We start from the raw sequence: 144,179 nt of genomic DNA, 5'->3' as shown, positions 1-144,179 counted from the left end.
TTCCACGATATTGAAACATTTGGGGGTGGTACATGAACATATATTAGTATAACTGAGGTAGTTTAGTTAGTTAGATGACACAGACCCTACGCAGACTGCAGATGCCAGAGACCCTGCTCGAGAGACCGAAATACTGATCGAAGAATCCAATCATCTAGAAGGGGACCGCGGAAGAAAATCGAGGAGGCACATACAAGAAGGGATGCGTGGAAGAAAATTGAGGAGAGTAGTGCCAGAGAAGGGTGTGACGCAGGCGTTGCACTTAGAAGAGGTCACCTTCCCGGTCCTGAACCTGTCCTGATCTTTATCTCCCACCTGTCCTGGGACTTCACCTGACTCATTGGCCAGGAGTTTGGTTCTCACATCATCCTAGGTAACTATAATTCTGTGTAGTATGTCCTTGAACTGCTCTCTGTTTTCTCCCTCTTCAGGTACTGTCATCACGATATTTTAAATTGAGACTTATGTTGAACCTAACTTGATTTCTTGCTGAAGGAAAACGGTGTTTAACATGTATGTGAGAAGTTGGCCTGGTATATGATGTTCACTAGTTAAAGTGACCACCTTGTACCATGCCAAGCAACCCTTATGGTGTGGTTGTAAGTCAACCTTTTCGTATTAGCTGCCCTAGTGGTAGCGTAGGCTAAGCAGTCTTTGAGGCTAAACTCGTTAAAGCGTGTTAAGCAAGCTGTTTCACCATATCTAACCCCCCTTTATAACAATGAAAGGACACCACACAGATATATATTCAAAATATATATGTATTTATTACTCAAAGTATCCCCTAGACTCTTTATGAGCACAGGAGCACAAATCGTTAAACAAGAAAGTGTTACAATATACAGAAGTTGCACTTTATATGGATAGGCCCTGGTGGCCGATCAAACCATATACTAAAATAGTGGTATAAGTACCACGACTAGGAAAGGGAAAAGGCCTAGGGCCTCTAGAATCGCTGGGCCTACAAGGAGCTAACTTCAGTTAGTGACCAGGAGGTCCACGGGTCGCGTGTGCAGTGAGGAAAGTTACACGCGGGCTCCCATAGGTTTTCAATGGGTGCGTAAAAGTTCAAAAGTTACTGCTAGAAGGGTCTTCTGGATGGACTACGAACTCAAGACTTAAAACACAGACACTAGAGATGTTTCTCTACACTTGGGCACCGGAGTGCCAGCTTTACCTCACCCACAGGAAGCGGGTGCATAGGTCTCGAAGTGCGTCGGGTTTCGTCTATCTGTTCAATGAAGCCTGGTGACAAAGATGCTGCAGGCGGCCGGTCCAGAAGAGATGCGGTGGATCCAAGGGTGGATCGGAGTTGTAGAAGACCTGAAAGCAGAGGGGACAGTGTTCACAGTCACTAGCCAGTGACCGGCGTGGCACCAGGTAGGTACCAGGCGATGTCGGGTGCAAACAGGTGATGAGGTGTAGCTTGTCTCCGCAGCCACGTGGTCCCTGAAGGTCGACGACGTCCAGGAGTCGGTTCACGAGCTGTCCCACGCAGGCTCTCGCTGTCGGCGGTGTCGGCGACTCGAAGGAAGCAAACAAGCCTTGGCAAAAGCAGGAGTCGTGAAAAATGAAGAAAGCTGAAGGTTCTGACCGGCAAGGTCAGAGGGGCTGCTCCTTTGGAGGGCAGCAGGGGCCAGTCTGGAGCAACCAGACCAGCGTCATAATGTTCAAAGTTCATCGCCAAAATGGCCACTAGCCAACGGGCCAGGGACCGGGCAGGCGCGTCGAGATGCAAAGTGCAGAGGGGCCCCACACAGATCGTGGAGATGCTGGAGGGCTCACCTTTGGTGCAGATGCTGCTCGGATGTTGGGCTTCTCGGGACCCAAAGCACAACTTGGAGGGAGCCTCTGTTGTCACGCTTGCAGCTTGTCGTGGGTCTTTCAAGATGGCTGGCTCCACGTGTCTCGGTGCCTCCACGGGTTCCTTCTTTGCAGAGACTGTGGATCGGGCTGTGAGAGGTCTGGCGGTCCAGTTCTTGTCGGGCTCTGGGCTCGGGCTCCGGCAGGAGGCGGCGGCAAAGCAGACCTCGAGTAGCTGGTTGGTGCTTGCGTTAGGAAGATGGTCACTCCCTGACCATAGGGGAGATTTCCTTCTGTCCTCTGTGCAGCAGAGCATCGAAGTTCCCGTCTTCTTCTTTGTAGTAAGTTGATTCCAGGATGTCTGAAGTCTTAGGACACAGCTCCTACCTTTAAGCGGATTCTAGGGGCAGGACTACCTGCTAGGTCCCTCCCTAAGGGTGGGACCAGGAAGGGGGGCGGTTACACCCCCAATCCTTTGTCCAGCTCGCCCCAGGTCTGGTGCTGGTGTGCCCCAAGACCGGTTTGAACTGGCATATGCACCGAGGCTCCTTGTGAGCCTCAGGCATGTCTGATTCCATTCAAGCCCTACCTGACCAATACACAAAATCCTGTCTGGGGTGGTGCACGCACCTCCCCTGGCAGGAAACCCTTTGTCCACGTCTCCCAAGCTGGAAGGACTCCCAGCAGCAAGAGGGCAGACTTGTGTCTGTGGTGGCAGCGTCCATTATGTGGAGCTGAGGCTATACCCGGGTTTCAGGTACTGTACATGTCGTGTCCCTCTAGAAGGGTGGAATGCTAACCCCGTCACCAGAATTGGCGAGGGGTTAGTATTCCAATTCGTATGACACCTTACTCGACATGTTTTGATAAAGCCAAACCAAAGATAGCATTTAACCGCGATGTTCATAATGCACTTAAGAGTATATGGTATGGCGATATCTGGAAACGGTAGAAGGAAGTTGTTCCGACCACTGCAGACAGGCTCAGCTCATGCCAGAGCACCATCTCACATGGAACCAAGCACTCTGCCTTCAGGATTGTTAAGGCCTGCCATAGGAGTGACTTATAGGTTAACATGGTCCCATTTAAGGTTAGGTATAGGTATACTACACCTAGGTAAGAGGTGGTTACACCAACTTACCCCAGCTGAGTGATCAGCCAGTTGTGTCAAATTTGTTAGGCCAGTCCAGGGGTGGCACAATACATGCTTCAGCCCCTGGTAGGCCTTAGATACACCAATGCCCTGGGTACCTAGTGTACACTGGTACAGGGGCTCACAGGGTGATCCAATTCCAATTAGTTATGCACCTAGAGTGCATAGTGTCAATTTAGTAGAGAGAACAGCAGGCTGGGGGTCTGATTAGCAGGCCCACAGCCTCAATATGTCAAAAACCAGTGAAGCAAAAAGCAAAAATTTAGGGTGACCATAGGATAGCAGACCCTACTCTCCTACACAACCCCCCGCCCCCCCAACGCAGGGACATTAAACTAGCCTTGACCAGTCTCGTCTTCATGTCCTAAGTGGAAGTACCTGGAGAGACCATCTGCATTCCCATGGTCTGTACCTGGCCGGTGCTCCACTGTAAAGTCCATCCCCTGTAGGGAAATGGACCACCTAAGCAGTTTGGGGTTCTCACCCTTCATCTGATTTAGCCACAAGAGGGGCTTATGGTCGGTCTGAATCTTGAAGTGAGTGCCAAACAAGTACGGCCTCAGCTTCTTCAGGGCCCACACCACAGCAAAGGCCTCCCTCTCAATAGCTGACCAATTTTTCTCTCTGGGGGTCAACCTTCTGCTAATAAAAGCAATGGGTTGGTCTTGACCATCTACATTAAGTTGTGACAGCACAGCTCCCACACCCAACTCAGAAGCATCTGTTTGGACAATAAACTCTTTGGAGTAGTCAGGACTTTTCAGGATAGGTGCAGAGCACATGGCCTTCTTAAGGTCATCAAATGCCTTTTGACAGCTTACTGTCCACTGAACCTTTTTGGGCATCTTTTTGGATGTCAGATCATTAAGAGGAGTCACAATGGACCCATAGTTCTTAACAAACTTCCTGTAATACCCAGTCAAGCCCAAGAAAGCTCGAACTTGAGTCTGGGTGGTTGGAGGAGACCAGTCCTTGATGGATTGTATCTTACTCTCCAGTGGTTGAACTTGGCCTCCACCTACAAGGTGGCCCAAGTACACAACCTTACTCTGCCCTATCTGGCACTTAGTAGCCTTGATAGTGAGGCCTGCCTTTTGCAGAGCCTCAAGTACCTTCTTCAGGTGGATCAGGTGATCCTCCCAGGTGGAGCTAAAGACAGCAATTTCATAAAGATATGCTGCACAAAAGTCATCCAACCCAGTAAGGACTTGATTCACCAACCTTTGGAAGGTGGCAGGTGCCTTCTTCAGACCAAAGGGCATCACCAAAAATTGATAATGCCCACCTGGGGTTGAAAATGCTGTTTTGGCCTTAGATTCCTCAGCTAATCTGATTTGCCAATAGCCAGCTGTCAAATCAAATGTGCTCAAAAACTTAGCAGAAGCCAGTTTATCTATGAGCTCATCTGCCCTTGGAATAGGATGTGCATCTGTCCTAGTGACAGCATTGAGTCCTCTGTAATCCACACAGAACCTCATCTCTCTCTTGCCATCTGCGGTGTGAGGTTTGGGGACCAGAACCACTGGGCTAGCCCAGGGGCTCTCTGAGGGCTCAATGACACCCAGTTCCAGCATTTTGTGTACCTCAGCCTTTATACAGTCCCTGACGTGGTCAGGTTGTCTGTAAAGTTTGTTCTTTACAGGGAGACTGTCACCAGTGTCCACCACATGGGTACACCAGTCAGTTTGACTAGGTATCAGTGAGAACATATGTTGAAATGATTGTAGAACCTGTCTACATTCAATCTGCTGATGCTCAGTGAGGTTGCCTCCAAGGGTCACTCCTTCAACTGAACCATCTTCAGGGTTCTGAGACAACAGGTCTGGGAGAGGGTCACTCTCTTCCTCCTGTCTATCATCTGTAGCCATGAGCAAGCCCATGTCTGCCCTGTCAACATATGCTTTTAACCTGTTAACATGGAGTACCCTGTGGGGACTCCTGGGAGTTCCTAGGTCCACCAAGTAGGTAACCTCTCCCTTCTTTTCCAGGATTGTATGGGGTCCAGACCATTTGTCTTGGAGTGCTGCTGGGGCCACTGGCTCCAACACCCATACCTTCTGTCCTGGCTGAAACTCAACCAAGACAGCCTTTTGGTCATGCCAAGCTTTCTGTAAGGCCTGGCTTGCCTCAAGGTTTTTGGATGCCTTCTCCATATACTCAGCCATCCTGGAGCGGAGACCAAGTGCATAGTCCACTATGTCTTGTTTAGGCTTTTTGAGAGGTAACTCCCATCCTTCCTTCACTAAACACAGTGGGCCTCTCACAGGGTGCCCAAACAACAATTCAAAGGGGCTGTAGCCAACTCCTTTTTGTGGGACCTCTCTGTAAGCAAACATAAGGCAGGGTAGAAGGATGTCCCATCTTTGCCTGAGCTTTTCAGGTAATCCTTTGATCATACCCTTTAGGGTCTTGTTGAATCTCTCAACAAGCCCATTGCATTGTGGGTGATAAGGGGGGGGTGAACTTGTAGTTGACACCACATTCCTTCCACATAGCTGTCAAGTATCCTGACATGAAGTTGGTACCTCTGTCAGAAACCACCTCCTTAGGAAACCCCACTCTGGAGAATACTCCCAGTAGGGCCCTGGCCACAACAGGAGCTGTAGTGGTCGTAAGGGGAATTGCCTCTGGGTACCTGGTGGCATGATCCACTACCACCAGTATAAATCTGTGCCCAGATGCAGTGGGGGGATCCATGGGACCCACTATATCTATCCCCACTCTTTCAAAGGGAACCCCCACCACAGGTAGTGGTATTAGGGGGGCCTTTGTTGTGCCACCTGATTTGCCACTGGCTTGGCAGGTCACACAGGAGCGACAAAACTCCTTGGTATCTTCATTCATGTGAGGCCAGTGAAAGTGAGGGACAAGCCTGTCCCAAGTCTTGTTCTGGCCTAAGTGTCCTGCTAGAGGAATATCATGGGCCAAGGTAAGAAGGAAGCCCCTAAATTGCAGAGGTATAACCAACCTCCTGGTTGCACCAGGTTTTGGGTCTCTAGCCTCTGCTCTGAATAAAGGAGCCCATCATCCCAATACACTTTATGGGTACCTTGAGCATTCCCAGCAGCCTCAGCAGCGGCCAGCTGTCTGAGGGGTTCAAGAGATGGACAGGTTAACTGAGCCTGCCCCAAGTCAGCCCTGGAAGGTCCCCCTGTCCCCAGAAACTCAACCTGATCAGGTTCAAGCTCTTCAGGGACAGTTCCTTCAGGGTTCTCTAGATCATCTTCCTGGGAAGGCTGATCATCACTTGGAGGCAGGGGGGAAGGCACAGCCTTAACCCTCCTGTTCTTCTTCTTGGTAGGTGCTTGGTCCATTGTTCCAGGATCCAAGACCTGAGGTTCAGTAAGGCACTTTTTGGCCTGTGACCTGGTCACAGCAAGGACATGTGGTGATATACCTAACATCTCTGCATGTGTCCTGTACTCCACTTCTGACCATAGAGAACTCTCTAGGTCATTGCCCAACAAACATTCTACTGGGAGGTCTGCACTAACCACAACCCTTTTGAGGCCAGTTACCCCTCCCCATGAGAAGTTAATAATAGCCACACTATGAGAAGTAGTGGCATTGCTGGCATTGGTCACCAGGTAATTCTCACCTGGTATGTTCTGTCCAGGGTCCACAAAGCCTGGTGTCACCATAGTGACACTGGCACATGTGTCCCTGTAGGCTTGAGCCACTTTTGCATTTATTAAAGGAGTCTGTCTGTACTTGCCCAGGTTACTGGGGCTCACAGTCAGGGACAAATCCATGGCCCCATCATAGATCAAGACTGCCTGTGTCAGGGTTCTGTCTAAGTCAGAATCTCCTTCAGTTCCCATAGTGATTCCCACTACACCCTTTGTCTGGGGACCAACACTGCTAACAGTAGTACTGGGAGCAGGTGCCTTAGGGGCAACAGTGTTGGGGGCTCCACCCTTCTTACAATCACTAGTCCAGTGAGTTGTATTCTTGCAAGATTTGCACCAGGGTTTCTTTGGACCTTCTTTCTTCTTCCCTTTAGGTTGTTGGGACCCACCCTCGTTAGTACTAGTTTGGGGCCCTGTTGAAGACTTCTGGTCTTTGGATTTCTGATCTCCACCCTTTTGGTCTGTTTTCTTCTGATCACCCCCTTGGCCCTGGTTCTGGTTCTTTTGCTTAACCCTGGTTCTGACCCATTTGTCTGCCTTCTTTCCCAATTCTTGGGGAGAGGTCAGATCTGAGTCAACCAAGTGTTGATGCAGTTGCTGGTTCTGACAGTTATTTAAAATCTGTTCTCTCATCATCAAATTGTACAATCCTGTATAGTCAGACACCTTACTTCCCAGCAACCAACCCCCCAAAGCCTTAGTGGCACATTCAATGTATTCAGACCAGTCCTGAGTCTGTGTCTTCTGGGTATCTCTGAACATTAACCTGTACTGTTCAGTGGTTAAGCCTAACCCATCAACCAGGACACTCTTCAGGGCTCTGTAGTTTCTGACATCCTCCTCTCTAACAGTGAGGAGTCTATCTCTGCCTCTACCTTCAAAGGAGAGCCATAAGATTGCTGCCCACTGGTCTTCAGGAACCTGCTGCACTTTGCAGGCTCTCTCAAGAGCAGTCATCCACTTGTGGATATCATCCCCACTTTTGTAGGGGGGCACAACCTTGGACAGGTTCCTATTGTCAAAGACCCTATCTTTGTCCTTAGGGACAATGCTGCCACCAGTGGGTATAGACCCACCCTCTCTAGGTTGCCTAGCCTTGTTCAGTTTCTCTTCCATCAGGGCTATCTCTAGCTCCTGTCTCCTGATCCTCAGCTGAGCTTCCTTCATTCTGGCCTCATGCTCCCTCCTCTGAGGGCTGGTCATCCTTCTCCTGGAGTGACCTTGAGAGCCTCTAGAGGCATGAGAAGCATTAGAGTCACCTGAGCGATTCCTATGCCTCCCAAACCCCTGGTTAAGTCCACTAGGGAGATCCAATGGGGTGAACCCATTGTCAGTCCCAAGTAGCCTTAAGTTAGCTGAGCCAGGTCTGGCACCTGGCACTGGGCTATCTCTCCCATCTGAACTACTACTACTGTCAGATTCACCCCCTTTGTCATCCCTGTCCCTATGCTGATTCTCATCATCTGTAGTCAGATTCTCAACTAAGGGGCGACTGTGGGAAAGGGGTACTTCAGTAGCATCTTCAGAAGGAGGGCCTCCTGTTCCTGTCCCTAAGGGGTCTAACTGGGTGGCTTTCTTGAGAGCTCTCTGATCTTCATCAGCTTGTAAGAGTTCTCTGAGTTCAGCAGAGGTAGAGTTCCTGGACTGTTTAAGGCCCCTGATATTTGCCAACTGCCTGAGCTCATTCTGGTTTAGGGTAGCAAAGATGGTTGGTGCCCTCTGGGGGTCACTCTCGACAGAGATGGGTACATTGGACCCCTCTGCCCCAGCCATTGCTCTTAAGTGTGGGTGGATGTGTTGCAACTACCTACACTTGGGTTTTCCTACTAAACCTATCTAGTAGTTGTAGTCAGGGTTTGCTACTCCCTTTGCTCTACAACAACTAAGTTCAGTAGAACTTAAGTATATAACTATTCTTGTTTTATATGTACCTAAAGGTACCTGTATGATCTTTCAATTGGTAACAAAGAGATTACAGAGGTAAAACACAGCAAGCTCAAATCCAACCGCTGCTCACCAATGTGAGAAGTTGGCCTGGTATATAATGTTCACTAGTTAAAGTGACCACCTTGTACCATGCCAAGCAACCCTTATGGTGTGGTTGTAAGTCAACCTTTTTGGACTAGCTGCCCTAGTGGTAGCGTAGGCTAAGCAGTCTTTGAGGCTAAACTCGTTAAAGCGTGTTAAGCAAGCTGTTTTACCATATGTAACCCCCCTTTATACCAATGAAAGGACACCACACAGATATATATTCAAAATATATATGTATTTATTACTCAAAGTATCCCCTAGACTCTTTATGAGCACAGGAGCACAAATCGTTAAACAAGAAAGTGTTACAATATACATAAGTTACACTTTATATGGATAGGCCCTGGTGGCCGATCAAACCATATACTAAAATAGTGGTATAAGTACCACGACTAGGAAAGGGAAAAGGCCTAGGGCCTCTAGAATCGCTGGGCCTACAAGGAGCTAACTTCAGTTAGTGACCAGGAGGTCCACGGGTCGCGTGTGCAGTGACGAAAGTTACACGCGGGCTCCCATAGGTTTTTAATGGGTGCGTAAAAGTTCAAAAGTTACTGCTAGAAGGGTCTTCTGGATGGACTACGAACTTAAGACTTAAAAACAGACACTAGAGATGTTTCTCTACACTTGGGCACCGGAGTGCCAGCTTTACCTCACCCACAAGAAGCGGGTGCATAGGTCTCGAAGTGCGTCGGGTTTCGTCTATCTGTTCAATGGAGCCTGGTGACAAAGATGCTGCAGGCGGCCGGTCCAGAAGAGATGCGGTGGATCCAAGGGTGGATCGGAGTTGCAGAAGACCTGAAAGCAGAGGGGACAGTGTTCACAGTCACTAGCCAGTGACCGGCGTGGCACCAGGTAGGTACCAGGCGATGTCGGGTGCAAACAGGTGATGAGGTGTAGCTTGTCTCCGCAGCCACGTGGTCCCTGAAGGTTGACGACATCCAGGAGTCGGTTCACGAGCTGTCCCACGCAGGCTCTCGCTGTCGGCGGTGTTGGCGACTCGAAGGAAGCAAACAAGCCTTGGCAAAAGCAGGAGTTGTGAAAAATGAAGAAAGCTGATGGTTCTGACCGGCAAGGTCAGAGGGGCTGCTCCTTTGGAGGGCAGCAGGGGCCAGTCTGGAGCAACCAGACCAGCATCATAGTGTTCAAAGTTCGTCGCCAAAATGGCCACTAGCCAACGGGCCAGGGACCGGGCAGGTGCGTCGAGATGCAAAGTGCAGAGGGGCCCCATGCAGATCGTGGAGATGCTGGAGGGCTCACCTTTGGTGCAGATGCTGCTCGGATGTTGGGCTTCTCAGGACCCAAAGCACAACTTGGAGGGAGCCTCTATTGTCGCGCTTGCAGCTTGTCGTGGGTCTTTCAAGATGGCTGGCTCCACGTGTCTCGGTGCCTTCACGGGTTCCTTCTTTGCAGGGACTGTGGATCGGGCTGTGAGAGGTCTGGAGGTCCAGTTCTTGTTGGGCTCTGGGCTCGGGCTCTGGCAGGAGGCGGCGGCAAAGCAGACGTCGAGTAGCTGGTTGGTGCTTGCGTTAGCAAGATGGTCACTCCCTGACCATAGGGGAGATTTCCTTCTGTCCTCTGTGCAGCAGAGCGTTGAAGTTCCCGTCTTCTTCTTTGTGGTAAGTTGATTCCAGGATGTCTGAAGTCTTAGGACACAGCTCCTACCTTTAAGCGGATTCTAGGGGCCGGACTACCTGCTAGGTCCCTCCCTAAGGGTGGGACCAGGAAGGGGGAAGGGGGGCGGTTACACCCCCAATCCTTTGTCCAGCTCGCCCCAGGTCTGGGGCTGGTGTGCCCCAAGACCGGTTTGAACTGGCATATGCACCGAGGCTCCTTGTGAGCCTCAGGCATGTCTGATTCCATTCAAGCCCTACCTGACCAATACACAAAATCCTGTCTGGGGTGGTGCACGCACCTCCCCTGGCAGGAAACCCTTTGTCCACGTCTCCCAAGCTGGAAGGACTCCCAGCAGCAGGAGGGCAGACTTGTGTCTGTGGTGGCAGCGTCCATTTTGTGGAGCTGAGGCTATGTCTGATTTTACCCGGGTTTCAGGTACTGTACATGTCGTGTCCCTCTAGAAGGGTGGAATGCTAACCCCGTCGCAAGAATTGGCGAGGGGTTAGTATTCCAATTTGTATGACACCTTACTCGACATGTTTTGATAAAGCCAAACCAAAGATAGCATTTAACCGCGAGGTTCATAATGCACTTAAGAGTATATGGTATGGCGATATCTGGAAACGGTAAAAGGAAGTTGTTCCGACCACTGCAGACAGGCTCAGCTCATGCCAGAGCACCATCTCACATGGAACCAAGCACTCTGCCTTCAGGATTGTTAAGGCCTGCCATAGGAGTGACTTATAGGTTAACATGTGTCCCATTTAAGGTTAGGTATAGGTATACTACACCTAAGTAAGAGGTGGTTACACCAACTTACCCCAGCTGAGTGATCAGCCAGTTGTGTCAAATTTGTTAGGCCAGTCCAGGGGTGGCACAATACATGCTTCAGCCCCTGGTAGGCCTTAGATACACCAATGCCCTGGGTACCTAGTGTACACTGGTACAGGGGCTCACAGGGTGATCCAATTCCAATTGGTTATGCACCTAGAGTGCATAGTGTCAATTTAGTAGAGAGAACAGCAGGCTGGGGGTCTGATTAGCAGGCCCACAGCCTCAATATGTCAAAAACCAGTGAAGCAAAAAGCAAAAATTTGGGGTGACCATAGGATAGCAGACCCTACTCTCCTTCAATGTATTTGATATTTGACTCACAGAATTATTGAGTAGATAAAACTTTTAAACTCTTTGAGTCTGTGGTTATTGGAGAATAAAACTTTAACGTCATTTCTACCTATTCATCTAGCAACTAGATTAATTGACCAGAGGAAATTTATCATCAGGGAGATTGGGTTGGTAAGAATTTGGTAAAGGTAAATACAATCTCGCAGGTAAAGCAAAATTGACTCCAGTGGTACTACTAGCTTATTGTATGAAAGTTTATGGGCCCAGGTGAGTATATGGTGTGTGAGTAACCCAAGCTGGTAACCCGCTGGATCAGTTTTTCTTGGTAGCAGAGCTATGGTTTATAGTTCTAGTTAGTGAGGTAGACAATATCATGGATTGAATTATTGATTTATGTATTAACCAAATCTGTGTGTTTTGTTTTATGTTGTCTGGAAATTCCCGGGAATATTGAATAGCGGGTGGCAAATGGAAGCCACACTGCAGTGAGGTTACTTGTCATGATTTAGAGATAGTGCTGAAAGTTATGCAGAACTACAAGCACTGATTTAGGGACTATTTCTTCGTATGAAAATGTGAATAATTGGTAGAAAGGAGTTTGTTGGTGAAACTTTGGTCTTATATCACCCAGAAAGGGTAATACTGAAGGAGTCGCAGGTCCTCTGATGCTTGAGTGAAGAGTAAGCGGAAAGGTTTTACTCATAGTGTGTGAAGAGTAAGCGGAAAGGTTTTACTTCCAGCAAAAGAAATTGACTATTCTTTGAAATTTAGAGAATCTCACAAAGTAGTGAATGTTTCTATGTTGTTAATTAGTGCAATATACATGTAAATTGGTTAGAAAATAAGTTGTCGCAATTACGTTGTAAAGGAGTCAGTTGCAAGTGCTGTATTGACGTCACAGAGGGCCGCGCTGGGACTGGCTGGAAAAGCGGGCGTGTGACTGACGCGAAAATTGTAAAGGAGGGGTCAGTAGTAAGGAGTAATACTGACGTCACTGAGAGCCGCGCTAGCATTGGCTAAACGCATAAGTGTAAAACAAAAGCTGATTGGTTACACAAATAGAAACGCACTAGTATTGGAGAAGCATTAGAGTAAAAGTGAACATCTGATTGGTTGTAAACATAGAAGCCCCAAGAATAATAATAGACAGTGGAGTTTGTATGTACGATCCGACATTAATAGAGAATCGCCCAGACAGAAGGTATTTAGGTTTTGCCCAAGAACAGTACATAAAAGTAAGATCTCACACAATGTATGGAGAGAAGAGAAGAATGTAATTCACGCAGAAAATTTAAAATTATTTAAAAAAGAATAAACCCATTAAAACTAGAGAAGGAATTCATATCCCACCCTCAAAAATGCCCGCATCCTACATGATGATGGAGAGAGGCTATCATACCTGTGTATGGTTAGAAAATTGAATAGAATATACAAAACATGATGGAATACTAGATTTTCCAGAGTTTGGAACATTTAATGGAAGAATCTTACATAACTTACACACTAGAATGAACGAATTAGAACCCTGACCCAGATTGACACAGTACGAGGCATTAGAAGAATGGGAGACTGAAGCATTTGAGCGCGATAGATTAAGAAGTAACAGAAACTTAAGCAGATTTTATCCCAAATTTCCACGCGAAACCCGGGATAGTCAGTTGAAACAGTGGAGACAAGCCATGGTGGCTGAAGGATTATGTCCTGTATTGATGGCTGAGGAACAGAAAGGAGGCAAATACACAAAGAAAACAAAACATTTAACAATGACATGAAGTGGAGACTCAGAAGATGATTATTTAGAAGATATTTTAATGAAAAATCCTCCGCCTTATCAAGAAAATTCGAATAGAACTACCCAGAGTGCCCCAATTCTAGAAACACCTTTGGTTTAAGAAAGAGAAAGGGAAGTGATAAATAAGAATATAAGCAAATTAATACAGAACATAACCCAGTTAAACACGCAAACTGAAGCTCTGACTATACCAGTGACTATGGGTGCTGTTGTCCCATTGTATGGGGATAAATCAAATTGTCCTAAAACACCCGTCATGACTACTCCCATCATTGAACCTAGATGTGAGTCAGTGATATCATTAATGGACTTACCGATAAGAGGGCAAATAAATGACACACCCAGAAGAGCCACACCAGGTTGCTCGAAAGAAGTACGAATAGAGACATCCACCAGAACGAAAAGTGCACAATAGTAATCCCAGAAGAAATAGAAAGATGGGCACAAGAAATAGAAAATCAAACCCACCACCAAACATATTAGACATTTTTAAATTAAAAGTTGAATTAGAAGAAATTATAGCTGGGAATGTGGGACTGGATAGGTTAAACACCTATAGTGAGGAAGAATTGATGTTCATTTGCAGAAGCATAACCCGAAACACAAAAATATTTCCTGAAAATTTGACAAATTTGGCCTCTGAAATGGGAATGGAGATAGGGAGATCCAAAGTGTTGCAGAAACCCTATAGAGCAGAATTTTCTGATAAAGATTTGGAAAACATGAATATGTCAGGAAGAAAATTGCAGATTAAGGAGTTGATGACGATATTGCAAAAGTGGGGAGATTTAGACAGACGGAAAGTCAGATGGACAAAGAAAAAAGAGGAAGCACAGGCAAGTCAATCGACATATGAATATTTGATGAGAGAAACAGAGAAGGTTGAAAGATTGTGCCCAATGAGAGACGTTCCAGGAGGGGGATATGTACATGTCCGATGGACCCGACAGGATATTTTATCATTTACTAATGATTTCCCTAAATTGAGAGAAAAGCCAGTGGAATGGTACAGGCAAGTTGAGAGGTTTGTGAAGGTTTCAAAGGTTTTGTTGAAAGATCTGGATGGTTTATTGGACATAGTGGTGCCTGCTGATTTGTGGACAGAATGTAAAATTACAGTTGATTGGCCCAGTGATGAGTACCCGAGGGATGTTAAAACAGAAGAGGTTATGAAGAAATATCACCAAGTAATCACTTTCTTAAAAGGAAAAATTCCACCAAAAGAAACAGATTGGATAAAGATAGATAGAACAGCTCAGGAAAAGGATGAGTCTGTACATGCTTACTATGAGCGCCTTTTACAGGTGTTCAAACAATATAGTGGATTTGAAAGTATTGGAGATAAGGACATGACTCATTATGTGTATCGATATGTGTCAGGGTTAAGGCAAGATATATCCCAAATGATTAAACAGCACCTGCTGTGGCTGTGCTGGCAAGCGAAGCCTATAGTAAAATACTGTGGAGATGAAATTGACAATAGACGAAAGAATTTAGAAGAGAAAGGGATGTGGGCCCTAGTGAAATTAGCAGAACAGCAAGAACTCCAGCTAAATAATCTGGCTGGAAATACGGGAAAGGGACCGAGTCATGGTGGAAATAACGGGGGTAAACCAAAAGGGCGATTGAGCAGAGAAGAGGCAAAGAAAAAGATTCCCTGTCATGGGTGCGGAAAATTGGGGCATTGGAAAAACAAGTGTTAATGTATACAGAATAATAATGGCCCAAATTTAAATTTAAATCCACAGACGCAGAATGAGGTGATAATAAGTCAACCGCAGCAGGTTGTAAACCTACAGAGTCAATTGCCACCTGCCCCTATGCCAAATTTTGTGAGTCAAGCCAAGTACAGTGCGGACACCGAATTTCAAGAAGGAAGTGGTAAGAAAAATGTTGTAACATCGCAGTTTCTTTTGCAGGACTCTTATTTTGATGACAATACCCTATGACAGTGCCTGAGGGGGGAGGAAGAGGAGTGCGTACTTGGCGCATCCTTGCCGGTAGATCAGTCAGGTCCATATATTGATGGTAAGATAGAAGGAAATTACATTACCTTCTTGTTGGACACGAGTGCTACCCATTCTACTGTGAGAACAGCAGACATCCCAAACCTACCCCCCTCGGGAGAAGCGATCCAAGTAGTGGGCGTTTCTAATAAACAAATTAGGACCCCTATTACAAAACCAATGGAGGTACACATTGGCAAATTTAAGTACATGCATAAGTTTGTAGTGTGTGACTCCAGTCCTGTGAATTTATTAGGTAGAGATCTACTGTGCAATATGAATTGCACCATATTTTGCACACTGGACGGTGTTGCAATTCAGACCCCAGACGAAGACGGAATCTACAAAATCATGCTAGCCAAACAAGGAACAGAAGTAGATGAATTGTTTTCCATGATGTCAAAAGATGACTTACCAAATGAGGTCAAAACAACAGTGAATGAATGAATGAATGAATGAATGAATGAATGAATGAATGAATGAATGAATGAATGAATGAATGGATGATTACGGTCTTATATAGCGCATAGCTACCCGGAGGCATCCCAGCACTTCAACTCGACTAGATCTCGGAAGAATCAGGCAAACAGGAAGGTTTTCAACCTCTTCCTAAACCTAAGGTGGTTAACTTCCATTCTGATAGGATCGGGAAGGTTGTTCCAAAGGGTGGCGGCTTGAAGATAAAAACGCCTGCCTCCCATTCGCACTCTCCTGGTTTTAGGGATTGCAAGCAGCTTCTTGTTATCAGATCTTAGGGCACGTCCAGGATGATATAAGTGGAACATTGATTGAGTCAAGGATGGTCCTATTTTATTAATTGCTTTATGGACCGTAATCAAAGCTTTAAACTCTACTCTCTGCTGGACAGGCAGCCAGTGGAGTTGACGCAACGCTGGCTTAGCCGAAGTCCGGCAAGGGACATTCAGCAGCATTCGAGCAGCGCAGATCTGCACTGTCTGCAAGGTTTTAATAGTTGCTTGTGTGGTGCCTAAATACAACGCATTCGAATAGTCCAGGTGTGAAAGAATCAACGCCTGCACTAGTAATCTCCTGGCCTCAAACGGAAGAAGCTTAATTATCTTCCTAAGTAGTCTAATGATGGCATAGCAAGTTCCTGCCACCTTGCGAACCTGAACACCAAAGTTTAGGGCTGGGCCCAACCAAACCCCTAAGCTCTTAATTTGTTCTTTAGGTGAAGGCGGAAGGCCAAGATTAGACGGCCACCAGCCCTCTACCGTATTAGATGGTTTATACCCCAGCAACATCACATCAGTTTTTGCTCCATTCAGCTTTAAGAACGATCGATCCATCCATTCTTGTACTTTGTTGCGACATAAGGAAAGATTCTCAAATGGAGCATCCTGGGAGGCCAGGGAGATGATAAGCTGCGTATCGTCTGCGTACGTTACCAGCTGTACTCCCCAGGGCAGCACCACCTCAGCCAAGGGCCTCATATAAATGTTAAATAGGGTAGGGCTGAGGGATGAACCCTGGGGAACACCGCACTGCAGACGCATTTGGGGGGAGCAGGCATCGTCCTCAAAGACCGCAAAGGTCCTATCGGACAGGAGAGAGCGCAGCCATTTTAGTGCGCCTCCCCCGACACCTACTTCCATCAGTCTGTGAATCAAGATGGAATGATTCACGGTGTCGTAGGCGGCGCTAAGATCTAATAACAGAATGGCTGCGCTGTTTCCATTGTCCACAATCTTCCTAGCTTCCTCCATAACAGTAATTAGGGCTGTTTCCGTGCCCTGCTTAGCTCTAAATCCTGTCTGAGTGATATGGAGGGAATTGCTGTTTTCAAGGTAAGATCCCAGCAGCGAGTTGACGTGCTTCTCCGCGAGCTTACTGATAGTTGGCAGTAAGGAGATAGGGCGATAATTGGCCCAATCTTCCGGGTTTATGTTTGGCTTCTTCAATAGTGCCTTCACTTTTGCCTGCTTCCAGGAAGGGGGAATCGTGCCTGATGCCAGTGAGGCATTAATCATCTCTTGAATAACCGGGGCCACAGTATCTGACACCAAGTTCAGAATGGTAGGGGGGGGCGGGGTCCGCCGGAGAGCCTGATTTCAGATTTTTCAGGAGGGACATAGTTGTAGGACCATCTAGCCGGGAGAATTCATCCAATCCGGGGTTACCGGTGTCCATTGGAAGGGGCAGGATCGATTCACTGGGCATAAGTTTAAATGAAGAAAAGATGTTATCCACCTTATTGGAAAAGAATTGTGCTAATTCATTGCAGCGCAAGTTTGCCAACCCAGGGTCATTAATGGGAGCAGGGGGAGTAACCAAGGATTTAAAGATTTTGAAAATTTCCCTGGGGGCATTGGAGGCCAAATCAATTTTTTCCTGATAGTAGGTTGACTGGGCAGATTTAATTCCTTGTTTGTATTTCTTCAGGGCCAATTTGTAGGTGTCCTTACTAACTTCTGAGTAGTTTTTCCGCCATTGTCTCTCCTGTTGCTTACATTGGCGTTTAAGGGCTTTCAATTCTAGAGAATACCATAGTTTTTTATTATTGCCACTTCTGTGAGAAAGTTCGCTTTTGAGGAGGGTGGCATCCAGAGAGGACTTTACCCATTGGTTGAATTGTGTATCAGCTACCAAAGGGTCCTGGGTGAGTGTTGGTAGTGTTTCCATCAGTTTCTTCCTCCAACTCTCAGTTGGAAGTTTAGACCAAACCCGTATGGACCTCTTCGTCATGTTGGAGGGTCCAGGCAATACCGATGGGGCAAAGGAGAGGAGCAGCAATGTATGATCGGTCCAGGGAGTATCAATTAATTTCTCAAAGCTAAGAGTATCCAGATTGGTATAACAATGGTCAAGGGTATGTCCAGCTCTATGGGTAGGGCCTACCACTAATTGCCTCAACTGGAGCACTTCCAATCCTGCATTCAGACTGATGCAAGCTGGTGAGTGTGCCTCGTCTGAGTGGATGTTAAAATCACCCAGTAACATGAAATTAGCGGTGGTACTAGCGTAATTAATAGCGCTAATAGAGAGGTCCTCGCAGAATTGGCCATAGGGACCTGGTGGCCTATAGAGCAGGAGGCCCGACAAGGTGCAAGTGGAGGAGAAGGAAATAGCAAATGTTAAGCTTTCCGCACCTTTTATAGCTGCATTTTCAACCCTGCATCCCAGTGTGGATTTATAAATAATGGCAGTCCCTCCCCCCCACCCTCTGGGCGGTCGTGTCTCAAGAGTAAATCCTGAAGTGTGGGATTTTACGGGAAAAGAAGTAGGATTAATGACAAATGTAGATCCTGTGAAGGTGACTGTGAAAGAAGGTGCAGTTTATCCAAATACTCGACAATACAAAATGAGTCCTGAGCTAAAAGCTGGTGTTGCAGCAGAAATTGATTGAATGGTCGAGCAATGCATTTTAAAAGAAATAATGAGTAGTCCCTGTAATTCACCTATAATTGGCATCAAGAAACCTAACGGAAAATATAGGGTAGTTTAAGATCTGAGTAAGATAAACAAGATGGTTGTGCCGTGTTGCCCTATAGTACCCAACCCTGCAGTGATTTTGTACCAAATACCATGGAAGGCATGATGGTTTACCGTAATTGATTTATGTCACGCCCTTTTCTCCATTCCATTGTAGCCTGATAGTCACTATTTATTTTCTTTCAAATTTGAGGATTGCATTTATGTTTGGAATCACGTTCCTCAAGGTTATACTGAAAGTCCTTCGATTTTTAACCAAGTTTTGAAAAAGTGTCTTAAAACATTAGAGCTGCCTAGGGAGTCAGTCCTGGTACAGTATATTGACGACCTATTGGTCGCATCAAAAACAAGGGATGACTGTGTTACTGATTCCATTGCTTTATTGAACCATCTAGCCAAAGGCGGACATAAAGTGTCCCCAGAGAAATTACAGTTTTGCAGAACAGTAGTTAAATATTTGGGACATCAGATAGAACAAGGAATAAGAAGAGTGACCTCTGAAAGAATAGAAATAATAAGACAAATGCAGTTACCACAAAGCCAAAAGGAAATAAGGATGTTCCTTGGTGTCGTAGGATATTACAGACAATGGATTGTAGGGTTTTCTCTATTGGCAAAACCCCTGATACAAATGTTAAAGAAATGAGCAAAAGACCCAATAGAGTGGGATGATCAAAGCATGGAAGCCTTGGTGAAATTACAAAATTGTTTGTGTGAAGCACCTGCCTTAGACTATTCAAAAGAATTTGCATTGTTCTGTTGTGAGAGAGATAATTGTGCACTCTCATTCTTAACACAGAGACATGGTCTAATGCGACGTCCTGTGGCATATTTTTCTGCTACCTTAGACCCTGTAGCATCTGCATTGCCTGGTTGCCTAAAAGCTGTGGCCGCAACGTGCATGAGTCTGGAACAGAGCGATTCCATTGTGAGGGGACACCCAGTAAAAGTGTACGCCCCTCATTCAGTTGTAATTCTTTTAATAAGAACTCAAACTCAGTATCTTACCCCTAGTAGAATGACAAGATATGAGAGAATTACACTAGGGGCTGAAAACGTGACCATAGTCAGATGTACTGTTCTTAACCGAGCTACCTTGTTACCAGATGCATACAATGAAGAAGTGAAAGATGAAGTCGAACACGAATGTCTTGACGTGACGGAACTCAGTACCAAACCCCGTCCAGACATACAGGAGGAGCCCTTGAAGAATGCCGAACATGAGCTCTTTGTAGATGGCTTGTGTATGCGCCATGAGGAAGGAGGCCTGAGTGCTGCTTTTGCTGTGTGTACATTGGATGGAACAGTCAAAGCATCCTACTTACCAGGAGTCAAGTCTGCACAAGTAGCCGAATTGATAGCTTTAATCAAAGCTTGCAAAAGTGGTAAAAATTGGAGAGTAACAATTTACGCTGATAGCGAGTATGGTTACGGGGTTGTGCTCGACTTTGGCCAGCTCTGGATGCAGTGAGACTTCCTGACTTCTTCAGGGTCTCCCATTAAAAAGAGAATATTTGTGAAAGAAATGCTTCAAGCAATACAATTGCCAAAAGAAGTGGCAGTGGTCAAGTGTGCTGCACATCAGTCAGGAAATGACCATGTGACTGCAGGTAACCGATATGCTGACCAGGTTGCCCAACACTGCGCAAAATATAAAATAGCAGTAAACAAGCAAATTTAAACATGTGGAATCAGCTGCCAACGTATGCTAATCTCAGGATTAGAAACATGGAAAGAAGTAAGAGAACTACAAGATGAAGTGAAAACAAAAGAAAGAGAGGAGTGGGAGAAAGTTGGTTGTCAGAGAAGGGCAGAAGACGGTGAATGGGTTTATTTAGATGGCAGACCAGTGTGGTAAAAAATTTAATTACCGGGACTTAATTTGATACAGAAACATAATAAAATAGCTCAGTAAATAAGAGGCAGAATCCGTGGTATTAGAGGTTCGGAATGGGCTTTATTCCAGTGGTCGATTATAATCGGTTGCTCCAAGTTCCATCACCACGAAGGTTCAGGAAGTGAAGTACATACGTTATTGACAATCAATTACTTTTATACAATAGGCATTTACAGTGAAGCAAATACAAGAGGCGTAACAATTGATAGTGGTGATAATATATTCATACGTAGCGAAAATAGGCGTAACTGGGAGTGATTTAAAGAACGTCATCAGATGTGATGTCATAAGAGGGTGGTTACATGAAATAATTTCGCAATGTCAGCAGAAATACTTGGCAGAGATGCGCGCACAGCAGCATGACGTGTGATTGACGTGCAACTAGGGGGTGAAGGGGACTTGACATTTAGCTCTACATGTGGCGACAGGAGTCTGGAGGGTCAAGTCAACCTAATCCCAAATCATATCTAACATCCTATGTTTAAAGAACTATGTTATCCAAAAGAGAGGTCTCTTAGAGTAGAATCTTATTCTATACTGACTATACTGACTGTTAGTGCGTGTACAAGCGTCTAAGTGTCTACACTAGATGCGAAGGCGGAATCTTCCATAGTAACAGGGCTATGAATTACTTGCATGAAGACAGAGAAGCCGGGCCTTTGCTCGGTAGCTGGCAGAATATTTACTTAAACTACTAGACAGGAATGCATTGGGCAGGGATCGGAGCAGATAATTTCGAAGGTGAAATACAGTTCTTGGCAGGCAGCAAGCTGATGTCAGGCATCGTGAGCCTCGCAGGGAATGAGACAAAGTTCATGGTCACAGATGCAGACTCAGACTGGAGCTTCAGAGGCAGAAAGAAGGAAAAGCTTGATGACAGAATCAGGGCCTACTTGCCTGGACTGAAAAATGGCATAAGTGAACCATATAAAGCCGGTGGCCTTTTATACTTAGGAATGGAATATCCGGCCTATTCATGGCGGATCTGAAAGGGGACATGTTAACGGTGGACGCACATGTGTTTGCGTCTTCATAACTGGAACTGGAGGGAACATACATGTACTTGTAACATGCACATAGAACCGTTGGGGTCCAAGATAGGGGACATAACTGACCAGAAAAATCCATATTTCCACATTCCCTCCTTGACCCCTACTTGCCCGTCAAGAGACATCAATCTTCATCAATCCATTGATCTGTTCATATAGCATCATTTGTTCTTCTTTCTTCTTCCGGGATTTTGAACGAAAATCTTGATGTGGAATGCACGATGTGGCACACAGACCACAAATCGCTGGTCCACATTGCAGGCATAAGCAGCAACTGAATAATATGAGAAGGCCAATACCTAGGAAGGATAGAACTCTCCATCCCCAGGCTGATAACACGCTCCAAAACCAACCGGACCAAGTCCAGGTGCCTGGATTCTGGTGTATCTGGCTTACAATCTTATGAAGGCGGGTTATGGCTTTATATACAGATGGCGAATTTTCTGGTATGAATATGCAACAGCTTGATCCGATGACCCTACAAGCTCCGCCCCTATCGGCCAGGATGACGTCAAGGACAAGACGATTTTGAAGCACAACAATCCGCATAGCAGACTGCTCTTCTGTTAAATTGCCTAAGGCGGAAATAGTTTCGTTCACTACTGCTTCAAGGGTTCTAGTTAATCTACGTATCAGTTTACTATTAGTAACGGTACCTATATAGGGAAAAAGACCTTTATTGAAATCTGTGTATTTTTCCCATGCTGTTTCAGTGTAGTCGACTATCGGGAGATCTCTCCTTACTCTATTATATACTAAATGAGCATTTCTGTGATAATCAGGAGGAGCTAGGAAAACAGGTGGCAAAAGGAATCCAATGTAGCAGGTACCATCCCAATCTAGAGGCAAACGTACATATGCCGTCTGACCACATATAAAATAGGAATGGCGGGAAGCTCTAAATGTCGACTTGCCTTGATCACTGAATTCTATTACAGTGGTGCATCTACTATGGCCCATATGTATGGAACCATTCTTTCTCACACATAATTCACCTTTTACTGGAAATATTGACATAGCGGGCAAAATTGGAGTAGCTTCGGATTCGACATTTAGGATCATAAGATTAAGCGTAAAATTACCTAATCCATACACTTCATTTTCGAGATCAGTTCCTGTTCTCTGGGGAAATCCCTCCTTGTTGGGGTGGCAGACTTTAAGTAAAACAAAGTTCAGATTTCCCCATACCCAGTTGTCTTGATAAACTGCAGAATTTGAATCTAGGGAATTAATTAAGCTAAACCATGCTCCACAGGAGCCGTTGTGTGTGAACGGGTATGGAAAAAGAGGTAGAATTCCTTTATAGTTCTGATAGGGAGGGAGTCGGCCACATATCCAACAATTTGTAGCATTGCTAACCTGATGGGAATGATGTAACATACTAATAAAAGTGTTATTGCGCAGCGCAAATCTGTATGACAATTCAAGCGGAGGTAATTCACTAAAAGAATGTTCAGCAGTAACATTGTAAACATGTCTAGAAATAGGATAATATATGTGCAACAATATACTTGCAGTAATTATTAAAAGACTTAAGAAAAACAAAATTAATAACGTCACTATGCAATGACTACGCAGTGATTTACAGTACGCCTGTCGTTTCAACATTTTTCGGGTGTTTTCTCTATTCAGGTCCAAGGGATACATGTCAGAGACAATTCAACCGCTTCACCTTGGAGAGGACTTAAACAATCAAATTGCTCGACTGATTGGACCTGAGTTTCAGTTTATAATGTTCAGAATTACTTTTTTCAACAAAAGGAAGTTTTGAGTCAATGGGTGAAGACACACGAGGTGTGGTATTCACATCTGATTGTAGTCCATGAAATTTCTTGATATGACTTGAGTGAATCCAGCCTTTCCTGCCCTCGATCTTCACGGCTGTCCTTGTGGTGAGCAAGACCAACTTCGGCGACCTCCACCTAGGATCCAGCTGAGTCTTTCGATCAAAGTTCCTCACTAAAACGAGATCCCCCGGAATTACGTCATGGGGTTTCACCTCAGTGTTGTCAGGAAAAGCTGCAGCTACCTGTGAACGACAAGATTGTAGTGCAGACATCAAGGAAGCCAAGTAATCTGTCAGCATATTACAGTCAATATCAGTTATTTTGCGTGGTATAGGCGTCCCCCACATATTTGGTGGTCTGCCAAAGATCACTTCATACGGGGATAGCCCTGTTCGAGAGTGTGCTACCATTCTTGTGTAAAAGAGTGCAACTGGTAATGCTACTACCCAGTCGACACCTTTCTCTCTGCATATTTTGGACAATCTAATTTTCAGAGTCTGATTATGTCTTTCTACGAGACCTGCTGCTTCGGGGTGTCGGACACAGTGGAATTTCCACTGATAGCCTAACAAAAGAGAAACGTGTTTCATTAATTCGGATGAGAACGGCTGGCCGTTATCTGAGTGAACAACACGTGGTAAACCGTATCGTGGGAAAAATTCTCGAACCAACTGTTTGGCCGTAGTCGGGGCAGTGTAATCTGAAACCGGGTATGCCTCCGTCCAACGGGAAAGGGCACAAACAACTACGAGAACATATTTGAATCCTCGACATCGTTCCATCTGGATATAATCCATCTGGAGGACTTCAAAAGGATGATCAGGAGGATGAAATCCACCCTGTTCTACGGGAACGCTTTTTCCTGGGTTGAACTGGCAACAGATCATACAGGTACGAACTTTTTGTTTGGCTGCTGCTCGTAAATGTTTATTGAACCAAATGTGTTGTATGCTGTCTAGCATAGCTTTTTCTCCTAGATGTGCGGGGCTATGTACAGTGTTAATTATGACTTGGACCATTGAATCAGGAAGGAACCACACAGACTTTTCCTTCATCAACCATCCTTGATCCGTTTGGATCCCTCCTAATTCAGTCCATTTCTTTATTTCTTCTGGTGTAGCATGTGTCTGTATATCAATTACGTCAAGAGTAGGATCTTTAACCGTCATACAATGTGTTGGCGTCGGGACTATTGTCTTTGTCATGTCGGATGTTTGAGTTTGAGCAGTCTGTTTAGCTGTTCTGTCAGCTAGATCATTGCCTTGAGAAATGATATCAGTAACTTTCGTATGAGCTTTACATTTCATAATTGATATTGCAGTTGGTAGATGTATTGCATCTAATAAGGCATGAATGAGGGGTCCGTGCTGAATGTGGGCACCGTGAGAAGTTAAATAACCTCTCTCTCGCCACAGCACGCCGAAGTCATGTACAACTCCGAATGCATAACGTGAATCAGTGTATATGTTGACTTTTTTATTTGTGGCTTGAATACAGGCTTGTGTCAGAGCGACGAGCTCTGCTGCTTGAGCGGACAAGGTATTTATACACTTGGTTTCAATAATTTCAGTGTCTGTTGTGACTGCGTAAGCGGCCACTAACTCTCCTGTACTTGTTCTCATACATGAACCATCTACATACAACGTCAGGTCTGGGTCTGACAATGGGACATCTGTCAAGTCTTGTCTGGGTTTCGTCGTGATTGTAATAACATCACTACAGTCATGAGCTAGTGGGTCTGTTCCATTTACAGGTAAAAGTGTGGCAGGATTCAATGTGTTACAACGTCTGATTTCTATATGTGGCTGAAACAGTGTTAACTCGTACCCTGTAAGTCGCGCTATCGTCAAGTGTTGTGTTTGCGTTCTATTCACAAGAACCTCCACTGCATGGGGTACTTGTACTGTCAATGGATGTCCTAACACTATGGCATCGCTTTGTCTGATTGCTAAAGCTGTCGCTGCCACTGATTTCAGGCACGCAGGCAGAGCCTGAGCTACGGGATCTAATTACTAGAAAAATAAGCACACGGTTTGTGTGATCCTGCTTGTTCCTGCGTGAGTACTGACAAAGCAGTACCTTCTCGTTCTGTAACAAAGAGTGTAAAATGTTTTCTGTAACATGGTGTTGCTAAAACAGGTGCTTGGCATAGAGCTTTCTTTAAGCTTTCAAAAGCTTGTGTATGTTCCTGAGTCCAAGGGAGAACAGTCGATGTGGCTGCCTCCTGTGTTGTCAACTGAATGAGTGGTTTTGCTAGAAATGCATACTGAGGGATCCACTGCCTACAATATGAAGTGAGGCCTATAAAAGCCCGTACCTCCTTTTGTGTTTTGGGTATTGGCATGTTAGCTATTAACTGAATGCGGTCGGGTGTAAGCTGCCTTCCCTCCTTGGACAGCGAGTGTCCAAGATAAACAACTCGCTGGACACAGAATTGCAGCTTAGAAGGGGACACCTTGTGCCCCTTTTCGGCTAGAAATCGTAAAACCGTCAGTGATGCTTTCTCACATTCGGGTTCGCTTCTAGCGGTGATCAGCAGATCATCGACATATTGAAGCAAGGCAGTGTTAACTGGCATGTGGATACTGTCGAGTTCTCGTTTCAGTGCTTGGCTATAGATGCTGGGGCTTTCTGTAAATCCTTGAGGTGCGCGTGAGAATTTGAAGCTACGTCCATTTAAACTAAATCCGAACAAATATTGGCTTTCCGGATCTATTGGGACGCTGAAAAAAGCATTCTTGAAATCAATTACAGTAAAGAATGTTGCTTCGGAATCAATAGCTGTCAGTAATGATGAGATATCTGGGACCACAGGGAATTGTGGCACAATGCATTTGTTTAATTCGCGCAGATCAATAACCAATCGATATACTGGCGGGGCCTTCGGATCTGTTCGTTTAAGAATCGGAATTATCGGTGAATTACATACATTGGAGTCTGTTTCCACAACCACTCCTTGGGCAATAAGCTCGTCAATGATTTGCAGTAATGCCACTACAGCATCTGGTGGTAACTTGTATTGTCGCATTCGTGGTAGTACCACTCCTGCCTTTAGTGTGACTCGATATGGTGTAATATTCATGCAACCAACATCAGTAGGGCCTTGTGCCCATAGATGTGTAGGTAAAGTCTGCAGTCGGGGATCCATGTCTCTAGACACATAGTGACCTTTAAAATCACGCAAAAACAATCTTACTCCTTCCGGAGAACAACATATTATAGCTCCTAGAGCTTTCAGTGTTTTTATTCCTAACAAGTTTTCTGGACATGATTTAGTAAGCATAAATCTGTAGTTCGGGTCAAAGGTCCTATCGTAAGTGGAAGAGGTTGTGACACTTCATTAACAATAGGTTTTCCTGAAAAACCAAGGGAAATATTCTGTGAGCCTGAGAGGGGTGCCCCTGGAACTTCACTACGTTTTATAGTTGTTCGACTTGCCCCTGTATCGAGTAAAAATTTTCTGTCTTGGCCTAATAATTCACTATGTACATAAGGTCCTTCTTGATCTACAGGGATCTCGATAAGGGGTAAGTCAACTTCCCTCTCTAGGCTTGTTCATGCGTATCGTTGATAATCAGGATAGTCATACTGTGCGGTCTGGTACAGCTGTCTTGTCGTCGTTTGTGTGGCAGCAACAGGCAGCGCTGGTGCAGCTGGCACAAACTGTATAGACTGTTGTGGAGCTGGCATGGACTGTGCATGCTGCAAGGCTCCTTGTTCATTCTGATCCTGTCTAAGTGGCCGTGGTCTTTCTTTTGTAATACCTGTGGCGATATTACGCTTCAGGACTGGACAATCGTGTACATAATGACCTTGTTGTTTACAATAGTTGCATGTCCCTTTTACAGGTCCTGCTGAATCACCGGAATGTGTCGTACCCTTTTTATGTCCTTCAGCTGGAACTGTCTGGGAGACTAGCATTTTCATTTTCGTGTCTTTCATGCGTCTTTGTTCATGATCTTGTTCCTCTCTAATTCTATTGTGATGATACTGTAACATTTGTAACATTTGTGATGGGGTGTTACCTTGCCAGGTACTCTCGAATTTTAATACTCTATTCTTTACTTGGGGCAAGGAATTTTCAACTAATTTTGTCACAAACAGATGTGGGTATGATTCGCTACTTGCTTTTATGCCACTATTTATACCAAAACATTTTTCGAATCGTGCATAGAAATCACTAGTGTCTTCATCTTGCTTTTGTTTACAGGCTGAAATTGCACCCCAGTCTTCCTTTTTCGTGGTTAATAAGCGTGGCAGTACCTGTACTAGTAAACCTGGTAGTGCTTTAGTTTTGTCCCCAAGCCCCGAACCTGGACCTCGGGCCTTTTCTTCATTTTCTAATGCTGTCCAGTCTATCTTCTGGTCTCCCACCTCCCACTCTTTTTCCTTGAGTTTTTCATAAATGCCAGCAGGCATTAATACCTTTAATATTGTCATAATGTCGGGATAGGTATACTCTCCCATGAGTAACATGTCTTTAATTTCTCGGTGGAAACCCGCTGGGTCTTTGTCATGACTGGGTACCACTTTCTTCATTTCTAACAATTCTATTTTCGATATGGGCGTATATACATATACACGTTTAAACTCATTGTCCTCGCCTTTTATTGGGTGTACTTCTCGTAAGGGATTCTGTCTGTCCATGTAATACGTGGTTCTTTCCTTGATGGGCAATGAGACATGTTCTGGGCATACAAAAAGAATGTACTGCTTTCTTAATTCTAGTATTTCTTTAATTAACTTAGTACCTGAACCTCTCCATCTATTCTTGAGTAATTCAGTCAGTATTTCAGGTAAAGGACCAGGATCTGAATGCTGACTCTGATATAGTATAAGGAGTTGTTGAATCATATAAATCCCAGCTAAACGCTGTTCAGCTGGGGTGAGATTCAAAAATGTGTGTGCTACTGTATCATCACTATACATTCCGGGACTATCAACCCATTGAACGGCTGACCTGGCTAATTCTTGTTCATCCATAGAATCGAGGAAATTATAACCCCTCCGTTCTCGGAGTAATTTGTCAGCGGTTTGGAACGAATGCTCGGAGGACCTTATATTTATTATAGGTGTATGAGAATTTCTGTTATTTTCTAGACATATCGGACGTATCGGGTCAGTAAGACATCTGGTACTATTACAAGATCTTCCTCTACCTACATAGGCTATGGTTTCTGACTGTCCTGTGGGCAGTCTTGATCCTTCCTCCTCATTTTGTTCAAACTGGTCTACCGCTAATCTCTCTTCGTGTAGGCGTTCTATTTCTTTACGGATCTTTCGGCACATGGCTATTATACAGTTTTGCTTATCATGTCTCCCTTCTGATATATTCTGGCTCCACCTGGTAAAAATTTGCATTGCTTCCGGGTCTACCCCCGGTCGGTCTTGATTTCTGATCACACAATTTATGAGGAAACGTAACAGTTCCCCCTGTATCTCCACTTTCTGGTATTCCATAGCTCTGTTAATACATTCAGAATCTCGCCCTGTTTGGACAAAATGGTATATATTATCTAGATGTGCAGTCATTCCTGGTAACTTCCCTAAATACACCGCGGCTCGTCTGATACGTAATGATGCCATGATCATTTCGTCCTCTTTGCCGGGCACAGGGTCATATCTACAATCTACAAGAAGTTCCTTAAGCGTACGGGCATTTATGAGTTTGGGGGTACGTGAATGTGCTGACTCTTGAAAAGTAAGTTTATTTATTCTAGGTGGCGTAGAAAAGATATTGGTAGCACCTCCGGTAGCCCCGTCTGGGGTATCGGGTGTGAAAGGATTCGTTGAACGTGATACAGCAACTATAGGTGTGGATACAGCTATAGAAGTAGCTGTAGGAACAGATGCAGAAACAGATGTGCTTGCCGGAACTTGTGTCAGAACTTGTTGCTGTAGGGATACGGGTACTGGATCTTGGCGTTGAACCTCCCTGGCAGGCGGTCTATGTGGGGCGGGATTAGCATACTCGGGAGCTGCGTCATCTAAATATGAGGAAAGAAAAACATCTTCTGCGGTTCTAGGATGCCCCTTAGGATGTACCTTTATTGGAAATAATGGGGGTGGCAAGTCTTTTGGTATCCCCGCAGTAGCCTTAGGTAATCCCTCGGCCAGAAGGGGATACATACCCTTCATAAGGGCATGTCTTTGTCTGTCTACTTGTTCTGATTTTACTCGTGTACCTTCTTCAATTAATAGATTTTCTTGAACTTTATTTGAATTCTCTTTACTCTTCTCTTCCTGTCTACGTGCTTTTTCTGTGCGTCTATACGATTCTTTACGCCATAATTCAATGGCGTCTTTCTGTGATTGTCTAGCTTTCTTTTTCCATAATTCTTCCTCTACTTTCACGATGCACTCTGTATCCCAGGTCCCAGCTGCGGGCCACCTCTGACTTTCTGGTAATTCCTTAGTGTAGTCTACCCATAAATCGAGAAATAATATAGCATCTAGGCCATGTTTATGATACATGAAGTACCCTGGAGTGTCCCTAGGAGGAATAGGAACAGCTTCTTCGAGTACCCCTTTTCTTGTTGTGATCTGTCTTAATTTCGAAAAGAGCGGCATATTGAAAACTGATCTGATACTTGATTTTGAACAAACTTAATACAGTAAACACAACAATGAACAGTCATTCATACCACAATATGCAGAACGTACTAAAAACATTTAACATTTAATTTTTAACTGAGCAACAATGATGATGACGATCTAAGGAAAACTTAATCACTAAACATAATACTCGACTTGAACTGAATTATTCTGAATTTATATACTTGATATACTAGATATACTGCTAAACAGTACAGATACACTGCTGAAACAGTGAAGACTGGATTTGTGTACCCAAACCCGTCTTGACCGGCACAACCTATGTGCACGTCAGAACGCCTCCCCAGTAATGGTACTCACCGGGTAGCTCGGAAACGGAAGGCCTCGGAAACTGAACTGAACTTGAACCGGACTGGACTCGACTCGAACACTTCGGACACTGGACTCGACTTGGGACTTCGGAAACTGGTGGGCCTCTGTATACCTCGGATCTTGCTCTCTCAGCTAGGCTCTGGTCGGGATACTTTGCACTTCTCACCGCCTCGTCTGGGTGTTGATCGCAGCCTCAGTCGCCCCCGCTTGACCGGAGGGAGATACAGGAAATCCTGCTGGTACGCGTTATTGTCCGTCCAGCTGTGGCAGGAGACCGGGCCTGCAACGCACCGCCGGCGCGTGAGATGAGAAAGTGTCCCTGTTCGGGCGCCATTCATGTGGTAAATAATTTAATTACCGGGACTTAATTTGATACAGAAACATAATAAAATAGCTCAGTAAATAAGAGGCAGAATCCGTGGTATTAGAGGTTCGGAATGGGCTTTATTCCAGTGGTCGATTATAATCGGTTGCTCCAAGTTCCATCACCACGAAGGTTCAGGAAGTGAAGTACATACGTTATTGACAATCAATTACTTTTATACAATAGGCATTTACAGTGAAGCAAATACAAGAGGCGTAACAATTGATAGTGGTGATAATATATTCATACGTAGCGAAAATAGGCGTAACTGGGAGTGATTTAAAGAACGTCATCAGATGTGATGTCATAAGAGGGTGGTTACATGAAATAATTTCGCAATGTCAGCAGAAATACTTGGCAGAGATGCGCGCACAGCAGCATGACGTGTGATTGACGTGCAACTAGGGGGTGAAGGGGACTTGACATTTAGCTCTACATGTGGCGACAGGAGTCTGGAGGGTCAAGTCAACCTAATCCCAAATCATATCTAACATCCTATGTTTAAAGAACTATGTTATCCAAAAGAGAGGTCTCTTAGAGTAGAATCTTATTCTATACTGACTATACTGACTGTTAGTGCGTGTACAAGCGTCTAAGTGTCTACACTAGATGCGAAGGCGGAATCTTCCATAGTAACAGGGCTATGAATTACTTGCATGAAGACAGAGAAGCCGGGCCTTTGCTCGGTAGCTGGCAGAATATTTACTTAAACTACTAGACAGGAATGCATTGGGCAGGGATCGGAGCAGATAATTTCGAAGGTGAAATACAGTTCTTGGCAGGCAGCAAGCTGATGTCAGGCATCGTGAGCCTCGCAGGGAATGAGACAAAGTTCATGGTCACAGATGCAGACTCAGACTGGAGCTTCAGAGGCAGAAAGAAGGAAAAGCTTGATGACAGAATCAGGGCCTACTTGCCTGGACTGAAAAATGGCATAAGTGAACCATATAAAGCCGGTGGCCTTTTATACTTAGGAATGGAATATCCGGCCTATTCATGGCGGATCTGAAAGGGGACATGTTAACGGTGGACGCACATGTGTTTGCGTCTTCATAACTGGAACTGGAGGGAACATACATGTACTTGTAACATGCACATAGAACCGTTGGGGTCCAAGATAGGGGACATAACTGACCAGAAAAATCCATATTTCCACACCAGTAATGCCAGACTGTATGCTTACACCAATGGCTAGGATGTTTCATGGAGATACCCACATAGGCAGAGATGCTATGATTAGACTTTTCAGACAAGATTGGTTTAATGCACAGTTCAGGAATGTCTCAGAGAGTCTGCCAGAGATGCTTGACATGTCAATAAATGAATCCAGGCAAGAAAACAATAGTCAGTATGGGAAAAATTGGAAAGGTAGAAGGTCCATTTGTAAGACTTCAAATAGATTACATTCAGTTACCTGTTTTATATATATGTACTTGCCATAGTTTGTTTATTTTCAAAGTGGGTGGAAGCATACCCCACCAGAAGAAATGACAGCTTGACAGTGGCCAAACTCCTATTGAGAGAACTCATTCCTAGGTTCGGTTTTCCAGTAACTATTGAATCAGACAGAGGATCTCATTTTAATAATGAAATAATTATCAATCTGTGAAGCATTTAAAATTGAACAAAAGCTGCCCTGCGCATATCGCCCAGAGGCTTCTGCAGTGGTAGAACAATTGAATGGCACAATTAAGTCAAGACTGGGAAAGGTGGGTGCATCCACCCCACTGGACTGGCCTGATGCTTTACCTCTTGTTCTGATGGGACATAGAAGTATTCCAGACAAAATTTCAGGATTGAGTCCCCATGAAAAACTCATGGGAATAGCAATGAGGCAAGCATATATGCCAGGACACAAGCTGTTGAATACATCTGATGATTTGGTACTGGAGTATTGCAAAGAATTGGCTGACCAAGTGTGTTCTATCTCTCACCAGGTTGGAGAAGACGCAGTCGCCAGGCAGCCAAACCAAGCGCATGATCTGAACCAGGGTGACAGGGTAGTTGTGAAGAATCACACTTGAGAATCGAGCCTAGCACCAAGGTGGGAAAAACCACATAAGGTTTTATTGGTTACAACAAAAGCAGTAAAATGTGCAGGCTTGCCTAATTGGATTCATGTAAGCCATACCAAAAGAGTATCAGCACCTGACGAAGTAGGACCTCAACTGACTCTGTTGGGGCTGCTGAAGGTTGTACAGCTGAATGATCAAGAATAACAGATCCTGAAATAGCTGACCAAGAACAACCAAGCATCAGTCAGGACAATTGAATCCCAGTAGTAGACATACCTGAAGTAATTGTGAGAACAAGGAGCTAAACCAGATTAGATAGTCAGGTAAAGAGTGAGGACCAGATAGGAGCAGAAGAACGCACTCAGGTAAGAGAAAATACAACTGTTAGAGAACCTGAACAGGACCAGACAAGGAGAGAGCAATCTACTCAGACAGAAGAAATTGAAGACACAGCTCCTGAGTCTGAGAAGGGACAGATAGATCTTAGAGAACATGTTCAGGCAGAAGAAAATCAAGAAACAGAAAGACCTGAGCAGGACCAGTTTGGAAAAGAAAACTGGGTCAGGAAGAAGAAGAAAAACACATTGAAATAAAACCTAAACAGGGTCAGACTAGGGAAGAAGAACGCATCCAGGCAGATGATACTAAGATGATAAGCCCTGGACAAGATCAGATAGAGAGATATTCTGAAGAAGAAAATAACCAATTTGTCCCACAAATCAATGAAAACAAAAGAACACTTGAAGAAAGTGAAAGTGCAGTGCAAGCTAAAAGAATCAGAAAAGGTGATAATTGGCCTAGTATTATCAAGAGATTGAAATACCACCTTAAAGCAATAAGTGAAGAACCAGACCAAGTAGACGAAGTATCCAGCCAGTCTGGGCCCTCAACTGAAAACCCCAAATGAAGAAGCCCAAGATTGGAAAGACTGAATAATAAATTCAAAGGTCCTGAATGGACGTACGTTATTCTTGAGGATTTCGAGAATCTGGATATAAATGAAGAAAGTGATGAAGAATTAAATGTAGAACAAATTGACGAAGAAGTGAGACCAACTTGAAAGGAATTTTTGTTATTTTTCCCAAAGATTCTGTCGCATATTGAAATACTAAATTGAAGGAGAGAAATCTTCTTATCCAAAAAGAAAATGGCTAACAATTGTGCTTCTGGAAAACCAAAGCAAAACGGCAAGAATCTCTTGGGAACTTAACCCATCGACCCGGACAGAGGAAGGAGAAGATATACAAAATATATACAATGTATTGATCATAATGTGAAATGCGGGTGAGAATAAAACTTGGGAAAGTAAATTAAGGGGCGGGAACATTGAACAATGAGCATGGTGTGATGAACTCTACCCCTTCCCATGCCCAATCAGAAGTAGGGGTTTCCACGATATTGAAACATTTGGGGTAGTACATGAACATAGAACATATATAACTGAGGTAGTTTAGTTAGTTAGATGACACAGACCCTACGCAGACTGCTGATGCCAGAGACCCTGCTCGAGAGACCGAAATACTGATAGAAGAATCCAATCATCTAGAAGGGGATCGCGGAAGAAAATCGAGGAGGCACATACAAGAAGGGATTCGCGGAAGAAAATCGAGGAGAGTAGTGCCAGACATGGGTGCGACGCAGGCGTTGCACTTAGAAGAGGTCACCTTCCCGGTCCTGAACCTGTCCTGATCTTTTATCTCCCACCTGTCCTGGGACTTCACCTGACTCATTGGCCAGGAGTTTGGTTCTCACATCATACTAGGTAACTATAATTCTGTGTAGTATGTCCTTGTACTGCTCTCTGTTTTCTCCCTCTTCAGGTACTGTCATCACGATATTTTAAATTGAGACTTTTGTTGAACCTAACCTGATTTCTTCCTGAAGGAAAACGGTGTATAACATGTATTTGATCTTTGACTCACATAATTATTGATTAGATAAAACTTTTAAACTCTTTGAGTCTGTGGTTATTGGAGAATAAAACTTTAATGTCATTTCTACCTATTCATCTAGCAACTAGGTTCATTGACCAGAGGGAATTTATCATCAAGGAGATTGGGTTGGTAAGAATTTGGTAAAGGTAAATACAATCTCGAAGGTAAATCAAAATTGACTCCAGTGGTACTACTAGCTTATTGTATGAATGTTTATGGGCCCAGGTGAGTATATGGTGTGTGAGTAATCCGAGCTGGTAACCCGCTGGATCATCCTCCAGCCTTACTTCTACCACTAGACCTGCCCCTCTTCTCCTAATGCCTTTTCCTGCACAGGCACCTTTTGTCTGAACAAGACTCCATCAGCACCATAAAGAGGCTCATTTATAGCAAATCCATTACCCGAGCGGTCCAGGGCAAACTAGCAAGCAAAGTAAAAACCATTGTCGGGAACTGCACTGATAAGGGTTTGGGAGGTGTTGTGTTCCACACCAGGAAAGATTCACACTCCAGATAAAAGGGTATGGTTTAATTGAAAGTAGGTGCAATGAATACACCATCAAGAAGTTACTGCAGTGGTCCATCAGTATCTGTTCACTTCAAAACATAATACTTCTGAACAAGAATGTTGGAGTATACATTCCAACCACACAATGGAACAAGATATTAAACATCTTTCCCCCAAACAAATAATAAAAATATTGTCACGGGGGGGCTTGGCCTACAGCCGATCAAGATGACCGCAGCTTGAACGAGTTACGGCGGCCATCCGTCGCATATCCCAATGTATCCGACACATTATCCATTTTCCACACACTGGGGGAGTGCAGAGCAGCCCTGTCACCGATCTGAGTGGTTGCAGAGTTCACAACTCGTGTGTTGAACCACCTCCGAGAGGAACTCTGAGGCTCTGGTAGCATGGCCTGTAGGAACGAGGCGGGCCATGTGTCGATCCATCAGGTGCCTGAGCAAAGTTGTGGGAGGCTGCCCGTGGCATGGCAGCACCAAGGCAACTGCTGCGGCGGTGATCGGTGGGAGACCCCAGCCTTGAGAACCTAATAGAGGCGACAGGGGAAAAGACACGACGGCCCGGCCCTCCGAGTACCGGAGATAGGCAGTCTAGGTACTGTGGGGCATGGCAGATTCCAGCCGCACGTGGAAAAAGTCACATGAAGGCGCCAGCGAAGGGTGCGACTGACAGCTGATCCTGGGACAGAGCCGTGAGACAGTGTTGCGGACTCAAGTGGCAAAGGAGACACATCGAAGCTGATACGCAGAACACATTACAGGAGGAGGGAAGAAGGTATGCCCTGGTTGGAGAGGGACTATCTCCGTGGATGGCGATACAGGAGGGATCTCCCCTGGCCCCCCTCTCTCCTACCTGAGCCTCTATAACTGCACATTTTCTTGAAGACCCAGAGGAAGGAGGAGGCCCTCTCTCACGCCCAAATAATATACCCTAGGCCATGGATACTATATAAGGGGGCTGAGTATCAATTGTTTAGACAGCCCTTCACACGTGCACACCAGCGCTTGGGTGAGACTAACTGCTCTGAAGACAAAGGGCTAAGAGGAAATACACAGTCAGTAAAGTGCACAATGGCATAGAATGCTTACCATTAAAAGCCAGTCACATGCAAGTCAGGTCACAAGGGACCTAATGTAACACACCAAACGAAACTCGATAAATTTGCACCGCCCAAGCCAGATGTCCCAATGGATGGGGGAGGCGATATGCGGCAAAAGCACTGGCTGAGGAGGGGGCCCTCACACTACAAGATATAATGGAGGCAATCCAGGATGTCGAGTCCACTCTGGTAAACAAGATTGACACGGTCACATTAGAAGTAGCATTAATGCATGCGGACCTTCATAAGTTAGGTGAATGTGTGAAAACCGCTGAAGATTCCATAGTAAGCATCCAATCCTCGATCAAGGTACTTGAAAGCCATGTAAAAAAACTCCAAACCACGTCCGCAGCCCTGGAGGCTAAGCTGGAGGATTTTGAGAGGCATGTGCGCAGGAACAATGAGAGAATTTTGGGGGTTCCAGAACGGGAAGAAGGCCCAGCCATGGACCTGTTTGTTAAGAACCTCATCATTAAAAATGTGCAGCCCTGCAGGCTCTCCAACTACTTCTCAGTGGAGCAGGCCCACAGTTTCCTGGGGGGCCCACCACAACCAGGGGCGCTCCTGTGTCCAATATTGGCAAGTATCTTCAATTATAGAGACAGGGACGCAATACTACAAACTGCTCACTCAGCCCCCCCGTAAAATATGACAATGCCACAATCACCTTCTTTCCGGACTTTACCATCAAGGTCCAAAAGATGTGCCATTCCTTTCTAGAGGTTAAAAGTGTACTTCGTGAAAAAGAACAAAAATACGCAATGCTATTTCCAGCCAGACTCCATGTGTTAGGGGATGGAAAGGCGTGGTTCTTTGACTCCCCCGAGGAAACCTGGGAACGGCTGGATGGTTGGCGACAACCCGGAAATAGGAGATCCAGTGCACGTCAACAGAGAAGAAGCAAGAAAAAGCGATTCTAGGAACTGAACAGGGTCAGGAGAAGACTTCTGCTGCAGAGCGATCCCTGGACTCTTAGCCGCCAAAAGGTTCACATCGGTATTAACTGAAACCTCGAGAACTTGGGGCCGGGTGCTTCATGTGATGTCAGGTGGGGCCTGGGACGGAAGTCAGATGATTTCGCCCCCTCAGGAGCCTATAACTGGCGTACAACACCGCATTCACAGAACTGTAGAAACCCAGCTACTCTGCTTCAGGACACGGAGTGGTCTATTCTGCAATGAACTAATGGGAGAGCACGCGATCCTACGTGATCCCAAGATAAACATTGCTGTGTGGAATTTCGTTTTCACAGGCACAGGTGAGGGGTTATTGAAGGGTGGAGAGCTGGTTGAGACACGCTCCCCGACAGTGGGAGATGAAGGATGGGGTACACAGGCACTCTGCAAGTTGGGGGGGTGGGCAGTTCTAAGTCCACGATGCAGGGAGGTAGGAAGGAGGGTAATTGTTAATTGGATGTATATGTTTTCATGGGACAGCGTCTTAATCAAAGTGGCACTGACACACGATACATGACTTAAACGTTAGAATGTAGCTATTCAAGACTTCTCCAGGAAGCACCGAAAGCTGTAATGTCGTCCCGCCCCTGATGGCTCCTCATCGTGCCCTAATATTTACTGATGGAACAGGGGTCTCCTCAAAGATCGCTGGACCTCTGGGCTGAGCACCCAGATTTTATAGATGCATAACAATATGAATATGTCACGAGTGTCAGGTAACTTTAAAATTCTTTCTTGGAATGTGAGTGGGCTAGGGGAAAAAATTAAAAGAGGAGTAGTGCTGCAGTACCAGAAACGTCATTCTCCTGATTTAGTCCTACTGCAAGAAACTCACATACAGGGGGACCAATTATTGTGCATTAAATAGATGGGGCTACAAATTGGTGGCACATGCAGGCTACACCAGAGGCTTGAGAGAGGTGGGCATCCTCTTGTGAAAAACCTTTCCATTTATCATGCAAAAGGTCACACATGACCATGACAATGGCAGTTTTGTAACATTATCGGGATATTGGGAGGGCTGACCATTCAATATTAGGTCCCCTTATATACCACCGAGACTCCATGCGCCCACACTTGCAGACCTTGGCTCACATATTGTCACCCTATCGCAGGGAGAGTTACCTATAGGGGGAGACTGTAACACAGCTCTCAATGGCGAAACATACCACTTACCAGCAAGAGAGGAAGACCCCTCCGGAAAGCTTCTATCAGATTTTCTGTCTGCAAATGGCCTGGTGGACGTATTGCGGATACGGAATCTGTCAACCTGCCAGTACACCTTCCACTCTGGGGTACGCAGGAGCTTGTCCTGTATAGATTATATATTTGGGCTGGCTGGACAACTTCCAGGGTTTAAAGAGATGATTTACCTCCCGAGGGTAATCTCTGATCACTCTCCGATCTGCACTAGTTATGGCAGCAAACCCTCACCCAGAGATAATATAACAGCACACAATCCAAGGTACTTGAAAATACCATTGATCCGTGCTGGTATGTGAAAGGCCACGACTTGCTATTTCGAAGAGACCGTAAGCTCGATAATGTCGGCCCAGGTCTTATGGAAGGTCTAAAAAATGGTAATTGAGGCCAGGGGGTCTCCTTGATTACTGGGCACAAAAAAGAAAAACAAAAGCAACTGGAAGACATCGAAGGGGACATCCTTAAATTGGAAGCTGAACTGCTATTGCCAGATCCAACATACGCACAGCATAGGCTAAGACTTAAACAAAAAGAATATAGGGATATTGCTGACATCGTGGCTAGGGCCAGACACCGAGCAACCCAGCATCGCTTGTACGATGTGGGGGCCAGAGCGGGCAAGCTCTTTGAGTGATTGGACAAGAGAGAAGAGGCATCCAAATGGGTATTCAAGATCAATATACAAAAGGGGGAGACAGTGCGAGAAGACAGGGAATTGCAAATGCATCCTCAGACTACTATAGGCAATTATATACACTATCCGCGCACACCACACATTTGGAAGCAAGGGAACTGTTGGCAACTAGTGATGTGCCCTCACCGGAGGCAGCAGACAGAGACAGTTTGGAAGTAGGCCTTACAGACAGCAAAGTAGTACAGGCTATCCGAGCATTAAAAGCTACGAAAGCTATGGGCCCGAACGGCTTACCAATTGAGCTTTATAAGCTGACTGCGTCCAAAATTGCCCCATACTTAGTAGTGAGGATGTACCAGGAAAGCCTTAAAGCTGGGAAATTGCCCGAAAATCAAAGGCTTGCAAATATAGTAGTGATACACAGGACTGGAAAACCACCAGGTAACTGTGCGTCTTATAGACCAATCTTTCTACTAACCAGAGAGGTTAGCAAAAGTGTTGGCAACCCGACTTGTTACAAAGATACACAAATGAATCCACCCTGACCAGTCAGGCTTCATGCCCGGCAGAAATTCCGCACTTGAGTTACATCTACTCCAGGGAGTGCTGGGGAGAGCTGACGATGCTAAGATGGCGTTCAACATGATAGAATGGCCATTCTTGTTCACTGTCCTCGAGAGGCTAGGATTTGGAGAGAACTTTTTAGCGTGGGTCCGAATGCTATATGCGGAACCTTTAGCAAAAGTGATGGTAAATGGGAGGCAATCGGTGGTGTTTAAATTACAAAGAGGGACGAGACAGGGATGTCCCCTCTCTCCTTTGATATTTGCTCAGGTCTTGGAACCACTAGCGGTGTTGGAGTGGAGGTACGGACACTTCTCTGGGACGGGAAGACTACTGGCATAGTGTTAACTAAACTGACCAAAAGCTGGTATGACGGAGGGGTTTCTCTGCTGGCACTCTAATATTATTACTGGGCAGCACAACTTATAGTGATTAATCAGTGGGTACACACAACTCATGAACAACTAGTCTATAGAATGGACAAATACAACATGGGGTCAGAGAGATATCTCAAAGCCATCTATGGCGGCAAACCTGAGTGCCGGCAACCACACCAACATCTAGCACAGTCAAGATATGGTACATGGGGTCAGTGGCGTTTGGGTGGTGAGAGAAAATTACCCAGGCCACTCCACTGTGGGACACGGTGCAGCTGGGATCTCTGGCGAACTACCCAAGCTTCAGTAAAATAGGACCTTATTGGCCCCGCAAAGGTGGGGGACTTATGGGTGAATGGGAAGTTTTGGCCCTTTGTTGACCTGCAAAGAGACTACGAGTTAGCGCCATCCGAAAGCTTCTCTATATTCAGATCCGGCACACTCCACAATTGGCCATTCCAAAGGGCACCGATCTAACAGTCTCCTCGCCACTGGAGGTTAGGTTACTAGATGATCATTTAAAGGAAAGAGGAAAAAGCTATATCTCTAACATATTGTAAACTATTACATAATTCCCCTGATACGTTAGAGAAAATATGGACCAAATGGGTGAATGACCTAGGGGACTTGAGTGATGAGGAGTGGCTGGAGGGGCTTGTGTCCCCCCGGGAGGTGGCAATACGATCTCGATTTAGACTGGTCTGGCTGAAGCTCCTGCACAGGACATATTGTACATGCACGACACTAGTAAAAATAGGCAAACCTGAGTCAGCACATTGTGCTAGGAACTGCGGCCAAGAGGGCACATTTCTTGTGGTGGGATTGTCCGCAAATCCAGAGGTACTGGATTACGATCAAAGCATGTATGATGACGGTGTGTGGGACACAGATAGAGGCTTCACCTTGCTGGTGTTTATTACACATTTGGGAGACAATTAATCTAAAGGTTGGGCAAAGACTTTGGGTCACATTGGGCCTAATGGTGGCCAAGGGTAACATAGCTAGAAATTGGAGGACAGAAGCGGGCAGGCATTCGGAGATTGGGAAGTTGACATGGACTGGTGCATGCAGTCAGAGAGGGTGGTGTATGAAGGGAGAGGTGGCCACATAAATGAACCAAGATTTGGGGTGGCTGCAATGAAAGTAGAGGGATGCTTTGTTAGCCGATTGGAGGTCCCCCCCGGGTGGGACGAGTCCGATGACACAGTGGGGATTCGATGCAAGATAAATGGATGAAATAACGCGCCAATCTTGGAGATAATTGTCCTGGTAATGTCAGATGTGTAATTGTGTACTGAAGCTAATTGTGATAAACATTGCTGTCAAATGTCCCTTGTTTTCTTATTTTTGCAATAAAAAAAAAGAAAAAAATAATGTTACAACAATAACACTGTCATTGTAGAAACATAATAAAAGTAATAAAATATAACAAAACGCTAATGAAAAACAGAACAGTCAGTAATGCACAACTCCTTAGAAGAATCAGTAATACATAAATCCTTAGAAAAATCAGTAGTGCACAAAATACTTAAATGCTTGTACCTTCTGAACTCTACTCCCTCCTCTGACCTCTGTTTCAAATTCAAGATTGTCATACTTGTTGTTTTTCCCACTCCTCAATTTCCCATATGCATCATTCATGAAATGCTCCAGGCTTCACCAAAATCCAGGTGCACCACATCCGTTTACTTAGCTAATTTTAACTGGCCCAAAGTACATGAGCTTTCCTTTCTTGACGACATCAGGCTTCTTGACAAAAACGCTGTCACCCACTTTTCCCTTCCTTACTTGCACACCATGCTTGGTACCATACCAACTCTTGTATTTTCTTGAACACTACAACCTTTTGCTCTCCACAATGAAACTAGCCAAGCTAGTTTCATTGTAGCACTTCAGCTGTGATGAATTAAGTTTGGAACACATACTCCTTCACTTTAATCATTGAAATGGAGGTAAACCTGTTACACTGTCACGGGTGCTATAATGAGGCCAGACTTTATCTCTCAAAATTTCTTTGAGCATAACATTATTATCCACTGCCCTTTGAGCACACTCTTTCTCCAACTGGCTCATGCGTTCCAACAGTCCTGAGCTTAGGGTGCATAACATACTGTTTTGAAATGAGTGGTAGATAGGGCTGAAACATGTCAACCACTCACGTTTTTAAAGTAGGTGCTATAGCACAGTAGCTCTTCTAGACACACACCGCCTTTTGACTTTTAACCTTGCCCAATCTCCAATCGAATAAAAATCCTTGTTGTGGGATGGAGGTAATTTTAAATTTACTTCACTCACACTTTCACCATTTCTGATAACTACTGTAGATCACTAGTTGGTCTCCCTCTAGGAGGAGGAAAGCATATTAGGAGACCCTATGATGATGCTTTTCACGTAGATACACAAGCGTAAAATCAAGATATAGCGCCACGGTACTTTTACGTGAATGAGGGTTTTTTAAGACGGCTAAAACACAAGACCCTGGTAATAACACAGGACAAGTGATCCATTCTCCCATGATTGTATGGCAAGAAATACACCATCAATATGTTACAGCAGCAGTGGTCCAGCAGTAAATGTCCACTTCAAAGCATAATGTTTCTGAAAAAGAATGTTGGAGTAAAATACTTAAAGGAACAAGACATAACATGAGGTCTAATCGTGATAAGAGCTGAGCTCCAAAAAAGTGAAACAATCTAGAGGTTTCGGTGAGGGATCACAATCTTATCCTTAGTTGTTTGGCAGAAGCAGACAAGCAGTCAGGCTTCAGACAGCAACATTTGGTGTGGTATATAAGTTGTAATCCCAACATAAAATTACAGTTTAATTAACAAATCCAACATGCTATCCTAAACCAATATAGTCACATATCAAGGAATTTAATGATACAAATGACACCAAAATGAAGCAAATCTGAAGTAGTGTCCAGGAAACACCTACCTAAATGGATAACCCAGTAGTGGTTTAAGATTCCTTCACCAATCAGTGAATCTATCAGTAAGGAATTTTAATATGAGCATATCTTGCTCTGATTGAAGTTCCCCAAATCAGTGGTTAACATATCCTTTGACCAACATCATCTGCTGTTAATAGACAGCTGTCGGAGCAAGGGAGTACAGTTGCTGGAGTTGCTAGGGTAACAATAATTATATGAACAATTTACACCTCTAGTTGCCTCTTGAAGCTGTATAGGCTTGTGAAGGAAAATAATTATAATGCACTGAACACACCTAAGCCAATAGCTACAGTTGGCAACTTGGATTTAGGAATGGTTTGAGACAGGTGGTAGTCAAATTACAAAACATCTTGTTACTTTTATCAAAATCAATTTTGTTGTTTGTATTCTACTCAATAAAAAAATGTCACGAGAATGGCATTAATTATCTGATTCACAGTCAAGCTTATTAAAAGTTTGTATTCTGGACACAATGAGGGTTTACTAATATGTAATCTGCCACAGCATCCTTTTAACATTAGAGTGATGGCCATGTCACTCTTTAAACCCACACGTGAGCAACCTACACATTTTAAATTTAAAGACGCTGCCGCTACAGCTTACCTTTTTAATGCAGTGGAATTACCTAGTGTCAGAGTTAGCTTTTGAATGTCAAAATGATTAATTCTGACATTTCAGCACTAAAACCAGGCCCACAGTGTGGCGTGGCTGAGGTTTCAATCTGTGAACTATATTTTAGTCCCAAGTGTGGAGGGCCAAACCTCACTGCTTCCTACATTGACATTTGTGACTTCTACTTCATTGGCACATTTGCTGCATACTTTAAAGTGACCTTAACAAAAAAGGCCCATATGCACAAGACTCTGTCTCGTCAGCAATCAAGATCCATATAAATAAGGAGAAGAAAATGTAGAAAAGGCAAGTATCCTACACCAATTATTATGCCAACTTAAGTCTTTTAAAATTTGGAGTAAGAGTAGTGTGGCATATGTGGAGAAGAGGAAGGTATGCTTGCTGGGCAGGGCCAGAGGGACGTTATGGAAGCATGAAAACGTGCTAGCTAGATAATTATTATATGTGAACATTACTAACTAGGACAAAGGATATATACACTGTTGGTAAAATTCAAACAAGGGACAATGAACTACCCAGAGAATAATTACAAATGCAAAGAGCTAGCTAGGACATTTGGAAAGTGTGCTAGCTAAAGAAGTTATGGAAATGTAAAAGTCGTACTTATTTTGGTCAAATGGAAAAAAAATTAAATTTCACAGACCATGTGACATTCCAAGTTCATTTTGTGTTTCCTGTGTGTCGTTTATGATCACTGCATTTACAATCTCTGCTGAGGACTAGTAGAGACGCTGCAGCTACATTTGCTTAGCTAAAATGGAGTACCATGGTTCATCCTGGGCAGCTCCACATGTATAGGGCTGATGTAGCTGCCTGCTATGGTCTGGCACAGGGGGCCAGATTTAGATCTTGGCAGATGGGTTACGCCGACATAATGGAGACGGATACAGATCCGCCAAAATATAAATCCTATTATATCCTATGGGATTTATATTTTGGCAGACGGGGTACTCCATCACCGTTGTGATGCAGCAACCCATCCGCCAAGATCTAAAGCAGGCCATAAATAATAATTGCATATAAAAGATAGTCAATTATGAGGTAACCGTGAAAGTGCGATGCACCTCACTTGTTACATCTGGGAAGGATGTGGAACTGTTGAGCAGGACGCTTTTATCAGCAATTGTCCTGCAGCTTGCAACAATGAAATGATGGCAGTTGATTGATGGATTAGTGAATTCATTCGGATCTCAGAAATGGTGCATCTTACCGACAACTTTCCCATACAGGACTTAATGAAATTCACAAATTCTGCATGATGGGAGCATTGTGGCAACTTGAAGAGCACATTATGTTAAAAAATGCATTATGGAAACTTGCAACAAATGGTAAATGGGTCATTATAAAAAATGGCAGAGTTTTCTAAAACCCTGATGTAAATAGACCTTACAACCTACCCCAATTCCAAATACTTACTATCCTTGTGTGCTACAAAATGTGCCCCTTTCAATGGAACTTTCCATAAATCCTTGGGGTATCCCCGGGCCAAATGAAAAAAACTTTGGGCCAGATGTATCAAGATTACATTTTGCGGTCTATAATAGCAAATTTTACCGATTCGCCATTATAGACTCGCAAAATGCAATGTATGTAGGTTTTTGCAAAAATGCTGCGATCCCTACATATTCCTTAATAGCGAATCGCAAATTGTGAATCACTATTAAGGAATGCCTTCCCATTCATTCCTATGGGCCTAAAAGCATGTATGCGCGCCACATGGCACTTTGAAAAATGCAAGAAAGTGCATTTTTCTAGGAAATTGGTGGTAATTTGCGATTCCTTAATGCTAATTCGCAATTTGTGATAGCTATCAGAATTGCATTTAGGGAATTGCAAATTGCTATTCCCTAACTGCATTTGCAATTCAGGTAATCGCAAATAATTGCGATTACCCATATTGCGAATTACAAATGTTTGATACATTGCAAAATGCATTTTTGCTAAAGCAAACGGGCCAATTCTGCGAATCGGTCCGTTTGCGATCGCAAAAAGCGTTGATACATCTGGCCCTAAGTATCCTACCGTGTTTAGAAAAATGTGACGCGCCCACTATAATTAAAATGTACCATTTTCTTCTAGATTCCCAGACGTTCCTTGGAAAGAAGTCCCTACCCACTCCATGTAAGGTTGTTTTATAATCTTACCATGTTTTGAACAATGTTGTTGAAGGTGCAGAACCCCTAAACATATTTCCAAACTGGTCTTGAAATCCAAACAGGTTTGCAACAATGTAACTGCTTTAATGTTCTTCAACAGGCACCATTTTTTACTAAATTCTTAAATATCTATTCGAGATCGTTTTCAATACCCTTGTAAAGTGGTCTCTATATCTTTCCAGTTATAGACATTTTTTGGCCCAATATCCATTTAAATTCACAATTCACCATTATTTAATAACAATCCTTGTAAAGATTCCACAACACCTGTAAATTAGGCTTAAAATGTATAGAATTGTAGTCACTGTCACTGGCCTGTGTTGTGTTTCAAATGTACAATATGCCACAAAATGTCCCCCCAAAGTACAATACGTTTCAGCTAATTCATATGTATAATGCATTATATTTTAATATTATGTTCATTAATAATGATTCATGTTTTAGTTCTTCCACTAACACATTTATGTTGGCACGATCCCCTGTGGATCTACTTCTGTGCACCAATTCAAATTAAACCCAAATGCTGCTCTTTGATCACAAACGTTTAGGTCTCTGTTGTAGGCAAACTTTAGCAGTTTCATAAATGATCAGTGCATAACATCTAGAACAATGAGAGCACACAACAGCTCAGCCATGACTAACACCGAGCTGTGTGCTTCCTTCAGTACTGCCATTACAGGTACAACACTGCTCCCATTCCAGTAGCCATTCATAGATAGCAGCCAGCCATCATGCACAACCTTAGTGAAGTGAATTGCTGCACAGATTGTAAGCTAAACATAAATGAGCATGTGCTCTAACCTCAGAACCTGCACTGAAAGGACAGAAGCAGCCATTGCCATAGGGGTTCGGCCACCTCTCTGCCCTAGTGCCACTTCAAAAGTTACACCTGTTATCCATGAGATATGCAGAGTTATGGGTAATATTATTTTTTAACAGGTGACTTCTACTTATAAAATGTTATCTAGTGTAAGGGCAATATGAGTGTGTGAGTTGTGCAAAACAAAGGGTGTACTGAACTAATTGATATATGTAGGGCTGACGTAGGAGAAACCACGCATAGGAGGCCCGGAATTCGAAACATGGCTGATCATTCACACCACCTTGCCTTTGTGTGTAGCTATCTAGACAGAATGCAGGAAGACACCTGTCACCCACTCCATACGCGTATTCAAGGGACAGGTAGTGACCACAAAGTACCATTTTCAGAATTGCAATTTAAAAACCAACTTCACTATAAGCTGTTTTTAAATCGTGAGTCCAGAGACACCCAATTTGATTTTCCTATCCTGTCCAAATGGGAAACTACACTAAAGGTTATAAGGCAATCCTCATGTTAACCTATGGGAGAGGTAGGCCTTGCAGTAGTGAAATACAAATTTAAGAGTAGTTCACTAATAAAGGACATGTAAACTTTTAAAGTACATGTCATACTTTTTAAACACACTGCACCCTGTCATTAGGGCTGCTCAGGGCCTATCTTAGGGGTGACTTATAAGTTAATAAATTGAGGTTTTGGGCCTGGCAAGCAGGTCAACTTGCCAGGTCGAAATTACAGTTTAAACTTCACACAGAGGCTCTGCAGTGGCAGGCCTGGGCCGTGTTTAAAGGGCTACTTAAAAGGGTGGCACAGTCAATGTGGCAGGCCAGCTAGCAGCATTTAATTTACAAGCCCTGGGCACATGGAGAGCACTTTACTAGGGACTAATAGGTAAATGAACTATGCCAATTGTGGATAAGCCAATGTTACCATGTTTAGTGCACACGGAACATGTACTTGAGCACTGGTTAGCAGTGGTAAAATGCCCAAAATCCTAAAGCTAACAAAAATGACATCAGCAACACATGAGGTGAGAAGGCAAAACATCAGGAGACGTCAGGGGAAACCATGCCATAGATGTCAGGTCTAACATAGTGCCTTCAAAAGTTTGAAAAACATGTATGTTATTTGTTAGTATTGGCCTATTTGTCACAATGTGATCAAGTAAGCCCTACTTTTCTAAGTGACTATAGACCATTGTGTTTTCTGTATAGGCTTTTGCTTTTCAAATGTGAAGGACTAAAAAGGACACAAATTAATAAATGTGCATTTTTTAAGAGGAGTAAAACACATATTTGGCTGGCACAATTAAACCGATGTTAAAAAGAATAAAATCATTCAAAACAACAAGGCATCCTCTTGCTCAGCTGGTGGCATGCCATTAAACGTATATGTAATTTGAACAGCATTGGCAGTTAAATGTGCAAAAATATGTGACACCGTGGATGTTTCTAATTATATCACTGTTATAACAGTTTTATATGGATGCATCACAAATCATCAAAGGCTAGACCTCCATGCCCCCAACAATATTCTAATGCTTTCATTATTAACACAACATAGGTTGAGTAAGTGAATGTTTTTAAAACAATTTATGATATCCTATGTGTAAGAAAAGACCTCCTATTTGCATGACCACCCCAATTTTTTTAGACTGATGCCATTGTTTTTTTTAACTCTGTACACTGATACCAGGCCCTAGTGCATGTGCTCTGCCACCTCAAAGTTCATAGAATAGGCTAAAAATACTAACTGGCACCTTTAACATGCCAGTTTTAAAACTGCCACGTCGACCTGTTAAAATCACCCTCTTCATTGCCCAAGCCTTCATTTTAATAATTATAAGGCACCGCTAAGGTAGGCCCTAAATGCCCCTAGGGCAGGGTACATGATATTTAAAAAGTAGGACATGTGGACTTTACCATGCGGAGATCTCTGTCCCAACTGCAGTCTCCCAATGTGAAAAATTAGTAAATGTTTACTTAACTCGAAAATAAATATTTAAAAAGTATGTTAAATAATAATGCAAATTAATGTTATATATTTATTTTAAATATAAAACACAAAAAATGCTGCAGCATTTTCAACTTAATTCTGAATTAACACTTTATTAAGTGGAACTCCATTAAATTAAATGTAAATTATTTCTCTGAAGTTTAAATTAAAAAATGTATCCACACGTAAAGAAAGAAATATTTTTAATATGCAATAATGAAAAGAATTGTTATATTTTGATAAACGTTATGGGCCTCATTACGATTACGGTCAGAGATCGTTTCGGGCACGGGACCATCCGACAAGGAGTCGGCGGTCCCGACAGCCCAATTACTATACAACCACCATGCAGGCCGTAGTAAACATGGCTTTTTCTATTGTGGTTTGTGCTCTGGCCCGGAAAAGGGGCAGCACAATCCACAATAGAAAAAGGAATATTTCAAACATCCATGCACTGTGTGCCTTCTTTAATTCTGCCCCTTACCTTTTGCAGATTCGCCATGAAATTGAAACTACCAAGAGTAGGCTAATTATGCTAAATCTCTACTAAATGCATTCCATATTCATTAGTGTCAAAGTTATTATTAATTTAGAAATATTTTGAGCCCCTCATCTAACTTCCACACCCCATTGGTTCTGCACTAGATCTAAAATACCTGCACTGGGTGTAACTTGCTAATTGTTGTAAAGGTAAAGAAAATTCAGGTTGCCGTAAGGTAGATTACATGAGTAAAATGTATTAAGTCTTGATTACAGGATATTCAGATGGTAAATAGTAAGTTTTGCCCCACCAGGAGCAGCGTCCTTGCTGCTCAGCTCACACACTCCAACTGACACTCTCTCAACCCCACCAGCCACTCCAGCATTCCATTATCTCACCAAGCAGGGAATTAAGGGAAAGGATGCATAGTAACAATTCAAGTCACAACACCTACATTATTTCATTCTTATTCATCAAAAAACACCAAAATTATTAGCAAATTATCATTATATTGTTCCTTTATAATTTTGATTCCTGAGGGACTAGAAAAAATGCTTTAAATACAAACAGAAATATTCCTTCTAAACGTCTGCCAAAATGAGTGCAGATTCATTAAACTGTACCAAAGTGATTACAATATGAAAATGTTTGCTCCCCTTTATCAACACCCCCCTTTATGAATCTGCATGAAGTCAAAAATACCAAAAGTAAGTTAAAATTGCTGTCTGCCCCATTCATGGGTATTCGACAAACTGGTGCTAAAGTTATAAGCAAATTAACAAATGTTTTACAACTGTCAAGATACCAAAGCCATTTCAAGCCCACTTGGCACGATCAGTGATGTCATCAATGATGCAATTTAACATGTAATAAGTGATGTAATAAGTGGGGTCCTAAGCAGCGGCTGGTGGGGAGCAAGTTATAATTATCTCAGTAAATTATAACTGGTGAATTTCAGTGTAGTTTTGTGTTTTAAAATGATAGTTTTACATTGTTAAAATCATAACAACATGCCACCTCCATGATGTGTTCTGCTTAGGGAGACTTTTTTGACTCTTCATTGGCAAAGCAGATTACTGATCATGGAGGGTAATGCAAGATTTGTCTTTTGCATGCAATAACTTGTGAATTACAGTTTTTTTTGGGTTTGTGCTTACTGAATCATAGCCAGGGCCACTAGAATCATGCAGCAGAGGAGGGCCATGGTGTTTGGGTTGGTTGACCATATTATTCAGCAAGATAGTGCAAATTATGCAGCATAAGACAGCATATTTTGTAGCAATATTAGTTCATTACTGTGTTATTTTCAAATATTAAATCTGTCTGGATAAAGGCTTCACCGATTTAATATCAATATAATACCAAAATATATCAGTCAGCAACTGACAGATGACCAGTATTCTATGTGAAAGGCTTGCCACTGTGTCACAACATGAGGGGCAGCTTTTTCAGTCACTTTTGATCCATTGGAGCTAGAATTTGTTTTGCAGGAGGTTGTGGATTATGAAAAATGTGACAAATCCATAATTATGTGGGAAATAAGCAGCTGTAGAATCGATACATGAACCAATTATTTTGATGAAGCACCACAAGAAAGTACTGGAACACCCTCCGACCCTTTACATGACCCCATGCCATTCTACCTTTTAAAAGGAACTTAAAGGCTCTTCGCTTTAAAAGACATTTCTTGGGCTAAATATATCATCTCCTGCACACTCTGTTTTTAGGTCGAGCCTGAGCCAGCACGCATGCGCTGCTCTGGCGATCTGCTGTAGTAGAGTCTGAAAGAGAAGCCCCACCCACTCTCTGGCCATATTTGTCATTGGCTTCTTTGCTTGTCCTTCGTAAATGCAGGCTTCTGATTAAGTAATCGGTTTGCTAGTCCCTCCTTAGTACCCCCTTTTCTTAATTTGTAACTTCCCATAGGTACTGGCCCCTTTACTTCAGTTGTTACACAGTACGTGTTATTTAGTCTTGTAAACACTATTTTCTTCATTGAGTTTCTCTTCCTGCAAGCATGACGTGTTTTGCTTACATTCAGCGCGCCATGCATTATTTTTTTTACACATCCTGTTTCTGTCTGGTGCCACGACATGCTTTGCTTACATTCATAGCGCCATGCACGCTTTCACTTTTCAAGCAGCCCGGGACTATGGCGGCCACGCCACAGGTCTTGCATTTTTTTTTATCTCTGGAGAAATCTCTTTGCATCTGAGCCCCTTGTAAAGCCTGCTCCCTCGCCAGTAAAACCAGATTTTCAGGATACTTTTGTCGTGATTCTTCAGTTTGTTAGCCTGCGGTTTTATCTGCATTTGGTAGAGGGTAGTTACTTCCACGGCTGGGCACACTGTCAGTAGACCACTCTGGTGATTGGGAAACCATGTTTTCTCCCCCTGAATTTAAGTTGACTTTTTGTTTCTGGTTCAATATCTTATTTTCTTCCTGTCTGCTCATATGGTGGTGCCCTTTTCCTGGGGTTTTTGAGGCCTCGCTACTGTTTGTGTGATATTTTTAACTCCATACACAGTAAGATTGGATTTTCAGTTATTTGTATTGTATTACATTACTGTGTGGCGTCTTTGTTAATAAATTAACATTTGACGGGGAGCTGATTGTTCCATGCTTTTAGCTCTGTTATCTGAACTCACTGTGCTTCTCTACCGAAAGTAGACACTTAGCTAATCATGTAATTGAAATTAAAGTTTTTTATTAAAACAATAGAGCCAGTTGGTCAAGAAAGATGATGGACAGTGACTCCTTAGATTTGCTTTTCCTGGCCAGGGGTCTGATCTAGCTATACACAAGATACGCCCCAGACCCACAGTTACTAACCACTCTCCAGTCAAACTACAACATACATTTCAAAAGGGTGTTCTCGAATCCGTATTGTTGCATGGTCTTGGACGTGTAAAACAGCAGCCACCAGCATAGTTCTGGCTTCAAGCAATCTCTAAACCTAATGGGGCTTTGGAGCTTCTGAGTTAAATGGGATAGTACTGAACTGCAGACTTCCAAAAGTCCCTCCTGATTGCCATTTCAAATCTGCCGCGGCAAATTAGTAACAGGATAACAGTCTACAGTGCTCGACTACTAAGCAGGTTAAGTTGCAAAACAAACCTTTATTTTACGCCGTCTCAAAAAGACCATTACTGGCTTTCCCTTGGAGTCAGAATCCTGAAGCCAGAAACTCGGTGACTCTCATTCCAAGGTGTTTTCATCAAGTTATGTCTTTTGCGACATTTGAGGCAGGCTGCTAGACCAGCACTTGTATAGAACAAGCACTGTGGTTTGCTGACAATTGGTGTGCAAGAAGCGAGGTTCTACACCATAGGTAAGGCTTATCAAAAACTTTACCGTTGAACTCAGTAGTGAAGGTGTGTCTCCCCCCGGGGCATCTAACAAATTGATATGCAAGACTATGGTGTTCTTCCAACACTAAGGTGGATTTGTGCCCTTTTAGAATGTTCACAAAGTCTTTGAACATATTTGTACATAGTACATCTGCTCCACCTTTGGTAAATCTTGCCAATTGACTTTACTGCACCAACACTTTTACTTTTTACTTTAAGAAATGGCCCAGATTCTGTAGTGTAACATACTTCTGCAAATAATATGTGTTGTAATCCCTACTTGGTATGCCCCGCCACCTCTCTGCCCTCCTCCCCTATGGTATAGCCCAGGCAAGAATGTGTGAACATTCCACAGCTGGAGCCTGTGATGGTGTTAAGATGGAATAAAGAAGACTCCTCTTATTAATACGTGTGCTTCATCTTTGTAACAATATGTTAAAATGTTCAAGAGCAATTTTCCTAGAAGTTGGCATAATATTTGCTGGTTAACCTGTTTTACTCTGCAACAAGTAAAGTGTTCATGTAAACACAACATGGGTTTAGTGTGTTTTTTAAAAGTGCATCTGTAACCTACATCAGTGAGTGGGCCTATTGTTGAGATTTATGTGCAACTGACAGGTTAAATGTCTGTTACTAGTAGGTCCTAACCAGCAATTGACTCGTGTAGTGAGAAAAAGTTGAATTAGCAAAATATATCCCCTGTACGTACAGTTTCTCTAACCGTATTGAATATTTTGCAGTTGTTTTTTTATCTCCTCTTGTCTCAGGAATGGCAGAAGTGGTCCGAAACTGCAGTTTTCGTTAATTTCTTATCATCTACTGCTATGCCTTGATTTTCCTTTCATCGGTGAGGTTTGGGAGAGTCCTGCTGGCTCATAGTGTGTCCTTCTGTACATTATCTTTAGCTCTTGGCTGTAGCCTTTCTTCTGAACTAGAACATTAAGTACAGTATACTGGTCCTTGTGAAGCGAGAAACTTCCGTTAATGAGTTCAATGAGATGAAAGACCGTCTTTTCACCATGATCGGCAAGATAATGCACTGCTTTTTCATTCTTTGTTTCTTTAAGCCTGCCAAACACTTTCTGTGGTATCAGATAGGGTGACCACCCGTACGTAAATTTCACGGACCATCTGTAATTTAGACCTCACGTCCATTGTCCGAGAGGATCCTTTTTACGGACGCCTTTTGTCCGTAATTTTGGGCATTGCAGGGGAACAGAGCTGTTCCCCTGCAAGAGGCCTCAGCTCCCTGATAGGGCCGCTTGCACTCATCTTAGGAGCATAAGAGCAGTCCCACCTCGCCCATTGTCATTCTGTCTGCAGCTGATTGCCACATACAGCATGACAATAGGCCAGTTCAGGCTCTTACAGCATGTGGTTGCCTCCTCCTGCCGTGGTCAAGGGCAGGGCATTCTGTTAGGGTTAGATGGAAGAAATGTACAAAACAAACATACAAAGTTGAAAAGAAGAGGTTATAGTTCTTACACAGTCTCATCATTTCAGAGCTGAAGTATTGTTATTATTATATAAAATGAAGGCATAGTTGCTGCTTTTTTTTTTATTTTATGCAACTAACATCCATTGACAAAGCCAATAGTCCTGGCTTGTTGTAGGTCTAATGAATGGAAAGGAATGATAGAAACAGCAAAATACTAGTCGTGCGGTACATTATGCTCAGCATATATTTTAAGGTGAGGTGTTTTAAGCCACGCCCTTAATTACATCAGACACGCCCCATGGAGAGACCCCCAGATTTTTCAGCCCACTTAAAGCCCTGGAAACAACACCATGTCACAGTCACCAAGCGTCCTGGCACTGTGCATCATGCATGACTCATGGCTTCCAAGTTTTCAGATTGCCTATGTGCAGTGGCATAGTGAACCCTTCCCCACCCCACCCCTTGCTTTAGGAACTAAAGCATGGGTGAAGTTCTAGATGGGTTTCTTCTGTCTGCAACTGGAGGGGTGAAGGACAGGTGGCTAAGTGAAAGGGGAATGGAGAGAGAAAGGATGGATGAATGATAGCATGGATGAATGATTGACAGAATGGGTGGGCGAATGGGTGCATGGATGAGTGAAAAGCGGCACCCCCCCCCTCCCTTCAGCGCCTTGAGATCCTCACGGGTGAGTAGCGCACTCTACAAATGTATTGATTGATTGATTGAAAGAAGAATATAAAGATGCATGAGTGAAAGAATGCATACATGAGTCAAAGGGAGTGTGGAGAGCTGGAAGAAGGGATGGATGGATGAGTGAAAGGGTGAATGGGTGGAAGGATGAGTGGCTGGGTGGGTGGATGAGAAAGTGAAAGGAAGGTTGGATGGGTAAAAGGGTAAATGTTTGGAAGGATGAGTGGATGGGTGGAAGAGTGGATGGATGAGTGAAAAGATGGCTCTGTGAAAGTGTAAATGGTTGGATGGATGAGTGAATAGATGGATGGGTGGAAGAGTGGATGGATGAGTGAAAAGATGGATTGGGTGAAAGGGTGGATGGCTGGATGAGTGAAATGATGGATGGAAGTATAGATGATGGATAGGTGTGCAAATGGTTGAAAAGCTTTGGATATGGATGGGCACACAGATCGAAGGACAGAATGAATGGTGAAAGACTGAATAATGGATGAAAGAATTAATAGATGACATTTTGAGTGACACCCAACTGCTACTTGAATGTTACACTAGTAATTGAACATTTTGCATGTTTTGTTTTAGGTGTAAGATTTTAGGGAGAGTCTCATAGTGCTATGAGCTGTGCTTGAGATGTTTATTGTGTTTGTAGCAATAGGCAAGGCGTCAAAAATAAACTATGTAATAGTGTATTGACAGTGCATTCTTTAAGAAAGCTGAGGGAAAAGCACCTTTGTGACTTCCATCAGCTTGTGCAACTCTCTGCGAAGCCCCCATAAGCAAAGTCAGATTCCATATTTTAAGTTCCTTTTGCTGAAACACCCATAATGCTAGTAACAAAGTTTATCCGAGCAGATCTTCCTGACCACTTCTCCCACCAAACATGCCTGCTCAGGACCATGAGCTAACCAAAATATCAGACTGTACAACCCAGTGCAGTAACCATATCATCATCATAGATCATCATATGAAATACCACAAAAAGAACTGCAGTTGCTCAAAGCTGCTGATGGAGCGGGTAGTACAAAATTTTGTATACCCCCCATTTCTGTATGTTCATATTGTGAGAAGTTGGCCTGATGTATGATGTCACTAGTTATAGTGTACACCTTATATCAGTCCAAATACCCTTATGGTGATTGGTTGTAAAGTCAACCTTATAGACCAGCTATCCTAGTGGTAGCATGGACAAGAGCAGTCTTAGGCTAAACTCTGAATGGCATGTGAAGCCATCTGTGATACCATATATAATCCCTTGAATACCAAATGAAAGGACACCACAACAGATATATATATAAAATAAAGTGTATTTATTCTAAGCAAACCCTCAGCACTCTTTATGAGATTAGAGGTAAGTACAACACAGTCTTATTAATGCATACAGTAAGTCACACAGGTAAGTAATACAGTTATGCCCTAGGGGCCACGCAAACCATATACTAAGTAAGTGGTATAAGAACCACTGTCACGGAAATAGAATAGGCCTAGGCCTAGGGAATCGCTGGGGCTGCACTACACTAGCGTTAGTTAGGGAGTGGGAGGCCCACGGGATTCGTGTGCAGAGTGGAAACACTCACGCGTAATGCGTAAAAGTCAATAGCAATAGTACAGTTTAGAAAACGGTAGATTTAGGACACTTCCGGAGTAGCTAGGAAGTTGAGACTTGAAAACTAGACACTAGGATAGTCACTATCCTGATGAGCACCGGAGTACCCAAGTTACCTAGCCCACAGGCTGCGGGTGTATAGGGGTGAAGATGCGTCGTTTTCGTCGTCGACTCCTATGGATGCCTGAAGAAAGATGCTGACAGGCAGTCAGTGAAGAGTGTCCGGTGGATCCCAAGGCTGGGATCAAGAAGAAAGGAAACCTGCAAGCAGAAGGGACAGAGTCAAGGTCACTAGCCAGTGACCACGTGGAACCAGGAAGGAACCAGGCGATGTCGTGAAGATTGCAGGTGAAGGTGAAGCTTGTCGCTGCAGCCAGGAGGACCAGGAAGCGTCGAGGACGACCAGGACCAGGAGGCGAGCTGTCCCACGAAGGCTCTTGCTGTCGGCGGCGTCGAAGTTGGACTAGGACTCACCAAGCCTTGGCAAGCGGAACCCACGAAGAACGAAGGACTTGCTTCTGGTGCAGACCAGGAAGGTCTGGGGTGCTTCTTCTTTGCAGAGAAGCGGGAGCCAGTCTGGAGGAGCCAAACCAGCGCAGAAGATTTCAGGGTGCGTCGTCACAGAGGCCACTAGCCAGCGGGCAAGCAACCGGACAGACGCGGCAAGCAGGAAAATGCTGAAGGGCCCCACGCAGGACTCGTGGAGTGTGGGGGGCTGATCTTCGGTGCAGATGGTGCTTGGGGTTGGGGCTTCTCAATCCCCGGTGCACAACTTCGAGGGTACCTCAGAAGCTGCGCTGTAAGTTACTAGCCACTTTTCCCAGGTAGCCGGTCCCACGTCGCTCGTCGCCTCCACGGATCTCAGCTCTGCTGCAGATGTGGATGAGGGTCGGAGAAGTCTGGAAGTCAAGGCTCTGGTCAGGCTCTGCAGTCGGTTCCTCGTAGAACGGTCGCAAAGCAAAGGGTAGTCTCTTGATGGTGCCTGTTTGCACAGGGTAGCCACTCCTTGGCTACAAGGGAGATTCTTCAGTCTTCTTCTTTCGTCGAATGTCGAAGGTCCAGAGTTTCTGTTCAGTTTTGCAGGTTCAGGATAATCTAAAGTCTTGAGGCCCAACTCCCACTCTTATACTAATCTGGGGGGCTGGGATACCTGCTAGGTCACGCCTTATGGGTGGGACCTGGGAGGGGGTGGTTACACCCACTTCCCTTTGTCCAGTTTCGCGCCAGAGCTGGGGCTGGAGTGCCCCAGCGCCGGTTTGAACTGGACTATGCAAGGAACACCTTGTGTGCCCCAGGCATGTCTCATTCCTTTCAGCCCACCCTGCCCCAATACACTAAAGGCTGTCTGGGGAGGTGCTAGCACCTCCCCAAGCAGGAAACCTATTGTCCAGGCCTCCCTGGCTGGGATCACTCCCAGCTGCAGGAGGTCAGACTTGTGTCGTGGCAGCAGCATCCATTTTGTGATGCTGAGGCTTTGGTCAGAGGCTAACAGTTGAAGTATGATTTTAACATGTCTTTCCCTCTAGAAGGGGGGAATAATATTCTCATGTCCAGAAATGGCATGGGGGTATTATTCCCTAGTGTTAGACACCTTACACGACATGTTTTGATAAAGCCAAACCATAGTTACCATAACCGTCTAAGATTATAAGGCACTTTAAGAGTATATGGTAGGCTATATCATAGAACAGCTATAAGGACAAGGTTCCGAAAGCTGCAGACAGGCTCAGCTCATGCTAGAGCACCATCTCACATGTTACCAAGCACTCTGCCTCCAGGATTGTCAAGGCCTGCCATAGGAGTGACTGATAGGTACACATGTGTCTATATGTAAGTTAGGTATAGGAATACTACACCTAAGCAAGGGGTGATTACACGACCTTGCCCCAGCTGAGTGATCAGCCAGTTGTGTCAAAATGGAAGGCCAGGCCAGGGGTGGCATAATACATGCTGCAGCCCCTGGTAGGCCTAGGGTACACCTATGCCCTGGGTACCTAGGGTACACTGTACAGGGGCCAATAAGGTGATCCTATCCAAATGGGTTATGCACCTAAAGTACATAGTATTAATTTAGAGAGAGAACAGCAGGGCTGTGGGTCTGATTAGCAGGCCCACAGCCACATCTAAGTCGAAAACCAGTAAAGCAAAAGCAAAAAGTGGGGGTGAACATAGAAAGCAGACCCTACTCTCCTACACATATTATTCCAAATAATCTATTAATTGTAATATTATTAATCTGTTTGCAGTGATATCTAATCAACTTTATTAATGGAAGAATTACACGTGGGATTTGCATTTGCATGGCTGAATTAATTTGTATACTAATGTATGTACGCATATTAATGGTAGAAAATTAGAAAATTGCATGGTATATGTTGCTTTTGTGATGTAACTGTATGTTGCACCAGATGACATCGTTGGGTGAATATAAATGCTTTGAATGTTGCTATCATGCTAGATAATTACATACGCATAAGGGAATTAGTGAGGGTTTAACATTTTATTAGCTATTTCAATGTTTTAATTACGTTTTGTGTTTGTTTTGCTTAAGTTGACCGATTGGGCCTTCGTAAAGAAGGCTGACTTTGACTTGACGGCCCTAGTCACCGTTCCACGAGGTTTCGGGTGAAGTGCGCCTGCGCCACAGCCAGCAACAAGTGGCCTCTTCCTGACCCCATGCAAGATGTACCCATCAAGGTCGTACTGGGAGTTGCCAAGACTATTAGACAAAAGACTGCCTTTAAAACCGGAACCAGCAAGTGTGATGACCTAACCAAATAGACTATGTGAAAACTTTACCGAACGACCCCAAACCCACCAATCAGGACTGCCTAAAGCTGATTTTTGTTACATTTTGATGTTAATTTCATTATAAAAGTTGGTAGACAAAGCGAATTGAAAAACACAGAACCGGATCTTTTCCTGATTCCTGACGTTATGCTGACGGAGAGGACGGTGACACTGCTGAACAGCTGTTTTCCTGAATCTTTGACAGACTGAATTGCTGCCTGACTTTGATGAATTAAAGACTTTTCACGACTTGATTGACTTAGAGGACGACTAATAGCCAGAATAGGTAAATATGATGTTCCGTGGTTTGATTTATGACTTATAAAATTTGCAATTAATTAGATAAACAAAATTATTATTTTAACAAACAAATGTGTTGGGTGATTTATTTGAAGAGATTAGAATAAGATTAAATGTAGATTAAAGAATTGAGTCACCAAATATCCAAATTCAACTAACTGATCTATCGACTAAATGGAGGGAATATCTCGAAGAGCAGAGTTTAATAAAGATATTCAATGTATGTTCATGTAAACTAAGTTCTTTAGGTGAAAAGGTATTCCTTTCATGTCAGCGTTTGGAAAATGTATCTCTCCCGTGAGAACGGATCAATGAAGTGTGAGTGTTGGTGCTATGGGCCCCACCAATGAATGTATTGAGTGAATATGCTAGTATGATATTTGGTCTGTGACAAAGGGAGGATTTAAAATTCCACGCTGCATCACTGCACACATACCAAAAAACTGTGAAGTGCACGATTGCCTCAACCTAATATAAAACTTATTTTGACTTGTACGTAATTGGTTGTCTATTTACGTACTTTCATACTATTGCGCAACTTCCTCTGATGTGTCTGTAAAACGTATCTTTTGTCCTGAATTTTGACCCTTTGTACTGAATGTTTACACTTACCGTCCTGAATTTGCACCCATGCCAATTGGTCTCACCCTAGTCTCAGAAAGTGTGATCTTGCATCTCCAAATTAAAACCCAAAACATAAATAAAATGTATTGTCATTCTCATTTACAATGCTAATAGCTCACACTCGCATAAATACGAGACCTGCAAATGCATGTTCTCTTTTCCTTTGCTGTATGTCAAATATAGTCTTACAATGACTTGGTAAATCGCTCTGTTGCACCTAGGACACGTCCGCGCTATATAAAATCCAAACATAATAAATAAAATCAGAGCGTAGCTGCATCCAAAAGAATTTAGGTGGCAGTACAATCGTTTAATTGCAGGTAATCACAATTATAACACGTAACTTTAAAACCATGCACTATTTAGAAATATATCAGTCATACTACTAATCGCTGAAAGCTGACAAGCTGCAGTCAGGCAAAACACATTAGGTCAGTCATCCTTAATCCCATCATTCTCAGCGGCGGTCATAGAGTGTATTTCCAACGTATTACGCGTGCATCACGTCTGCTCTACGCCGCTGTTTTCCTCTCTATGGTTAGCGAGAAGGCAGAGCTTCTATCCTAAATCGGCCGGGGCGCAGAAATGTCGGATAAAAAGCAGACAGTGGATCTGGGTTTGCTGGAAGAGGACGATGAATTTGAGGAGTTTCCCGCAGAAGGTAAAGATGAGTTCTTACGCCGTGCTCTGGCTTGCTGGGGTATGGGTAGGCTGAGCAGACAATCGCCCTGTCCTGATTGTGCGCACTTAAATAAAAGCCGCAGTATGGGCTCTATGAGACCCATTACCAATGTGAGACCTGCACTGTGCCTTTCGAGCTGTTGCAGATCAGTTTTAAATAAACAACGTGCAGTGTTAGCTTAAATGGTGGATCGTTTGTGGCGTGTTTAGTTCTCTATGCAAATGTTGTTTCTTCTCCGATACTTGTACTTAGATGAGCAGCATCCTGTCATAACATGGCGACCCACTGTATGCGTGACTTTGCATTTTCTGCTTTGAAGCGTTGGTCACTAAGGTGCGTTTTAGTTTCTTTTCATGTGGGTTTAACTCACTGTGGAACTTTTTTTAGTCAGTTAATTTGTGTTTTAATGAGTGCTCTTCAAGCGGTTTGGCATGTAGTGTTTAAACGATTTAACCGAGTTTCCTAAACCGAGTGGATAATCTGGTTCTTTCGGAGGAGAAATTAATGTGGATGAGCCACAATTACTCCAGTTTGACATTTTCTGTTTCTGTTTACTAGGCCGTTATAGAAAGACACTTTTGTGCTATGCCCAATATAGGTTACGTCATGTATCTAATGTTGGTCATGTGGGGCCTGTAATGGAGTGCTGTCTACCTGCCCCCCCCCCCCCCCCCCTTCATGTTAGCTTCTCAAGTTCATTATTAGAAACATGCCCTCCAAAGTATGATCAGTCGCCGCTTTATTTTCGGTTCCTATGCGGGAGCATGACGAGAGAGTTCTAATTTGTACACAGTGTGGGAGAGACCTGTATCATTTTACCAGAGTATAGTAAGGTGCCTCTTAAGAAGAGCTGATAACCGGTATAGTGGCCAGGGCCCTGATAGGGAGGGATGTTGGTTTACATGGCTCGTCAAATGGATATTTGCCCATCTTTATATAACTCCTGTAATTCTGCCTTTAGAAATTCAGCCTTTTTAGGTCTCGCCTGATCCAGCGCATGCGCTGGTCTGGCCGAGACATTTAGTAGCTGCTTTGAAAAGTGCTACCAAAGCGTCCACCAGCTTACTGTCACGCGCACAAGCGCGCTACTGCGCACACATCCCTAGCGTGCTTTAACGCTTCATCGCGATCACTTTCGCTTTCAGAGTGATCGCCATGACTTTAGCTTTTACGGCTGCGCTGCATTACTTTTACTGCCGCGTGGCCAATGCTTGTTTCAAACTTGTCAGGGACTGGAGAGATACATTAGCTGCCTCCCCTTGTGACAAGCTTTTCCCCACCAAGCCTGCCAAACTGGGTAGCAGCTCACCAGGAGTAAGATCCACTATTGTGTGACCATATTGTAGAACCATATCGTAAGCCCACTATTTTACTCACAGTATCCTCCGGACCGCTGCCATCTAATTCTTCTGCCGGTGTTCCTTGAGCTTACATTTCTGTGGCCGTAAAAGGTTGTTGTGGAGCTGCAAAAGTAAAAATCGCAGGGATTACTGGTTGCTTTTGTCCAACGTGTCCCCATTGGCTGGTAATACCCCATTATTCCTTCGGCATTCTCGGTTTCTCTATTGCAGGTCCCGGTTTTACTTTCAGTTAGGTCTCACCATCAAGTTCCTCTGCTGCTTTCCTCCCCGCAGTTCTCTGTCGGAGGAGCGACGCCATTGTGATGCTGGTGGTGTCTCTTCACGCTTCTCTTTCACCACCTTACTTGGCAGTGGCAGCATCCTTCGACATGGGCGGGTAAACCACTATGCCAATAAAACACCGGTCATCCTCGCCAATACCATTACCAGTCGAGATCTCGCCGATTGAACAACCGGACCAAGCAGGAAATATAAACGGTCTAAGGAAGCCACCCGCATCTCACGGTGTTCCAAGATAGGGTAAACTCTCTCTATTCCCTTCAGATTACCATCTCCTGCTGTTAGAACCACCGGAGCGCCGAAGATTTGTTAGCGTGGTGTCCTAGGTAGACGCCATCTTGCCCCACAAGGGAAGGTTTTTAAAAGACTATTTTGGCTTAGATGAGGTAAATTTAGCTTTTTATTTTGTTTTAATCATCGTGTACTAATGAATTTTTCTGGTTTTATAGACTATGGTCTAAATAAACTTGACTTGTAACTAACTTAGTAACATGAGCATCGATGTGAAAGTGATATGCAAAACATAGCGATCCCCCAGGGCAGACTTCATCCATCATGCAGCTTGTGTAGAGATGCCCAGGTATGCAGCATACTTGGGCTGAAGTACATCTGGCAATATAGCAAACGGGCGTTTTAGGAAAACATGCACAAATTGCTGAAAACAATCGAAGTTCAGAGCTATGGCATTTTTAATAAGCAAGAGAAGAGTGGCAATGAAATGGGGCAGAACACAATGCCAAAAAAATGGCTTAAAGTCTTAACATTATTACATGATCAGGTAGAATTATATGCCACTTTGCACCGCACGGTGTCCAGGACTAGGGAGGAATTTGGGGCCCATCAAGCAGATATTTACTCAGATGGGTAGACAATACTACTGTTTGAGAAGTGTATTTTGTAGTTGTTGTAGTAGTTACATAATAACTATATTGAACACCTGACATACACTACTCTCCATAGGATACACATACTTTTGGAATACACAGAATCACTAAGAGGAAACCGGTCATGTTACCAGTCCAAGACAAACTGATTGTTTACCTGCCCAAACTATCGCCATACATATCTAAATTAACTGTGTTCATATATTAGTTATTGTCTTGTTAAATGCTGAATGAGCAAAATAAAAAAGTTGGGAAAAAAAATTAAACATAATACTCTCCCACTGCCTCAATTTCCCATCATCTGTGCGAAGACTATGGTCTGAGCTTAGACTTTAGGAGAGCACTAATCTGAGATAGTCATGCCCAATACTTACACTTTGAAAACAATGATAGGAACTCTGGGTAGTTCCCAAGTTTAAGTGGAAGGCTGCTCCTGTTGGACTGCATATACAACAGCAATGGCACTATAAATCTGCCCACCTCACTTATTGGCTTTTTAGCAGTTTTAAGCATAGGATTGGAACAGTGCTATCTATTTTTGAAACCAAGTCTCTAAGAATAGGATTAGCCAGTGCTATCCATGCTAAACCGAATAATTAAAAAAACCTTCTACCACTCCAGGAAAAGCATCACAGATTTGGATTATTAAAATACCATTCAAGTCAACATGGAATGAATAAAAGCATCTCCTGACGTGTTTAGCTCTCAGTATAGCTCATCTGGGAAGCATAGCTTTGCCTCTATACTTTCAATCAACATAGCTCTAAAATGTTCCCATTTATTATATGGGCCACTGATAGGCTTGGTTGGCTACGCTGGCTCCAAACATTGTCAGAAAGAGACTATAAAGCGCCCAGTAATAGGTGAATTCATGGGTTGGCTTCCTTATCCGAGCTAACCATTTGATCTTGTTTAAAAAACAAAATTTGGATTTGAATATAAAGGTGTTCCAAAACATAGTAATAACGCTTTTTTATGCATATAACAGGATTGCGGCCTCAGTGAGATCCTTTACAAGAGCCGGCAATGGCGGTACCCGTGTATGCGATAGCCGGTCTGGTAGCTGAAAGGATTTATGGATCCAAATAACAGGGATTATGTTAACTGTGTGAACAAAGGTTCCAATTCCAGCAGATCACCCAAGTCTTTCATCATAACAAGGTCAATATGAGCATCGGCATAGCCAATAGGTCTCGCTTTTGGGACCTTATAAGTATTTAGTTATGCAGCACGATATCCTTGGGTTAACAACATTAACTGTTGCATGGCTAAACACTTATAAGGTCCGAAAGGTGAGACCTATTGGCTGTGCCAAGGCTTGTTTGGAATTGGCCGGCAGCCTTTGACCCCTTGTGCAGTATGCACTCTTAGTAGCTCTTGTTTAACTCTTCTTTTTCTTGAGACGCCACATGGTTCTCCAACCTTTTCTGAAGTGAGAGCAATCAATGTTCAGTGAGAATCACCTGAGATGCCAATGTTATTAGTAATGTAATAGGGACCACATCAAAAAAGATTACATTTCTGTCCACCCAATCCAAGATTACCAGCAGTGTTAATCTCAGTGTATTAGCCGCACTTGCCAGCAGTAATGTAAACTATCATGGGCAAAACCAATAGTTCTCGCCTAGTCTATATCTATTTACTCTGTCAATGTTTTTAGGTCTCGCCTATGCAGTGCGCATGCACTGCATAGGAGACCTTTAGCCGTCGTGCAGCTCTTTTTACAAAGCACATACTCGTGCTTGTGGCGGCATATGCCTTGTGGGAGTGTGCAGCGGCGCGCCACAAGCAAGAGTATGTACTTTGTAAAAGAGCAGACTGCTCTCTCCAGCGTGCGGCCTCTCTTTACCAATGCAGCGCGAGGCGCGCGCGCTTGTTGGGGGTTGGGATTGTTTCGAACTTGTTTCTTAAGCGGTTTTCCTGTGCCCACCAACCCCTTCTCTATATTGTGCCTACTACGTCTCCCTTTGCTATTGGTTTAACTATGTAGAGTGCTCTTTTAATTTAGTGTCGGCCTCAGGACAGATTTCCCCTTGCACAGCTGAAAAGAAATCGAAATCTAAAATTACATTCCAGGTCCTTAACCCCTTGTGTGCCACGCCCTTTCCCCGCCCTGTGCCGGGCGTTGCATTAGCGGGCGGGGTTCATGACGAGCTGGACTCGTCATGGGCACAGCGCAACCGCGGCCCATGACGAGTCCAGCTCGTCATGGGCACACAAGGGGTTAAACGCCTATTAATCCTCTCTGGAGTATGTATATAAAGGATCATCCGTCAACATGATTTACATTCAGGCACATAAAACTGCCCAAAAATGTATAGGTGATTCTAAATATGCACGTATTTACTACTTTTACTAAATCGTCTCCCTATACTTAGCGAAATAACTACTTTGTCAGGGTTTAAAATGAGAGGGGAGAGGATGTGGCGTAACTTTGGAGCTGGTGGAGCAGTCTCGCGTTGGCTCAACATCCTGGGATTCTTGGCAAACCACTTATTCCCACTGTGAATATATAATAAATGGATGTTTCTTGGAGCAATGTAACTGGTGTTCCTGTAAAGCCCTCCAGTACCTTCTGGTTGAACTTGCGATATATAAAACTGCAAACAACATTAAAGTGACCCTCCAACTTCCCGGCGTAGATCAACATAGAACGTAACGTTATTTACGTTTGTAGTGTCTATTTTTGCCATCTAAGGTGTTACATGCACCCTGGCTGTAACTGCAATATCGAATGAATGATCTGTAAACTTTCCTCTCTCTGCTCCGTGATTTTACTGACATAATTTTTCCAATCTTGGAACGTCTGTGAATAAATATATTTGAAGGATAGTGGTTTATTTTAGGTGGCTCTTCGCCTCTTCCGAAACATCTCGGCCCCTCTCCCCGCCACTGATCGTGCGCTCCTCCTGCGTTAAAATATTTTGTGGCTCGTGACCCCATGCACCCTGGCAGCGTTGTTAAAGACCATGATGAGTACAGGCCCCAGCTAGGCCCGCAGGCCACAAGGGTTCGCTCTCCTGTAAAGAAGCCTATAAGGAAATTGGCACGGAAACTGCAAAGTACAAAGACACGGTTTATTAACCCTTAAGGGTGGTCCTACAATCCATACAATACCCTTCAGTATTGCATAGAGTAGCACAAAGAACTTGCATACATGGTCCCCTTTTATACACAACAGAGGGGCTCATAAGTGGGAGGATACGACATGATCGAGAAATGTTACCTTTTATGGACATTTGCAATACAAGATCGATATGTGGGCGGAGCTGACATACTCCTTAAGCCCGCGAAAACATGGTCAAGCAAGGACTAACTGATAACAGATGTGGTCAAGTCTGGGCATGCGCCAGACGGACAAAGAAACTATTTATAGACTGTTACTAGGCAGATTACAAGAGCAACTAACACAAAGATAAGACTCTTCTCGTGCTGAGTACGTGGAGACATGACAATACAAAATGGAGTCCAGACTTCAGTCAACATAACAAAAGGAACATGTGTAAGGGAGGAGAATTCATGTCTTTAGTAAATGCTTAATCACATCGAAGTTGCAATTTACAACAGACGACCCTTTCAGCATTTACTGAAGACATCCGGCTTGTTAGAATAATCATCATATATATCGATTATCATCATTTCTTCTACTTCCTTAGCTAAACGTTTCTGATAAGTGACATTGGCAATAGCTTTCTTATCGGGGATACAAAATGATACACATACGGAACAGAGCAAGGGACCACATTGAACACAGATACAACAAGAAAACAGAACTGCTATAATTATGCAGAGGCCAGTCAAAACCTTCCAACCCCAAGCAGTGATCAATGCCCAAAACCATCCAGAAAAGGACCAAGTGCCGTTTTCTGTATGGATTTCAGCTGCAATTTTATGCAACCTATTGATTGCATTATAGACTGAAGGTGTGTGGTCAGGAATAAACACACAGCAACTACTTCCGATAATTTTACAAGCTCCACCTCGATCAGCTAACATAACATCTAACACCATACGATTCTGCAATGCAACAATTCTGGTAATCTGTAATTCTTCCGTAAGATTCCCAAGAGCAGCAGCGGTTTGGTTTGTCACAGCCTCTACCACTCGTGTTAATCTTCGAACTTTCCTACTATTTAGGGCAGCTCCAACGAAGAAGAACAATCCTAGATTGAAGTCGATATACTGCTGTAAACTGGTGTCAGTCTGATCCACATCATCAATTGATAAAGTACGTGTATACCTATTTACAGTCACATTATTTAACAACTTTAAATCCTTATGATAGGATGCAGGTGCCAGAAATACAGGAGGTAACAAAAATGATACATAGCATACTCCAGACCAACCGGCTGGCAAACGGTAATAACCTTTAGTTCCACACACAAAATACGTATTATGGGATGCTAAGAAAGTACTGTTATTCAATCCATCGATGTTTAATATGGTAATACAATCGCTAACACCAACAGGAATATAACCCACACTTTGGACACACAGATCCGCTTGAGCTTGTGCCACTTGAATCACAAATCTGTCTTTTCCCACAGTGTCTCTGGTGTTCGTGAAAACATATGGAATCGATTCATTATCTGGTCGATACTCTTCCCATTCCCAAATTGTCCCATTCGCTTGCGGATATCCATCTTTATCCTGATGACATTCTTTATTGAGTCTGAAGAGTAATCGTCCCACTGTGGGTTTCCGAGTGGCAAAAAGCAAAGTGTACCATGCTCTACAAGAGCCATTATGAGAGAAAGGAAGAGGTATGAATGGCGTTCCTCCCTTCTTCTGATGAGCTGGCATCATACCACATATCCAACAGTTCGTAGCATTGGTGGCAACATGGGTATGATGTAACATCTGGATGAAAGTGTTATTCAAATAGGACTGACGATGCTTCAATTCTTGATACGGAAGGGTATAGAAATAGTGCTCCGCAGGCACTGGAGTGGTCAACACAAGCAACTCTCGGGCAGGAGTCACATTCTCCACAAACCATGTGGTTATCCCAACAATAGCTACTGTGAGCATAAAACCTATTGCACAAAGGATCTTCTTTTTCTCCATGTCAAAATAGAAAATCAATATCTTCCTGAAACTAAAGGTTTGTCAGAACTCTTCCCCTTGGGCAGCGGTCGATTTCTTCACCAACGGGCCAAGACGGGTGTCACTACACTAATGCAGGGCTGATCCCCCCCCCCTTGCCTCACTGGCTCTCCGTTTCACTAACCCAAGGGCCGTTCTGACAACATGTCCCGATACTGAAGGATTCACTTTCTTGGCCTCAGATAATATCGCCTTCCTCCAGGAGTCGCGTGGTCCGGAAAGAGCTCCTCAGCGTCGTTCGATTCCACAGCACGGCCTTTCTCTGTGGTCAGAATCTCTCGTTGATCGGTCAGTACAGCGGGCTCCACCAATCCGGGCGGTACTTTGCGGCAGTGCAGGGAATGGATCCAATTCTTTCTGTTGGAAACTCGCACAGCCGTCCTTGTTGCCAGTAAGACTTGCTCAGGGCCAACCCATCTCGGCTCCAGGCTGTTCGTCCTGTCGAAGATTTTCAACATGACATAGTCTCCAGGCCGGAGACTATGTCCTTCGCCGGTGGACCGATCAGGGAGCGCCTCCCGGACCTGTTGATGAATGGAAACCAAGTTATCCGTTAACTGTGCCAGATAATCATTCATCATTACACAAGGTACATCATACACAGTCTTAGGTTTTGGTGGACCCCAAATATTCATTGGACGTCCAAAGACAATCTCATACGGTGTAAGACCGATTCGAGAGTGCGGTACCGATCTAATTGACAACAATGCCAGCGGTAAAGCATCTGGCCAAGTCAAAGACGTTGAAGCTTGAATTTTAGTGATCTTGAGCTTCAGTGTACCATTATACTTCTCGACTAGTCCTGCAGATTGAGGGTGGAATACTGCATGGAACTTCTGGGTGATGCCTAGACCCTTCAGAACATACTTTATAACATCCGCTATAAAGTGGGGCCCGTTATCACTCCAGAGAAGTCTACAAACGCCATATCGAGGGAAGAACTCCTTCAACAGCATCTTAGCGGTAGTCATTGCAGTATTGTCTTTCGTAGGGTAGGCCTCAACCCATTTGCTAAAGGCACACACCACTACTAGAACATACTTCAAATTGTTACAACACTCGAGCTGAATGTAATCCACCTGTAAAACCTCAAAGGGTGCAGTAGGCGTTACGAACCCTCCTGCTGGGGTCCGAGTCCCCTTTCCTGGGTTGTACCTCAGGCAGATCATACAGGTCTGCACCACTCTCTTTGCCGTGCTAGCAATCTCTGGATGCTCCCAGACTTGGGTAAGCAATTTTACAATTGCGGAAGCTCCAACATGTGCTAGCCCATGTGCCATCTGAACCATAGGTTGTACAAAAGCTGTGGGTAATTTCCATCGATCCATCTGCTTATTTCTCCAGCAACCCTCTGCTTATTTCTCCAGCAACCCTCATCATCCAATTCTCCCTCACTGGACCATTGCTCCCGTTCTTTATCAGAAGCGGTCCTCTGTATTTCTCGCACTTCTTCCTTCGCATCATGCCATCTTTCTACTTGTGACTTCACTACATACATGGCAGTAGCACCGGGCTGCATCGCAGGCTCCCGCGCCACCCGGTCTGCTAACGCATTCCCTTCTCCAACTTTATCGACTACTTTCCTATGGGCGCTACATTTAACGATGGCAATTCTCTTCGGATATGTCAATGCAGTTAAAAGATTATGAACTAACTCCCCATGCATTATTTGTACTCCATGCGACGTTAAGAACCCTCTTTCCTTCCAGAGCAGGCTGAAATCGTGCGCTACTCCGAAGGCATAGCGGCTATCTGTATAAACATTCACACACAATCCTGTACTGAGCTCACATGCTCGTGTTAATGCTATCAGTTCCGCTGCTTGAGCTGATTTCTGTGGTATGCGTGCTGTCTCCACTATTGTTTGCAATGTGGTTATCGCATACGCTGCCGAAGTCGTACCATCTGGTAGCTTCAGGCATGACCCGTCCACCCACAGTTCTCCATCTACATCTGAAAAGGGCGTATCCTGGAGATCAATACGACCCTTTGTTTGTTCCTCGGTCATAAGGATACAATCATGTGCTTCTCGTGCCTCAGACCGAGTCTCGGGGTATGGCAACAATGTGGCAGGATTTAACGTCACGCACCTCTTCAACGTGATATGAGGAGCCAAAAGCGTCAGCTCATATCCCGTTAAACGGGCACTGGTCAAATGCTGCGTCTTTGTCTGATTAAGCAGGGCATCAACAGCATGGGGGACTAATACCAACAGCTTATGAGAACACAATTCCCTCGCTCTGGCGTATTGACACAGCTGTCGCCGCAACCGAGCGAAAACAACCAGGCAATGCTCGAGCAACAGGATCAAGTACAGCCGAAAAATATGCACAAGGGCGCTGCTTGTCGCCGTGCATCTGCACTAAAACTGATAATGCACATCCATCTTTCTCATGCACATACAGCGAAAAAGGCTTGGTATAATCGGGAGTCCCTAACACTGGTGCTGAACAGAGGGCCTGTCGCAGTTTCTGAAAGGCAGTGTCACACTCATTCGTCCAGGGGAGCGGGATAGGTGTATCTTTTGTTAAAAGGGCTAACAATGGCTTGGCTATGTACGAAAACCCTAATATCCACTGCCTGCAAAAAGAGACAAGACCCAAAAATGCGCGCACGTCCTTCTGCGTGGACGGCGTCGGCGTATCCAGAATCACTTGGACACGATCTGGTGTGAGTGCACGTCTCTCCTTAGACAAAAGGTGACCTAGATAAGTCACCTTTGGTCTACAGAATTGCAACTTTTTCCTAGAGACCTTGTGATTGTGGGATGCCAAAAAGGAAAGCAAAGACAACGTACTCGTTTCACACAACTCCGGGGTGTCAGCCGCCAGCAAGATGTCATCGACATATTGAATGAGGGCGACACCCTCGGGCAGAACAAAGGAGTCCAATTGTCTTTTCAAAGCTTGACTGTAGATGCTAGGGCTTTCCGTATAGCCCTGAGGAATTCTACAAAATCGGTAAGACCTATTATTTAAAGTGAAACCAAAAAGGTATCGACTATCGGGATGAATGGGAATCGAAAAGAAGGCATTTTACAAATCAATAACTGAAAACGTGGTCGCCGTAGGCGGGACCAAAGTAAGCAACGTCGTGATATCCGAAACCACTGGGTACTGAGGTATCACGATCTTGTTTACTTCTCTCAAATCAATGATAAACCGATAGACTTTGGCATCCGTATCCTTTTTCAGAATGGGTAGAATCGGGCTATTACAAACATAGGGAACTTCTTCCACCACTCCCACCTTAATCAAATCCTGCACAATCTGTATAAGAGCCTCTTCCCCCTCCTGCGAAATACGATACTGGGGAAGGCGTGGTAACACCGCCCCCTCCTGGACAGTAATGTGAACAGGCGGAATCACCATCTGTCCCACATCAGTATCCGAGGTGGCCCACAGAGCACGGGGGAGGGCAGCTAACGCAACATCTTCTGTGACCACACACATCCGTTCAGACAGGGGGTAATTGTCATTCAATATCACCCGCACTCCAGCAGGGGAACACCGGATCGTAGCTCTGAAGTGCTTCAGCATATCAAGGCCCATAATATTATCCGGCGTGTTCGGAGCTAACAAAAACGGACAGGGTGCAGAAAAGGAATTAACCTGAAATGTGAGGGGCTGCGAAAGAGGGCTTCGGGAGAGTGTTCCATCGAACCCTACCGATGTAACCATTAAGCCAGATAGGGGAGCCCTCGGAACCAATTGTTTAGACAGCGCACTACGAGTCGCTCCTGTGTCCACTAGAAACTGATCAGTGGAGCCCAAAACCTCAGCTGATACGTAAGGACCCCTCTGATCAACTGGCACCTCGACTGATTCCAACCCCCATCCAACGCATTCCTATGCATGCTGAGAATCATGGTACCCAGAACGGTCAATCCCCGACACTTGATACTGATTTTGTCGATCAAAAACATTAGACCTATCTCGTTGCTGCCCAGCAAGGTCAAAACGAGCGTGATCATTAGAATTCCCTCTAAAATTCGAGAAACCCCCTCTACCTCTCGGGCCGCCCTGAGTGTGTCCCTGACTGTGTCCCTGCCGTGAAGCATGCAACGCTGGGCATTCTCTGGCCCAGTGCCCCGATTGCTTACAATACGTATATTGATTCCTATTCAGATCAGATCGGCCCGAGGGAGGACCATAAAATCCTCCCCTACCTCTATTTACACCCCGTCGGGGCGGACCATATACCTGTGCTAACATCACCTTCGTTTTTAAATCCTTCGATTTCTTTTCCTCCTGCCCCTTCGCTTCTAGCTCCTGGCGCTCATAGTACTGGGCTATAGTCAGGAGGGCTGTCGGGGTCGTAGTGGACCAAGAACTTTCACTCGCTTTGAGGCGAGCTGCAATTGCCGGTAATAGATTCGCCACATATTTGTCAGCAAAAAGGTGCCGACCCGTATCATCCGTAAGAGACTGGCCACTAAAATCATGGAACGTCTCCTCAAAGCGCGTAAAGAAATCTGCAACTGATTCATCGGCTTTCTGCTTACACGAGGCTAGCATATTCCAGTCAATCTTTTTAGGAGGAATGATGGTCTTCAACTTAGTCAGAATAGCAGCGGGGAGATCTAAGATAATCTGAGGTGGTTTCTGCGCGGGCTTTCTCTCCCTATCCTCATCCTCAAGTTCAGACCATCGAGCCTTAAAAGTGGCAACATCATCCACCTTCCACACGGATCGCCACATATCCGGTGGTAGAATAAGCCCAAAGAACAAATCTATATCTGCTAAGGTCATAATACAAGAATTCAAGGCCCCCTCGACTTCTTCGTAAAAGGCCGCTGGATTCTTGCGGGGATCAGGCAACGCATTCTTTAATGCCATGACGTCAGCCCTATGCCAGGGAGTATAAACCCAATTATACACAAAATATCCCTTAGCATCGGCGGAGGTAATATCCGAGCTAGTCCCCGCTCCTTTAGGAGGAACATACAAAGGCGCCGCTTCGCGCATTGGTTTAGCATGCACTGGATCGCTCTTATCTGATTGAGAGGTGGATGAATGGCCGCCTCCGGTACGCGAATCCGACCGCTTTTCCTCCTCAAGGTGTTGGCGCGCTTTCTCTTTAAGGTCTGCTGCCGCATCCCGCAACGCAAACAGTCGCCGAACCGCCTCAGGCGCCTTAGAGGGAGAGAAAACACCATTACGCAATGCTTTAGAATCTAATACCACATCAGCAGGTTCAAAGACACTGGAATATTTCCGAAAGGCGGCAATCACTTCATCAGAAAAGTGTCCCAAGAAATACACCCTTTCTCTATCCTGCCACGACTCCCAAGAAGCCAACAGTTCATCAAGGGATAACTTGCCCTTACATGCACGATAGGAAAACTGTCGAAGCTCACCCATTCGCTCGGCCGATAACATGGACCGCGTGTCTACCTTACTTGAACCCGATCCAGAATCTTGTGGCCTCGGGGCAGACGCGCCAACATAAGGAGGCGGAGAACGATCTAATAAATAAAAATCATCGTCATGATTATTAAGGACAGGATAAAGTGGCTGACGAACAGCATATTGACCCGAGACTTGTAACCTATGTTCTTTATCTTGTTTCTCCGTCTGTTCTCTTTCCTCCCGACGCTTTGCTTCCTGCGCTCTCACATGATCATTCTTTCGTTGCTCTTTGTCAAACAGCGCTTTCTCGCGTTTCTCTCGCTCACGCACTTCCTTCACCCATAGTCGCACACATTCAAACATGTCTTGACGCGCACGCCGTTTACACATACACTGTTCCACATACTCAATCTTACGTATATCAAACGACCCATACAACGGCCACCGTAACTCAGGATCCTTCTTGGTATATTTCCTCCATACTGTGCTGTACATTATGGAGGAAAGACCATGCTTCACATACATATCCCTATTAGGAGTCCCCTCTGGGGGAGCTGGAGCAGATTCCTCGAGGTTTAACCGGTTTCCAAAGCAGCAGCACCACTTACGGAGTGCGCTAAAAGCAGGCATGCTCAAAAATAATGCAGAATATGCAGTATTATCAAAAAAAAATGGCACTTAAACGTTGTGCTGTTCAAAGTTACACAGTTCCGGAGAAATATCTCCACATTACCTGCCTATATGTGTTGCAACGCATATATTCTCACAATAATCAATACAAGATATGACCGGTCATCACAAATCAAACTCAAATAGCCAACCCAGGCTTCAAAAACTCGGAGCAAGTACCGTACAACGGTTCTAACCAATCAAGAGTCCAGATTCCAACTGCCAAGCTCCGAAATTCGCCCAAACGGCTGTCACGGCAGAACCGACAGAAGAGGTCTCAGTCGAGGACCGGCGCCACCCAGATGGTCAGCTTGGAAGAGAAGGAAGAAAAACCTCGGGATGCCAGGACTAAAGTGCCTCTGGCAGTGATCACATCCCCGGCCAAATTCCTCACCTTCGTCGCGACCAATCCTTCGAGCATCCGAGTCGCCGATGAGCCCAACGTTGGGCGCCAATTGATGAGTACAGGCCCCAGCTAGGCCCGCAGGACACAAGGGTTCGCTCTCCTGTAAAGAAGCCTATAAGGAAGTTGGCACGGAAACTGCAAAGTACAAAGACACGGTTTATTAACCCTTAAGGGTGGTCCTACAATCCATACAATACCCTTCAGTATTGCATAGAGTAGCACAAAGAACTTGCATACATGGTCCCCTTTTATACACAACAGAGGGGCTCATAAGTGGGAGGATACGACATGATCGAGAAATGTTACCTTTTATGGACATTTGCAATACAAGATCGATATGTGGGCGGAGCTGACATACTCCTTAAGCCCGCGAAAACATGGTCAAGCAAGGACTAACTGATAACAGATGTGGTCAAGTCTGGGCATGCGCCAGACGGACAAAGAAACTATTTATAGACTGTTACTAGGCAGATTACAAGAGCAACTAACACAAAGATAAGACTCTTCTCGTGCTGAGCACGTGGAGACATGACAATACAAAATGGAGTCCAGACTTCAGTCAACATCACAAAAGGAACATGTGTAAGGGAGGAGAATTCATGTCTTTAGTAAATGCTTAATCACATCGAAGTTGCAATTTACAACAACCGCATCTGGGACAATTAGACTTGGCCTGAGAGTCCGCATAGCTACCGGACCCCTGCTCCCCCCTGGGGCTCCCTTGGGCTGTAAATAGCTGCACGGTGAGCATGGATACAGCAAGGGGGGGGGTGCGGCGCTAGAACCTCCACCTGAAACATTTCACCCCCACACATCGTAGCAGCTCTTCGGTGGCAGGCGTGACCGGCTGAAATAGGTGCATTACGTCTGGATATAAGTAGTCTGTTTAAGCCTGGTACAGTCCCCGAAAATTCCAGTAGACCAGTTGCAAATGGTTTCTGGTGCCCCCACTGCTATTCAAATATTGCACCCAATGTGTCCCGCAGGATAAAAGTTATGAGTAATGTAGGCTGGTTAAACAAAACCTGGTAAAATCAGTAAATCCGAGACCAATGAATGGTTCCAAGATGCAGCTAGAATATCCTTCAGGTCAGTACATTATTTGCCCAAAAACCCACCTGGCTCCAGAAGAAACCATTTGTAGCTGGTCAACTGGAATGTCCGCCATGACTTCTGTAACACGTCTTGCAAAAACATATTTGACGCGTTTTCGTTCAGAACAGCTTTCTTTGGAAGCTTTCTAAAGCCTGGCCATGTTTGAAACAATGACTTCGGGCGGGTATACAGGACAGAACGAGAGAACTACAGCAGCGGGGGGGGATACACTTGTTGGAGAAGGATACTACAACAGGCGTGAGGTGGGCGAGATTTGCAAAGCATGACATTTTGTAAAAAAAGGAAACCATTTGAGAAACCTCTCTCAAAAACAGGAGTTTTGACAACATAGATTCCAGGAGATCCTTGGTACAGAATGCATAAAAAAAAGATTTTATTAAACTTTTATGATCAACATTTTCAGTAGCGACCGATTGATGGAGACAATATAATTCATGAACAGTTACTACATGTACATAAGCATCGATTCAGTATCACGTAGAAATCACTCCATCCCAGACTCCCCTCTTCGGTACCTCTTGTGAACTCGTAAAGCATCGCTGTCCAGTGGTTTCCATGTCCTCGGATAGTTTGTCATCTGATCCTACAATACCCGCTCTGCGGTCAAACATCAAGTGGAGCTCTTTGATCTCCTGGACACCACTAAGCCCGATGTTTTGTTCCTGACCGAAACCTGGTTCACTCCTGATTCTTTGCCAGATGTTTTAGCAGCCTTTCCCATCCCGTACTACGTCCTGCGTGCCGACCGCCCGGAGGGGAAGACTGGTGGTGGAGTGGCGATGATAGCCCGCTCCAACCTCCAGTTTCAACCTCTCCCCCACCCTCCCCATTGCAGCAGTTGACTGCTTGGTTGTTCACTCCGCCAACCTTGCGACCCCTCTTACCTGTGTGCTTCTTTATCGGCCCCCTCAGGCAATGTCCCACTTTATCCCTGCCATACAGGAGCTATTGGCCACTCTTGTTATCAATAATTCCGCAGTACTACTATTAGGAGACTGTAATTTCTGGCCGGGTGATCCTCGCGAGAACCCCATGTCCGAAGATTTCAATAATACCCTTCACTGTATGAACTTCACATCTCATATTTCTCTCCCCACCCACACACACGGTCACACACTGGACCAATTCTGGTCCGCCAATCAGTCAATTTCCACCCCCTCGGTGCTTCCCTGTGCATGGTCAGACCATTTTTTGATTTCTTTCCTTCTTGACCTGAGAGTGGCTACTAACCCCTCCCTCCCCAAAAATATCTATGCCCGAAACTGGAACCGTGTAAAGTTGCCAGCTCTTTGCCGTTCCCTAGCATCCTCATCTCCTGTTTTAGCTGACACCTTCCCTAACTCTCAGGTGACCACCATCCATAGTTGGCTGCTCGCTACTTGTGACCAAGTTGCCCCCCTCAAACGGGTTAGAACATGTCGCTCCCATGACGCCAACAGATGGTTCACCAACTATCTTAAAACCCAGAAACTTGCGCTTAGGCAGGCTGAACGCCGCTGGAGGCACAAGTACTGTCCGGATCGGAAGGCTCATTATTTGGCTCTTCTCCGGGATTATAAAAAAGCCATACTTTTAGCGAAGTCGGATTATTTTTCCCAGAAAATCCATCAAGCGGCCAATAAACCCAGAGAGATCTTCATGATCGTACACGAGCTCGCAGCCTCTGATAGAGTTGCCCCTAAGCCTACCCCCTCTCAATCACTCTGCAATGCCCTCATGACTACTTCATTGAGAAGATTGCTAAGATCAAGCGCCACATCCCGCGGCCTCCCCCTTCTTTCTCTTGTCCCTTACCACCGCCTACCCTCCCCACCCTTGACCATTTCCCTCTGATCCCAAAGGAGACCTTCCTCACCCTGTTGAGGAAAGTCAAGACAGGCTCCCCCTCAGATCTTTGTCCCGCCCATATTCTGAGGGAGATATTTTCCAGCTGCCCTGATCCTCCCCTCACCCTGCTTAATTCTTCCATTTCTCAGGGACTTGTTCTTGACTTGTTTAAAGTCGCTACGGTCCTTCCCATTCTCAAAAAGGTGGGTGCCGACCCCACCCTTCTTTCGATCTTTAGACCCATCTCTTTTACTCCCATTCCTGAGTAAGATCCTGGAGAGCTACATCACTTCCTACCTCTCCACCTTTATCGAAGATAATCCCCTCCTCGCCGCTAACCAGGCTGGTTTTCGCCCAGCTCACTCCACGGAGTCCGTTGTTCTCTCCGTGGTGGATGAGCTCAGGAGGAGCGCTGACATCAATTCTCCGCAGGCCCTGGTCCTCCTCGACCTGTCCGCCGCCTTCGACACGGTCGACCACTCTATTCTTTTAGACCGTGTCGGGGGCGCCGGCGTTTGGGGTTCGGCTCTGGCCTGGATCACCTCCTTCTTGACGGACCGTACCCAGGCCGTTAGACTGGAGGGCTTTTCCGCCCCTATCTGTCCAGTCTCTTGCGGGGTGCCCCAGGGCTCGTCTCTCTCCTCTCCTTTTCAATCTTTATATATATCCCCTGATTGCTGCCTTGCAGGAAATGGAGGTCACGGTATTTAACTATGCCGATGACCTTCAGCTCATTTTCAATCTCTCCCCCTCTCCTGACTCTGTTCGCAAGTTCCGCTCCACTTTGACATTCATCTATGATTGGATGAACCTCCACCAACTTAAATTGAATCCCGACAAGACGGAGTTGGTTCTTATCGGGGGTCCTTTTAACCCCTAGACCCCCGCTTTTTGGCACCCTACTTTTGGTTCCCCTCCTCTTCCCTCTGTGTCTGTGAAAACCTTGGGTATTAAAATCAACCAAGACCTCTCTATGCGCTCCCAGATCAGCTCGGTGGTCTCATCCTGTTTCCTGTCCCTTAGAATCATCCGTTAAATCTCCTGTTGCTTCTCTGTGGAAGCCCTCAAACTCATCATCTTGGCCATGATTCTGTCCCGCCTGGACTATGGCAACGGCCTGTATGTCTATTCCCGAGTACGAGCGCCACCGTATGCAGCTCATCCAAAACCAGGCAGCTCGCCTTATTTACAGGCTTCCGAAAATCCATCACATTGACAACCCCCCCCCCCCCCCCCCCCCCCCCCAAAGCCCCTTCGCTGGCGTCCCATCCTGGAGCGATCCTTATTCAAGATGGGTTGCCTGATCTTTATGTCACTGGCCGGCACAGCTCCAGACTTCATCAGATCAAAGATCAATGCCTACGTCCCGGGCAGAAACCTTCGCTCCTCTACCCAGTTCCTCCTCAGCGTCCCTCGCTACTGAAGAAAAAAACTTGGTGGTTCGAGATTTTCTACCCTTGCCCCCCTCTTCTGGAACGCACTTCCTTTTGCCATCAGATACATTTCCATTTACATGGACTTTCGCAAAGCTCTTAAAACCCACCTCTTCTCCATGGCCTATTCATTGTAGTATCCTCCCTGCGTCCCCCATGATAGTCTTTGTTCAGCGCCAAGAAACCGCTTGGTAGTAGAGCGCTCTATAAAACCTTTCAACTTCATTTTCATCCTGAGGTCATCCGGGATTATGCAGAAGGTCATTAATACATCCACAGTTTGTTTCGAGGCACTGAGTGTTTCTCATTCTAAAGTTTATTCGCCATTTTGTGAACCTAAGGTGTAAACAAGCATTGGCATAGCCAATAGGTCTCGCTTTTGGGACCTTATAAGTGTTTAGCCATGCAACAGTTGATGATGTTGCACAAAGGATATTGTGCTGCATAACTAAATACTTCTAAGGCCCCAAAGGCGAGACCTATTGGCTATGCCAATGTTTGTTTAGCAATGTTGCACAGCCGTTGTGCAACATGGCTGAAAGATAAAAATAAAATAAAAAAAAAAGATCTGAAGTTGACAGCGTTAGGTTGTATGTCGCTGCTAAACACTGAGCCTGTTTTTCTTCACATTAAATAGCAGAGGTCCGTTTACAGTAGGGGATGTCCATCTCAAGCTGGAATCCACAATATGCTTGAAACATTCTCTTTGTGTCGTGTTTGTAAAAGTGGGGAAAAACATGTAGTCCCAAAGACTTGACTGGAAATCCCAGTAGCTGAAATAGTCTAGCTTTCGGAGAGGAGCTAGGATGGTTGAAAGTCATGTTTTTCGGCATCACAATAGGAGTGCTTTGGGTTGTTACTACCGAAAAACAGACCACCATGTAGCTAGGTACTGTGTTTACGGACTAAATACTACAAACCACATTATTATGTAACTCTGGAAAAAAGCACAGTACTCTATGCCTTGTTATAGAGAATTGGGCCCCCTGCTTTCAAAAAGCAATGTAGGCAATTTATTTTGCATTTGCAGTGGGAAAACTGCTTGTGTTATAATGGTCTAAATCTGTGTAGTTCCAGTACAGCCAAAATGCTTCATGGTACCGGCTGCGCTTTTCGTTAACGGAAATCCCACATGCGAAAGACCGTTGAAGAGAGCACCAAGAAAATAAGTAGACGATTATAGAATTGTGCAAAGGGGATATGAAAAAGACGGGTCCCAAGTAACAGATTATTATAATTTGCAGATGTGTTGACCCAGCCTCAGGGTATAAAGAGTGAAATCACCTTTTCATTAGCCAGCAAGACAGGCTGATGCGCTATGGGTTTGCAAGTTCAGAAGCTGGTAATGGCAACTGCTCTCTTTACCCTTATGAGTTTGATAAAGTATCAGTATGCTGCAATAAAAATATCATTTGTTATTTCTATTGCTTTAAAGCTGTAAAACAGTATGTGTCAGTAAATGTTATCTGAATATGCCACAAGAACTATTCTTACCAGTTCAAGCCGCACGACTTAAATTAATTATTTTGTTTTTCGAAGCTTTGTTTCTTAGTGCACAAGCAACACCTTAGCATTCAATCAACATCATTTTACTGCTTCAGTTTCTGGAAAAATATAGGAAATTAAGACTGTGCATGAGCCAAAAGGTGCGAAAACGCATATTCTGAAGTGCTAAGACTACCATGGTCCTTCCCCCCCCCCCCTTTTTAGGTCTCGCGCTTGTGTTGCACTTTGTAGGTGAAAAATGAGGAATCTAAGCTGTGCTAGGGGTGCGTTTCCTTTTCAGCTACCCCATTGGCCTTAGCGTGCGTCTTTTAATGAAAGACTGAATGCTATTGGCCAAAGGCGGGTGCATTGCTCCGCCCACGGCCTATTGGTGTCTATTACGCGCTTGGTGCGCGTAATAGACACCAATTGGCCATCACGTGGTTTCAATTATCGTACCCAGACCCTAGTGCGATAATTGAAAGCACATGCCTCGCGCGCGCGTACGTCTGGTTTACAAACGTGGCTTTAAGGAGAAAGGCTGCGCATTCATGTGTCACACTCTGACAAAGAGGGAAGGGAGATGAAAAGGAGGCCGTCGCCATGAGTACTTCTTACCTCTCCACTACTGCCCCCCTACACAGGCCCCCGCTCCGGCCGACTTCCAGAGCGCCTTAAGGCTTCTTTTCAAAGAGGCCTCGACAAGTCCATTGTACACCCGTGTCTGCAGCGAGCCGAGCACTCCCAGCAATGGAACACCTGTTCCAGGCTGCATGGACCGGATCTCAGCCCGCCCACATAGCTCAGGAGGTGGAGCGCCTGCTGCAGAGATCTGTGTTTACCATAGAGGCCTGGGGGGCGGGCTGGGAGGGTATTGCGGGCAGCATGCCTAACAACCGCCTTTACGATTCCCACCTCGCTTAAACTCTTATTGTTACATTATTTAATAAAAACGCCTGTTATCTAAGCCTGAGCACCAATTCGATTTGTGGCGTTCGCCAAATATATGAATATTATTTAAAACTATAGGATTTGATTTCGGATAAGGAGCGCAGGCCACTGAAATCTCCTCCTTTCCAGGCACCCTTTCCCTCAAACTTTCCTTTCTTACTGAGTGAGTGCTACAGCTAAACAAAGAGGGCGTGCACAGAATAAAAGTTGTTTTTATTGTATACGTACCTAAATGTCATAGATCTATTTGTAATATTACAAGTGCCTGCTGTTCTATCGTGTGCATATTTTCATATTTGCACATGCCCACATACAGTCCTTCTAGGAGTCCATAAATTGTGCAATAGTAATATCTATCATTCACAGCAGTTGGAAGCAGAAGAGGCACACGAAGCGCTATATAAAACAAGTGAAGTTGTTATTTTCATTATTAGAAATCATTGCCAGCACAAGAAATATGCAGCTCTGCCCGTTTAGGACACGTTCGTTCAACTAATTACTTTTGTTTGAGGTTACTTTTTATATTAATCACCACAAGATCTCTAGTTCTTGTTTTGTAGAGTTCAAACATGTCATGGCCACTTCAGGGGATTTTGCATTAAAGTTATGTGAATGGATATAGATGCTAATTTAAAGAAAGTCTCATAAATGAAAACAGAAACTTCTTGAATCAGATCTTGAGTGTGAGGTCAAGTTAGGTGTCCAATTCAGAGCTTTTGGATAGAGGCATAGCAAAGTATATGGGCCCTAAACTAGCTGTCGATTGCCCGTTATGCCACAGGCATGTAGTGCAACTTTGTTGTTTTCCAAAAATGTTTTTTTTTTTTAATGGGACCAGGTTATTAACCTTGTGCCCAAACCCCTCCCTCTCTACACCTCTCTCTCTCTCTCTCTCTCTCTCTCTCTCTCTCTCTCTCTCTCTCTCTCTCTCTCTCTCTCTCTCCTCTCTCTCTCTCTACATCTCTCTCTACATCTCTCTCTCTCTCTCTCTCTCTACATCTCTCTCTCTCTCTCTCTCTCTACATCTCTCTCTCTCTCTCTCTACATCTCTCTCTCTCTCTCTCTACATCTCTCTCTCTCTCTCTCTCTCTCTCTCTCTCTCTACATCTCTCTCTCTCTCTACATCTCTCTTACATCTCTCTACATCTCTCTCTCTCTACATCTCTCTACATCTCTCTCTCTCTCTCTCTACATCTCTCTCTCTACATCTCTCTCTCTCTCTCTACATCTCTCTCTCTCTCTCTCTACATCTCTCTCTCTCTCTCTCTACATCTCTCTCTCTACATCTCTCTCTCTCTCTCTCTCTACTCTCTCTCTCTCTCTCTCTCTACATCTCTCTCTCTACATCTCTCTCTCTACATCTCTCTCTCTCTACATCTCTCTCTCTCTACATCTCTCTCTCTCTACATCTCTCTCTCTCTACATCTCTCTCTCTCTCTACATCTCTCTCTCTCTACATCTCTCTCTCTCTACATCTCTCTCTCTCTACATCTCTCTCTCTCTCTCTCTCTCTCTCCACCTCAATAATGCGAGACCTATTGCAATGCAAATGCTTGTTTTTTAAAATTATTATTATTATTATTTTTATTTTTTTTTATTGCCGGAGGGGGTTGGCAAGAGAGACAACAAAAGTTTGGTGTGGGTGGGAAGAAGCAATACTGAGAAGGGGGGAGTGGGACGAAAAGAAGCAACATGGAGAAGGGGAGTGGTCAGGGACAAAGATTCACGGAGAAGGGGGTGTGAGTAGGCAGGAAGCAACACCGATGACTGGGTGGGAAGAGAAGAAGCCACATGGATCCCTGGGGGTGGCTGGGGAAAAGCAACACTGACCAGGCCAACAGAGGAAGAAGGAAAAAAAGAAAAATAGTACCTCAATCACAGCATGAGCAGTGAAAGAATACTAATCAAGATGAAACAATCAGTAGTTGGTCCATGCTCCACATGAAAGAATAGGTAGTGAAGCCGGCCTGCGCTAGCCAATTAGGAGGCTGCAAATAAGAGCGCCAATGAATTCAACATATGGTAAGCAGTGGGGGCTCCAAGCCCCTTGTACACAATATCTCTCGGAAGTGATAGCTCTTGCACACTGTTTTATCAAAACCTAAAAATGCTTTGTCAATGTGGAATACTTTTACATGGGTAATACATTACAGCCATAGTTACAGTGCTCTGGGACATGTGAATGTTAGTAATATGTGTCCAACGCCACCTGAATTATTATTCAGATCTCAGCACACCATCTAGAACTTCATTCTCTTCCTAGACCGCTCTCAATCATGCTTTTGCACCAACCACAACCCAGAGACACCCCTCATTGCGGCCACCGATTACATCAGTAGCATCCTCGACCAAGGAGAAATGGCTGCTCTTATCCTGACCTTTCTCCTGTTTTCAATATGGTCTTCTACAAATCACTTGTGAGAAAGCTTCAGTACTTGGGTATCTGTAGACGGACAAAAGTCAACAATCAGAAACCACTCCCCCCCCCCCCCCCCCCCCCCACACACACATATACATACACACACACACCTCAGAACCTAAGAAACTCATCTGCGGAGTCCCTCAATGAGCCTTGCTCAGCTCAACACTCTTAAATGTCTACATGATGCCGCTTGCGGACATTGCCAGAGTCCATGTCATCAATATTGTATCCTATAGTAAGGGAAGTGGTTGACACAACTCAACCTCTTCCCTTGCTGATCCAAGCAGCACCGCCAAAGCAAACCGCCAACTGCATGAGAAACGTCGTTTCTCGGGGAAAAAACTGCCTTCAGCATATCTCCGGCCACAACCACTTGTCCCTCCCACCCCAACGATGCCTTTCTGTGGCCCTCCAAACATGAGCTGCTCCTATGTACCATACCAAAAACCTCAGGATCATCCTGGACACCAACTGACAGATCAGTGCCATCTCCTCATCATGCTTCCACATCCCGCAAATGCAGTTTCAAGTGGACCCCACTGAACACCAGACAAACGGTTGCCCAGGATTTAATCACAAGTAGGCTTGATTACGGAACTGCCCTCTACTTCGGAATCCCAGCCCATGTCCCGCGCAGACTCCAAACCACACAGAAGGCTGCCGCGAGACTCATCCTGAACATCCTGCAAAATAACCACAAATCTCCACACCTCAGCAATCTCCACTGGCTCCAAGTGCGGGAAATATGCAAGTTCCAGCTACTCACCCACGCCTGCAAAGCTCTCCATAACACCGGTCCAGCTTGCCTCTACCAACCCACCAGACAGCTTCAATCGGAGTCCCAGGCAAGAACACAACTCCCTTGCATCAAGAAGACGAGAAGCAGAGGACGCTCCTTCTCATACCTTGCAGCCAAGACCGGAAATGACCTATCAGAACCACCCCACCCCCTGCTCCCCCCCCCCCACCCCCCTTGTTGACTTCTGAAGGAACCTCAAGACATGGTTCTTCTAGACCAAACCGGCATGATCTCCTCTATTCCTCACATCCCCCCTCCCCCCCCCACATCCCCCTCGGGCCTGCCCTACTCAGTGCCCAGATAAGCTCACAGATGAATAACTGCGCTTTACAAATTCCCATACATTTTACGTATATTTTGGAAATTCAAACATTTTTCCAAACGTCTGCATATTGGTTATGAAAATACACACAATTTCGCCTCAAATACACACTCTTCGATTTTGGTACACATACCAAAGTAACCAAGCAAAATCTTCCATTTAGTAGGCAGGCCAGCACACAGAAGTTACTTACAGGTAGCTGGAGAGCTATCATTAACCAGTTGTTGGAGACCCCTGGGATTACATACCCAGTCATGTTGTCTTTTTCACATTTGCATCTTATTTGATTTCACAGACCTTCCAAGCTGATTCAGTGAACCACTATCTATTCATATATTGATATCTTTATTTGGTAAATTATTTGTGAATATCTGTTTTAGCGATTAGTTGAGCAAGTACCCTTAATAGTAACACATTTTGTCTTTGAGTGAGGGCCCGTTCATTTTGACTCAACACTTTACTTGGGATGTTTCCTTCTGATGCAGACTAAGAAATAGTAAGTAGAAGAGTAAACATTGCTAGCAATACATAACTAGTGTGAGTATGAGAATCCTTTGATTTTTGCCTCATTCCTTACCAAATAACATTTCTGATCAGATCACCTATCTCCTGCTCCAGGCAAGTAGACTTGTCAATCTTCCCGAAATGTAGCACATATCCAGACATTGAACTGTGCAGAATGTTTCCATTTCCTGACCTGTTTTTTTATATATATATATAATCTATTTCCCTCGTGATTCTCGGGTATTCCTTGCCACTCCAAAACGAGAGTTGCGTCGTCCATTTGGACTCCTCGGGATAAGTCACATAAATATTTCAAAAAGACGATGACTACGCCATGTGCGATTTCAATTTTTATTCTCTGCCGCTACCAAACGTGTTTCGACTGCCAAGCAGTCTTGCTCACTGGTAAACGAAGTATAACAATGCGGCCTACACTCAGTATAAACACTAATATAGTGAATGAAAAGAGCATTTTAGGCAGATCGAATGATTAGGGATTTATCCTTCATATATATTTTTGTGCATGCATTTATTTATAATTAAAAAAATTTATCATGTAATGCAATGTATTTAAACATCATATAATATTGCTTTTACTGATTTTATGGATGTATTTTAAGCAAAAAAAATATTTATCTATTTATTCAATTGCAAATTTGCACACAATGACTTGCACTTTATTGTTATCCACAAAACAAAGTCTGAATCGTAGATTTAAATGATTTAAATATTGATGACAACAAACAAGCAATATATGTTGATGTCTTTTACTTGTTTTTAAATGTTGTTATTAACAACTTTAAGATACAAGCACAATCACAATACATAAAGTTAATGTATCAGAAAAAGAAAAAAAACGAAATAGAAAAAAACAAGCTTGGAAAAAAAAGTGTATCCTATAAAAAGCACTCCTATTGGCAAATGCGCGTCATGTGATCAAGTCCCCAGGGAGGGACGAAACGCGTAATGGCTGCCGTTCCTGTTGTGTAATTACGAAAATAAATTGAGCGGTATTACGAAAGGATTTTGTGGTCCGTGCTCTTTGTATCCAGTATCCAGATGGAAGGAAATGTGGTGAAAGAGTATTAAAGCGATATATATAATTTCCCTCGTGATTCTCGAGTATTCCTTGCCACTCCAAAACGAGAGTTGCGTCGTCGATTTGGACTCCTCGGGATAAGTCACATAAATATTTCAAAAAGACGATGACGCCATGTGCGATTTCAATTTTTATTCTCTGCCGCTACCAAACGCGTTTCGACTGCCAAGCAGTCTTGCTCACTGGTAAACGAAGTATAACAATGCGGCCATTTTTAAAGTGCAAAACGTGCAATAATGTTACTACAAACGTAAAGAAGGGAATTTCCTTTTTAGGACTTGCCTATGCAGCGCGCATGCGTTGGATAGGCAAAAAGACCTTTAGCGATCGCTTCGGCTTTTAAGCCAAAAACGTGCACGCGTTCCATTGCCTTCAATGGCAACGCGTGCACGTCTGGAGATTCACTTGCGAGAGCGAGCGGCTGGGGCCATATGTTATCAGATATCTGTATATTAAGAACGGTATGGAATGTTTTAGTTGAGGCGTTTGCATGATTGCATTGCCCTTCTAATGGTTGAGTAGGGATCGGAAAGCTGGTTTTAGTACTTCGCAGCCTTCCCACTGTTATTGCAGAATGTAATGAGAGAGTATCTTGAGCTCCCTGGCTATGTGGAAATGACCCACGGGCTGTGATCTCTCAGAGGGGCTTGTGATCTCTCAGAGGGGCTTGTGATCTCTCAGAGGGGCTTGTGATCTCTCAGAGGGGCTTGTGATCTCTCAGAGGGGCTTGTGATCTATCGGGTGGGGTGCTTATGATCTCTCTGGGGTGCTTGTGATCTCTGACTGGCATGCATAACACAGTGCCAAAGGCGGGCGCGCATATAATAAGATGAACACTCTCGTAAATAGATTTTTCGCCACCTAGATACATGAATGAAACACAGCCAGGAAAACTCTCCACCATCGCAGAAGACAGCAGACAAAAAGCGCGAACAAGGCAGACTTCAGCCATATGGCATTCCGTCCATATGCGGCCTCGAACATTGTGAACCTGCGCTGACAGATTTAGACATCTGGCTCGCTCAAAAGAAACTCCCGTTGCGTTAGTGTCACCCATGTTGAATAAGTGAAGATTAGATTATAGGATCAATTTACAAAATGGTTGTCAGGGCATTTTTTTTAAATTGTAAAACGTTTTGTGATTGAATTCAGCGAAAAGACTAAAGGCAGAAATCAATGGAGATAAAAGGTGGCCAGTAACCTACAGGCGCAGACTGCCGCCGATTCACTGCTAGATTTTTCACACTGCTCAGCCAATGAAGGCCTGCCCTGATTAGAAAGGACCACCTTTTTCTGGGGTGTGAGGGCAATTTGTTCTCCATGCTCATTTAATCCCAAAGCTCTTGAATAGGCTGCCAATTGAACCTACATTGTGCCGCATTATGCATGCAGTTTTTTTTAATGCAGACCATTGTTTGCCAAAGACTGGAGAAAAATCTCACAACCTATTTCCATTTCGCATGATGTCACGCTGACCCCAGTACTAACTCGAAGGGAGCTGCTGCAGTGTTCCCAACCCCCACCCAGCTTGTTTCAGTGAGCACGGCCTTGCAACATAATCAACACTCTGTGCGCACAGCCCGCTTTTTAGGTCTCGGCTCGGCGGCTGCGCTTGCGCAGTCTCGATCCGAGATTTAATGACTTGGAGAAGAGGGGCTTGAACCCGCCCCTCTTCTCCCCTGTTATCCATTGGCTAGCCTCTTGAATGCTGGCCAGCCATTGGAGAAGAGGTCCGTCGTTCCGATTAGGCCCCGTCCTTTTCGGATCGGGGGGCGTGTTTTTTGCAAGAAGTCTAATTATCTCCTCCAGCCAATGGCTGGAGGAGAGAAAAGACAAACACGCCCCCGAATCCGAAAATGCCGCTTCCTTTTTCCGAGGCATTTCTCCTTCGCCTCAGAGAAAGGCAGTGGTGTGCTTGCCTTTTGCTCTGCCTTGTTTTTTTTTTATGTATATACAGCTTCCGATTGCTGGAACTCGATCCTGAACGTATTGGAACCTTTACACGAGCACCAGTGCACGGGTAAATTAAATGATTTGCGCAGAGTCACTGGTCCCTACGCCACATCCTTCGAGCGCTTACAGTCCAGTTAAGCCACACAAGGAGGCTAGTAAAGGAAAGTGGATTAGCGATCTGGACATATTGAAGTGAATAGGGAACTTATAGAGCGCGTTGTCACTCCGAATGGATCATCCTGGCGCTATAGAGTTCAGGGCATGCAGAGCAGATCAACATATGTTGACTTTCTTTCCTATAATGCGTGTAACCATGGTAAAATTCTACCTAAAGTAGTAATTCATTCACGTGTGCGTACGTGAAGTACTCTGAGCGGGGACTGTGCGTGATGCTCGTGTCAGTGTGAGTGAAGCCCGCGTCTCTCAGCACGAGTGTATTTGTGCACCTCCCCGAGTACGCGCCGTGACAGTCTTGCCCCGGGCCCTCCTCCCGCGCCCGTTTCCGGCCCTCGGCCCCTGCAGCGCCAGTGCTGGAGACTGGGAACAGCTGAAACTGTAACCCGAGCTCGGCGGCTCTCCTCCCCCATCATTAGCATAGGCCCTGCCACCATACCGACAGAGGGAGCGAGGGGAAGCGGGCGGGCGGCGGACAGGCAGCCAGTGGTCGGGCTCAGGGAACGCCGGGGCGTCCGCGGGGCTCCGAGCAGGGGGCAGCGGCAGAGCACAGGATCCATGGAGGAGTGAGACCGGCGCTGAGCGGGGGTCACTGGAGGACTGGGGGGACGAACATGGAGCCCGTCGCGAACTGGATAAAAGGTAGGAGGCAGGATGAGCCTGTGCTGCGGAGCCGGGGAGAGCGAGCAGGCGGGGGGCGCTCTACCATCTGTGTGCCCCCTGATACCGCTCCCCTCAGAGACGCTTGGTGCTCGGGTATCTTTATTTACAACTGTTAAATTGCTTGCCAAAAAAAGGCTTGATCCGCGGGGTCTCCCGCTGAGCGCTAGTGTTGCCCAATGTACTTCGCGCCCCCTTTCCGACACCTCAAGTTCCAGTAATCTCTTGGAGGGCTTTTTGAGCCCAGTAGCTTAAAGGCAGTTTCTAGCCTGTAAACCGTGTTGTATCGTGAATAAACCAAGCCTCAGTATTCACTTGTGGAGATTCTGCTGTTCATAGTCCCCTACTGGTTAAACAAGCATTTACAATGCAACGGTCTCTGCATTGTTAAAGTTAGAGGTATTGGCATTGCTCATGACATTATTTTTGTTTGTTTTTGTTTTTAAAACATGTAGAGAAACGGCATTGTTGTTTTCAATGTCAATAGCTTAGTCAGTGTGTGTGTGTAGGTGGCTCTGTGTGTGGGTGCAAATGCAATAGGTCTCAACAAAAACATAAAACAAAAATAATGTCATGAGCAATGCCAATAGCTCTAACTTTACCAATGCCGAGACCATTGCATTGTAAATGCTTGTTACTTTTGGGGAAGTGCGCATCAGTTCCAAAAGGCCTTTGTTCTGAGGAGGAAAGACATGCACTGAAAAAACAGCTATCCCCACCGTGGTGTGTACAGGTCGCATAATTCGGGTAGAATAAAAGGGGCCAGAAAGGCTGCCTTGTAAACCAAGCTCGGTTAAAGGCAGCGCTCTGCCACTGGTCTCTGTGGATAGCCCGCCGAGGCTGCTTCACTCTGGCTCGCGGGTGCTTTATGCCTGACGTGCAGAAGCAATGTATTCCTAGTGATGAAAGGAAACTCGTGGCACTTACACAAGAAATGGAAGACCTTTCTTCATGAGAAATACTACGTGCCTGTAGATCTGTAAGAGACGCACGTTTAAAGTTTCATACAGCTGTGGTCCTTGTAAGTCTTAAGTGCTGGCCTGCCATGAAAGAATGTTTTTTTTTCATGTACAGTGTCCCATCCAAAACTTCTTCTACTGAAGCTTACAGGCAGGGCTCGGTCCTTGGATAGTGAATAACACTTCATACAGGGGCGTCTTACAACATTTTGCTATTTTCTGCTCTTTAGGCCATCTTGAACAAGATTAAATAATACATTTTTGAAATTAATAAGCTGCACATAAAACAGCTCAATTACTTTCCTCTTGCTCCATGTAGATTGTGAAAATGTCACTTTTGTGAGTCAAAGAAAGCAAGACTTGACTAGGTTACAGAAACAAAACACAAAATAAATAGGTAGCATGAACCCAGTGCCTACTGTTTAACCACAACCGTATGCCATCACCTGGGGGGGGCGGAGAATCCATGATGACGGTTTCAGAAGAGTGCCTGAACAAGAAGTCCTGAAGTTCTTCATCTTAAGATGGTATGACTCCATGAGCTCCTTATCGGAAGTGAGCTTGGTGCTCTAGGAGATGGCGGGAACAATCTCTGCGACTGTATTTTAAGAAATGAAAGCTTTTTATTTTCTTTTTTTTTTTTTTCTTCTTCTTTTTTTTCCAAATGCACATAAGAGTTCTGGAACACGTTTGATGATCTGGCCAAGCTTTCCTTCAGAAGAAACTGGGACGTCTGTCCATCCTGCAGATTATACTGCAATGTCTTAGGAGTGTGTGTTAATGCTGTGGCTCAGTGTTAACCAGTCGGCATTCTTGATGGGAAATAATCCTTTATGATGTCATCGGCCCTGCATCGAGGATGCAATTTACACTGGAATCGCCGTAAACTGCAATGTGACCAATAAGAAAAATAACATCATAGCATGATTCCGTGGAAGACGCTTGTGTGTGTGGGTGTGTGTGTGTGTGTGTGTGTATATTACATATAATATATTTTCCCTAGAAACTACGTTTAAATCAATAGTTAACTGGAATCACAGGAGTTGTAGAAAGAAAGTCTTCAAAGGGATGTTTCAGAATAAATGCCCATTGAATATGCTGTATATCCAAATATGAGAACTATACAATGTAGGTGGTTAGATCCAGCAAGTAGGATGTTACATCTATGATTTGATCAAGAATACCTGCCCGTGCCACTCTTCTGATGTTTCTGTCCACTTGTTCACACTGTTGGCCCAAATATCCTTTTTTACACAAACACTTATTGGGCCTGACACAGACACCTCCATGGCGGCACACTGGTTTGCATTTGGCTGAGAAAGAAAAACTTTGGAGTTACTCTTTTCAGTTCAGGGAACTTTACTTTTTATAACAAAATAATTTACATAGAAGCTCTAAGCATGCAATGGCCTAAAATTAAAAAAAGATTTTGCTTGGCTACAAAACTCACACTTGTTATTTTGTGTGCACTTATGAAATCACTCCTTTAATGTAATTATCAGCTGTATGAAATCTGCAAGTCATAGATTCTGATCCCAGCATAATCACTCAACATTCATCCTTCTTCCATTGCTAAAATGAGGGCTATTCCCTTTGGAGTACTAGTACCAAAGCCTTTGATGTACAGCAATTGGACGCTCCAAGGAGGATTTATGTTAGAATTATCATTAGCAAAAATATTGTCTGACCGAAATATTATATCCCATATATAATTTGCAAACACATTGTCCCGCTGGGTGTAGATGTTTTGTTATTAACTCCAATGGGGTGATATTTCTATAAACAATATGTTGGGAGAGGTGTGGCACAGTGGCCTGAGTGGCTGACTCCGGAAGCACAGGGCTTAAGGTTCAACCTCGGGCTCCGGCTGCACCTCAGCTCAGCATAATGTGACTCTGGGCAAGAGCTCACTTAATCTCACTGAGTACCCCCAGTGTCCTGAAACCCTTAAAGGGGTGAGATTTTCTCACATTACAAATAGGAAATATTATTATTATAATATTTAGGACACAGTACGTTTGTAGGATGACCCTATTCAGCCCAAAACCTATAAATATCTATGAGAAATGGGCATTTCAGGGGCCCTTCACCACATTCTGGAGGGCACCCCTTCATTCTGCCTTATATCACTGTATTGTTGGTACAGTATTTTGGTGCCATAACCTCCATCTCTGTTGTTGTATTTATAGTTTAAAATCTCAGTGTCAACTCTGAGTACTAAGGTTATGTGTTATTCACTTTCAGTGAAGTGAGTAAAGCATAATCTTAGTGTTCACATGCCTTGCTTTGTTTAAATGGGGAAAAAATAAAACCTGCAATTAGTGGTGTATTTAGCTCTAACCTTCTGTGCGAAATGTGTCCTAATATATAAAGAAATAATGTCAATCTTGAAGTCACATGTTACTTTTAATGGTATAAAGAGCACACCACTGTAGACTCCATTGCATTTAAATGATTCAACAGATGACAAAACACATTAGGAAAACAACCTAGCTTTCATCCCCATTCAGACATCAGCTTTTTATTTCTCTATTTGTGGTCCAGAGTGGAGATAGTTACCATCGAGTTTGGCAACCGTCCTCTGCAACCATTGCATCATGCAAATGTCGTATCATCCTCCGTGTCAGCAGCTCAGCCCTTTGAGACTGTTAATATTTCTACTCCCCTCCCTTGCGTGAAATCGTATTAGAAGGGGACGAGGTGACTTCACTTTAAGGCACAACCTATGTCCCAGTTCCTCTCATACTTTTTCTTGCTTGGAAATGTAAGGCTTCCTCTTTAGCGAAGACTGTGTTTAGTCAAATAGTTTTTTGCTAAAATTTAAGGGCAGGAGCTTCCAAACGTATGTTCAAGAGTCTCCAATATTATTGTAGTAGAATGACATATAAAATATAGGCAATACATTTTTGCAAAATAATTCAAGTTAAACATTGTTTGGGACCAACTTCATCTTCTGCAAATAGTTCATTTGACCTAAACAGCTTTATCCTCTATATCAGTAATGTCCTGATTACTTACTGGCAATACACATTACTTCTAGTTCCACTCATCCTTGTCAGTCATTAATCAGTGTGTTTCTCTGACAAGAAACCTCTGGAACTGGGCTGAAATTTAAGGGCTACCCACCCAACTGGGCACTTAAATGAATTAACTTTACCAGCATACTCTGACCAAAGCAAAGGCATGGAGTCCAAGTGGATGGGCAGGCCAAATTACTGTGACCAGGAGGAGTAAAACTATAAGTAATGACGATTCCTAGCAAGTAATCAGACCAATGTCATTACGTTTCTCATCCCAGTCATTACCCTTGTGGAACACCAAAGCTCTTCCTGCCTTCATTTAAGACCAGCATTGGCATAGCCAATAGGTCTCGCTTTTGGGACCTAATAAGTGTTTAGCCATGCAACAGTTGCATAACTAAATACATATAAGGTCCCAAAAGCGAGACCTATTGGCTATGCCAATGCTTGTTTCTGTTTATTACTGCTCTGTAGTATTGGCGGCGCTCGGGTGCCACCATTACTACATAGAAGTAATAAACAGGAAAAAAAATTGCGATCAAACATCAAAGCGGCCGTGCGGCCGCGAAAGTGAGGTGCCTGCGCACATGCACTGTAGCTCTAGGCTACAGTGGTAGCACCTTTTTTGAGCCCTCACAAAAAGTCTCGCCAGACCAGCGCATACGCTGGGTCAGGCGAGACCTAAAAAACCACTCATAAATGTAAGCACTTTGATGTGCACAAATGACTTTATTAAAATGTGCAAAAAGTTTCAATATCTAATATTCATTACTAAAAATCAATATTAAATATTCATGTCAAGTTGCAACTGGGCACACCCACACCAAAATCCCTTTTTTTTTTTTTTTAGATTCCAAACTCTGCAGCCTATAGTGCTGAACAAACATACTAGAGGAAGATCAAATTGGTTGCTCTGCAAATCTATATATTAAGGGAACTCTAAACATCTCTCCTCAGTAAGCAGCTACAATTTTGGTCAACCTTCCCTCTGTATCTTCTTTTTTTTTTTTTAAGTGCTATATAACAAAATATTCAGAAATACATAGATGAACATATAAATACAAATTTAATTGTAAGAAATATCATGGGAAATAATAAACATAATTTAAAACAATATATAATATTATTCTTAATAAATAGGAACAAATTTCATTTTATTGTAATGGTTTTTAAATACATTTTTCCCACAGCCTGACAACTTTTTGTGTTGCTCCTAATAAAGCCACATACAGCGTTATGTGTATTTGTATTTTTGCGGGCGTTCGTTGAATGTTGGAATAAAATTACACTTCAATTTTTACAATATTAGTGATCAGGCTACTAGTACAGAGATATATATATCACCTTACTATGCTTGTTTAATAGTCACACTGAAGATCAATACCCCAGTAAATTATTCTATGGTCACACAATTTCATATCTAATTTATTTTCATAATATTCAAAGACTGCTTTCCAATAAAGGTATAAGCTAGAACACCACACTATAGTGGGGGACTAATTTCCCACGCGGCGCTAATTCCCCGCCTATGCAGTGGGTGGAGTCATGACGGAGTGGTTCCGTCATGAGCGGGGAAGGGGTTAAAACTGCTTTTTTCTTTAAAAAAAACAAAACAACTTTGCAACATCTTGTATCAAATTCTCTTTAGTGATTTTACCAATCTAATAATGTTGTCATTCTTATTTTCCTTAAGAATTACAACCATCAAATTGTTATCAAAATTTTTATGTGCATGAGGCATATTTTTGTACCTTGACGATATATGTACAAAAGTCACTCCTATAATAAATGATTTTACAACTATCCAAAAGCTGTTCTTCACTATATCTCTATCTGTGTCCTACATTTTATTTCCGGAGAATATAACATCTTAATAGTTCTTTGTGTGCATTTCTCTTAGGTCTGACAAGCGACGACTTTCCCTGAGAACTTGCTTTCTTCATAAGTATGTTGCATTGCTTTAAAAGACCACCCCATAATAATGTTCACACGGTCTTGTTTCATCTTCTCTATTTAAATAACTTTTATAATTTCGATATTTATCATAAACACGTTTAACCTGTTTTTCCAAGTTTTTTTGTGAACTTTTCTTCCTTCTTCACTTATGTCCCAAGCTATTATCTGTGCTCTCAACGATGTCCTGAAGGCATCTAAGACCAAAGCAACTCTGTCTGCCTAGCCTGAGAAAACAACTCCATGATCTGTTCTGAGACCCATAGCTTTTCTTCTAAATTAATGTAATTAACATTTCCATTTCTTAGTGGAACGGGGCTTCTTAATGTCTGCTATATTCAATTCTAATGCTGAGTGATCTAGAAGCTGTTCAGAAAACTCAAAAGTTACATAAATTAAGAAAAACAATAATATTTTTTTAAAACCTCTATACGTGTAGCGGATTTAAGCTTTCCTTTTTATCCAAAAACCTAGATCTCTATGGATCTATCAAATCTAAGCCCTTCTGATATAAAGCCAGACCCTTTGCTCTTTTTGGTTCTGCCTTCGGCTGGACAATGTAGAATCTAAATCTGCTGCTGGAAAAAATTAAACTCGCCCCCAACAATTATCTTGCCACATAACTGTAAAAGTGATTGTAAAGATATATTAATGTTTCCGGATGATCTTCTATGAGACGTGTACAGTAGCAACATCATTATTTCACAGTCAATCGTGCAAGTGCCCAGGCCCATCGACCTTCTTTATCCGTTTGCCAACTATGTATTTCAGCCTGCAGACCTTTTGCCGATCATTTGGCTAACCCTCTATGGGCCATCCCGTTTGAATAATAGCATTCAAAACTTGACTATTTATTAAACCTAGCAAACTTTGAAAGTCTACATTTGGAAATCGGGTCACCTGTAAAAGCATTACAGTCAGGCTATGTTTTGGAACCCATATTTCAATAGCCGGTAATTTATGTCTATTGTTGAGCACATTTCACTTCGATTAGAGTTTTCTTTAAATTATCTAATTCCACAAAAATGATATAATCCTTTATGGAAATATGATGGTCCATTGTTATAAATATGAAGAATGGCCAAAGAGGAAGAATTGCTACAGTCTTCTTTCCTCTACCATTTGTAGAATTACATTCCCCAACTATCTAATACACTCTAGCCATTCAATGCAAGCAGACCTAAAGAGTGTTAATATGTACTCCCAAACCTCATCTCAAACCACATCACAAAAACAGTTGACCTTCTCTAAGGGATTGAAGAAGAGACCCATTGTTATACAGTACTAAGTGCTTGCTTCCTAAATAATTTATAAAGTGCATTTCTCCAGACCAACTGGTCTGTATACATCAGGTTATGGTTATTATGGAATAAGTGTGAGTGTACAAATATGCATCTTGTTTGAGTGTGCAAAAATAAAAAAATAATAAACGCCTTAGCCACATCCGATAAATCCAGATTTGCCTAATTTTTATGATAACGCAATATAGAAAACAACCTAAATCTTATATCGCCCTGTTTTTAAATGCTTATACCCCAGTATGTTGTTACAGGTTGTCCCAGCTCCAACCCCAGACCAGGATATCCTTGTATATCAATTTGCAGCATGATTCAATATGTTTACTCCCTGTGTTCTCTGTTTATCTCCTCTTCCTCATTCTTTAGGGCCTTCAAGTCTGTTTTTAACATAATCATCAAACACAGGGGTGACTAACATCATTCCAACAAACATTGGCATAGCCAATAGGTCTCGCCTTTGGGACCTTTATAAGTGTTTAGCCATGCAACAGTTGATGTTGTTGCACCAAGGGTATGGTGCTGCTTAACTAAATACTTATATGGTCCCAAAAGCGAGACCTATTGGCTATGCCAATGCTTGTTTAAAATGTTGATGGGTTTCTTAAAATTCATTGCTAGGGGTATTGGGAGCTGGTTATCACCTATTGAAGTGCAAACTACTTTTATCCACTTCATTTCAGAATATGTCTGAACTCTCTTCAATGAAAAATACTGATTTGTATCCTCCAATACAACTTCTAAGGCTTTCCTCCGCTGCTGTAAGCTAAATTCAAGCTCAACAAATACCTAAAGTCTCAAAATAATATCTTCAGAATTGCAGTATTCTGGTTAAGTTCCAGTGTTTGCCCTAGTAAAGTTGCCTCCCTATTCGCTAAGAATCCTTAGTTAAGAAATTTGAAAATGGTCTGTTTCTTGCAACAATTTGTTCTAAATATAAGCATCTGATCTGGAGATCTGCCTAACAATAGCCGCTTACTAATTAATGTCTCATTTTTATAAAGCAACTTGTAAGTGTTGTACTTAAGAACAATAACCCCATACTTGGAACAATCAAGTAACCATTGAAGGCGCAAAGTCAAAATGCTAATGACTGTAGTTCAAGCCAGTATCAATATGGTGCATAAAAGAAATTGGAGAATAGCAGAACATAGCAGCTAATTGTGCGTGGGAAAGTTAAAAGGGATAAAAGGTAGGAGGCTGAGGGTTCAGGAGATTAGGTATAAAGGAGAGCCTAAAGGGAGAGTGTTTATAAAACAGGAATTGCTGGAAAAACCTAAAATAGAAGAGCCTGGCAGAAATGATCCAAACATTACTTGAGGAGTTGGGGTAGAAGTAATAAAAATACACTAAGTAAGGGAAAAGTAAAATATGAGACATGGAACCATGGGAATTCAATGGTAGGATATAGATGAAAGTAAAGGATTGCCAAGGTAGAGTGAATAAGGAGATGGGGAAACGAAGAGAGACCATCCAGCGAGAGACAAGGTAGAAATGTGCTAAGGATTTATGATAAGAACATGCAGAAGTAGAGTAAGATGTGCTAATAGGCAGAGATGAAAATGTGGGGAATCTACTTCAGGGGCGTAAGGGATGATATGGTGTTAAGGGCGCGCGGCGCATAAAGCAAATAGGCAGAAGGTCAGTGACTTAGATTTAACTCTGATAGCATCTGCACAAGTGTTTTTAGTCCATTGCAGAATTATAGGAGGTCCTTAGAGCATCTCAGATCAACTGGTAGTGAGTTCTAAATAGCAAGAGCTGCACCCGAAACGTACTGAGTACCAACTTTGTATAAGTTTTGAGATTTTTATAAAAACTCAAAACTCATCAAGTTCTTGATACCACGAGATTTTTCAGAGGTGATAGCAGTCCAGGTGTTGATTGTGAAAAACCTTGCGTGCTATATATGCCAGCGTGAATCTAATTCAAACTTCTAGAGGAAGCCCACAAAGTTGCTCTTTCAGGCAATATGTAGTTAAACCTTTTAGTTCTGCTAGCCATTTCAGCCCCTCAGTAACCTAGCCTGCTGTAGACTTCAACTCGGATGGCATCCTGTGTAGGTGAAAATAAGGTCTCCATACATATCTTGCCACTCCAGTTCCCTTGCGTTTCATTTAGCATCGTGGTATTGCTTGCACTGTAGTTAACAACACTTTCGAAATTTTATGCAGTTGTTAACCAAAGTAGTACAGCTTCTTTTACCACCCTTGTATCTTTTTCTTTTGATTTGGTGAGACAGTATTGTCCACAGCTAGATCATTCTCTCAATTTATTTTTTGTAAAGTTAGGTTGTGTTGCTGTTTTAAGTGACCATCCTTGTTCCACTAAAGTCAAAATTTGTTAGATTGAAAATAGATTCCATCATCAAGACATAAAAAACAGACATAATAAATGCAACATAAAAGCAAAAATAGTTTGTCAAAAATCTTAAAAACCAACAATTCCAACGTATTCATCAATTAAATGGTGGTAAATGATGTTGGAAATTTCCTAAAATGAACTGACTATGTGATTCTAGTGCACTAGAACAGTCCGTTTATGTATAATGGACCAAGTCACAAAAATAAATTTGGATACAGCCACCACAGTCACCTTTGAGGAATCTCTTTTGCCAATCCTAAGAGCATATACTCGATTCGGTAGTCCCAAGAGCTGACATGGTATGCAATTCACCTAGTTCTGGGTTTAGCATATTTAGGGCAAAAAAACCAACAAATGTTCCTCTGTTTCATCAAAGAGGATACATGGTTGACACTGAGTTTGCCCGGGCTTTGAATGCTCCCATGATGAAGTGTACACAGCAAATGGGAGGGTTTCATACCCAAACTACAAAACCGATGAACAAACATGCACTGGACACACACGATTTAGAAAATCCTCTGCCTTGGGTGCAAATCTGTGCAATAAAATCGCCTTGAGCCTGTGCAGCTGGACAATTTAGTTCTGGGCAGTAACTCTCCCAATAGCTTCATTTGACCAACACCCCCACAGTGGGCAAGAGAGGCAGAGGGCCTGCCCCAAAATTAGCTAGGCCTAGCTCGTATCAAGTGTTTTTGACTTAGGCCAGCCACTTGATTTTCTTGGAGCATTGTAGTTTTAAAATGTCAACAAGGCCCTCTGAAGGGGCATAGTTCTTCTGTAACCCAGATGTGCACACAATAAAGTAACAGCCTTACGGCAACTGCCTCAGGGACAGGGTTGAGGTCAAGATCCAATCTGACTGGCACCAGGGCTGTGCCTTCCCCAGTTAGGGCTCTGATGAAGTTGTTCTCACTAGTGCCCAATGTACCAGTGTGACAATATCCCCATAGTTGGCACCATATAGTGCTGCACCCCTTGATTGGTACATATAGATTTCCTTTGCTGGAAGGATCGAGAGCCGCTATGCCTTTTTTGGTACATCTAAGAATTTCCCCTGCTCTATGGGCTAACAATTGCAAGCTTTTGAGGATCTGCAGAGTCCAGGAGCCTGAGTCGGCCCAACGAATCCTCCAAGTAGGCAAATTCCCTGACCCTTTCGGATGTTTTCTTCCCAAAGCTTATAGTGCCATTTGCCCTCCTAACCCCTGGAATAAGCCATTGCTTTGTTTTGGAAGCATTGATTTCAAGACCATATATATATATATATATATATATATATATATATATATATTTCACTGAAAAAACCATAGGTTTCACACAAGTTATAGTTAGCGGACATTTTACTGATAAAAAACCATTGAAATTCCCCCGTTATAGTTAGTGCAGGCAACTATAACTCACGCGACCGCAATCCTCTGCTGATGCTAATACTGTATTCAGACATTTATTTACCCATGTCTTCTTCCATAAATTTTTAGCTATACATATATTACAAATATTTTTTTTTCATAAAGACACATATGTCATCAGCAGAGGATTGCGGTCGCGTGAGTTATAGTTGCCTGCACTAACTATAACGGGGGAATTTCAATGGTTTTTTATCAGTAAAATGTCCGCCAACTATAACTTGTGTGAAACCTATGGTTTTCTCAGTGAATTTGTACGGTTTTTTAAATGCTAAGTTACTTTACGCCGTTCGTGGCGTGCGCGCCCACTTTGCGCAGTTCGTTCCGTGCGCGCACCGCGCGCCCACTTTACGTAGTTAGTGCCGTGCACGCACGGTGGGCACCGCGTGCCCACGTTACGCTAAATGGGCCATGTACGCGCGATGCGCACCGTCTGCACACGGAGCCCGTATTAGGCACATCGTTGTTAATGGTTATCTACTGATTGTCTTTAAAATTCATATGCCATGCACTAAAGGTGCCCTTCGGGCACCGATTTGCACACTGGGTGATGCAAACATGGATATTTTTATTTTTTTTAGTTTTTGTTACCGTACGCGTACGGTAAGCGTAATCGGCGATTTTTCGAAAATAAAAAAATTTAAATTTTTTGCCTTTTGGGTTCTTTGGGGACACCATAACAATGACTGGGTGGTTGGGAGCTGTCTATCAAGCCGCTTTTATTGTTTTCGGACTTTGTTTTTCCTCCACTCCCCTAAGAATGCGAGATAGAAAATGGCGGCTGACACTTCCTGGTTTCGACCGATTCGAATGTTTACTAAGATCTAACAGCCAATCGGAATCGCGCACGTCACCGTACGCGTACGGTAAGCTTACCGTAAGCGCACCGTAAGCTGGCTCAGATATATATATATATTGATTTAAATGCTATTTTCTCAGGAACTACTGAACAGATTTACACCAGACCTACAAAAGGCACTTCCTTGACCTGAGGACTACCTCTCTGCCAAATTTCAAGTAACTCTGTTCAGCCGTTCGGGCTGTAGCTGTGTCTAAAGGTCCTATGGAAAAATGCATGGGAAAAACGCGTTTTGGGACCCCCCTTTTTTCTCAGCCCCCGCTTGACGAATCCCCCCCGAGACTTTCAGGGTAGGAGCGGAGCGTAGCGCCCCACCTATTTTGAAAATTTCGCGAGGATTCGTCGACTGGCGCCAAAGTTATTGCAAATAGAATGTTACGGATTTCCTATGGAAACGTGGTCCTAACTATAACTATCTACTGGCAATACAGAAGAGTGTATAAATGGAGTCAACAAATCCCAAATCCTCTTCGTTTGTGCTTTGCAATTCTTTTTATTCTCTGTATTCCTTGCACCAAACTGTACAGCCAACGCGTTTCACCCCCTGCGGGGATTCTTCAGGGCGATCAGAAACCGTAAGCACAATCGTATTTGTTCACTTAGTGTAAAGGCAGTGGCAAGTTTAATAATTAACTCCTCAACCAAATACGAACCACTTGCGATTTGTCGGCATCCAAGAAGAAACGTAAGGCACAATTTAAATCTCCACAAAATCCAAAGGCCAGTTGCAAACTCTTTACTAACACGGTTTGGTTATTGAACACGGATCGATTTACCCATTGGAATTTGAGCGATACGTTGGCAAGCAAATTGTGACTTGCGTTTCTTCTTGAATGCCGACAAATTGCAAGTGGTTCGTACTTGGTTGAGAGAAGAAACAGTTAATTATTAAACTTGCCACTGCCTTTACACTGTGAACAAATTGGATTGTGCTTACGGTTTCTCATCACCCTGTTTTGATTGTATTATATTTATGACCATGTGGCAGCTGATCATTTGAAGTGTGGCAATACGTGCTTGGATATATATTAGTCACTAGTCTAGGTGCTGCAGTGTGTATCAGCCTTGTTGCCTCTCTTTGCTTTGAAATTATATAACCGAATAGGTTAAATCTATCCACCAGCACTAGAAGGCCATCCCTAGTTTTAGCCAGCAGGAAAGTGTAGTTGGCAAAAAAAAAGCACCAGGGCCTTCTGACCTGCAATAGGGGGATGGGAGTCATTGGCTTAATTGGTCATTAACTTGACACAGTAGTTAATATAAAGAAGGATGAGGGTGGGACCAAAACACAACCCTGGCACGCAGGCCCTTGTTAATGGGAATTATCTGGGTTACTTCTCCTTTCACACCACATCGAACCCTAGCAAACATCTCATTTAGCCGCATAATGATGTATAGCAAATTGCAAGGAATACCCATCCCGGATAAGACCTACCAAAGTTCCTTCCTGGGAACCAGGCCAAAAGCTGCACGGAGATTGATAAAGGCTACAAAAAGTGTCCCCTGTCCAACATCTTCAGTTGTTCACTTAACCAAAAGGAAGTGGAAGACCTAATTGATCGAACATGTTTTGGATCTGAAACCTGCCAAGAAATTGATTTTCATGGATCCAGTCCAAAAGTCTCTCCAGGACTTGTGTACAAAAGATCTTTTGCAATGTGTTCAAGAGGCTAATTGGGCGTTAGCTGGCTGGGACACTTGGGCTTCCCTTCTTATAGATGGGGACAATCTCTTCTGGTTTCCAAGTAACGGGCATTGCTGCCCCTGCAGCTGTTTCAGAGGAGACCATATTAATATAGGTAACCCATGTATTGGGGTCAGATCTAAAAGGTTGGCTGGGACCTTATCTGAACCAGGACTCTTCCCTTGCTTCAATGACCCTACCACAGAAGTAGTCTGCTAGAGTAAAAACTATAGAAGAGGGGAGTGATATAAATGCAATGCCTCCCCCAGTTCTGGTAAAGGCCAATTCAATTTCATGTGAACAGAGTAAATATTCTTAAAATGAATGACCCAGTCATAGGGCAGAATAGATGTTCTTGCTTGTTTCCTGCCACTTTGGCTTACTAGGTGCCAGAATTTCCTCAGATCGTTGTTGGCAGAGGTGTCTAGAAGGTTAACCCATTTACTGCTCTCCCAGGTAACTTTAGTTTGCATTACTTCAAGCCGATATTGAGCCCTGCATGCCCTTATTTCTGGCTTGCTCCTTTTTTTTTTTTTTTTTATTGCTCGAAGAAGATTCATTTTTGCCACTCTGCAATGTTGTGTAAACCACCCATTCATAGTGGCATGTGCACGAGCCCTCGTGAACTCCTTTTTGAAAGAAATCTTTGATAATAGCAAATAGATTAGTATGCTCTTCCACAATCATTTCATTGTCGCCAACCCCACCTCTTCAGTCGTCGAACATGACCGCCATATGGAAGGCGACAGCTGAGTACATATCTGAAAGTACCTTTTGTAACCTTCAATTGTTGGTCACCCATCTGGGGGTTGGGGTTAGGGGGAGATAAACATGAGAGACCAAGTCCTTTGTGATTAGATTTGCAGGGACGCAAAAACTCTTAAAACTGCTTCTGCATACATTCCCAGGCGCCCCCATTTCCTGTAAAAGACAATGTGCATGATTGTCAATGAATTGGGCCCAAACAGGTCCTCTAGCTTTGATTTACTCCCAGTAATATTCCAACTGATAATAGCAGCAGAGTTGGACAGCAGACTCTGAGCCAATACAATTGTCGGGTGGGACCAATGGCCGCTGGGCAAGAGTCGTAAGATGGGCCTGGTCCTCAGCAAGGGACTGGGCAGTGACTGGGGGTATTTGCACAATGTCAGCCATGAATTTAGAAGCGTAATCCGGAGTCAGCTTGGATGCTGTTGTTGGCCAGAATCTAGTGAAGTGCATAATAGGAGTTTGGGGATGCTAGCTATGAAGGCCCTGGTAATGAAGTCCCAGCTCCAAGAACTGAAAGAACTAGGTAATTGTAGAGCTGTGATCAGCGTGCAGTCAATCAACTTCGATAGGAGTCAAAGGGCTGGATGGTAACTAACGTGTTCACTGTTAGAAATCAATGGTCTAAGTAGGTGAGTCGGAGGCACAAACCTTGACTGGAGGTGGGCAGCCCAATGGGAGAAGGAACTTATCGGATCACAATCCACTAAAAGAGCGACAGTTGGCCAGTAACTTCTGTACAATGGCAAGAGACCTGAAATTAACAATCTTGCCCAAGAAACTCTTTGCCAACGGGCCAACTCAACCCACCCCACGAATCAGCAAAATATCCGGCACTGCTTAGTATGGGAAATGAGCGCTGTCATGCAACCAGTGTAGAACCTTGTACTTAAGCTGAGCAGGGAACGTTTAATATACAACTGTTAGAAAGTGCACTCTTTTTGCATGGTTGCCCCCAACTTTTCCCCAAACGTTTGATGTACTTTGACTGCGTGTGTCCTGGGTTCCTGCCAACTAGGTAGCCAGCGCTTATGTTCTTTCCCTAAATTGTACTGTTGCAAAACCAAATTGGCAACTCTCTGGCCACATGTAAATCCCTTGTAAAAGGTACCACAGGTGCCAGGGGCACTGTGACCACGGAAGGCCTCTAAGGGTTGCAGCACTTAGTGTTATGCCCATAGAGGCCCCGTACCTTTAAAAAGACACAGTGCCTTGCCTATGCCATGTCTAGAACCCGCTGCCATGGCATATGTGAGCCACCTCTCTAGCAGGGTACACTATACCAGTGGTGAGGGTACAGGTGCATGAGCCCTGTACCCGTACAGTGTCTAAACCAATTCCTAGACATTGCAAGTGTAGTATTGCTATTAAGAGTGTATGGTGCTGGGAGGTTGTCATTACGAGCTCCACAGCACCATAATGGCTTTACTGAAAACTAGGAAGTTTGGTATCAAACTCCTCAGCACATTAAACACACACCGATGCCAGTGTGGGATTTAATGAAAAATGCACTCCGAGGGCATCTTGGGGATACCCCCCTAAAAAACGACCTAAGTCTTGTGTTCTGGCTGAGTGGCTGCTCGCCAGCTGCCACCAACAGGCATGTTTTAGTACCCCTGGGTCAAGAGCCTGCTGCTCTTGGGGGTCTGAAATCATGCACATCCTGGGACGAGCTACCAAGCCTCCTCCCCCAGGGTGGACAGGGAAGCTTCGAAGGCTTGCTGCCGTTGTGAGCTACCCCCAGCTATTTGCTGCTTCCAGCAACTGGCCCCTACTGGTTCTGGCCCTTACTTTGGATGGGAGAATCATTTGGAAAACCAAGTGAGAAAGGGAGATGTGCCCACCTCTGCCAACCCTTCCACCCCCTCAGGTGGGGAGGCAGGGTAAAGCACAACTCAGTCCCTGCCATCTTGCAGATGGGGGGGGGGGACCCATCCAACCAGTGAGGGCTATGGCCCCTGATACTGGAGGGTGCCATAATAGGGGGTGAACCCACCCTAAGAAAGGGACCCATTGGTCCTGACCTGTACCTACCTGTAACACCCCTAATTGTAGTATTTACCCTGAACCTTGCCTCTTCAGACAAAAACTGACCAGAAGAAGAAGAACCAAAGAAGCTGTGCTGAACTAGATGCCCACCGACTTGTCCCCAGCCCTACCGGCCTGTCCCTACCTCGAACCTGCTCCAGTGAATTCCCGTTGTGTCCTGCAGCCCCCAAGAATCCAGAAGACCTGCCCTGCCTTCCCAAACCAAGACTTTGTCTTCCGTGAGCGCTGGATTTGCTCACCCACAGACTCTGTCTCTGGACAAATCTGCAAGTCTGCACCACTCTTCACCCGACGCCCACAGCCTGAGTCTGAGTGGCCCAAAACCACGAGGGGTTCTCCCCGGCGATCTTGACCTGAGATCTGATAGTCTCTGACCTGCCTTGAATCTCCAGTCAATGCCTGCAGCCCCTTTATGGAGTTTCCCCTCCCCCCTCCCGACCGCGACCGGAGCTAGAAAGAGAAACCTGATGCCTAAGGACACCTCTGCACCCGAAGTCCCATGACCTTGAATGGCCCAACCAACTGTGTCCCAGCATCCCAACTTACCTCTCCAACTGGTGGTCCCCTCCAGAAGATCTTCATCCCCGAGCCTGCTGTGTTTGTTGCAACCTGAGAATCCCCATTGAAATCAAAAGGGCACCAATGCTAAAACAGCACCCTGCACCCAGCCGCCCATGTGCTGCTCCGGGTGCACATTGTGTGCAAACTCTGATCCCCCCTTTGCCCTGAGCCTAACACCAGGAGCTTTGCTCCCAACACCTTGTGGCCTGCTCATGAGCAGCCATCAACCGGAGGCCCCCTGTCCCCATGGATAACATTGGGCCTCAGCACTCTGTACCCTGCCGCCCTAGTGCTGCTGAGGGTGCTTTGAGAGTGCAACCTTGACCCTGGTGGAACCCTGGTTCTAACCCTAGAAACCCAACCAAGTACTTACCTGTAAACCAATAACTCAATTTCCTCCCTTAGGATTGCATTGACTGCTTTTCTTTAAAATTGTTTTAAGGGAAACTGCAATTATACAAAAACTTCACTTACATTTTCTCAAGGAAATGTCCCAGTGTGATATCTAGGCATATCACACTGAGTAGAGAAAGTAATCTGTAAAGTAATCGAACAACCTGTAACAATATCATTTTCATTCAGCTTGCTTATATAGTTCAACTAGCCTTTAAAAGTACTAATTGTACTTACCTGTGCCAGGCTTGCTTGGTTCTACGGAATAAATATAACTAAATAATATTTTTATACAAACAAATTGGTTCTAGTTCAGTCTTTGAGTTTGTGACCTCATTTCTTGCCTGAGTGTGTACAATAAAATGCTTAGCACTACCCTCTGATAAAGCCTTACTGCTCTTCCACACTACCACAAACAGAGAGTAAGGTATTGCCTACTTTTACCTCTGCCTACATTTGGGGTTCCACTTGACTCTGTACACACTATACCTTACTTAGGTATAGTATATACAGAGCCAGCTTCCTACAACAACCACATGTCGATAAATCTTGGGGAATAGGTTGAGTGAGGTGGGGTTAAATTCCTGGATAGATTTGCAACGCACTGTCCTAGCAGCCCCTTTCCCAATACTCCAACCCCCCCCCCTAGGCACACCGAAACAAACCTGTTCATGTAGAGTAGATGGTTGCTTGGTCAACCGGTCCCATGAACAATTTTGCATCATCCAGTGTTGCCCTCCCTAATAGCGGTGGTGTTAGTATGGATGGATTCCACTGAGCCATGAGTAATAGGTGTAGGCAAATTAGGGGGCTGCGCTAGTGGAGCAGAGTTTAGATTGCATAGTTCTGCCTCAATTGAACACAAAACGTCATAGATTGGCCTTCCAAAGTGTCAAGAACTGTATTAAATAAATCCCCCATAACGTCAATAAGTGTCTTCATCATGACCAGCGCAATCTCTGTTGGAACTACAGAGGGTTAAATATGATTGTTTGGAGTTAGCGCACACTTCTGTCCTCTTTCTTTTCATGGTCTGGCTATTAGGTGAGAGACTGGGCAATTTGAGTTGTGGGTCCAAAAGTGATGGAGATGTAAAGCTGAGCTGGCCGAAGAACCGGAGGAACCTGCCACCAATGTAGTAGCGGAGACTCTGATTCCCATCTCTGACTACTGCAACAGTGAACAGGGTTCACATGGAAAAAATTTCAAAAACTGTACCTGAAAATGTACAAAATAGAGAATTACTGAACTGTTGAAAAAGAAAAACCTGATTATCTTTCTGTTTTGTTTTTTGTTTATCAACATCCTTTTTAGGAAGCCTTAGAGATTGCAGACGTTGCAAGGGGGTAGAAGTAGGTCTTCCTCATTGTAAATCACACTCCCTAAGGTAGTCAGGTCCTAGATTACTATTACAGTATGTTGACATCCGCATTCATAAAAAACCCAAATCGAGTCTTAAGTAGATCTACTTGACTACATAAAAAAATCAAAACATACTTTTATTTTTTTATTTTTTTAAATGTTCGGTAAGGAAAGGCGACTATAAATTATTTGTTCCATAGTAATTGCCAGATTTGTACACCTACTTTACGTTTAAAAGGCATCTTGGTAACAGAAAAATGTAATTGCTCGACAGGGGATGAGAGCTCCACGAATAGTGTCACCTAACAGTAGTATATTAATATATCACTTAATTTTTTTACAGACTGGACTGGCTTAGATGAGGATGAAGATGCCCATGTTTGGGAAGATAACTGGGATGATGATAATGTAGAAGATGATTTCTCCAATCAATTGAGGTATTTTTTTCATCTCTCCTGTGTTGTACCAACGTTGACATGGTTATTTTGTTTCCCAGGAACTGAAAATCTCCATTATTCTTGTTTTAACAAAATGTTATTAAAATAAAATGTTTTAACTGTAGGGCTTTTTGTCTTGGTGGCTGCTTCCTATTACTGGATGCCTGATCAAGGGAGGTCATTAATCCTCCGAGCAGCACAGTCTACAAAGGATCATATGCTAAACATGAACGATGGGGGCGTGGCCAAGATGCAGCAGTGTAGGGCGTGTCCTCTGCCGGCCTGACCATTTAGAACTGCAGCTTGCGGTGTCCTGGGGCACATAAATGCCGGACAGCTTCTCCCTCATGCTGCAGTGACTGCCGGGCACTTGTTTTTGGGCTCACGCTGGCCATGGGGCAGACCAGATCAAAGCATGGTAGCCCGGGCCGCCGACCGTGAAGCAGACCAGATCACCTGAATCATGGGGTCGCTGACTGAGCCGCAACACGTCCCTCCTGCTACGGCGATGTCCCATAGACAAATGGGCACAACTGGGTCCCTGTAGGCATTGCAGAGAGCCCGCCGCATAGCAGGAGGCGCCCCGCCGGCATTTCCTGTCACGGTACCCCTGAGGGGAGATAAGATGGCAGTCACCTGAACTTGTGACTGGGTGACTGTGCCTCTATCTGATAACAACGCTAGCGCTAATCGCTATTCGCTTTTAAGACTCCCGTTTTGTATTTGCTTTGGTCTTTATTTTGTTCTCCCTGATTTTACCAGATCATGCTCCTCATACTTGCACTCTAAAAGTTACCTTCACCGCTGTTTTGCGGGTCCTTGTCATTGGGGAAGTGTGGATGACCTGCAGACGCCATTTTGGTTTGGGAACTGCTAGGGCATTCTTGGGTGACATATTGGAGGAGTAGGCGGGCTATCCAGGCAAGGCCGGCGCATTTAAACCGGGCACTCGCTCCCGTCAGCTGGACTGGGTGACTGTGCCTCTATCTGATAACAACGCTAGCGCTAATCGCTATTCGCTTTTAAGACTCCCGTTTTGTATTTGCTTTGGTCTTTATTTTGTTCTCCCTGATTTTACCATATCATGCTCCTCATACTTGCACTCTAAAAGTTACCTTCACCGCTGTTTTGCGGGTCCTCGTCATTGGGGAAGTGTGGATGACCTGCAGACGCCATTTTGGTTTGGGAACTGCTAGGGCATTCTTGGGTGACATATTGGAGGAGTAGGCGGGCTATCCAGGCAAGGCCGGCGCATTTAAACCAGCCATTCACACGCGCAGTGGTGGGCGCCCTCCCTGCGCCGGAGTCGCGCCAGAGTCCTGCCCGTCTGCGCTCGTCCGCGCCTCGGCAGGACTCGGCAGGCTACGCAGGGGGATGACCATGTTTACGGCTGCTAATCTGCGCAGCCTTAGAAACAGGGTGAGTGATTGTATTCATGGTCCTGTGGACCCCCTTTCGGGCCCTTACCAATGCCCTGGGTGCAGTTTCGTACTCCCTTTGCCCATGCCCGTTAGGGTGTTTGAGCCCCTTGTCACTGTTAGTAACTCTGCCTCCCGCCCTCTCGTCCCCCCTCGTTCGTCCACCTTCAAAATACTCCACCTTAACGTAAGATCCCTAGTCTGTCATCATCTAGATATTTTTACTGTGCTCACGGATGAAAAGCCGGATATCATGTTTCTAACAGAGACCTGGCTGCACGATAATGCCACGGCGGCTATTAACCTTGCCTTGCCTGCAGACTACTTCATGCACACCTTACACCGTAACTCGAGAGGTGGTGGGATCGCAGCGGTCGTAAGAACATGCTATCCTTGCTTATGGAACGCTGTGAGCATTGCGGGCTGTGAAAGTGCCCACTTCGCTATCTCGCTGACTCCCCAATTTACTTTTTCGGGCTTGGTTATTTATAGACCCCCTGGTCCCGACGACGCCTTTCGGTCAGCCCTTCCAGAAGTAGTCTCTGCCTTAGCCCTTAGATCAGCTAATTTCAGTGTTATTGGAGATCTTAATATTCACATGGATGCTCCTCTATCCTCGGTGGTGAGTAGTTTTCTCACAGACCTGGAAGCACTTAGGCTACATCAGCTAATCCATGGGCCCACGCATGTTGGGGGTCACACCTTGGACCCCATCCTGACGAATTTGGATTGTGTCGAAGCACTGCCACCGAAACCAATTGTCTGGACAGACCATTTTCTTATTGACATTCGGATTACTTTGGCAGCTTCTTCTCCTAGAAACACTACATCTGTCATTTTCAGACGCCCTTGGCGGAAGTTGAACCTGGAGGCTTTTCAGCTGCTGCTGTCGCAACACATACCTGACCCTCCCATTGATGTCACCTCTGGATATGACCATTTTTGCAGCTGGCTTATCCAGGCCCTTGACACCTTTATTCCAGCGGGCTGGAGTAAGACCAGACCTGGCCATTCTAGCCCTTGGTATGACGAATCTCTCAGGCTCCTTAAGGTTGCCTGTAAAAGGGCTGAAAGAGCTTGGCGTAAGGCATATGATGTCACTCTTAAGCAGGTTTATCGAGCCAGTATTAAGGTATACCATCGAGCCATCTGCAAAGCACGTGCCTCCTTCTATTCCTTAGAATTCAGGAATAGTGCTAATCCAACTAAGTTAATCTTTAAAGTTCTTAAAGAGCTAACTAGCAGAAAACCCGTTACATTGGGTAACGGTTCTCAGGCTCATTGTGATGAACTAGCGTCATTTTTTGTTGAAAAAGTGGAGGCGATTTATAGATCTTTCCCCTCCCCTGTTTCTTCCTCTTACCTTGTTACGTCGATGAATGACTCTTCTAGCCCATTACTGGTGCTTCCTGCGCCTTCTCAGGAAGAATTTGACTCCCTGGTGATGAGGGTCAAGTCGGGCTCTCCAATGGACCCTCTGAGACCCGCACAATTCAGGGATTTGCCAGAGCTGTGTCTTCCGTCTCTTCTCAGTCTCATTAAGCTATCTCTCAGTACTGGGTCGGTACCTGTAAAATGGAAGCAAGCTATGGTTATGCCGGTACTGAAAAAGGCTACATTAGATCCTGCGAAGCCAGAGCACTACCGGCCCATCTCTTTGCTCCCATGGGTCTCCAAGATTGCTGAGGCTCACGTCAATAACATCCTATCTGGCCATCTTTTAAATACAGGTATCCTTCATCCTTCCCAGAATGGCTTTAGAGCAGGCCATAGTACTGAGACAGCCCTGGTGGCTATGGTTGAACATCTTCGTACTATGTTAGACTCTGGTCAGACGGCGGCACTGATTCTGCTAGATCTCAGTGCCGCCTTTGACACAGTCTCCCACCCGATCCTGCTCCAGAGGCTGAGAGAAGCGGGAATAAACGGCACTGCCTTGGGTTGGTTTCGTTCTTTTTTGGCCGAGCGTACGTTCAAGGTTTGTATTCCCCCTTACGAGTCTTCCCCTCGCCCGATTTCCCAAGGAGTTCCGCAGGGTTCGGCACTCAGTCCGACCCTGTTCAATTTGTACGTGAGACCGTTAACGGAAGTTGCCAATAAATGGGGTCTCACTATGGTATCTTACGCCGATGACACCCAACTAGCTGTGGCTCTTAATGGCTCTACCACGCTGAATTCCTCTAATTTTCAACAAGCTCTTAGAGAGGTGGCAAGTTGGATGACCGACAATCGTCTCCAACTTAACGCCACAAAAACAGAAGTCTTAGTGCTTGGCAAGGAAATCCATCTTTGGGGAGACGACTGGTGGCCTTTAGAGCTCGGTCCAACTCCCACACCAGTCACCCAGGTGAAGAATCTTGGAATTCTGCTTGATGCTAATCTTTCATTCACCCCCCACACAAAGAAAGTTGCGGGCACCTGCTATGGCGTTCTTCAGAGTCTCAGGCCTATCCTTAAATTTGTTGACGCCTCTACCAGGCAACTTATAGTGCAGGCCACGATCCTTTCCAGACTGGATTATGCCAGTGCACTCTTATTGGGCACCAATCAAGCAGAACTCACACGCCTTCAGCGCGTACAAAACGCGGCTGCCCGTATGCTGATAGGTTTGCCTAAATTTTGCTCAGTTAGGAGCGCCATTTTAGATCTTCACTGGCTGCCCGTTAGGCAGAGGATAAAATTTAAGGTACTGTGCCTGGTTTTTAAGATTCTGAAACTGGCCTCCCCTCCTATTCTGTCTCAGACCATCTCCTACTACACACCGGCTAGAACACTTCGTTCAACCGGTCAATTTTTGGCCACAGTCCCTCGCTTTAAAAAAGCCAGAATGGGCGGACGCTCATTTGGTGTCTTGGCGGCCAGCCTTTGGAACACACTGCCGTTCAGTGTTCGATCCATTCCGGACTTGCTTCCCTTTCGGAAAGCGGTGAAAACATTCTTGTTTCCTTTGGTCTAGCGATCTTGGTTAGCTTGTTACATGTGTTGGTTGTGTTGCTTGTCCTTTGTAGCGCCAGGACGCCGCTTGGCTGTGGCATCTGTGCGCCTTATAAATGAAGAATAACATAACATCATAACATAACTTGAGACGGAGTGCCTCGCTGCACTGCCTCCTGCGACACTGGCCATTGGCTAGCCAGGCAGAGGACAGAGCGAGAGGTCTGTGCTACAATGCTGGAGGTTGAGGTAAGCCAGCAGCTGTGACCCTGGCTCTGTTGGGACTTTGAAAGTGTTCTCTTGCCGCTTTGGGACTCTGCAGGCCAGACCTGTCTCCTGAACTGTAGACGCCTAGGGCCTGGAGTGGAGCTCAGGGCCTGGTCAAGGGGCCAGAGTGAAATCGACCCCTTGGCTCCCCAGTGCTGGCAGACTTGCCCATTCTTCGCACCTGAGGCAGACCCCCATGCCACTCTTTTCCCCCCCCCCCCCCACCCCATTTTGCAGAGGAAATCTTGCAAGTGACGGTTGGAGAGATCCCAGAGCTCAGCTTACTCCCACTGTGGTGGGAGTAAGCTGAAGCTTCTGAAAAAGTGAGAACCGCCCGAGACCGGGTGAGGTAGTGGAGCGTTTAGGGCTGTGCTGCTTGGAGCCAGATTGGACAGGCCTGGTGGGTGCGCTGTGGGCCCCAACATCCATCATCCCCCTCCCCATTCTAGCGCTCACTGTCTGTCAGCCCACCCGTACTGCCTTAAGAAGGCAGGTATGATCCCCATGTTGACTCTTGCCCTCTGAGTTGACCGCTGACAGATGGAGCCATCGCAAAGGGGTCTGCTGGGAGCTGAACAGAGCATTGCAGTGTTGAGGACAGATCCCCATAACTGACACCCAACCCAACTACTCATGGCAGTAGCGAAAGGCAAACGGTGCGAGGCATAGCGACCACCCCACCCCTCCCCCCAGATGGATGCAAAGGGGGCCCCTGACCTGGCCCAGTGACCCTGGCATTCCTTTTCGACCCCCTCAAGGCAGATATTCAGGACTTCAAGAGAGACCTCTTGCAAGATCTGCGTGAAGTGAGACAGGAGTTGAACTTGGTGGGTGGGAGTCTTCTCCCTGGAAGACAACAAACTGGCAAGGGGTGAGGAGGTGAAGATTCTGCAACAGGAAGTGATCTGTCTCCACAAGCAACATGATGAGCTCTGGGCCCAGTCAGAAGACCTCGAGAATTTATCCTGACTCAATAATGTCCGTCTCCGGGGTGTACCTGTGGGCTCCGACAACCAGTGCTACGTCTGGCCCTGTGTTGATCTGTCCTGGGTTGGGCAGAGGATACCGCTCTGCAGTTTGACAGGGTTAATCAGGTCGGCCGCCCTGTAGGCTCCCAACACCATGACATTTCATGGATGGTTACCTTTTCCCATTACTGTTCCATTGAGTTTTGGTGACCGTTAAGGATTTAAGTAGTCCTCATTCCCCAGGCCTCCCACATCATTCCCTAATTCTGTTTGCTCTTCTTCATCCTTTCCACCCTTGTTTTCCTTACAGCTTCACTGTTGGTGCCCTCCACACATGTTCACTTCTCTGGCTGGCTTCCCCTTTTGTCCCATCCCACCTTCTTGCATCCCATTTAATGCTCTGCTCTCACAAGCTGTCATTGCCTCTCAGTTCAAATCTTCTTTTCGCCTCTGTGAAATTCCTCTCCCCGTCTTTAGCATCCCCATTTATACCTGACTGCTTACTGCTGCATTTTGTGCTCTTTTTACATTGGTGGCTGCTGCTTTGCATGCTGTAAAGCGCTGTTCCTATATAGCATAGTGTGTTTCTAAACACAAGTGATTGACACTGCATACATATTATGGGGGTGACAGACCAGGGGGTAAGATGGCCGCTGACTGATCTCTGTGAGAGTCGCTGCGGAGACTCTCCCCCGGAGTTAAAAAACTACGGCTAAAATGCACCTGTGATATGCCGCTGTTCACATACCTGATTGACCGGCTGATTAGCTGGGTGTTGGGCTGAGGTTTACGTTGGAGTCCTGCTGGATTGATGGCTTGGAGGAAAAGGACACCGCTTCCTGAGACTCGGGCTGCTCTCCTCTCGCTGCTCCCATGTCCGCTTTCGGCTGGGAGGATGGGTCCGAAGCCGAATAAATCTGCAAAGGAGAGCACAGAAGACTCTCAGAAGGAGGTCCCCACTCCGGCCATCCCCGCTACGGGGTTGCGCTGCTCAGGACAGCCTCGGCGGATCACGCTGAAAAAGACTGAGGAAGCCAGCAGCGGAAATGGTGGCAAAATGAAGGACGGCGTGGAGGGAACATGCAAGGCTTGGGAGGGCTCTCTTCGGCAGGTGACGGAGGCATTCCAGGCAGCTGCAGCAACAGTCACAGCAGTCGGTGTGAAGGACGCTGCCAACTATGCTGAGAACGACCTGAAAGACGCTGCTGAGCCCGGTTTAGCTCCCCCCCCTAGTGGGGATACAGTGTTGCAGTTACCAATGGATCTGGAGTTTGAACGAAGAGAGGAGACTGCATTAGTGTCTGTGGAGCCGCAGGAAGCAGCAAGGCACTCAAATGGTGGAGAAGCTGGTATGAAAGGTAATGGTAGCCTGATGAACTCCTCTGTTGTCCCTAAATCAAATGTGCTTATAGGTAAGCCGTTGGGACAAGAACAGTTGTCTCTCTGAGCCAATTTGACTTTGGAATCCCCCATAGGGAGATAAATTCTTTTCACATAATGACAACTCTGATACTTCATTATCCAGTGAAGGTGATATCTCTTATGGGTTTGATTCCGAGGAGTCCTCGTCAATACAAAAGGCATCGCATGCCCACAAATTTGCAACTCAAAAATTGCGAAGGGGATCCAGCAGCAGTTCGCAAGGGATTACCCAGCAAATAACTAGTTGTATCAAGATGCTGGTGAGGCATCCAAGTAGGGGGGACCCTCAGGCCCAGCTGACGCTAACGCTTTACCATCGCTTGAGTTAGTGTATGCCACCTTAAAACAAATGCAGGGGGAGGCCAGGGTGGAGAGCAGAAGAGCGCAACAAGCTACTAAAAAATTACTGGGCTCACTCCGAAAAGTGAATAAAATGTACACAGACATAGCAAATGTGGTTACTCAAGTCGAGGAAAGAAAAGGGAAACTGGAGGAGGAAGTGGGGAGACTGCATCTGTATAAAGAATCGAATGAGAAGCAAACGGAAGATGTGATGTGGAAACTCGAAGATTTCGAGAACAGACCGCGAAGAAATAACATTATATTGCTGGGTCTTGCCGAAAATGTGGAAGGGGAAACATTATGGCATTTGTTGTTGCTCTCTTAAGGGGAGCATTTCCCGATCTAGCTCAATGGAACTGGGATGCCGAGGTTCAGAGGGCACGCCGCTTCCCATTGACTCAAAAGAAAAATAATGGATCTGGGGAACTGCCAAGGGCTGTCCTAATATACATCGGCAACTTTCTTCTTAGACAGGCAATTTTGGACACCGCGCAAAGCCAGATGCAAAACTAACATTCGAGGGCAACACTTTTTTCGCTCGACCAGACTTTTGCCATTCCACTGTCGAAAGGAGATGGAAGTTTTGACAGCTGACAACTCTTTCAAGGGATGAGCTGTGAAGCCTTTTTGCTTTTCCCGGCCTGACTTAGTTATCTCAAATGGAAGGGTTTGAATGTTCTTTTCAGAAATCAAGGCACAAGAATAGTTGACTGAGTTAAGAGGCAAGGGGGATTTTGGGGGGGGTGATTTGGGCCACTTAATGAAAAGGGTATAACCGGAATGTAAGCTCTTTAGACCAAATAATAGCAAAAGATCTAATCCTTACTTGGCCCGGGTTATTGCTCTAACCTTATCTCTGCCTTGCCCTCTTTCTTTTCTGCATTAGTCTTTATTAGTCTTTTCTGCACGGTGGTCGGGGTGGGAGAATCCGCGGCGACTCAAGCTTTGAGCTTTGACTGCCTTACTTGGGTCATGTGTGACCTTCTTGCCGGTCAGGGGTGTGGGGGGATGGTTTGGTGGGTGGGGTTTGGGGGTGTGGGACAGGCACGGCACAGCATAGTACACTATGGCATGTGTGATGGGTATAGAAAAGAAAGGAAATTGATAAACTCAACCAAGGATTCAGGAAAGAAAAATTGAATAAAGATAATTGGTTTGGAAAACACCTTTAATGCTAGTTAATGAATCTGCGTATTGCATCAATTAATATCTGTGGTTCAAACGATCAGGCCAAGAGACAAAGGGCTGCAATTACTTTAAAGGCGCTGCGTATAGATATCTTATGTATCCAAGAAACCCACATCGAGGAAACTAGTGGCAGCCTGATGGAGCAATTAGGATTTAAACTTCTTATAAATACTAAACAAGGTACCAAGACGAGGGTTTTCCCATTCTTTCCCGGTGTTCCGACATTGTTTTTAATAAGAAAGTATCCGACAGTTGGGGTAGATGGGCCATGGTAGAATGTATGGTATCCGGAGAGATATTCACTATTTGTACGGTGTATGGCTCATCCGGGGACGAACCTGAACTCTTAGAATTTGTGGATGCTGAGTTAGCCTTGTGGCCCACCCCTGTAATCATGTGTGGGGATTTTAATATTAGTGGCTTGAGTGGTCTCTGAGGGGAGGCAGGAGTGAGGTATGCGGGTCGGAAGAAAAAAGTCTTTAGAGCCATTACCGATCCGGTTCAGAACAATGCGCTTACTGATGTATGGATGCACTTAAAACCTAAAGGTCCTGCGAGTAAGTTTTCTCTGCCCCACATAAATCAATTTTTAGGCTAGATTATTTTTTTGCATCGAATCATCCAATTCCCAGGTGGAGGATAGAGAAACATCCCCGGATTATCTCAGATCATAATCCTCTGATTTTAACGGTTACCCTTGGTGGAGGAGAAACACCAGAGCGGATCTGGATTTTTGAAAGAGGACCCCTGAAAGAACCTGAATATATCCATCATATGAAACTTTGGATAAAGGGGTTCTGGGAGATCAACCGGAAGAGTGCTAGTTCAGGGGCAGTCTGGGATGCTTAAAGCCGGGGTGCGCGGAGAGACACCAAGCTCTAGCTTGCATCAACGGAAATGTGAGGCCCAACAGGAGAAGAAGCTCTGTCAGGTGATAATGGAGGTAGAGGAGGCGCTCGCTGGTGTAATTTGGCTGGGTAACCCACTGGACGATATACTGCTTAGGCTGGCTTTAGCCAAGGCCAAATTGGGCGATATCGCAGCTGCAAGTTTTTTTTACTAAGAGGGTGCATTGCCATGAGTATAGTGAGTGCGTGGGGCACACTTTGACAGTCCGGGTAAGGCAAAAGAGCGCGGCTGGAGAGATCAGTGAAATACGAGATGACAACGGGAATATAATTGAGGGTTTATCAGGGATCCGAGAAGTATTCCGCCACTTTTATGAGAATCTCTACAGTGAGCAACGGTTAAGGGTACAGAGTCTAATCCAAGGGTATCTTAGTGAAATGTTTACACAAAGGATAACCCTAGCAGATAAGGAGGCACTCGAGTCGCCGCTGACCCAGGAAGAGATCTATGGTGCACTATGTAGCCTTCCCTCAGGCAAGGCAGCTGGACCAGATCAGATCCCTTTAGAATTTTATAAAATCTTTTTGGATGTTATCGGGCCTGATCTGGTAGATGCGGTACTACAAGCCCAACAGGGTGGCTTCATTCCTGAGTCATGGGCTAGGGCAGATATAGTAGTACTCTTTAAAAAGGGCAAGTCTTCTCTTGAGCCAGGGTTATAGAGACCGATAACTCTTATGAATAATGATGCAAAAATGTTTTCCAAAGCCTTGGCGACACGATCAAATCATATTATTGTAAAAACTGTACACCCCTGTCCGCATGGGTTCATACCGGGCAGGGGAAGAACACAGCATGTTCGAAGGGTCAATCAATCAATCATGGAATTTATATCGCGCACTACTCACCCGGAAGGGTCTCAAGGCGCTTGGGGAAGGGCTACTGCTCGAACAGCCAGGTCTTGAGCTGTTTCCTGAAGGCCAGGTGGTCCTGGGTCAGCCGCAGGTGGACGGGTAGGGAGTTCCAAGTCTTAGCCGCCAGGTAGGAGAAGGATCTTCCTCCGGCGGTGGCTCTCTGGATGCGAGGGACGACGGTGAGGGCGAGGTTCGCGGAACGTAGCTGGCGGGTGGCCGTGTAGAAGGTGAGGCGGTCGTTGAGGTACCCTGGGCCCAGGTCGTGGAGGGATTTGTGTGTGTGGGTGAGAGTCTGAACGTGATCCTCTTGTTGACAGGGAGCCAGTGCAGGTCTCTCAGGTGGCATGAGATGTGGCTGCGTCGGGGGACGTCCAGGATGAGACGGGCGGAGGCGTTCTGGATACGCTGAAGTCTTTTCTGAAGCTTCATTGGGTCATAACCTTCTTTGATGCTGCTGAAGTCTCCGGGGACCCCATGGCATTGCTGCTAATGGATGCTGAAAAAGCATTCGATAGGGTCTCCTGGGACTATCTCTGGGCAGCCATGGAATGGTTTGGCATCGGGAAAGGGTATATCAAGGCAATTCAATCATTATATAAGGCACCGACGGCTCGGTTAAGGTTGAATGGGGGGGTATATGTCCTCTTTGTCAATCAGGTGCGGCACGCGGCAGGGCTGCCCGTGCTCACCACTTCTGTTTGCCATGTATATTGAACCCCTAATTCGAAAACTGGATATTAGCAAAGGAATTACCCCTATTAAATATCATGGGTTGGAAACAAAAACATTGGCATATGCCGATGATATTGCTGTGGTCACCTCTAATCCTCAAACTGCCCTAGGTGCTACAGAGCTAGAAGCCCAAGCCTTTGGCCCAGTCTCCGGGCATGCATTAAATAGATCTAAGACACAGATAGTTACAAACGGTGGGGCTGATCTAGATGATCCACGGGTGACTGATTCAGCTATCTATTTAGGCATTGAAATCATGTCAGTCCTGGGAAAGGTGGTTTAGCAAAATATCGAACCAGTAATAGGGAAGGCAAAAAAAGACACTGACAGATTGCATAACTTACATCTGTCATTGGTTGGACGCTGTAATGTGGTGAAAATGGTGTTCCTACCAAAAGTACTTTATTTATTTAGAGCCATACCCCTCGAATTTGAGAAGTAATGGTTTGTGGCCCTCGAACATCTTGTAAATAGGTTTATATGGGCACACAGGAAAACAAGGAGAGCCCTGAGCTATATGTTACTTCCAAGGGAAAGAGTGGGCTGGGCTGTTCCCGATTTTAAAAATGTATTATTGGGCGGCTGCCTTTCAATATATGAGTGGGCCTATGGGTGGGAAGGTTATAGATCCATGGATTGAGACTGGGTCTTTTGAAGTGTAGAAGTTACTACTGGGAGATGATGCTGTGAATTGTTTGAAATTCAGTCAGCCTAGTTATTTAAAAAAAAACTAGATTTAAGACTTTGATGGCCGCGTTTTAAGATCTGGCCATCGGTCAGGAAAAAATGTGGTCTTCGGAGAATTAACTTTTATACACAGCTGTTTAGAAACCCCACTTTTGTGTGAGCGGTATGGGATCCGGAAATTAGGTGATCTATTCGGTCCAGATGGAATTCGCCCTTTCTCTGAAATTGAAAACGATTACGTTATAGAAAAGAGAAATTTCTTTCAGTATCTGCAAATACGTAGTTTTCTAGGTGGGGAAAAAGGGTGGGCTGAATGGCTTCAAGGAAAATAAAATTATTGATATTGTCAGAGAAGGGGAAGAGTCTACTATCCGGCGGATACACGCTGAACTCTTCTAAAGCAAGACGATCTGGAGAAGCAATGGAAGAAATGGACAGACAAATACAGCATTGAACAAGAAAGCTTTAGTGATTCTTTAGAGCTGGGCCAGTCTGTCCTCTGCTCTGCGGGGCTTCAAGCTCAGTATTATAAAACAATTTTTTCCTTGTATTATACCCCAGCAAAGATTGCATAATGGTGGGGGGGGGGGGGAGGAAGGAGAGACAGCGGGGTATCAATTGCCCCCGTTGTAGTAACTTTGATGCTGAGCTGATCTCTATGTTCTCATCTTGCTCTAAGCCCTAATCTGGTCAATTGAAAAGTTTTTTGGGTGAATCGCTGAATCTTAAGATCTCCCTTACTCCTGCTATAATTCTTTTGGGGATAGACAGCAAGGGAGGACAAGATTCTTCTCCCCACTTTCTCTTTTTATCCATGGCGGTATTGCGTATATGTATTACTTCAGTCTGGCTGGATCAAGCTGCTCCAACATTCCAACAATGGCTTGCCAGGCTACTAGCTACTTATAACCTTGAAAAAGGGATTTATGAGAGAAAGGGTAAAAAAGGGAGAATGTTAGGGAAAAGCATTTGGGGGTCCATATATAGATGGAAGGAGGATATGAGTGCCAATAGCCCCTAAATAGGATTGGGGGGGTCTCTTTATTCTTCTACTTTTGTCTTTCTTACTCCTCTCCCTCCCTTCTTTTTTTCCTGTAGGTTTTTTTTTCTCTGTTTACTAGTTTTCTTGTTTTATTTAAATTTTTTTGCTTTCATCTGATTGAACTGTATTAGTTAAGATGGTAACTGTATTTAGTATAATGTCTACTTCTATGTTGTCAAAAATGTATTGTGAAATAATCATCGGATTATATGTGTATGACAGATACTGGTATTTTATGGGGACGGCTTCCAAAACAGAGGATGCGATCCGAGCCCCATTAATGAATTTCACTCTCATAACCTAGCATTGGTGTATTTGTTAATAGTTCATAACCAAAAATCAGCAGCCTTGCTTAAGTGCATATGGATAGTTATATCTTTAGCCCGAGCCCTCTGTTGCATGCCATGCTTAAATCAAAAGCACAGTTGAGATTTTTTAAACTCATGTCTGATCCTGCTTATATTGCCAGCAGTGATAATACCTTTGTAATTGTAGGTATTAAACATCTGTTTTTTGTTTTTGTAAGGTAATTGGATGCAACATTTGACTCTTAAAGTAATTACTTGCTTGGATGAGGTCATTTGTAGACCCTTTGCTGTAATGTCCAATTGAAATGCTATTCCATGTGCAGAAGCGTGTTGCCATTTAACCAGTTCAATTTAGGGTAACCATATTGTAATCCTCACTAGCACTAAAAGGGCTGAAGGGCTAGAGGCTGTGTGGGTAAATGGAATCTTAAGCTTATTAGGGGTTCAGGTAATGTTCTCTGCATGCAGGCCAACCTAACCTTGTAAAGTTGTTTACCGATTCTGGTAAATAGTGATTGTATGAGAGGTACTTCTTCATATTGTTTCCTACGGGCAGATGGCTTACACAAATGGCCAATCAACTTTTGGGACACGACAATCTGAAACATTGCATTTCTCTTTCTGGTAGCCATGTCTCCAAATAACCGTTTAGGACATTAACGTTTCTTATTGTGTAATGCAGGTCGATGGTTTCTGACTCGAGCATGAAGCACAGCATGGGTGGGATAATAGTTTTCAGTCTTATCTTTGCATAATTGCAGCTTTCCCTTCGATCACATCCTGACCTGCTAGAACTGGTTCATAGTTTCAGCCTGAGCTCAATACGTCATGCAGGGGACTGGATATTAAAGATAAAAGATGCATTGCTTCAATATTAATTCAAGAAGCACAGGAGAAATCTAAAGGAGCGGCTTACAGAGATATGCTAGAGTGGGGGAAGACAGTTATCTCTGGCTACCATTAACCTCATTGATTACCCTATTGCTTTAGGAGTATCCTAGATACCTGTGCAAGAACTCCAACCATCCCAATTGTACCAAATTAGTCCAATACAAAACATATGGGGAAGGGGGGGGGGGGACTGCCTCTCATCCCAGCACAGTACACCCCATTGTATCCTGGTAAATGCAGTACGCTTACTTTCAAAGTTGCTGTAGTCTTTCACCAAAGTTGGTGCAGGTAGTGCTGTTATCTCTAGACACGTGTTTCTGGGTTTAGCCCGTCATCAGTAGAGAGCAAAAGTTAATAAGAAGCGGAGAAAAGACTTCAGCAACTTGAAAGTAAGCGTACTGCATTTAACAGGATTCAATGGGGTGAACTGTGCTGGGATGAGAGGCAGTGTGCTCCCTCCCATCAGCAACCCCTGATGACTTTTCTCTGCTCCTTACTACTTTTTGCTCTCTACTGATGACTGGCTAAACCCAGAAACGTCCTTTATCCAGTGGAATGTGAAATAGGCAACAGGGTGGCAAGGTAACTTTGCCATCTTGCTATCTATGACCATATCAAGTGCATAGTATAAGGAAGACTTACTAGACTCTCAGGGCCTCCATCCTTCCCATATTGACAACAGTCCCATCAGTAAACTCGAAGGGAGGAACGGGTAGTGAGGGTCCTCCTTGCTCTGTCCACTCTCAGTTCATGATCTTGATTTTTGAGGAAGAGGTGATAAGGGTCTCCGCCATTCTCTATTAAATGAAGATCTGAGGAAGAAGTGGGCCTTGAAAGGAAAGAAACAGGAAACTGCTACATGCTCTTTACCACCAGAACTTTGCAAACACCAGCTTGTTTATAGACTTTTTTTTTTCTTCCCCTTGTTGGTGAGAATGTGTTTTTGGTATTAAGTATACACAGTGAAAACCTGAAGGTAATGCAATAAAAAGCAAACTGCTTAAAAAAAAAAAAGGAACGTTTTACAAGATCTAGTTGGAATTTATGTTCCCGTTTCCAAAATCATTAAGAGATCCGATCCTTATACTATCAAGGAATCAGATTGCCTTAGGTTAACTTGTAAACTGTTGCTACTAAATTCCTCGCATATCACTATAAATAAGTTATTTGTAGGAAGAAAGATTTAAACTACCAACGTTCAATTTCACTAATAGTAATCTCGAGCATCTGATTCTTCTCCTGTAAGTAACCTGTTCAAAAGAACAATTTTAAATCTTATGGAGAAATTTATTAAAACAAAAGCTATGAAATGAAACCTTAGAAATTGCTGATTGGAGTTTGAAAACCAGCTCTCCTAGATAAATACAATCTGAACCAATAGGTGTTTTCACAAACTTTTGATTAATTAGAAGGGTGTATTGTTACCTCTTAACATGAATGTAAAATAGCTTCCAATTTAATCAGCACTTTACTTCTTTCATCCCATCAAGTGCATTAACTGCATTTAGCACTGCATTTAATAATTTTTACAGCTTTTATAGATCCATGCTTTGAGCATTGCATGAGGTCCACAGCAGCTCGCTGGAGACTGCTGAGGAAGAGACCTTTTAAAGTAGAATCGGATCAAATAAAGTAGGGAAATGCAGCATTTTTCCCTTTTATTTCAGTCTGCTCAGCCGGACTTTGTGTTCGCCTTCTCCTGTCCTGTAAGAAGTCATTTTTGTTATGACAGTTGCAATAAGTTAACATGAACTATATTATAGTATCACATGATTTACACATCTGCAAATATGCCGGCCAGTCATCCTTCGGAAAATTTTCACCATGTTGGAGGTACCTTGGGGTGGTCGTGGCCTGTAGAGAGGGTGGGTCCTATAGCCATTTAGTGTTACAGTGCATCATCAATAGGCATAGGAGGGGGCAATTGAAAGAGGTGTGGCGTCATGCAAAGACTCCTACCATCCCAGGGAAGGGGGTAGGGGACCAACAAAAGTTGGAGGCTACCACTGATATCCTGGGGAATTTGCTAAACAACCCCCCTGGACATTAGTTGTGCAAAGAGTGCTCAAAGGAGTTGCAACCATCTCTCTGCTGGGATTTGCAGCTCACTAACTGTGTTATATCGCTTCTCACTGGGTGATTGTGTGGAAAGAGCTGATATCATGTGACCCATAGTGGCGTTGCACGAGTTGGCGTGTCTGAATAGGAGCGTTCCTTAACCGTCCAAGCAACGCTCCAGTTGGTATGGACTTAATCCATGTTCATGTAGGGCAGTCAAGTAAGCAGCAGTTTCTGTTATTGAATCTAGAGCGCTTGTAGTAAAGTGGGGGTTGGCATTCATTTTAAGAAGCAGTTGGCAGAAGTGAAATAGTGACTAGAGGGCTTCACACACAGTGAACACTTGGCTCATCCAATTTCTCTCTCAGAAACCTACCTACATGGGAAAACCAACAGACTATGTTCTGTGATAGTCCCAAAGAAATGCAATGAATGCCAGTAGATTGACAAGCAGTGCCAGACCGATTAGCTTTGCCAGTGCTGGTTTTGTCTGTAGGCCATTCGTTTTCAGGTGTTCATTTAGAAATGTAACTCTTTTTGGCATTAATGACTTATCTCTATGTTAAGAAAATGCATTATTGTATCCTAATAATGACTGACCACTAAATAGTTTCTATTAATGTACTTTAATAGAAAGAAGTGCCATTTTGCTGCTCCTTCATAGTGAGGAAAAAAGCATCAAGGAAGCTAGAACCTAAAACTTGCAGTTTCATTGGATTTATTTAAAAAAAAAAATACCATTAACTATATTTTGTTTGAACTTGTTAAACCAAGGCACATTAGTTGTCACTAGGGGCCTAATTACTATCAGTGGCTAGCTTTCTCCAAGAGGTACTGGGTCCAAAAGGATATATTATGTAGTTTACCTTTTTAAAGTGAGACTTTTTTTTCTTATTATTATTGCATAGAGCCTGGAAAATCACTATGGTTTGAAATAGGACCTTAAATGTTTAATTTGAAAATGTTATAAAAGTGATTTTGTTACGATATTCAAGACTTTATTTTATGTAGTGGTGTATGTGATCTTGGATTAGTAATTAAATAAAAAGATGGTGCTGAGATATTCGGCAGGCGCATGCCCACACCTTTGGCATAACAACCGCCAGCACTGTCATAGCACCATCCTTTCTTTTCTTTTTTTATTTTTTTTTCCTCCATACTTGTCGATCTCCCACAGCAGCGACCAGGACTGTTGCTTTGACAATACTTGTTTAGTTATCTTTTTTAATTGTATCGATTTCCATTATTAGTGTGTTGTCAAGCTTGCAGCTATCCGCAATGGGTTTCCTGGCGCTAAACCCCCACATGGTCCTTTTTTAGGTCTTGCCTACGCAGCGCGCATGCGCTGCATAGGAGGGGACCTCTTGGAATCGATCGGCTTTTTTGCCCAAAAACGTGCACCCTTTGCATTGCTTTCTATTGCAACGTGTGCACGTTTGGCGTTTCCCTTGCTGGAGCGAGCTTTGGCAACATCTGATGGCGCCCCTGCTCGCTCCTGCAAGGGAAACGCTGTGTGTCCGTTTATTTTTTGTTTGTTTTGGCTTTACTGCCCTCTTACCTTGGGATGTGTTTACAGTTACATTGCTGATTAACACATGTCTGTAGTCTGCAGATTTCAGATGGGTTCTATCGCGTACGGTTTCTGTGACAAAAGACTTGCTTTTAATAAAAAAAATGTTTTCGCGTTTTTTTTTTTTTTTTATTGAACTTTTTGCACACATGTCCCTAGTTTGTGGTCTTGTCTTTGAGCACTTGTTTTTTTAAAGGGGGGGGGTTCCTCTACCACGCAAAGCCGCCCCCTGTACCCTATATTGCTAACTAACCTTAAATCACAGATGTATAGATGACACGATCAGGTCCGGAGACAGTGTCTTTAGTTACCAAGATTGAGGTAGCTGGCCACCCTTGGCACAGGCCAGTGGCCTCAGCTGAGGTGGCCACAAGCAAACTATGCATAGGACAAGCAGCACAGGCGTTACTCATACTGAGGGACTGCAGGGTGCAGACTGCCCACACACAGATAGAAGAACCTACCAGGCTCACCACACTCATGAGGGTCCACATACATTACACACTGGGCACTGTGTGTGCCCTCTGTGATGGTTGACAGCACTCTGATTTTGTAGTGTGTTTAATTGGAAGCTCCCTCCTGCTTGATTACCCCCGGTCGGGTGTGGGGAGTCCGTGGCATCTCCGGGAACTTTCACACGCCTCTGCATCTCCCCAGGCCCCTCCTTACCTCGCCCACCCCCAATTTACATTGTGATGCAAACCCCAGCGAAAGAAACCACCATTTACGAGCCCGAAACTTGCTAAACTCAAAGCTGGGTACCCCCGTTGGTGTCCTCTTACAGCTCATGGAGGAGGGCGAGATGAGTGTAGGACGAGGTCGAGTCACACTTTGTGCTAATATAGCACACTGATTGCTTGGTTGACAGTCTCGTAGCGCTGTACATAAAGCTTCAGGGAGTTGCTGTTGCTCCCGCTGACCCTGCTGCTCCGCTTCCTCCCTGGTCTGCCAGTTCCACCATATAGGTCCTTGCTTTATTTATTTGCAATTTTATATAGCGTGAGCTCGACCCAAAGGTATTGGAGCACTTTACATGACTTTCAGTTACATTAGACAAGGACGTATTTATTTTTCAGGCACAGGGAGATTAAATGATTTCCTCGGATCAGGGTGCTGAGACTAGAACCTGCGACCACAGTTCCAAGGTACACAGCGCTGGCCGTGACGCCACATCCCTCTCCCAGTGCCTCTGGAGCAGCTATGATGTCACTATACGTGTGACACCTTGAACTCGTTCTCATTTTTAAGCGACTACGCTTTGCCTCCTGGGATATGTCAGCCCTGACTCGCAGTTAAAATGCTCTTAGACACAAAAACTTTGAAACAGGCCTTCTCTGGGGCATCTCCCGAAACTACGGAAATTCCACCACTCTCCCTCAGGAAACTCCCGTTGCGGATACTGTGATGGAAGCCTGGTTCCATAGTTTAAAAAATCTGCAGCTCTTGCCTATTTTGTTAAGCTATTTTGCACTGTCCACACCAATCTTTTACTTTTTTTAAATATATATATATATATCTCAATTTCTGAACAGCGTCCCTGGTGTTCACTGTAAAAAAATAAGTAAAATAGGATTACAAAAATGAAACAGACCTAGTACAATGTAATCTGATGGTCGTGTAAAGCACTCCAATGCTCTTAGGACATGTTCGAGCTATATAAAACTGATCAGAGGGAACGGCTAACCTACAAGTCCCAGAATGCAAAGTGATGTTGGCGGATACGTTTAAAGTGCCACATATGACATGGGATTACTGAGTGGACTTGCCCAATATGGGCCTCAAAAATTTAGTCTGTAATTCCTCAAATATGCCCCCCTCCCCCTCAGTCAGTGCCGCCAACTGCTCCCGTACCTGCCCCTTTTCACCACCTCTGAAGGGCACTTGCAGTCAAATGAAAAGGGTCAAACATCCCACCACAAATTAACAGAAAACAAGCATTGGCATAGCCAATAGGTCTCGCCTATGGGACCTTATGAGTATTTAGTTAGGCAGCACAATATCCTTGGTGCAACAACATCAACTGTTATATGGCTAAACACATAAGGTCCCAAAGGCGAGACCTATTGTCTATGCCAATGCTTGTTTCTAAAATGATATGATTCTCTATTCAAGACAGCCAGGTTTTTAGTAGTTTTTGAAAGATGGAAAGAGACTTGCAGACCTCTGTGACTGTGACCTTGCGTTCCATAGTTTGGGCCCTAGTTAGGAGAATGCCCAGCATCCTTGGCATGTTCATCTTACTCCAGTAACTAAGGGGGGGGAGTTGCTATACTGTAGAGAGCAGTGTGGTTTGTAGGGTGATGCCAAGTATAGTAGTTGGTACATATAACCTAGTGCTTTGAAATTCATTATTTTTTCCTTTGGCAGCCAGTGGAGCTCCTGCAAAAACTCTGCTTTGGAAGTGAATTTAGGCAGCTTTAGAAGGAGCTTTATTAGCAGCATTTTGTACTAGCTGCTGAAGCTTGAGAGCACCCATGGCAACACCCAGATACAGAAGGTTGCCGAAGTCCAATTGGGAGAGGATCAAAGCCTGTGTCACTGTTCTTTGGGCTGGCAATGGAAGGTAACCCAGAATCTTTCTCTGCCATCGAAGCATTCCAAAGCGGGTGGCCGCTATTTTAGTAATCTGGGTGTTTATTGAAAGCTTCTGTCTAGCCAGAAACCCAAATTCTTAACACCTGGCACATCTTGAGTCATATGCCACTGATGAGGACCCTACAATTGGGGTTGGTTGTCTACCACAAAGATTTTGGTCTTGTCACCGTTCAGTGTACGGTTTGTATTCGTCCTGCACTTTTGACAGCCAGATATTAACACACCTGTATTCTGGTTTTCCTGGGCTCTACAATATCTGCCAAGATACGTAAATAGACATAGTTGGGTTGAGAGTGGAACCCTGCGGTGTCCCACATGATAGTGTGTGGGTCTGGTAACAGTACTGTTTTGTGTGTATTGGAAAAGAGTGGTCCTGCAGAAAGGACTTGAACCATTTCAAATTTGTGCCACCCACATCAATTTCTTTTACTCTTTGCATCAGGAGGTTATGGCTAACTGCATCAAAGGCAGCACTTGGGACATATAAAATCAGAGCAGCGGTGCCACATCTGTCCAACTGAACTTAAAGATTTTCGGTGGCTCCCATCTAAGGCTGCCTCCATTTTTGTTTTGTTTAAGGAAGTACTGAAAATAAACAAAGGGGCAAGGCTTGAGTCAGGGGCATAACTTCATGGTAAGTACAGAGCTTTTATTGAAGGAGAGTGATGCAGTCCCATTGATTGTTTGGTGCGCTGTGCACTACTTTAACTGTTCATCTATTCACTGGAAGCAAACACAGGGAAATGAGGAAGTGTGACGTGTCCTCCTCAGAAGGTCGGTAGCGGCTACATTCTAGATGCTCTAGTTTCTAAAGTATTAGTAAGAGTGCTCCAATATATATTCTATTGGTGTGGCTAAGGTGGAAGAGTACTAGAGTGATAGCGATGTGTACCTTTTCTGAAACCATAAGAAATGAGAAAAGTTGACTTGGGCATCTCGTCATGTAGAATCACCGTTTGGAGACCCGATTCAGTTTTCACCTCTTTGGCAGGTAAGAAAAATACTGCAGATGTACTTCTAGCTGAATTTTTATCCCAAAGGAAATTCTTTACAGACACTTTCGATCAGAGGAGCAACTTAACATAGAGATTCTTACATGAGCAATTTCATTATTCACAAAATTCTGACTTTTAACCCATGTTTAATGTAACAAGCAGCTAACTTTGTCTTTTGTGCTGAATGAGCAATGAAGCTAGCTCGTACATAAACTATATAAAGTAATTCTTATTGAAGGAGCCATATTGGAACCTACCAAATCCCGTCCTAGCTAGAGTAGAATTGTAAGAAGAAAATTGAATATGTACTAGACCTAGATAGATGTACAATTTTAATGCATCTCTCTATTTTTTTTTCTTGCAGAGCTGAGTTGGAGAAACATGGATATAAAATGGAGACCTCGTGACGGATGCTTTGGACATGAAAAGCAAACTACTTACTATGATGATCTCGCACCTGTATCTGAATTCAGATGTGATTAACATGGGTACAAAACTGAGACATCTCAAGTGACACCCAACACAGTTTTTGAACAATTTTCCGTCAGTTCCTGAGGATGATATTAGAAACCTGCAGAAACCTTTCTTTTCTTAACCTGATGTTTTTGTTTCAGCACTGTATTATAAAATTTATTATTGGTAATGCAAGGCCTGCAGTGATAAGCCACACATAAAATACTCCACTTTGTTTTAAGTTACATTGAAATTGTTGTGTGCAGTTTTACTTCAGCTAGTGTTGTCACCTCAGAAGACTGAAGCAATATTTCAGTTTGAATTGATAGTTTTTCCCCCAAATGCTTATTTTTATAAAGTAAATTAAAATGGTTTAATGAAAGCCAACTAAGCAAATGTGTATTAATTTTTATTTTTAAAAATTAATGTCTACGGTGTGAAAAGTACATCACAAATGTTTCGTCTCAGACCTGCTCAGCACTCCAAAGCAGAAGAGTTCTGGAGTAAGAAACCTTGTCATGAAAACATGTCTACGTCCAAAGTTTAAATAAAATTCCTCAGCATATTCTTTGAGAGCAAAGTTTTATTGATCTGAATGACATGGGAGCCACAGGAGTTGGCAATTTTCTTTTTAAGTGCCAGTAGTTATACCCTTGTCCAACCGTGGAAATTTACTCAACTGTCCACTTTCCAGGCAAGAAAAGGTGAAGTGCATTCACTATAGGTGTAACCACACCTTCCTAGTACATTGATAATATTTGTTAAACTATGTGTTTTTCCTGCTGCAGCCTTTAGAGATGCTTGCGAATGGCAGGATGCGAATATCATCTCTCCCGGGTCTTCCCATACCATTCGAAGCGGAGTTCTACTCAATACCTTTAATGTTGCAGCGTGAATCTTTTCTGGATTCACCTGCTGTGCATTATTTCGTCATCTAGTGCTGGTTCCGGAATTCTCTGCTATTGTAGTCCTATTTTTTGTTTTTCTTTTTGGGCATGGAATGTCACCCCATTTGGTGAATCCTGTGGCATTGTACACCCGCCTCCGGGAAGCACCCACCGTTGATCTCCATCTTTAGATTATATTTTCTGCCACTGCGTCTGGATGCTTGACTGAAGGCTCTCCAGCACGATGAACAAAAAAAAGTTACAAGGTTCGTCAGTATTTTGCCGGAGGAGAATTCTTAAGGGAAGGACACTATTTTCATTGACCGTTTTTGAGAAATGTTTGAGTTGAAAGCACAAATTCTCACCGAAGGACCAACACCCGATGTAGAACCTCTGCCTGCCTCTGGAACGTCGAAATGAAAACGGCACTACCTGTGCCGTGTTCACATCTTAGGCGCTGAGAGTGAGAGAGAAGCCGAGGCGAGCACATCACACTATGCAGGGGCAAGGAACATCTCCGTCCCTGAAGTCCTTGGCCTGTCTAGCGACAAGGAGAATGTCTTTGAAGGTGGCAAGTGAAAAGTATCAGACACCGACTTGAGTATCGTTAACGTCGAATCTCAGGCAACCAAGAAGAGCCAGGAGATGAGAGACACCGAAAAAAGGGCCAGAGTCCTAAAAATGGGACTGAAGTGCGCCGAAGGGAGCATCGTCGTCAAACGCTCGCCAACCAAAGGCAGGCCCCAAGACAGAGAGCCCCTCTGACCTCTCGAAAGGGAAACCGCAGGAGGAAGATCTCTATAAAAGCCCAAAACGTTGAATGTCAGTCAAGGGACAGACGCTTCTACAGCGAAGAAGGAGAGGTCTCAAGAAGAACTTCGAAGCTCTACTACCAATACGTCATCAAAGGATTGTTGGACGTCTAAGAGAAAATCTATGTTGGGCCTCAACACCAAAGAAAAGCCGGAAAAATCGAAAAAAAGAAGAAAAGGTGTCTCAAGGTCGGCAGCCTTCCTTAAAATCTCTCCCCCCCCCCCCCCCCCCTTCCTTTTTTTTCTTTTCTAACCAATCTTTTAAAGGAATTTTGAATAACTCCAAAAGAACAGGGCGAGAAGGTCGTCGAAGAGCTCAAACCTCTGACACTAAAGCCTTGGGAGGAAGAAGAGGAACAACTAGACGGTTAAGCCCTCTGTCAAGACAAGCGAAAGAAGGTACCACGCACCTGAAATTCCCTTCCTCCACGGGAACAGCTGGACTGAAGACCTGGACTCAATTGACGAGAATTTCCCAGCTCCCCTGCCTCGCTACAGCGAATAAAATTCACTTCCAGCAAGAAGGGGGAAAGGGGAATGGGATAATAGAGAGACTCCACTGTGATGCCTGTTTCTCCCGGGCTAGTATGCCTGCTTCTCCTGGACTAGGGTGGTTACTCTGGCATCTGTGAATTAAGTTAACAGAGAATTAGTGGAAGTCCCCTTAAAGGCCCTCACTACTCCCTACCCACTCCCTACGCCCTGACCTTTACCTGATCTCTACTGTGGATTTGCCCCTCTCTTTTAGTTGCCTTTTTTGTGCTCCGCGCTAAGCAAGCGCTACTGTGCTTGATGACTGCTGCTGCGCTTGATGGTGCTCCTGCGCTTGATGGTACTGCTGCACCTGATGATTACTGCTGCGGCAATTGGTGGTAAGCAATATATATATATATATATTTAACATACAACGAGATGAAGTAGATTCTTTTCTTGTTATCGGCACTGCAGAAGAAAGTTCCTCATGGAAACTAAAAGCCAGTAGACTGAATTGTACTCTCTTGAAATTTCTGTCAGGAACCCCAAACAATGATTTAGGAAGTCTATGGGGACTGCTTCTTGTTCTACTACCAGGAACGTAGTAGGGAATGTCAGTAGCCTGGCAGTCTCAAATTGTTTAATGCTTCAATACGCATTAAGCATTAGGCCACTCACCGAGGAATGACTGTTTCTCGGTAATAGTTCCTGCCTTGAAAGACCTTCCACAAGACACCGCTGGTAGAGACTCTGGAGAATTTCCACTCACTGGAAATAACAGGAAAGTTCTTGTGACACGAGATGAGATAGAAGACTTCTAACTCCACCTCCGGAATCTGTTGAGCAGCGAAGAATATCCTTCTCAACCCCCAACGAATACTTTCTGAAGTTCTGTGAGAGACTCGAAAGACACAGCCTCCTCACAAATTTCTACAGTTGAAGTGCGCCGCGGTCAGGGAACGCGCGCACGTTCAAACATCTGCCTGTCAAACACTAGACCGCTAACCCACAGACCGCCCTGAGAACGGGCGCCCTGTTGGTAATAGTTTTTAACAGACTAGTCTTCTTTTGGGAACGTCTGAAGGAAGGGAAGTGAAACAGCCGACTCCAAGGGTAATTGAAAAGTTTTCTTTTGCGATCAGAACCAGGGGAAACCGTGCAGGAACACGTTTTGCCGTTCTTGACAGTACCCCCCACCAAGAACTCCCCTCCGCTCTCCTTTGGTTTATTGGGATATGTCCTATGAAACTCTCGAACCAATCTGGGGGCATGGATATTTGAACTGGGCTCCCAAGAACAATCCTCCGGACCAAACCCTTTCCAGTCAATTAAATAGAAAACTTCTCCTTTCTTCAGTTTTGAGTCTAGAATCCTCTTGACTTCAAATTCTTCTCCAGCCTGTCTGTGAACTGGAGCTGGAGGCAAACCCATTCTCATACCCACGGGGTTTTTCTTTACTAATGATACATGGAACACTGGGTGAATCTTTAGACTAATGGGAAGCTTGAGTTTCACTGTAACTGAGTTCATCATCCTTTCTACCTCATATGGACCTACAAATCTAGGCTGGAATTTACGATTCTCCTTGAGGCGCATGTATCGAGTGGATAGCCAAACCTTGTCCCCTGGTTCAAAAACGGGATTCTTCCTTCTTTTCTTGTCTGCCTGCACCTTCTGTGTTGCCTTTGCCTTAATCAAGTTCTGAGTTGCTACCTTATAAGTCTCTTGTAATTTACGCACCTTCTCTTCCACAGCTGGTACTAGACTTTCAGACTTATTCACTAAGGTATTGGGGTGTCGACCTGAATTCAAAAAGAACGGGGAAAATCCGGTAGAAGAGTGAACTGCGTTATTATACGCAAATTCTGCTGCCCAAATTAACTCAGGCCAATCTCCCTCCTGATCCATCAAGTACAAGCGCAAATATTGCTCCAGTTCTTGATTTACTCTCTCCGTTTGCCCATCAGTCTGTGGGTGAAAACTGGTGGACAAACTAGAGTCCACCCCTAATTTGCCTAGGAAGGCTCTCCAGAATCGTGAAATGAATTGAGGACCCCTATCGGATATGACCACCTTTGGAATCCCATGTGCCTTGACTATGTGTTGAGTAAACAGAGTGGAAAGCTGAGTTGAAGTTGGAAGGGATTTCAATGGGACAAAATGAGCCATCTTGGTGAAATGATCTACCACCACCCATATAACGGACAACCCCTGACTAGAAGGAAGATCCACAATAAAATCCATTGAGATGGTGTGCCAAGGAGCTGGTGCTATGGGCAAAGGTTGAAGTAACCCTTGTGGGGCTTGTCTTATGGCCTTCCCCTTGACACAACTAGCACAAGATGCCACATACTGTCTCACCTGAGCTTCCAGACCGGGCCACCAAAAGTCTCGTTTGATCAATTCAATGGTCTTCGTGACCCCTTTGTGGCCGGCCAAAGGATCATCATGACAATGCTGTATGACTCTTTCTTGTAGATCAGCCTGTGGAACGAACAATACTCCGTGATGATAGGGTTTCCCATCTCTACTTTCTCTCTCTGGGTCCTCTTTCAACCACTTTGCCAGATCTTCTTGTGACATGGAATCTCTGATCTTCTCTTCCAATTCTGAGTAGAGTATCGCCCCAATAATCTTTTCCTCAGGAATTATGTGAACTTCTCGGGAAGTTTCTCTTTGCTCACTTGAATTTAGCCGGGACAAGGCATCCGCCTTTCCATTGTCTGCTCCAGGTTTGTATGTCAAAACAAAGTTGTAATCTGCGAAGAACAACGACCATCGCAATTGTCGTGGCGAAAGTGTTCGCGCTGACTTCAGGAACTGCAGATTTCTATGGTCTGTATAGACTGTTACTTCATGCTTGGCCCCTAATAGGTAATGTCGCCAATCCTGAAAAGCATCTTTCACTGCCAAAAGTTCCTTGTCTGCAATGGAATAATTGACTTCAGCCGCTGTTAACTTCCGTGACCTGTAAGCAACGGGATGAAGTTGGCCAGTCTCCCGATGTCTCTGCGACAAAATTCCTCCAATCGCCTGATCAGAAGCATCCGCCTCCACATAAAATGGTTCCTCTATGTTTGGATGCTGCAGAATTGGAGCGGAAATGAAGGCCCTTTTTAAAGACTGAAAGGCTTCCTCAGTCACTGGTCCCCACACGAAAGGTTCTTTCTTCCTCAAAAGGAGAGTGATTGGACGAACTTTCTCCGAAAAATTTGAAATGAATCGCCTGTAGAAGTTAGCAAATCCAATGAATCTTTGTATTTCCTTGACATTTTGTGGAGGGGGCCAGTCTCTTATTGCTTTTACCTTGGAATCGTCCATGGCCACTCCTTCAGGGGACAAAATGAATCCCAGAAATTCAACCTCTGTGGTGTGAAAAACGCATTTTTCCAACTTGACAAAAAGCTGATGATCTAGCAACTTCTTCAAAATGGCGCGCACATGTTGTACATGTTCTTCCATATTAGCAGAGAAAACAAGGATGTCATCAATATATACCACTGCAAAGCGGTCAAGGAATTCTCGAAGGATATCATTTACAAAATGCTGAAAGGCAGCTGGGGCATTGCACAGGCCGAATGGCATTACCTGGTACTCAAAGAGGCCGAATCGCGTCCGGAAAGCTGTCTTCCACTCATGCCCCTCAGCCATTCTAACCAAATGGTAGGCTCCGCGAAGGTCCAACTTAGTGTAGATGCAAGCATCCTTTACCTGATCTAAAAGTTCCGAAATCAGTGGTAGCGGGTATCGGTTCTTCTTTGTCACCTGGTTCAAGGCACGATAGTCTATGCATGTGCGAAGCTTCCCATCCTTCTTCGGAATGAAAAATAAAGGAGAAGATGCCGGAGACTGAGAGGGTCGGATGAATCCATTAGCTAGATATCGATCCAGATACTCCTTCAGATGTACATTCTCAGCTTCAGAGAGGGCATAGATTCTACTGCACGGCAAGAGTGCCCCTGGTTCCAATTCTATGGTACAATCATACTCCCTATGTGGGGGCAATTTATTGGCCTCCTGTTCATCAAAAACATCTCTCAAATCCAGATATTCGCTGGGAATCGCTGGAACCTCCAAAGCACAGACCACCAAAGACGGCTCTGCCAATAACGTTGCTTGGGAGGGCTGGAGATGGGTTTCCTCTCCTTGAAAGCAATGTTCCTTGCAATAATCCGAGCTCATTTCCACCGATCTTCTTGCCCAGTCAATCCTTGGGTTGTGTTCCGTGAGCCAGGGCAAACCCAAAATGAGCTGAAACTGAGGGGCATCAATCAAGGCAAACTTTAAAATGCTCCTATGGCTCCCTGGACCTTCCAAGATGATCTCTTCAGTATCCCAAGTGATGGGGCCAGAAGAGAGATTTGTTCCATCAACAGCCCGCACCGGTTCTGGCTTGATTTTGCGGACAAACTGGATTCCTAGGGATTTGGCAAATCTTATGTCGCAGAAATTCCCTGTTGCCCCAGAATCAATCATGACAGAAATGTTCTCCATTGCTTTTATTCCAAATTTTATCCCACAGGGGATAATCAAATGAGGGGCCGCGGACTGAAGGGTATTAGCAAGCATTTGTGGATCTGGAGTTGACTTCTCTTCTGCGCCCACCAGAGCAACTCCTCCTACTGGTGGGGCTTGTCTTTTGGCACTGTGCTAATCTTAGGCCTTCGTGAACATTCCTTGACAAAATGCCCGGCAGTTCCACAATACATACACAGTTTTCCATTACGTCGCCTCTCCCTTTCCTCCTTAGTTAATGGGCCTCTAATTGACCCAATTTGCATTGGTTCTTCCCCCGAAGTTGTCTCAGATGACTTAACCGGATCAGACCTGGCTCTGTCGAAACGCGGAAGGAAAGGCCGTACCTCCTTGCGACGCTCACTCCGCCTCTCATTTTGCCTCGAATCAATCTGAAGTACAAGGTCCATTAATTCTGACACATCTGTGGGTCTCCTAGGGATTTGTGCCAACCCATCTTTTATTTCATCTTTCAGTCCTCGATAAAAAATGGCCGCCCTCTTTTCCTTTGGCCACTTGGTTTCCACTATTAGTTTATTGAATTGGGCAATATAGGCTACTAACTCCCGACTCCCTTGTCTGAGATCCAAAAGTTCATTGTCTGTCGTTTGTGACACTGTGCGCCGATCAAAGATGCGAAGAAATTCTTCCTTGAATTCCTCAAAGTTATACAGAATTGAGTCATTGCAACTCACAAGCGGCATAGACCAGGCTGCCGCATCTCCGCTCAGGTAAGACAGTACAAAGGCCACCTTGGATTGATCCTCTTTAAAAACGATAGGCTTGCAAAGGAAATGCAAAGAGCATTGGGTGAGGAAAATTTGCGCCTTATGGGGATCACCTGTAAATCTTTCTGGGGCTGCCAAAGGTATAGTGGGAGACATGGCATGGATAACCTGAGTGGTCAGTTCAGACGTAGATGACGTGGGCGAGAAATGGAAAGATTTAGGGGCCTTAAACTCAGCACTATCTCCGGAAACCAATTCTTCCACCCTCTGCCTAAGGAAATTCGCTTCCTGACTAGACTTCCTGACCTCCTCACTGAGAGTCTTATTTGCCTCCATGGTGACATTTAACTGTTCCTGAATTCTTTCTAGCACTGCTGCCAATGTCTTAACATCCAGACCCTCAGCCATACTGCTCAGGTGGGATTAGTTGAGCGGCACTTCAATCTGTCAAGACAAGCGAAAGAAGGTACCACGCACCTGAAATTCCCTTCCTCCACGGGAACAGCTGGACTGAAGACCTGGACTCAATTGACGAGAATTTCCCAGCTCCCCTGCCTCGCTACAGCGAATAAAATTCACTTCCAGCAAGAAGGGGGAAAGGGGAATGGGATAATAGAGAGACTCCACTGTGATGCCTGTTTCTCCCGGGCTAGTATGCCTGCTTCTCCTGGACTAGGGTGGTTACTCTGGCATCTGTGAATTAAGTTAACAGAGAATTAGTGGAAGTCCCCTTAAAGGCCCTCACTACTCCCTACCCACTCCCTACGCCCTGACCTTTACCTGATCTCTACTGTGGATTTGCCCCTCTCTTTTAGTTGCCTTTTTTGTGCTCCGCGCTAAGCAAGCGCTACTGTGCTTGATGACTGCTGCTGCGCTTGATGGTGCTCCTGCGCTTGATGGTACTGCTGCACCTGATGATTACTGCTGCGGCAATTGGTGGTAAGCAATATATATATATATATATTTAACATACAACGAGATGAAGTAGATTCTTTTCTTGTTATCGGCACTGCAGAAGAAAGTTCCTCATGGAAACTAAAAGCCAGTAGACTGAATTGTACTCTCTTGAAATTTCTGTCAGGAACCCCAAACAATGATTTAGGAAGTCTATGGGGACTGCTTCTTGTTCTACTACCAGGAACGTAGTAGGGAATGTCAGTAGCCTGGCAGTCTCAAATTGTTTAATGCTTCAATACGCATTAAGCATTAGGCCACTCACCGAGGAATGACTGTTTCTCGGTAATAGTTCCTGCCTTGAAAGACCTTCCACAAGACACCGCTGGTAGAGACTCTGGAGAATTTCCACTCACTGGAAATAACAGGAAAGTTCTTGTGACACGAGATGAGATAGAAGACTTCTAACTCCACCTCCGGAATCTGTTGAGCAGCGAAGAATATCCTTCTCAACCCCCAACGAATACTTTCTGAAGTTCTGTGAGAGACTCGAAAGACACAGCCTCCTCACAAATTTCTACAGTTGAAGTGCGCCGCGGTCAGGGAACGCGCGCACGTTCAAACATCTGCCTGTCAAACACTAGACCGCTAACCCACAGACCGCCCTGAGAACGGGCGCCCTGTTGGTAATAGTTTTTAACAGACTAGTCTTCTTTTGGGAACGTCTGAAGGAAGGGAAGTGAAACAGCCGACTCCAAGGGTAATTGAAAAGTTTTCTTTTGCGATCAGAACCAGGGGAAACCGTGCAGGAACACGTTTTGCCGTTCTTGACACCCTCACTACATAACAAAATAAAATAAAAAAGAGGACTGACCCAGCACTCCCCAGAGAAGAAGAACCCATGCTGGAAACTAAAAAGGGAAATAGGACTTCCAGCACATCAGCAGAAGCTTACTAAGCTAAGAGTTGGCCATCTTGGAACTGTACTATCTGCTCCCTTTTTCACACCCACATCAAAACTGCAAGAAAGATGAGGATGTTTCACTCCTGCAAAGCCTGCCTGACCTTCAAATGGCGGAGCTCCGATCCTTATCAAGATCTCGAAACGCTCATTTTCCCAGCACGGACTCACAGCCATATGGAGATTTGGGTTGGGAGCCCTCTGATATGCCACAGCTGTTAAAACAACTGTTAAACCAAGCAGGCCGGGGCTGTGTTGGTATAACGAGTGGAGAATTTTGTAGCTGCAAAGTCTGTAGATACCTTGCCTTTCTACGACCTCCTAGAAGTCCCCCTCATGCTCTGGAGAGTCAACAACCAGCCCTAGAGCAACAGCACAAAATCTCTCTACTACTTGTACTTTCCCCTCTACGGATGGCTCTGGAAACTCTAGCCCACCCGTCCTTATAGGGTGCCTGCCCCGTCCCACTTAGTCACTATGCCATACGCTACATCAGCCTACTCCAACGGCGCCTCTGCGAACCACTTAAAACCGCAATCCCCGAACTCCTTCTCGATCAGCTTTCCCCCTAACCTCTCACCCAAAGCAAAAAAAACTTTAAACAAAAACTGATCAGACAACATCCTGAATCACTATTCGTGAACATCTATCACTGCACCTCCAAAGGACAAGTAAAAATGGATCTCATCTTACAGACAAAGACCCGAAGCTTGGAACGCCATCCTCAGATTGCAAATCAATATCTCCAAAATGACTAACATGTCCCATAGATGCAAACTGACTTTCTCAGCCCCTAACCACACTAGGCGAAATGGTAAAACCACTGCGACCATCTACTCCAATGGCACAGTCCTGATGCAAGCCAACTGATGACCTAGAAATCATTGATGCTCTCTTCCCACCCCTCTGGACTTCACCCCCCCCCCTCCCACGCACTCCTCCCCTGCCCACCCAGCCTCCTCTCCCTGGAGAACCCGACCCGCCGACAGAACTCGCCCACCATTCCGGTGCACCCTAGTAATAACACCTGCCTTCTGCTGCAAGACACTACCTCCAACACTACCAGAGAGAACAAAGCCCCTCTATCCCCCTTTGGCAACCACCCTCTTCTGACCCCCGCCCTCCTGCCCTCCCAACCCACTTCGAACGACCTCAACAGTACGTGACTCCCAACCCCCTCCCCAGTCCCTCATGCAATTTAACATCTACACCCCATCATGGCCCCCGCCTCCCTGCACCACCGACCCCCGCCTAGATCCCACACGGACACCTCACCCACTAAAGGGCAACTTAACAACGTTAGGCTCTCCCCCCGGTTTAATTTTCCCACACAGAACACCCACACCGACATAGAGACTGGGCAGCGGCTCATCCTGCTTGAAAGCCAAATAACCACCATAATCAAGGGTCTTAGTGAAATCCTTACCAACCTCGCCGCACCCCTAAAGCCACACCATTACCCTCTCTCTCCCTCCCTCTCCCTCCTCCCTCTCTCTCCTCTCTCACCTCTTTCTCTCCTCTTTCTCTCCTCTCCTCTCCTCGCTCCCCCCCCCCATGCTCCCGATTTGGAAGGGATCTCTACCCCCCTCTCTCATCAGACACAGAGACCGAAAAGAACTAGAGATGACACTTCTGCGAGTGAAGCGGCAGCTCTCGCTTCCTCATACGGCAATCTTATTACTGCCACCCTCCAATCCAGAATACAGGTGATCATCGGACTGGGAAGAGAACAGGCCCCTCTGAAATCCCCTAGACCCCTGGCCACACGCACTATCATCCCCACGGTCCCCCGAAAGATAAAACACACAACATAGACGTCCCCCATAAACTGCAGATCAGCCTCTAAGCATGCCACAGAGCTAGCGGAATCCATCCTCACCCACGACATAGACATAGCATTCATCACTGAGACATGGCTAAATGACTCTTCATTTCCTCTCATGGATACTCTTGTCCCCCCTGGCTTTGTTATCACCAACAAAGATAGAAAAGATCAATGAGGTGGAGGCATAGCCATCATCCACAGAAACAATATTTCCGTTACTGAAATAGACTCCTTCATCTAAAAAACCTTTGAGTGCCTAACCGCCAATATCAACACTAGCAACAATAAAACACTCATCTGCCACCTCATTTACCACCCCCCGGCAACACCACCACATTCACTGTACACCTGTCCGACCTGATTGCCCACTTCTCTCTCTGAGATATGAACAACCTTATTCTGGGCGACCTCAATCTTCACTGGAATGAAGAAAACAACCTGTTAATCCAGAACCAGAAGGAGCTGCTTCACAGTAACAACCTTACCCAACACTGCTTAGAGGAAACCCACAACAAAGGAGCAATCCTAGATGCCGTTACCGCCCAGCACGACACTGTCACGATGGATCGCACCCTGCCCATGGACTGGTCCGACCACAACTTAATCCTTTTTCACCTCAGTCAGCCTATCACACCTAAATTTCCCCCCCCCCCCCCCCCCCCAACCAAAGACCCTCCGCGATGGACTATAAACTTTACCCAGATTAACATGACTGACCTAGAGGGAAGGATTAACTCTCTCACTGCCTCGACGGACTATCTATCCACAACAGAACTCACCGCCCACTACAACACAAACATGACATCCATTCTAGATCAAGTAGCTCCCTTGAAACAAAAACAAAAAAAAACAGGAACATCCCATCCAGATCTTGGTTCAACACGGACATTAGACAACTAAGAGCTACAGAAAGACTATGGAGGAGCAACTCCTCCTCAAGCCTACTCGAACAGCTCAAAGCAGCCTGAAGGAAATACAAAAAACACATGAGCAGCGAACAATCCACCTTCTTCTGCGCCGCCCAGGACAACGCAAAAAACAGGCCCAAGAAACTGTTCAAAATCATCAGACAACAAACCTCCAAACCCCCGGAATCCTCCCTACAGGCCTCCAAAGACTTGCGTGAAAACTTCGCCAACTTCTTCGAAGAAAAAATCACTGAGATTGAGCTCTCACTGGACATCAACGTCAACCCCGTGTGCAAAAACCTGTCTCCAGTGACAGTAGATAGCTCGTCCAAGCACCCCACAAAAACCTGGAAGTCCTTTAATCCCATCATGGAAACAGAGATCCTCGAAACTGATCTCCACCTCCAAACCAGCCTCTCGCGTCCTTGACCAAATTCCCTCCGAACTGACCAAAAAAATGACTCTCCATAGCCCCGTTCTGGTGAAAGATCATTAACAGCTCCCTGAGAACTGGCATCATACCTGAATGCCTCAAAGTTAGCCAAGTCACGCCACTACTAAAAAAAAGAAAACCGGCCTTGACTCCAAGGAACTGAATAACTTCAGACCCGTCTCCAATCTCCCCCTCCAATTCAAAATCCTTGAAAAAATGCGTCCTCCAACAACTGACTGAGCACATGGATAACATCAACTTTCTTGACCCCCTCACCAATCGGGTTTCAGAAAAGGCTACAGCACTGAGACCGCTATCCTTAACATCGCAGACGACATCCACAAATCCCTAGATACTGACCAATGCTGCCTCCTGATTCTTCTAGGCCTACCGGCTGCCTTTGACACGGTGGATCACCAACTTCTCATCAAGGCTTTACAAGAAAGGGTAGGAGCTGATGAGTTGGTCCTATGCTGGTTCTCCTTCTTACACAGCCGCTCACAAAGGATAAAAAAAATCTTTACCTCCGACCTACACCCTGTCGGGTTCAGTGCTCTCACCTCAACTGTTCAACATATACATGGAACCCCTCACCACCCTACTCAAATATGAAAAGTCACTCTAAAAGAAATCCAACATTGGCTGTCGCTTAACCACTCTAAACTCAGCCAAGACAAAACCGAAATACTCCTCCTCTCCAACAAAGAGGAGAACCCTCATATTTCAGAATGGCTAAAAGCTTTGGATGCTCTTAACGGCAATCGCACTCCGACCCACTCCGTTAAATCATTAGGAATTACCCTAGACTCGAAACTTGACATGGCCAATCACATCAAGAACTCCGCAAAGCGTGCCTTGGTCAACCTGAACTTACTTAACAAAATAAAACCATTCATCCCAACCAACGACCTCAAACAAGCCACCTAATCACTGGTGCTATCCAGACTCTACTATAGAAATGCCACCCTCACTGGTACAACAAAATCTCACCTAGCACCCCTCAAAACTACTCAACGCAGCAGCTATAATGGTCACTGGAATCAGGAAATACGATCACATCTCACCAGCACTCAGAGAACTAAAATGGCTCCGAATCGAGCTGCGTGCCTGATACTGAATTGCCTGCCTCACACACAATGCCCTGCACATAGGAAAACCTGAGTATTTGGCTGCCAAACTCAAGAGGGCTGGTCAGATAAGGAACCTCAGGAGCTGCCGCACGGTCCTTCCCTGGAAACGCGCCCAAAATCTGGAACGCCACCCCAGTTGGTATCAGAACTATCTCGTCCTTCACAATATTCAAAAAACAACTTAAAGTCCTTTTTCTCAACCGCTCCCTCCCGAATGGATAGCTGCCATCAAAATGCTATTCCCTGCTCGTCGTCTCTTCCTGACATTGTCGCTCTTAAGACTTACCTCCTCCATGCTATTCGACCCCAACTGCTCCTTCCTCCCCCTTAATTGGTTCAACCCCAAGAGAACGTGCACTCTGAGGTTATCTCAGGACTCACGTACTACCTCAATACTGGTCAGCACACTTGGACTGCCGAACCTAAATGTAGAATACTGCTTATTGTATGAATCTTGCTAAAAAACGCTCCCAATACCCTCGGGTCAGGCTAGCGCTATATAAAACTCCTAAATAAACTATAGGGGATGTATCAAGGCTCGGGGAATCTGAATACACTGAATCGCAGTGGCAAGACCTGGAGTTAGACTCCCCGGAGGAAGATGTACACCTT

General features: G+C 44.6%; 1 long non-coding RNA gene across 1 annotated transcript; it reads left to right on the top strand.

Annotated features, from left to right (window-relative positions):
* The first annotated feature begins 60,304 nt into the window (after positions 1 to 60,304).
* LOC146789252 (uncharacterized) lies at positions 60,305 to 129,954 on the top strand. Its single transcript, XR_014970041.1, has 4 exons — positions 60,305 to 60,435; positions 95,137 to 95,181; positions 108,274 to 108,367; positions 129,912 to 129,954. It is a non-coding gene; the product is annotated as an uncharacterized LOC146789252 (long non-coding RNA).
* The last annotated feature ends 14,225 nt before the right edge of the window (positions 129,955 to 144,179 follow it).

The sequence above is a fragment of the Triturus cristatus genome, chromosome 10 (genome assembly GCF_964204655.1).
Source record: "Triturus cristatus chromosome 10, aTriCri1.1, whole genome shotgun sequence".
In the NCBI taxonomy this organism is placed as follows: Eukaryota; Metazoa; Chordata; class Amphibia; order Caudata; family Salamandridae; genus Triturus; species Triturus cristatus.
The sequence above is the reverse complement of the archived record's forward strand: the minus strand, read 5'-3'. Positions and strand labels throughout refer to the sequence as shown.